This window comes from Phoenix dactylifera, chromosome 1, assembly GCF_051530095.1.
Source record: "Phoenix dactylifera cultivar Ajwa chromosome 1, Ajwa_hap1_PhDact_Kaust_v1.1, whole genome shotgun sequence".
Lineage (NCBI taxonomy): Eukaryota > Viridiplantae > Streptophyta > Magnoliopsida > Arecales > Arecaceae > Phoenix > Phoenix dactylifera.
The window spans coordinates 41923438-42054619 of NC_143190.1; the positions used below are offsets into that span (position 1 = coordinate 41923438).

General features: G+C 43.8%; 7 protein-coding genes across 12 annotated transcripts; 4 read left to right on the forward strand and 3 right to left on the reverse strand.

Moving 5' to 3' along the window:
* Positions 1–6500: 6500 nt before the first annotated feature.
* Positions 6501–25670, reverse strand: LOC103723504 (protein THYLAKOID FORMATION1, chloroplastic-like). The gene is made up of 5 exons (XM_008814428.6): positions 25113–25670; positions 22049–22319; positions 20030–20246; positions 7477–7592; positions 6501–6919 (listed from the first exon to the last, which is right to left on the reverse strand). The coding sequence occupies exons 1-5, from the start codon at positions 25552–25554 to the stop codon at positions 6826–6828; spliced, it is 1140 nt and encodes a 379-aa protein (XP_008812650.4). The 5' UTR covers positions 25555–25670; the 3' UTR covers positions 6501–6825.
* Positions 25671–30894: 5224 nt separating this feature from the next.
* On the reverse strand, positions 30895–31504 carry LOC103723501 (uncharacterized). The gene has a single exon (XM_008814426.6). The coding sequence runs from the start codon at positions 31252–31254 to the stop codon at positions 30982–30984; it is 273 nt and encodes a 90-aa protein (XP_008812648.1). The 5' UTR covers positions 31255–31504; the 3' UTR covers positions 30895–30981.
* Positions 31505–41822: 10318 nt separating this feature from the next.
* LOC103723500 (vesicle-associated protein 4-1-like) lies at positions 41823–45475 on the forward strand. Its single transcript, XM_008814425.5, has 7 exons — positions 41823–42471; positions 43408–43478; positions 43698–43779; positions 43904–44022; positions 44753–44830; positions 44945–45064; positions 45157–45475. Exons 1-7 carry the CDS (start codon positions 42126–42128, stop codon positions 45214–45216), a joined length of 876 nt encoding a protein of 291 aa, XP_008812647.1. The 5' UTR covers positions 41823–42125; the 3' UTR covers positions 45217–45475.
* A 7557-nt stretch (positions 45476–53032) lies between these two features.
* Positions 53033–53780, forward strand: LOC148715285 (Wound-responsive family protein). Its single transcript, XM_088701654.2, has one exon. The coding sequence runs from the start codon at positions 53279–53281 to the stop codon at positions 53513–53515; it is 237 nt and encodes a 78-aa protein (XP_088557780.1). The 5' UTR covers positions 53033–53278; the 3' UTR covers positions 53516–53780.
* A 2822-nt stretch (positions 53781–56602) lies between these two features.
* LOC103723499 (uncharacterized) lies at positions 56603–58340 on the reverse strand. The gene is made up of 2 exons (XM_008814424.6): positions 57467–58340; positions 56603–57330 (listed from the first exon to the last, which is right to left on the reverse strand). The coding sequence occupies exons 1-2, from the start codon at positions 57929–57931 to the stop codon at positions 56971–56973; spliced, it is 825 nt and encodes a 274-aa protein (XP_008812646.2). The 5' UTR covers positions 57932–58340; the 3' UTR covers positions 56603–56970.
* On the forward strand, positions 57209–116846 carry LOC120110528 (uncharacterized). 6 transcript variants are annotated; one of them, XR_016395673.1, is made up of 7 exons: positions 88929–89083; positions 89652–89737; positions 89812–91239; positions 92027–92251; positions 112087–115157; positions 115255–115327; positions 115592–116846. XR_016395673.1 is itself a non-coding variant. In XM_089923767.1 (5 exons), the coding sequence occupies exons 3-5, from the start codon at positions 91107–91109 to the stop codon at positions 112473–112475; spliced, it is 747 nt and encodes a 248-aa protein (XP_089779893.1). In that variant the 5' UTR covers positions 88929–89083; positions 89652–89737; positions 89812–91106; the 3' UTR covers positions 112476–116846. The 6 variants fall into 6 exon arrangements, 1 of the variants encoding a protein (XP_089779893.1); XR_015967504.2 differs by having other exon boundaries at positions 88930–89083; positions 89812–90623; positions 91046–91239; positions 115255–116846; XR_015967506.2 differs by lacking the exon at positions 88929–89083 and adding an exon at positions 57209–57348 and having other exon boundaries at positions 115255–116846.
* Positions 61566–64237, forward strand: LOC149768674 (uncharacterized). Its single transcript, XM_089923760.1, has 2 exons — positions 61566–62991; positions 63073–64237. Exons 1-2 carry the CDS (start codon positions 62398–62400, stop codon positions 63934–63936), a joined length of 1458 nt encoding a protein of 485 aa, XP_089779886.1. The 5' UTR covers positions 61566–62397; the 3' UTR covers positions 63937–64237.
* Positions 116847–131182: the final 14336 nt, after the last annotated feature.

A 131182-nucleotide genomic window follows, 5' to 3' on the forward strand; every position in this document is an offset into this window, starting at 1 on the left:
TGATTATTGATTTTAGACCTGAAAGGAGTAAATATCCTCTTCTCTCAAAGGAGATGGTGTATCAAAGTTCACCTCTTTCCTTATAAGACCCGTTAGTCGCCTGGCACAAGTGTGGGCAAAACAACTACATGAGTTAAATATATTCTCTAATCGCATATAGGCAAATCATATTCAATTCAAGTTCCATGAGGATGCAGCTGACTGCACAAACGAGAATTGGAGAGCCTTTGAAGGAGGGGGACAAGGTTGTGGAGATGATAAGTCAAGGTGCTTGTAAGTAGGGCTGATAATGGGTCGGGCCTCGAGCCTAACTGATATTTAGTTTTAGTCGGGCATTGGGCTAGGCCTTTTAAAATGTGATATTTTCTGTGTCCAAATCCGACTCATGATCAGCGCTACTTACAACCCAAAACTGCATAGCTAAATGCATCCATGATGCCCTAATAGCCTCATCAGTCATTCATCATGATAAAGGAGTGAACAATAAAAGTAAAAAAAAAATGCAAGCTTTTGGTGCAGCAGACTCATTCGCATAATCAGATTACATTGGCAGTGCTCATTTTAGTTGACTCGTCTTTAAGGTTGTCCCAAATTCTATTGCACAGTTATTGGTTAATAAATAACAATACCAGCTTTTGATTCCTGGTTTAGTTGTTTTGAAATTGGAAAATAAGAAAATGAGGGTCAATTGACTGGCACATTACATGTAGCCTTTTGCTGCATCTTCAACTAGGCTCATAGAATCAATCATGATAGTTGCTCAAAGGTCATGCAGCTGAAAATACGCTGATACGTGGAATGGTCGATGCAGCTTCTGCAAAAATAGTCAATCCCTGTTTTAGTTCAAGGTACAACCTCCACCTTTACTACCAAACTCAGTTACTTACATGGACATCTCAGAAATTGATTTGGGAGCTGATTATAGGCTGATGAAGCTTTTTGCTCAGCTTCATCTCAATCTTGCATGTGAGAACCTATGCAGGCGTGTGTTTAGTCCTATATCGGTTATTTGCTTGGTAGATCTTGGGTACTTATACATGATCAAGGAACCCAAATATTACCTTCCGGTTAGCCATTTTGGGTGAGATCTTGGGTTGTTACAAATAAGAAAGAACACGAAAATCATTTGAGGTAAGTACTATAGACTCTACGAGAGAAAAAGTTATATGCCAAGCTAAACAAAGGTAAATTATGGCCGGATAGCATTGCATAACTAAGGCATGTGATCTCCAAGGATGGAATTTCAGTGGACCCAAAGAAGATTGAAGCAGTGGTGAACTGGCCTCGTCCTGCCAATGTGACTGAGATCAGAAGCTTCTTGGGTTCGGTTGGATATTTCAGAAGATTTATAGAAGGATTTTTCCGGATAGCCACTCCTTTGATTCGTTTGACTTAAAAACGAACAAAGTATGAATGGAGTGAGGAATGTGAACAGAGTTTCCAAGAGTTGAAACGGAGGTTAGTATTTGCTCTTATTCTCACCCTACCATCCAGTACGGGGAGTTTCACCATTTACAGTGATGCCTCTAGAAAAGGATTGGGCTGTGTATTGATGCAGAATGATAAGGTAGTGGCATATGCCTCTAGATAGCTGAAACCTTATAAGCAAAACTATCCTACACATGATTTGGAATTGGCAGCGGTAGTCTTTGCTCTTAAGACGTGGCGGCACTATCTATATGGAGAGCTATGTGAAGTCTTTACTGATCATAAAAGCTTAAAATACATATTTACACAAAAGGAGCTTAATATGAGATAGAGGAGATGGCTGGAGCTGCTGAAAGATAATGACCTAAGCATAAAATATCATCCGAAAAAGGCTAATGTGGTGGCTGATGCTCTTAGTAGAAAGTCAACAATAGGAACCACAACTCTACTCAGCACTCAAAAGTAAATTATCAAATATCTCAACATAATGCAGATTGAGGTGACTGTTACGAGTGCTGGAGGTATGCTGGCTAGTCTGATGGTGAAACCGACATTGCTTGAGAGAATTAAGACTGCACAACAGATTGATGCTCACATATGTCAGCTTAAAGAAGATGTGGAAAGTGGGTTGCGATTCGAGCTCAAAATTTATCAAGATTGCACTCTTCGATTTGGAAGCAGATTATGTGTACCAAATGATGCTGAATTGAAGAGAGAAATTATGAAGGAAGCTCACCAGTCTCGCTTCTCTATTCATCCAGGTAGCACAAAAATATATAGAGATTTAAGGGAGCATTTCTGGTGGAATGGTATGAAAAGAGAAATAGCCAGTTTTGTGACTCGGTGCCTAGTATGCCAGCAGGTGAAAGCTGAACATCAGAGGCTTGTAGGATTGTTGGAGCCATTAGAGATACCAGAATGGAAGTGGGAACATATTACTATGGATTTTGTTATTAGACTTTCTAAGACAACTAAGAAGAATGATGCAGTATGGGTGATTGTGGACTATCTCACCAAATCAGCTTACTTTATACCCTTTAGGGTTGGCACTTCTCTTGAAAAGTTGGCACAAAGATATATTGATGAAGTCATGCGCCTACATGGTATACATGTTAGCATTGTGTCGGATCGGGACCCACGATTTGTATCCAGATTCTGGAGGAGTTTTCAGATTGCTATGGGAACTGAATTGAGGCTTAGTACTGCTTATCATCCTCAGACAGAAGGCCAGTCAGAGCGGACAATTAAAACCTTAGAGGATATGTTGAGACCATGTACAGTCGATCTTGGAGGTTGTTGGGATGATCATATAGCCCTGATAGAATTTGGTTATAATAACAACTATCATTCTAGCATCCAGATGGCGCTTTATAAAGCTCGATATAGAAGAAAATGCAGATCACCTATACATTGGGATGAGGTTGGAGAGAAGAGATTACTGGGTCGTGAGTTGGTGCAAATTACCAGAGAAAAGATTTTACTGATCAGGGAAAGGCTCAAGGTAGCTCAGGACAGACAGAAAAGTTGGGCAGACAGAAAAAGAAGAGAATTGAAATTCAAAGAGGGTGACTTTGTCTTCTTGAAGGTTTCACCCTCAAAAGGTATTATGAGATTTGGAAGACATAGTAAGTTGAGTCCTCGCTATATTGGCCCCATTAAGATTCTGAACAAAGTAGGAGAGGTTGCTTGCAAACTGGCTTTGCCACCAGAGCTATCAAGTGTACACAATATCTTCCATGTTTTTCTACTACGAAAATACATTGTAGATCTCAGTAATGTGGTAGAGTATAAGGCATTATAGGTTGAGAAAGATCTGACATATGAAGAATTTTCTCTATGCATCATTGATCATAAGGAGCATGCCTTGAGACGGCGCACCATTCCCTATGTGAAGATTCGTTGGAGTAATCATTCTGAAAGGGAAGCAACTTGGGAACTTGAAGATGAAATGCGTGCAAGGTATCCACAGCTTTTTGCAAATTCAGGTACGTAAATTTTGAGGACGAATTTTTTTTTATAAGGAGGAAAGAATGTGACTATTGGGCCTCTAGATAGGTTGAAGTCGACAACCCATCTGAAGACTCGAGAGGAGGTTTCCACCACAAGCGGTTACAACTGCCTGCTGAAGAGGCGGCCACCACGAACGCTGCCGTTCCTCCTTATGTCCCTCCCGATGTAGGCTACAAAAAGCCTTAGAAACCCCCTCAGAAACACCTCTACGACCCCTCACTCTCTCCTTTCTCTGTGATTAGAAGCTCTGTACCATTCCATTCTGATGAAACTTGTTATGACATTTGTAAATAAAAATTGTTCATTTATGTTATGAAATTTTAAGTGGCTTCATGTTATTGTATGTATATGTTTGCAACAGCATGGCCATGTCATGATCTGGATTCGGGACATGACATTTAGTGGTATCAGAGCGAACCCAGCCTATAACCTATGTGGACTAGGAGATACTGCAGTACAGATCCATTAGAATTGACCACAGGCCGATCGTGGTGTCTGTGGTTAGATTTGAATGGATTTGAACCCTTATCCTGATGAGTACGTCAGAGCTTAAATAGGAAGACTATATAAGGACCCATGCGGGCATGTGTTTAGTCCCATATTGGTTATTTGTTGGGTAGATCTTGGGTACTTATACAGGATCAAGGAATCCAAATAATACCTTTCGGCTAGCCATTTTGGGTGAAGTCCTAAACTAATACAAATGGTATCAGAGCGGACCCAGCCTATAACCTATGTGGACTAGGGGACACTGCAGTATAGATCCATTGGGGTTGACCACGGGCCGATCATGGTGTTTATGATTAGATTTGTATGGATTTGAACTCTTGGCCTGATGAGGACGTCAGGACTTAAACAGGGAGAGTATGTGAGGATTCATACGAGCGTGTGTTTAGTTCTATATCGATTATTTGCTGGGTAGATTTTGGATACTTATACAGGATCAAGAAGCCCAAATAATACCTTCCGGTTAGCCATTTTTTGGTGAGGTCCTGAGTTATTGCATTGCAGTCAGGCTTCATCACAATTTCATAGGCATCATCTAAATAATCTTCCTGCTTCTTTGGGGGTGATTTATTTATGAATCAAGACTAAAACAAAAAAAAATTTGTCACCAGAATCGTTTTTAGTCACCACAACGTCCAGATAGTAGCAAAGGTGATTGAACTACTGCCGAGTTTATATGCTCCAAATAGCCCATCCATTAGTGACCAGAGTTTTTACTAACACCAGCATTAATGCTAGGAGTTTTCCATTCGCCATATAAATGCCCGTATTACTAAGGAGGGTTCGACCATCATCAAGGTTCATTGCTTTACATGCAATAAATATTTAGCTATGAAATCTTTCTATTTATTATAATTTATTATATTGCTATATTGTGTTTCAAAAATAGTTGAAAAAAAAAGAGAAAAAACTGTACCACATGTATCATGCGGGGATGATATAAGTGATACTAGTATTAATGATAGAATTTTCTGTATAGAGACTCAACTTATGCAAAGTTTATTATTTTTCATGTGCATACAAGAGTTTCCATTCGGCCATCATTAAAGTACGTTGTTTATGTGCAATAGAAATTTAGTTACTGAAGCATTCTATTTATTATAATTTGTAATATCCGTAGTGCCATATTTTAAGAGTGATTTAAAAAATAAGAGAAGAAAAACAGTAATCATGTACCAACTTCTTTGTTCGAGAGTCCGAGCCGTATCATTTCTGTTTCCTTTTAACTCTATTAGTTTTAGCCGTTGGGCTCCTGATGATGTACAAAAAAACATCTGATAGCCCGCATAGAATTCCATGCAATGTTCGGAGCGCTCCGCAAATTCGCTGACAATAGTCATGCATCTGTTTCCCGTGATCTTTGAAGCTGTCTCTGCTTGATACAAACACAGCTTACCAGCAATCCGACACCTTCGCATGCCACGTGTCGGATATCATCCGCGACGCGGCTGAAACTCAATACGTTGCTGATGAAACTCAATACGTGTCCCTGTTTGCTGTTCCAAGTGTTAGAGGATGACCATATTTTGAACCCAACCGCCAAGAGTGGATCTATACCTGAGTACGTGATTATACGCTTCAAAAAGCCTATCCATTAGTGACCAGAGTTTTTCCTAACGCCAAAACATTAATGCTTGAAGTTTTCCATTGGCCATATAAATTTCTGTATTAATGACGAGAGCTCATAGCCATCATCTAACATGCACAAAAATTTAACCATAAAAACTATCAATTTATTATATTATTATATTATATTTTTAAAATAGTTGAAAAAAAATATTTATCATGAAAATATGATTTACACATTTCATGAAAAAATCTTTTTCATGAAAAATACGAAAAAATTATTTTTCCGTGAGCCGAATCTATTTTTATTTTTTTTTAAAAATTCCTTCAGCATCAAAAAAGCATTAAAGACCTAATTTTTATTAAGAATATAATAAAAATTACACATAACTTTCTCAGAAAAGTAAATGATCAACCAAACATAAGCACTCTGAAAATCTGTCATTTTTTCATTGTCAGTCAACCAACCAAACATGCTAAAAATACTTTCTCATACATTCTTTTTTAAGAAATCTATCTTTTAGAAATTATATTTTTTAAAAAAAAAATGATTCCCGCAAACCAAACGAGCTCTTAGTATTAATAATAAAAATTTGTATATAGAGACTTATACAAAGTTCTTAATCTTTCGTTCGCATACTGATATTAAATTATAATATGTTGACAATTTGACCATCATCAAAGCACATTGCTTATGTGCAATGAAAATTCAATTACTCAAGCATTCTAGTTTAGCCAAGAAAATTTTTGCCACCGGAATCGTTTTTAATCACAACGTCCAGATGGCAACAAAGGTGATCAAACTACTACCAAATTTATATGCTTCAAAAAAACTACCCATTAGTGGCGATCTCTCAAGTGGCTGCAGAATAAGCCATGAATCTTTTTCATGCCAGTATGCCACACATGCCCGCAACTTCACATTCGAGAGACATTTTAAAGCTTAGAACTGAAAGAGCACCATAAAAGGAAATGTGAAGCTGTCAATGTAGCAAAAGAAAAGAAAAAAAAAAATTGCATTACTTAGGAGAACATTGATCACATGCCCTTTGCATATTGCAAATAGTAAAGAGAGAGCAATATGATGCTAGATGCAGATATGAGACAATAGTTGGAATATGGAGAAGCTTAAAAAATATGATGCTTGGATCTTTAAACTCCAAATAATACACATCACATGTGAAAAATATACTGATATATGGCACAAGTAGCTTGAAGGTTCCATCTTGCTCCGGTGGAGGTAAAACGGAAAAGCAAGCTGAAGCTTCATGGAGCAAAGCTTTTGAAAACAGATCAAAGCATTGACTTGCCGAATTACTGCCTTGCATGATGATAATCTCCCATGCATTTGGTAATGGCCTCGTTAGCTTTCTGAGATTCAACTCTCTCCTCTCTTTTCTTCTTTTCTCTGCAGAATTAATATCATATAAAGAAAATATTGGCCACTTTAAAAGGAAAGGAGCTTTCATAAAATTAAGCCACAGTTTTAATATTTAATTCAAACTTGTAACTGAATGGTGAGTTAACCTGGTCACCATTTGATCATGCTAGGGGGAAATGCATGTAAATTCAATAAACCACATGAATATAATTGGAGGAATATATATTGCTTGCTACTGCTTGGACTGCAATATCAGGTTTGCAAGAGGTGCATTGGACTTTGGTATCCATGTATTGCGCTCTTGACATTCAGATCATGTTGAAGAAAACAAGCAATTATAGCATCTCTTGCAAAACAACGCAAACTAATGGCCAGGTTATCTTTTCTGACTTCTAAAGCTCATTTTCTTCTGTCCCATGGATGCAAATCTTATGAAATAAAAAACAAAAGAACTCCGCAATGCATGCTAAAGTACAACTGAACATACTTGACATGCTCTCATATGTATACCCATCTAATATGACATTATGATAGTAGAGCAAAACAAACTGCAAGATTTTCTTCTGGGACAAAAAAAAAATTACCTATCAACATATTCCTTCAGAAGCTCCTTGGCCTGAACCAATTTTGAAAGAAGATTGCGGTACACATCGAGGTCCCTATCCACACTTCGTTTGTTTATGTTCAAGGCCGCACAAAGCTGTCAAACAGAACAAACCGAGTCAGTATGGACCCACAACCAGGGAGAAACTGGAATTCCATGGAACGATGGACTTTATACTGAGCATTTTTCAATGATTTCGACAAGCAAAAACACCAGCTTGTTAAACAAAATAAACTGAATCTTCCTTAGTAATGATCTACATAAAACATATCATAGAATGCAGCAAATTGATCAAACATGGTTGAGTTGAACCTGATATACCAAAACAAGTGCTATTTTACAGGCAGAAGCTTATAGGTCAAAATGCATGAATCAACTGTTTTTTCAGTAAAAGAAGGAAGCAGAAGTTGCATATTTCGGCTAGAATTCACAGAGTTGAAAGTGCTATATTTACCTAGAGATCCAGTAACCAAACCAAGTGTTGGAGAAACAACGAATAGAAGTGACTTCAGGCTCCTCATAGAGTTACTGTGAACCATAGCATGCATATAAACTGCTTCTTAAATATGCAATAGTGGCAGCATAAATACAAAGTTGAAGGAAAAAAAGTAACACCAAACTCTAGCAAATTTTTGAAATACTGGTTCGCTATTAACTTATCTGACTATTTACATATAGATAATGTTTAAAAATGCCGGTTCATTATTCCTTAGACCTTTGTATGTAGGGGTGTCAACAAGCGGAGCCAAGTATCACGCTGCTCAACTGGGCTTGGTATATTAGAAGAGCTGTTCGAGCTCTGCTCAAGCTTTGAGCCGAGCTTTAATCAAGCTAAGCCAAACTTTCCCACTTTTTTTGAACCAAGCGCGGTTCAGGCTTGGCTCTGGATCTGAGCTCCAAAAGATGTTTGAGCTCGACTTGTTTTACAGCTGAGCTGAGTTTGAACGAGCAAATATCAAAACCAAGCCCAAGCTGCTCGTATGCTACTTCTGTAGCAAGACAAATCTTGGATACAAAAGAAATTAGACCTTAAAAAAGACCATGTTGGAATAAATTCTCAATAGCATCTTCGGGTACACTCTGAGCTTGGCAACATTGTGAGTCAGCATAAGCTCTAAGTACCGAGTACAAACAAGGAGACCAATTTCCTAACATTAATCCAAAGCTCAACGTGCATATCAAGACCAACATATATGATAGCAGGTTGCCAACATGTTGCCCTAACATTCCAGAGATAAGTGTTAGATGTATGCCCTAGAAGCCAATTTGGCTGACACATTGTTGATTCTAGGGACATAATTTTGTACTTGACTGTTTATTATTGAATAAATAAAAGGCATCTTTTCATTCATATTATTTATGTGTCTATGAATCGTCCAAGGAATTAATAAGATGATGATACATATTCTCAAGAGTTGAGAATTTGAGCCATGTATCATTGGTGATTAATTTCTAAATGCTCCTGATCAATGGATCATCACGAGGACGGTGATCGATCCGATCAGTGCACAGATCACTTTCCTTCTGGATGGATGAGACTTGAGTCCACAGTGTAGGGACACTGAAGTGATAGTGCAGGTGCTTGTTAGAGAACAAGGGTACTGAGCGTGACCAAGACAAGAAGTCACTTGGATGTCTATCCACTCGTCAGTGACTTGCTTGATGTTGCAGTAGTGTGACTGGTCCTTTGACCTGCGGTGCTTCGGCTACTCACAGTGAGGTTATTGTAGTTTGACTGCACACATACATGGTCTCTAGCCATATGGGTCCATGCAATGTAGATTGGCTGCAGTAAGTTCACTGTAGGAGTAGGGTATGCACCTATAAGGAACCTATCGACCTTGATAGAAGAGGAGTGATCCTATGTGATTTGTTAGACTGAGTTCTAAGACCTTGGCCAGGGCAGTAATATAAAGTGGAGAAAGAATTTTCCACTATCGAACTCGAGTCGAATAAATCTTGACATATGACAGACGATGGGGTTTGACGAGTTGTCCATGACCTCCGTCCTGTAGGGATCCACGATAGTAGGACTGTATCACACGTTAACTGCACCTAGAGGTTCATCATTCCATTCTGCTGGGTAGCCACTACATGCTGCTAGGTGTCACTGGTGGATGGTGGGACTCATAGGGATTATCTTGATGATCGATAAACCCTAATGAGTTGAGTTGGAATCGTTCCAACCCATTGAAAGGAGTTTTCAATGATATTGAGATAGAGATCACAATATATCTCACTACCAGTCAGAATAGAACCTATGGGGTCACACACACTAGAAGTATTGACCGATCCGATGGTTGAAATCGTGATTAGGAATCACAAGTAATCAATTTGATTGATAAGAAGTTGAAGAAAGGAACAAAGGGAATTAATTAATTGGACTTGAAACAAGAGTCCTACTTCGGGTAGGATTCCTAGAGTCCAAATTGGATTAGGACTGGGAATCCTAGTTGGAGTAGGAATGGGATTCCTACTTGGAATAGGATTCCTACAATCCTAATGAGATTAGGAATTTTGAATTAAAATTGGATTCCTACTTGGAGTAGGATTCCTAGAAATCCTAATTGGATTAGGACTTCGGATTCAAATAGAGTCCTAATTGGATTAGGACTAAAATTAAATACATCCTAATTGGATTAGGATTCCTTAAGTCTAAATTAATTATTAATCTAATGAATCAACATGACTCCTAATTGGATTAGGATTGAAGAGTTCAATTGAGTCATGGTTCATTCAAGTCCTAATTGGATTAGGACTAGCATAGATTGAACCCAAAATTGGCTAATCCTAATTAGATTAGGATTAAACCATGAGAGAGGCACCTAATCCTCTTTGGAAGAGGATTAGGCTAACCAAGTAAGAGGGGCATCAGCCCCTCTCCAATTGGTTAGGGCGACAAGAAGAGAGAAGGGGCCGGCGCTCCAAAGAAAGAAGGTTGTCAAGGGCTCCTAACTTGTAGGAGCCCTTGATGCTTATAAAAAGGGACCTAGGGCCGGCGCCCTATGTGTGTGCTCTCTTCCCCCTCTTGCTGCCGCCACCAGCCCCTCTCCTCTCTTAGTTCAGCCGCAAGCAAGGGAAAAGGATCTCCAAGTGTTGGCGGCCTCCTCCCCTTCCCTTCCTTCATCCAACGCAAGGAACAAAAGAAGGCTGCGTGGGGTTCTTTCTTCTTCCTCATCTTCATCCTTCTTCTTCCTCCTCTCAAGCACAATCAAGGGTTGATTGAAAGAGAGGAGATCAGCCATCAAAAGAAGTCTTTGCAAAGGAGCTAGCACCCCGGGAAGACAAGAAAGATTTGATCAGTCCTCTACTTCGTGTGGATACCCGTAGAGGCCGGACGTTTGAACGGCTTCAAGCGAACCCTCTTCCAAAAACCACGAATTCAGATTTGCGGTGATCATCTACCCGCGCAAGGTGAAGATTTGATCTTCCTAATAGTTTTAAAAGTTTTTAATTCTTGTCTAATTACGAAAGGTCTCGAAACAACGTTCATGCGATGAACGTCGAACCCGTGCATGCCGATTCCGCTGCCATCTGATTTTTATTTTGAAATATCAGCGGCATGGGCGGGTTTCCAACAGTGGTATCAGAGCCAGGTTTCGTAGATTAAGGTAGGAATTAAATATCTAAAGGCTTATTAGATCTGAAAATTGAATGATCATGCATGCTGAAAAATTCTGCATGCAGATTTTTCAGGGGTGCTGATTTTTTACATGCTGATTTTTATGTGATAAAAAGATGATTCTAATTGCATTGTTAATGGGATTACAAAGTTTAGAATCATGATTAGCATGATCAGCAACCTATGTCATGACATAATCAGTTAGTTTTCAGATCTGAAAATTATAATTGTTGCATATGGTGATGATCATAGGATTCAAACCCTTTTGGTATCAAATGTAATGACCTGCGATGTGATCTGCGATATCATGTAATTTTTCAGATGCTTGCATGCATCTTATTTGATGTTTTGAGAGGCCTGCGTGCCTCCTAAAAGGAAATGTAATTTATTTTATTTTTATTTTACATCTGGTTGTATTTCTGTGATGTGATGTACATCAACGATCAAGCTGAAGCAAATGCATGAGATGAAAGGTGATCTAAGCGGTTGATGGCGATGGGATCAAGAGTTGATCAAGGATCGAATCAAGGAGGCTTGGAACCAATTCAAGAGTTGAAGACCACTTGATCGATTGATGTGCATGTGCTTGTAATACGACCTAATTAGAATCCATGATCATCACCTAGTTAAAGTTTAGCTTTAATTATTGCCGCGATTATAACTGCCTGCAATGCGCCGTTTGCATGTGATGTGAATGAGAGTCGGGTAGATAGGCTTACATGTGATGTAGCAAACCCAATTGAGACCTAAATCAAAACCTCCTCAATCAAGTCGAGAGTGAACCGACATGAGCAAGTCATATTAGATTAATTGATCTAATTGGTGTCTAGGAAAGCATGAAAGGTGGTTACTTAATTAGGACCTTACTCTCTGAGTAAGGGGAGCCTCCCACCTGCTTACCTGGCCAATTGTTCGATTACCTCTTATGAAGGGCTCAAGTTGCAAACACTAAGACCTGATTAACCAATATTAAGTCAATAGGTCTTCCACTGTAGTAGAGCTGCTAAGGCCTTTCTGATGTTGATTTGTCTCGGCTGGACACAGTGGTCAAGTTGCATCGGGGGGCTGGACCTCTCTATAGACATGAGATGTTGTAGGGTAAAGGTGGGGTTGGGCACCAATAACTGTTAGGTGAGGACCCAATGACGACTTTATTCCTACGGTTATACGGTGGGTCTGACTTAACTAAGAAATGGGACCAATAACTGTTAGGTGAGGTCTTCATGGCTTAGAGACCAAGTTACACTGCAACATGCTTGAGAAGCATTGTACAAGAGTTGTACACTCATCCATCTATGTGTCACCAATAACTGTTAGGTGAGGTGGCATGTAAATTGGTGGGACCGCAGTACCCACTAGAAACCCTAGTCGTGTGGAATTTCCGTTTCCCTACCAGGGGAGTGTGAGGGATTCGAGAAAATAGTGGGAGTCACATTTGTTCTAAAAGACCTTAGAACAGATTAGGATCAAGTACAAATAGTCTAACTAGAATCTTTACTCTCTGCAGATACAATGTCGGCTTCAAACCCTCTGACCCGTATTCTTGAGACCAACCGACTGACCGGAACCAATTACAAAGACTGGCTTAGAAATCTCAAAATTGTTTTGGACTGTGAGAAAATAGGCTACATACTCGATTCAGATATCCCCACACTACCAGCACGTCCTACTGATGTTCAACGTGAGTTGCATAAAAAGTGGTTGGATGATGACATTAGAGTAAAATGCTATATGATGGCATCCATGTCTAATGAACTCCAATGCCAGCATGAAAATATGAAGACTGCTAGGGAAATACTGGCACACCTGCAAGAGTTGTATGGTGAGCAGAGTCGCACAGCTCGTTTTGAAGTGTCCAAGAGGCTCTTCAAAGCGAAGATGCGCGAGGGGCAGTCTGTCCATGATCACGGTCTGACCATGATCAAGGACCTAGAGGAGCTTGAGAAGCTCGGTATGGACATGCACAAGGAATTGCAAGTGGATTTGATCCTACAGTCACTTCCTGATTCATTTCGTCAGTTTATAGTAAACTACCACATGAATAAGATTGAATGCACTAAGACTGAACTAATCAACATGTTGGTAACTGCTGAGGGAGCCTTGAAAGGTTCAAGGGGCAATGTCCTTGCTGCTGAGTTGACTTCTGGTTCCAAGAGAAAGTCTACTTGGAAGAAAAAGAAGCCTGCTAAGAAGCAGAAGAAAGACAAGAAGCCAAAGAAGGAAGTTCAAAAGAAAAAGGCTAATGACAAAGGAAAATGTTTCCACTGCAATGTCGACGGCCACTGGAAAAGGAACTGTCCTTCATACCTCGAGAGCCTGAAGAACAAGAAGGCTGACACACCTTCAGAAGGTATAGACTTGCTCATAATTGAAACTAATCTAACGGTTTCTTCTACTTCCAGTTGGGTTATAGATTCTGGTTCTAGTGCTCATTTGTGCACTACCATGCAGGGTCTAAAGGAAAGTAGAAGGCTGGCGGAAGGTGCGGTAACCCTTCGGGTTGGCAACGGGGCAAAAGTTGCTGCTGTGGCTGTGGGCACCTACCATCTGCGACTACCGTCTGGATTTAGTTTAATACTTAGAGACTGCTATTATGTACCTGTTGCTAGCAGAAATTTGATTTCTGTTTCATGTCTAGCACAGGAAGGTCATGTTTTTACATTTGACAAAGACTGCTGTTCTATTTACTTAAGAAATAAAATAGTTGCACGTGGTTTCATGATCGACAGTCTCTATCATTTACATATGGATGTATCTGTGAATGTTACCGAGCAAGATGTGAGTGCCAAAGGATCCAAAAGATCCAAAGATGAGATAAACCAAAGATATTTGTGGCACCTCAGACTTGGCCATATTGGAGAGGATAGGATGAACAAAATGGATAAAGATGGGCTTCTCGGCTCATTGACTTCCGAGTCATATCCAGTTTGCGAGTCCTGTCTTCAAGGAAAAATGGCTAGACTGCCCTTTGTAGGACATGGGGAGAGGACCACTGAAATACTTACCCTAATACATACAGATGTATGTGGCCCATTCGATGTGCTAGCCAGGGGACGTTATTCTTACTTCATTACCTTTACCGATGATTATTCACGGTATGGGTATGTGTATCTTATGAGACACAAGTCTGACTCTTTTGAAAAGTTCAAAGAGTTCAAGAATGAAGTAGAAAAACAAACTGGAAAACCTCTTAAGGCTCTTCGATCAGATCGAGGAGGAGAATACCTTAGTGGGAAATTCCGGGACTATCTCAAAGAAAACGGCATAGTCTCACAATGGACACCTCCGGGTACACCTCAACTCAACGGGGTGTCAGAGAGGAGGAATCGGACCCTATTGGATATGGTCAGGTCCATGATGAGCTTCACTGATTTACCTATGTTCCTTTGGGGAGATGCCTTACTCACAGCGATTTATTTATTGAATAGAGTTCCCTCTAAATCCGTTCCTACCACACCGTATGAGATATGGCATGGTAAGAAACCAAGTCTTGGTCATCTCAAGATTTGGGGATGTCCGGCCCACGTCAAGAGACTACAGGCGGACAAGTTAGAGGCTAGGACCATAAGTGCTCGTTTTATAGGATATCCTAAAGAGTCATTAGGATACAATTTTTACGTCTCAGAGGATCACAATGTGTTTGTGAGCCGTCATGCCATCTTCTTGGAAAATCAGTTTATCCTTGATAGAGGCAGTGGGAGGAAAATTGAGCTTGAAGAGAAAGTCTCTGAAAAGCAACGAGTCATGGATCCTATTGAACCCATTCATACAGAGCCAGTACACGATGTCCTTCGACCACCTCGTAGATCTAGTAGGGTCTCCCATCCTCCCGATAGATACTTAGGTATACTTGAAGAGGATACCAAGGAAATGTTCCTAGTGGGAGATAGGGATCATACACAAGATCCCAAAACCTACGACGAGGCGATATCTGATATCGATTCCGAGAAATGGCTGGAAGCTATGAAGTCAGAGTTAGACTCCATGCATTCCAACCAAGTCTGGACCTTAGTAGATCCACCAGAAGGTATTGTACCTATTGGATGCAAATGGATCTACAAGAGGAAGATAGGTTCGGATGGAGAGGTAGAGACCTATAAGGCAAGGCTTGTGGCGAAAGGGTATAGTCAGCGCGAAGGCATTGACTATCAGGAGACCTTTTCACCTGTAGCCATGCTAAAATCCATCCGAACATTGCTTGCTATTGCAGCATTTCATGATTATGAAATCTGGCAGATGGATGTGAAAACTGCTTTCCTGAATGGATACCTTGATGAAGATATCTATATGGAACAGCCTTTGGGTTTCACTTCCAGTGATGGAGATCACAAGGTCTGCAAGCTGCAAAGGTCCATCTATGGACTAAAGCAAGCATCTCGGAGTTGGAACACTCGTTTCGATGACGCAATCAAAACGTTTGATTTCATCAAAAACGAAGAGGAACCGTGTGTTTTCAAAAAGGTTAGTGGGAGTGCTGTCGTTTTTCTCGTACTGTACGTAGATGACATTCTCCTGATTGGGAATGATATTCTCATGCTAACCTCGGTCAAGGTCTGGTTGTCAAAAAGAATTCTCCATGAAAGACCTTGGGGAAGCATCCTATATTTTGGGAATAAAGGTCTATAGAGATAGATCTAAAAGGATGCTTGGCCTTTCACAGAAGATGTACATAGAGGAGGTGCTGAAGAGGTTCAGCATGGAAAACTCCAAGAGGGGTCTCTTACCCCTAAGACATGGAATTCATCTCTCCAAGAAGATGTGCCCCAACACATCTGAAGAGATTCAACACATGAGCAAGATTCCCTATGCATCGGCAATAGGAAGCCTCATGTATGCCATGCTGTGTGCACAACCTGATATAGCTCTTGCTGTGAGTGTCACAAGCAGATATCAGTCGGATCCAGGCAAGAAGCACTGGATAGCTGTGAAGAACAGTCTTAAGTACTTGAGAAGAACTAAGGACATGTTCTTGGTCTTTGGGAGAAGATCAGAGTTGAAGGTAGAAGGATGCACACATATTGATGATAGAAAGTCTACATCAGAATATGTGCAATTGTGGTTCAGTAAATTGGAAGAGTTCCAAACAACCGATCATTATAGATTCTACCTTAGAAGCTGAATGTTAAGCCGTATCTAAGGGTGCAGTGGAAACCTTCTGATTAAAAGTTAATTGCAGAGTTATGTGTAATGTCATTAGATGCCATAACACTTTACTGCGATAACATTGGCACCATAGCACTAGCTATGGAGCCATGGTCTCATCAGAAGTCCAAGCACATAGAGCGGCGCTTCCATTTCATACGCGACTATGATGTAGAGGTGCAGAGAGTAGACTCCGCGGATAACGTGGCAGACCCGTTCACTAAGCAGCTGAGTCAGCAAAAGACTGAAGCCCATCTTGAGAAGATGGGCCTAAGATATATGACCAATTGGCTTTAGTGCAAGTGGGAGATTGTTAGATGTATGCCCTAGAAGCCAATTTGGCTGACACATTGTTGATTCTAGGGACATAATTTTGTACTTGACTGTTTATTATTGAATAAATAAAAGGCATCTTTTCATTCATATTATTTATGTGTCTATGAATCGTCCAAGGAATTAATAAGATGATACATATTCTCAAGAGTTGAGAATTTGAGCCATGTATCATTGGTGATTAATTTCTAAATGCTCCTGATCAATGGATCATCACGAGGACGGTGATCGATCCGATCAGTGCACAGATCACTTTCCTTCTGGATGGATGAGACTTGAGTCCACAGTGTAGGGACACTGAAGTGATAGTGCAGGTGCTTGTTAGAGAACAAGGGTACTGAGCGTGACCAAGACAAGAAGTCACTTGGATGTCTATCCACTCGTCAGTGACTTGCTTGATGTTGCAGTAGTGTGACTGGTCCTTTGACCTGCGGTGCTTCGGCTACTCACAGTGAGGTTATTGTAGTTTGACTGCACACATACATGGTCTCTAGCCATATGGGTCCATGCAATGTAGATTGGCTGCAGTAAGTTCACTGTAGGAGTAGGGTATGCACCTATAAAGAATCTATCGACCTTGATAGAAGAGGAGTGATCCTATGTGATTTGTTAGACTGAGTTCTAAGACCTTGGCCAGGGCAGTAATATAAAGTGGAGAAAGAGTTTTCCACTATCGAACTCGAGTCGAATAAATCTTGACATATGACAGACGATGGGGTTTGACGAGTTGTCCATGACCTCCGTCCTGTAGGGATCCACGATAGTAGGACTGTATCACACGTTAACTGCACCTAGAGGTTCATCATTCCATTCTGCTGGGTAGCCACTACATGCTGCTAGGTGTCACTGGTGGATGGTGGGACTCATAGGGATTATCTTGATGATCGATAAACCCTAATGAGTTGAGTTGGAATCGTTCCAACCCATTGAAAGGAGTTTTCAATGATATTGAGATAGAGATCACAATATATCTCACTACCAGTCAGAATAGAACCTATGGGGTCACACACACTAGAAGTATTGACCGATCCGATGGTTGAAATCGTGATTAGGAATCACAAGTAATCAATTTGATTGATAAGAAGTTGAAGAAAGGAACAAAGGGAATTAATTAATTAGACTTGAAACAAGAGTCCTACTTCGGGTAGGATTCCTAGAGTCCTAATTGGATTAGGACTGGGAATCCTAGTTGGAGTAGGACTGGGATTCCTACTTGAAATAAGATTCCTACAATCCTAATGAGATTAGGAATTTTGAATTAAAATTGGATTCCTACTTGGAGTAGGATTCCTAGAAATCCTAATTGGATTAGGACTTCGGATTCAAATAGAGTCCTAATTGGATTAGGACTAAAATTAAATACATCCTAATTGGATTAGGATTCCTTAAGTCTAAATTAATTATTAATCTAATGAATCAACATGACTCCTAATTGGATTAGGATTGAAGAGTTCAATTGAGTCATGGTTCATTCAAGTCCTAATTGGATTAGGACTAGCATAGATTGAACCCAAAATTGGCTAATCCTAATTAGATTAGGATTAAACCATGAGAGAGGCACCTAATCCTCTTTGGAAGAGGATTAGGCTAACCAAGTAAGAGGGGCATCAGCCCCTCTCCAATTGGTTAGGGCGACAAGAAGAGAGAAGGGGCCGGCGCTCCAAAGAAAGAAGGTTGTCAAGGGCTCCTAACTTGTAGGAGCCCTTGATGCTTATAAAAAGGGACCTAGGGCCGGCGCCCTATGTGTGTGCTCTCTTCCCCCTCTTGCTGCCGCCACCAGCCCCTCTCCTCTCTTAGTTCAGCCGCAAGCAAGGGAAAAGGATCTCCAAGTGTTGGCGGCCTCCTCCCCTTCCCTTCCTTCATCCAACGCAAGGAACAAAAGAAGGCTGCGTGGGGTTCTTTCTTCTTCCTCATCTTCATCCTTCTTCTTCCTCCTCTCAAGCACAATCAAGGGTTGATTGAAAGAGAGGAGATCAGCCATCAAAAGAAGTCTTTGCAAGGGAGCTAGCACCCCGGGAAGACAAGAAAGATTTGATCAGTCCTCTACTTCGTATGGATACCCGTAGAGGCCGGACGTTTGAACGGCTTCAAGCGAACCCTCTTCCAAAAACCACGAATTCAGATTTGCAGTGATCATCTACCCGCGCAAGGTGAAGATTTGATCTTCCTAATAGTTTTAAAAGTTTTTAATTCTTGCCTAATTACGAAAGGTCTCGAAACAACGTTCATGCGATGAACGTCGAACCCGTGCATGCCGATTCCGCTGCCATCTGATTTTTATTTTGAAATATCAGCGGCATGGGCGGGTTCCCAACAATAAGCACCATTGTGTTGACCATGCTGGACAATATCCATATGTATCAGCTTGTAGAGATGCATATCGAAGCAATATAGACTGACACAAGATAATTAATGATATAGCACCTAATTTTTACATTTTAAAACTATGTATCTGTAATTCATATACTTCAGCTTTTCTATTTTTATTGAGAGAATATGAGTATCAATCTACAAACTGGACATGGTAATGGTAAAAGTCATTCCACATTGTAATACATTATACATAAACTTTCCATGGTACTGTCAGTATGTAATTTTCTCACTGTATTTACAATATGTTTAAATCACCTAAAATATGTTGTTATTATGTTAATGATAGTTGTATGTCACCATATAGATTTTTCATGAATTTAAGGCTCATGTGTCTCTATTAATGTGAGAATATAAAAATGTAATGCTCGCTTGTTGATAAATAACTCAAACCCACTAATCACTATTTTAAAAAGCTGACAACTGGGCCACCTAGGCTTAGGAGCTTTTTTGACAACGGAGCTTAGAGCCCAACCACTTAGGAAGCCAATAGATCTGGCCAGCCAGCTAGTTGGTACCTAAGCACTTGACCCAGGCCCATGCAGGATAGGAGAATTAGGTTTTGACAATACCCTCAAACACATTTAGGTATCAAGAATGCAAGGCAGATAGATTAGAACCTCCAGTTATTTGGTGCTCAAACTTACAACCTACCAATTTTACTAATTCTTGATTAGATCTCTATCTATAGTTTTGTATAGATAATTCATCGTTTGGTAGATTTGTTTAGTGCATTAGCTCATCCATTAGCATGCCATGCTATGCTGAAATTATCCTTAAATTCAGGTAATAATAAAATAAATAAATTGCAAAAAAACTAGGTTAAACATATATCTGGTAGAGAAAATTCCATGGTTGCTGGACCAAGAATAGAAAAAATAATGCTAGCTGAAATATTAGTTATAAGACAGCGCAATTTATAAGCAACAGCTACCTCTAAAATAACAGTTTACAAAGGAAATATACATATTGTTGATCAATATTAATATCACCCAAGATGACTATAAGGAAATATAGAAGACAGTGTGGTGTATATGTCTGCAAATATGATGAAAAAAAGTACAACCTTTTCTAAGATTGTTGGTTCTGTTGCATTTGCCAGCTCAAGCAGACGAAACAGTCCAACGGCAAAGAATCGACTATAGCTGAAATTTCCCTTACCCTGAGCCCGTTCAGAAATATTTTTTAGAATATCCTCAACCTCTCCTTCTCTCGAAGAAAAATCTACTAATGTATTAGCATTTTGAGCACGAGCCCACTCTTCCAACTTTTGTGCGTCACATCTGCAGTGGACAAGCATAGCAAGCTTAAATTATATGGATCATTGAAAGAATGGAGGTCATAGTTGAAGTCTTCAAGCATATTGAACAACATAATCACAAATGCTGTCTGGGAGAAATGAACAAAAACAATGTGACATACTTGTGGATTGTCTAAAGATCTCGTAGCCTAATAGCGATGATTACTGGAAGAAATGAAACACATGCTCATCAAGAACACCTCAAAAATTCCATAAATGAGTTGCTTGACAATCAAATTTCAAAATTTAAGAGATCATCCTTCGCGGTAACTACCTCCGGAAGATAAGCTGTAGCAACAATAAAATGCCAGAAACCACCAAACCATTTGCTAATTTACAAAAACATTAAGATTCAAATGGAAGGCCCGTTGCTGATGCATGGAGCAAGGTCATGCAACTCATGCTGAAACCAAAAGAATGTCACATGCTTTATCAGTTTCCAAATTATGCAAATGCCAATCATCAACTTATCGATTTTCTACTGTAATTGAAGGACAGGATAGAATTTGACCATTAGTTTCAGGGTTATAGCAGCTTCATACCAAAACCCTGGCTAAAAAATTATGGGCAAGCATATTACATTAAATTTACAAAAACATAAATATTCCAATGGTAGGACCATTGCTTATGCAGAGAACAAAGGTCATCCAACTCAAATCCTGAAAAAAAACAAACATTACATGTGATCATCAATTTGCAAATAAAGCAAATGCAATGAACTTTGCAGTTTACCAGTCATCAACTTATTGGTCATCTACTGCAATTCAAGGGCAAGATAGGATCAGAGAAGTGATTATAGTGTTGCTTGATTCATGCCAAAACCCTCATTAAAAACTGAGCAAGCATATTATAGAAACAATAGTTTTGCTGGAAATCTTAAAATTTTTCACGAGAATCATATGATTGTAGCAAATTTCATCATAGAAGAAGAAAACTTTTCAGAACTAGACATGCCTTATCTTTACGATCATTTACTAATATACAATATGTTTGTACTGCTTGTTAACTATAATCCATTTTATGTGTCAAGCCTTGTCCCACTCATTTGGAGTCTGTTATTTATATCACTATCTAAAACTAGAATGCAGCATGCATTGCACGTAGCTGGTGGATAGAATATCAATTGGAACACAATGCTGAGAGAATATCAAATGCTGTTGGCACAAAGCCTTACCATCTCCTAAGTGGCTCCATCATGGAGTGATGAACATGAGGAAAAGAGTTGGGGTTCAAACTCGGGGGTGTAGCTGCATCCTTAGAGTTCCCATTATAAAATATTAAAAAAGAAAAAAAAAGGATGAGCTAAACTTCCTAAAATTTATGAGAAGGTTATCAGATGCATGTCTTACAAAAAACTCATATACATGTGACAGTGCAACTTATAGGGATTTATATAGTTACCAGAGCACTGGGTATCATGCTAAGAAGCTTTTACCAACTCAATATGGTACATTCATCAGCAAGGCATCTTGTGACTGGGCCATGTGCAAAAATGTGATTGGATTAACAACATGACCATGAATTTAGCAAATAACACCTAGTAATTTATTTTCCAATTTCACCAAAAATGACTGATTTGCATAATAGTCATCAATAAAATGAGCAGCAGCTGTTCATTGGTAGTAATTCCAGCTGCAGAAAGGTAAGCTAAAAATTCAAAAAGTTCACTGGATTATATATTATGAACATATCCAGAATTATTTAAAGTTCTTACTGCCCAAGGACAAGACCTAGAATTGCATGGCTAGAATATAACCGAGCATGCAGAAGCCTTTGAAGATATACCTGTACTCTTCAGGATCCTCCTTTAAGGCCTGGATATATGCTCTGAAGATGGCATCTCGATCATCATTGCTAGGATATCCTTCCATCAGCTGCTCAAATACAGTGACAAAGCCCAGTGCAAAGACAGCATCATATTGATAAGTTCTTTTGTACCTCATCAGATGCTGCTGCACAAGGAGTTCTTGCAATACAGTATTGTATATGCTCGGAATGGGCCGCTTGTATGACTTGAGAAAATTTGACTTTGTTTCTGATACAGTGGGTGGGACATCTGGAAATTAAAGGGAAAATAAAAGGAAAGAACAGATAATGAAAATTCCACCAGCTCTCCAAGAACAGAACAAGAAGCTAATTAGTGAAAGAGAAAAAATCATATGTTCAAAATAAACATTTTTTGTTCATTTATCAAGAATCATTCTATTGCATAGTCTATGAGTCAACTGCATTTTTTGGAACCCAACTCTTTTACACAACTTCAGACTTTGATTAAATGGGGGGAAGAAAAGGTGAATATGTTGCGATTTATGGAATGTTCAGTGAAAGGGCTCACAAGCGAAGAGAAATATTGTTAATTACATTTCTATACAATTCTAGAACAACAGAACAGAAAGCCAAGTGATTGGAGCACAATTTAGCTTCTAAGAAGAATTTTCACTTCATTATGCCCTTTATAACATAATCATTGTCATACTCAAAAGAGAATTATCTTCAATAAATGCTTCAAAGATGAGAGTTTATTATACAGTAAAAAATGCTAAGAAAAATAATTCCTAGGCAAGAGCAAGTAGAAACAAGTTGGATATATGGGTTCCAAGATCATGTTGAGGTACTCAATTTAGCTAAGATAACTCAATTTAGTTAATATAATAGGCAAATAGACACACAGCCGTAATTCTGCAGAAGTACATGCAATGAATAGCACCATACCTTCTTTAAGACAATATACTATTCCATTAGTCCATCAGTTACAAGCTGATCTTGCAGCCAGCATCACTACTGAGAGACCCCAAACCATCAGCTACAATGTTTAGGGTTGTATTTAAAGTATATTAGGATGTAATTTATATCTATTGTTTCAAACTACCTCCAAATATCTGTTTTAAAGAAGCCTCTAAATTTATTTAGCTTCTCACCATTTCAAGGAGAGTCGGAACTTGCCTTACATGGATAGGAAACAGGAGTTTGGAATGATCTACTTGCTGGACCAATTTTTGATTAAATTACTCGGTGCATTCAGTTAAGTTTCAAGTACCCTCAATAGTAGGGACTCTCAGTATGAGTATGTGCATCACCAAGCTCAAGTCTAAAGCCATTCCATTGACAGCTTAAATACCAAGCTCAAGTCTAGAACCAACCTAATTACAGTCTAAAATGAGTAAAAGAACGCAGAAAGAAGACAATTATAGAGAGGGCTTTGTTATCCTCTGATATGGGCCAGAAAAATTAGCCCATACACAATGTGGCTTGGACATTTAAGTTTTTGGATTGTAGAGTTCTGACGCTTTCCTTCACTTGGATATCATATGCAATGGCATAGTACTGCTCAGGAAATTGGATTGTCATACTAAAATTAGCCAGAAGCGTTGGATCCTTGGAACACCCATATACTGTGTCCTGTCAAAGAATACTTTAAAGCATGTTTTATATCCAATCATTTTAAGTAGAGAATTTCACCAAAAAAATCCACTTAGTCCAGAGTCAGAGAATTCTAACAATAATATTTTTTTCAATTTTTACATGTATCAACTGTATTGAAGATTTGAAGTGTAATTTGCACTCAAAAAGAAAAAAGAAAAAGAAGAAGAAAAAGATGTATGGTAGCATTCTAGTGCCAAGTTTTCTGATGTTGAAGTGTCAAACACTTTGGGACACTTGAAAGTGACCATAAAAGTCTACGATGTGTTGCTTCGAAGTTTAAGAAAAGGAGACCACATGATGTACAAAGATTATAGCTACATTTAGCAAAAAGTTGAAGTCCCAATTTGATTTACATTGTATCTTTTATCTGCATCATTCTCGTATTTATTTTCACGATAAGGGGTGCATAGCTCTGTACCATCTGCACAAATCGTATAACCCTGCATCAAAGCAATATTATGCACTTGTATTTGCTGATACATTTTGATACAAGCTGGTGCCATAATTTTCCATTCTAACTCTATGGAAAAGAAAAAAGAAAAGAAAAGAAAAACCTATACGTCTGCAGCAGACCAATTGCTGGAATTAAAGCTAAGGCATAAGCCCATAAAACACAAGCCTTTTAAGAGCTTCATGCGGTACCGGCACAACTCAATGTGGACTGCATGGCCATGTATAGCCAAGGGCAATGCAGTTCAGTAAACATGACGGGGGTACTATGGTGTGTGTGCCTCCACAATATGAAAGGTGCATAATCTACCAACCTACTGCCCGATATACATCTCAGCATGCAGCTTGCATGCAAAAATGCCAATGCGTCAATTTTTTTTGGCAGAAATTTCATCGCTTTCAGCAGCCTTGAATCTGCTACTGTTCTTGAACCGCAAGATTCTGTATGCTGTTCTATAACTGAACAAAAGTTCACCAAGCTTCAGCTCGACTAGATTCTAAAAAGGGGGATTTTCTCCTATTCTAGATTATTTATCTATTGCCTTATTTAGTCGGAGGAAGAGGCCAACAACTTGCCCAGAACTCTTGATCTTTTGAACAGCAATCAAACCCTATTCTGAAATATCACAATACCATCCCTTTTCAAATCGAACATAAAGAACGTAACTTACTGACTCAAAAACTGAAACAACAACGGGAAGAAAATTTCGAAGCAAAAGGCTTGGCATCCAAAGATAAAAATCTCAGCTAAACTTCCAAGAAAAGACACCCCAACCCGAATAATACTAATTAACCCAGGATTTCAGAAAGCTTTCGATCAAAACATCAAACTTTACCGGAATACGAATATTTGTTTCTTTTTCAAAATGATTATCAATAACGCATAAAAATCAACAGAAAATCCCAGACCGCTGCTACCACGTACTTAATCCTCAAATAAACCACAAAATTCCGAGAACAAAGTAGAAAAGCTCACAGGTTGAGGCGGCCAGGCATCGGACCACCATTCGAGAGCCCAGCTTAGGGGGTTTGAAAGGAAGGCCACCCAAAAGAGAAGTGGCGAAGGGTCCAGAAGCGGAGGGCGTCGGCCTCCTCTCCAAAGAGGCTTGCCGCAGGGAGGCGATCGAGACGGAAGCGATGGCAGCCATTAGGGCTAGGGTTTGCTTTTTCTCGGAAGAGGGTGGAAGAGTTCTAGGCTCTGCTATGCCTCGTCGTCGTCGTCGTCGTCGGCGTCGTCGTCGTCGTCGTCGTCGCGGGTGACGGGACAGAGGAACCCCGCGGAAACCGCATTTCGAAAAGGTTAAGCGGAAAGAAGAGAGGAGGGGAAGATTGGAGTAGAGGTCAGAAAGCGAGGTCTTATCCGGTATACCAAGAAAGCGATCCAGCCAGTAGTTTGCGGACGCGTACCCACAACCCATACCGCCACCATATTTATTATTATTATTATTATTATTTTCTTTCCCATGCTGAATTTTAGTGGCCGGGACGGAGGACGAGAGAGAGAGCGAATTGAAGAGAAGAAAAGGAGGAAAGAAAGAGCAAGATGTACAATGCAAGCATCAACTGCTTTCTTTTATTATTATTATTTTTTGGAATGTGACCGAAACTCTGAATTTATATTTTAGGGCATTGTCAGAGTCGCCACTTGTGACGACAGATTTATTAGGTCAAGATGGGAGGGTGGAAGGATTTCTAAAATAACTGGAATATATTGGCTATCTTGATAATATGACAACATTAGTTGATATGGTGATTTACAAGACTGAGTGTAGTTTAATACATCGATCATAATATCTAATAGTAATGAAAGTAGCACAAAGATAGTAAAACATGGATAAGAAAATCTTAATCTATATAATTGATGCAACTATAATAGATAGATAAATAAAAATTAAATATTATATATATATATATATATAGATAGATTTGGTCACACTCGAGTAAATCTCTTCACTTAAATCTGATCAGATCTAGATTCAATGATAAGGATCTCACATTGATGATCCAAGTTATTGAATGTAATCTGCCGTCTTTAAATTTTATATATACCAAAAAAATATGTGATATAGAAATATAACCTTACATCAAATGGTCAAAAAAATTATAATCTAAAATATAAAATTATATTTTTTTTATTGCTTGATACATAGTTTATGAGTTTCTAAATTACATGATTTTTGTTATATAAGTAGTTTAAAGATAATAAATCGTATATAATATTTTAGATTATCAATATAGAACCTCTATTGTCCAATATAGATCTAATTGATTTTGAGTAGAGATCCACTTGAGTATAGCCAGATCTAACACGCTCTTAAAAATTTTTTAAAAGAGAAAGCTGGATTCCAAATACTTTTTATTAGAAATTAATAATATGTATTTAAAAATATAAATTGACGCCATTCATCATGATTTATGGTGTACAAAACATCTAAATATTAAAAATTATTTGTATATTATATAATTAACAAGTTTAAACTGTTATTCCTGATCCAAAAATTTTTAATATAGATACATTAAATTTTAGCTGATTTGAATGTTTTCAGAGATCACAAATCAAATAAAGATGTAGGATCATATTGTTCGAATCGTTAATTTAATTGTCATGCGTGAATGAAGGAGCTAAAAAGTACGTTATTTTTTTAAATTTCTAGCATTTTAACCACCATCAAGTCATCAACCACGATCAACGGTACCGATCTGGCATTTTTGATGGGATGCAGCAGGCCTTATCAGGCTTCCAGCTCTCACAATAAAGCCTGACCCGTGGGTCATCCGGCCCATCTCAAAAGGTAAAGTTTATTTATCATGCCAGAACAGCGGATAGCGCAGTTCTCTGACTGGCAGCCAATCACGAGCGCCTCTGACCATGTCCGCCCGGCGGCCCCCAGTTTCCCAACTTCAGGAGCGCTCCTGAGGCGTGAAACCTAATGACCACGTGGCACACCATCAGCCGCAGCGGACCGCGTCGCTACATCGAGCCGCACAGCTCTCAGCCTTCCTGGATGCTCCCAAAGCCAAGGGAAGATATTTTCTTGGCAGGCTCCTCCTACGTGTAATCCAAATCCAAATTCTAGAGCCTTCCTCCGCCAACCGACACGTGTCGTGCATACGCCGGCTATAGCCGGTGGTTTCCTTCCCCGGCCAGCCCTTCTTCCTCCTCTACATAAACATTCTCCTCCCCTTTCCTTTCCTTCTCTCCCCTTCCAACCCCAAGTCCGAGTTCCTGAGAATCCCATTCTCCTACTTCCCTTCGTAAGTGCTCTTCCGGGAAGCCTCCTTCTGAGATCGATTTCCGCTCGAGGAGCCGAGATGAGAATATGAGAGCGGTGACGCGATTCGCGGAGCAGGACGCTAAGTCGATTGAGGATACCGCCGCGGCCACCTCCAACTCCAAGCGAGTGATGCGACTCTCCGGCGCACCGGACACTTCTAATCTCAAGTCTGGGGTCGCCGCCCGCGAGGATAAGCGGAAGCAGGCGGAGGAGTCGCTGCGCATCGTGATGTTCTTGAGCTGTTGGGGACCTACTTAGTTTAGATTTCTATTACAATAGGAGAAGAGAGAGAGAGAGATGTTCCTTCGGTTGGCTGCACCTCTGTATGTAGGAGTTGTTTTCTTAGTTTACCAGATCGTATGCTCCATTTGTACAGAAACTTGGGCTTCGAGGAGATTTATGCTAGCTAAAGATCTAATCTTTCCGTTGTGTATCATAAATTGGAATAGTAGTTCTGCATGTAATGGATGGTACCATGGAATTGGATTGAGAATTGAAATGGAGTTGGACGTCTAAAGTAGCAAAGTTGCTTAAGTGAACTGGACAAAGGGGACTGTTTTTTGGTGATTGAGATTGCTAATAGGCTTTATGCCTGAAGGAAAAATTCGTCTAAATGTTGATATTTCCTCCCCCACCCCCCTCTTACCATATGATATTTTATCTCGACCATCCCGAGAAAGAGAGTACGAGATTCAGATTATCCTGAGATATATTAAGGTGATTACTTTTTGGTATTTGGATTGTTGTAAGGTGATTAAAATTCTGCAAATCAGGTTGCATTTCAAGATTTTTTTTCCAATATTTTGTTTTGTGGTTAAATTAATTATAAGATGAATTATTGCAAATGAAGAAGGTTTTAGAGACATCTTCCTAACAAGGATATTAATTGATAGAGATATATAATTAATATCGTTTTAATAGTGCAATCAAATGTAGCTGTACGTAGTTCTTATTCACTGGCAAACAAATATGAAATTTTATTATGTCACAACTACAAATCAATTATACCAAAACACTAGAAATGTAATCATAAATGCAGCGTCTATAACTGCATGTAAACCCTTACATGCATTTCTTAACTAAGAATCTAGGCGCTATTATTTTCTTTTATTTTCTCCAAGGTGAAAGGTTAAAATTCATTGCCTGAACTTGTTACGGATATCTAGAAAAGTTTTAAAAAATCATAAGAAAAAAAATTATTGATGATAGTTATAAACCTTGTATATACGTTGAAAATGTGGAATGAGTGATATGGTTTTGAGGATTGGCAACCCTTGTATCAGCCTCCTATACGTTCAGTGGATATTCCAGGCTCAAATCCCGGCAGACCAGGATTGATATGTTTTCATCATTATTATCCATACAAAAATAAAAAGTAATTCTTTTAGGTAACTTGATCCATTTATATTTTTGTCTAATGGTTTTTGGTCGCAATTGCAATCCAACTGTAATACCGTTCGATCCGTTTTTTGTGAAATTGCTTAAGAATTGGGTAATTTACAATTAGATTTTCTTCTCATTAAATAAGCAAGCACCAAGATAAGAATCGATCAATAAATTCCTCTTTTAACTAGTCCATGCAATCATCTAACATATTTATTTCTTTGTAAAAATGTGTCTAATAAGGGATAGGCCCAAGAGGACGCCACGAATTAGGAAGTGGCCAGTTGGCAGCGTCCCCTCTAATAAGAGAGATTTTAGGATCAAATGCTGAAAGAATTTTTTATGCATTAAATTTATGTAATTATTATTTGAATCGAACTTTCTCTTTGCTTTAAAAAATAGAGATATATTTATGAATGCCTAAATACAACTTTTTATGGAAAACTGACTATTAATCATTTTAAACTTGTTTATAAATACTTATCAGTACATTATTGTAGAAATAAGATTGCTTGGTCAGGCTAATTCAGGCTTCGTTTTTTTTTTTAGTACATTAGGGGGGGGGTGCGGTGAAGAGGACCTCACCCGCATAGCAACCTCCACTGGCCCACTTTCCACTAGAGAATGTTCGATACGGGCAGACAAGTTGTACTCATACTCTCTTCACCCGCAGGGGAGTTTCATCAATGTTGCAGCCCCTTCCACGTGTGATACGGCACACCAGCACCACCTAAGTACCGGCAGACCAGATGGTGACTCCATCGAGCAAACCAAGCGGGAAGCATCCGATCTCCGTATTTAATCAAAGTCCGCACGTTTCAAACTTGGGCCACTTCAGTGGAATTTTAACCCTATTCGAACCACACTACCATCTCGGTGGCAGGCTAATTGAGGCTTTGGGGGAGCTGGAATTGCTATCTCCTTCCCAATCAAATTGTGTAATTTACACTTGCATGTCACGCTCCACATTTGGAAGGATCATAACGAAAGATATTGAAGCCCACCGCAATGTTATCATGTGAAACTCTACGAGTGGTTCCCGCATGGTGCTTTCCTTTGGGTCCCACATCCAGCTGGCTTCTTGATGGGATGTCCTGATCATGGGGCCATTATTATCCCTCTTCCAAAAAGGTTCCTGGGCACACATCCAGTGTCGTACGGGCTTCAAAATATTAATTTTTCATGTTAGATATTTGCAAACATTGGTATAACCAAAACTCAATGGCTATACTCAGCTAAGTTTTAGAAGAGCTATATGAATTCTTTTTCTTCATTCGGATCCATAATTTTTTTTTTTGCAATTTTATCTCGCAATCAATTGGCATAAAAGATGAGAAAAATGAAATATATTTTTTTGGTTGTTGATTAAAAAAAAAATTGTTCCTGATGACCTCGGCATTTCAATTTATCCGGACCTCTCCCATGGTAGGAAACATAGTATATACAACCATGTCCACAAAATAATTTTGGACTTGGACAACCTTTATGTCCCCAGATTTTGTTTTTCCCTTAATCAATCCCTACCTGCGAGAACAAGCCAAGATAGGTCGGCTGGGAGGAAAAATTTGAAGGTTGAGTTCTTTATCCACCCAACCTGCCTGCAAATTTAGTTAATTTTCCTTTCTACAATATTGTTATTTTTATTTGTATAATTCCCATCCAAATTTTTCTAAAAACAAATTGAAATCTCACAGATTTTTTAATGCCAAAATTGGATTAAGACATGCTTATATCTTAGGGCTTTGACAATAAATTTTGTCATCCACAAAAAGCTGAGAGCAAGGTGGTATAACTTTTAAGCCAGAATAGTAGCCCAGCACCCCACTTGAACCTGAAGATCCTGGAAAAAGATTTCACCACCAATTGAAAGTTCTTCAGAGATGAATGGCAATGAAAGACTGCAGCATCTGGGGATCACAAATATTTTCATGTCACAGTTCAAAAACTTGTAAAAAAAACAAATCACTAAGGCTTCGGTTTTCAGTCTTTCAATTCCATCAAAAGGTTGGTAATTCTCAAGTGGCATAAAAAAATTAAATAGAAAGAAAAAGGCAAGAGAATCATAAGACACAGAAGAGTGAACTCATAGACAAAGGCGAATTAAAGAAGGCTTTTTTTTCTTTTTTTTTCTTCACAAGATATATAACAATTCTCATACTTGGTTTACAAGGACTTGCATCTCCCTAGCTAGTTGGGTCCCCAACAGCTCAGGTACATGACTTTCCTCAAGGACTCCTCAGACTGCTTAGCTCTCTCATCCTCCCCTTTGTTTCTTCTATCAGCACTGATGGAAGAAGACATCCTCATAGCCTGAGATAATGAGCCCATGCTTCTCCTGGACTGCTGGTGTAGAGACCTGAAGGCATAGTTCCATCTACACAACACCCCTTGATCTTTGAGGGCCTCCACTGCCCCAACACTGGCGGCCACGACCCAAGATGCCCTGCTTGCAGAAGCCATCACTGCTCTCTCTCGGAGCTGGTGCTAATAAGCTTGAAAAGATGATGAAAAATAGAGGAAGACTGCGGTGCTCTATTGAGCGGAAGGTGGCCTTAGGATTTATAGAGGAGAGTGGGAGAAAACGGCATGCGAGGTGCCGGTGGTTTTGGGGAGTGCCAATCCCAAATACAAGGGGCTGTTTTGGTGTTTAATGGCCAGAAACCGGAGGGTTCGAGGGGCGAGCAGTAAAGCACTAGAGAGAAGGGCTCCATGGGGACACTTTGCCTGCAACTTGCTCACAAAAGAACAGTTGATGACCTCATCTGCTTTGGAGGTCGCCCAGGTTCCGTGTACACAAGCTCGGTGGCAGACATTGGGCCACCATGTTGAGCTGGCAATAATGATCCGACCATCCGAGGTTAAGGCCAGCTCGACCTACTGTCAGGTTGAACTTGAGTGGATCCATTGGTCTTGCTCTCCAAGTAGTGAAAGTTTTCTAACTTCAAATTGCTATCAGATTGCTGCTGATCAGTTTGAGAATGGGCGAAATGGAGAGAATGGCCTACCAGCATCTGTGGACTAAATGGAGAAATAGAAATTTCAACAACATGAGAAAAGCTACGAATCAATTGATTATAATTGTAGGTTGGAAAATATGGAAGAAACGAAATGCTCTGATTTTCTTAAAAAAATCGAGTTCTATCTATTATGTTTTGCAAAAAAATTTATCAAACTTCTTCAGCTAGAAGCATTTGCATTCAGAACAGCTGCTTGACCCTCATCTCAAACTTGGAAATAACCTTAGAGCATTAGTGTCGCATGTTAAGATACGACGACCTATCTTTTTAGAAAAAAGCTGACTCATACCAGGATGCGGAGCTTATATAGTTGTACATTGAAGATAAAGAGATTCTTTAAATCACCTATAAGATTGTTCAGCTTGTTGAATAGTATAACACATTTACTTACAAACCACTATCTTTTGTAAACTATTATTATTATTATTATTTGATATATATATATATATATATTGCAAATTATTTACAAATAGTTTCTCTTCATATATATATATATATATATATATATATATATATATATATATATATATATATAAAGACAAATTGCTATTATAAGATTGGTGATTGGACCTATTTATTATTTGATGATGAGAGGGAGTAAGGTCCAACGTTGTATTAGAACAAAGGCAGTTTCCGCTCAACCTACACTTCATTTGCCTTTTTTTAATTTACAATGAAGGTATCCGTCGAGCAACTTAAATTCGCTGAAGATTGTGTTGGATTCAAGTCAGGCCCATATATCCTGACGATGAAGGTTGATTCTTCAACGTACTCCGTCACCACTCTACTGCTACAATGCCGCAATGAAAACGGGATGGCTTTTGACAGCATAGATTCCGCCAAGGTATTCGAAACTTCGAAAGAAATGTGATAAACAGAGAGAAGGCTTATGAAAGACTTCAAGATGCGGAGCAAGATCTAACTTGTTCTCAGCTAAAATTTTGCCCATGGAAGGAATAAACTTTTTATTTTACCGACTGGATTCTCCATCTCTCTTTGAGCAAGTTATGATTCCAAGGGATATATTAAAGGCCGATATACTAAAAAAAAGGCAGGCTGAAACATCAAAGGTGTGGCCTGAATGAATAGAACGTACATACCAAGGGAGTAAGAGTTGTCGGCCTATGACGAGATTTTAATGCAGCAGCATTCAAGAACCGTAATTATATCCAACTTACCATTACTCATAACATGGGAGGAGTGAAGTATAGTCTTTCCACTAGCCATGACATGAGAGGAGAGATAGAACCATATGTATGTGTCGGGCCCTTCATGTGTCGATATTTTGGCCCAGTTCTCAGTAGCGTAGGCCCCTATGTTACACGGCCATAATATTTTGTTATGTTCTACCGCTGTTATGCCAAAAATCCAAGATTCCACACAAGCTCCCATTCTGCGTAATAGTGGATTATGTAGCATATAATAGAAAAGATAAGTGTCTAAAATGAGTATTTCATCTTACTAGCTATGAGGAGCCATTTATAAATATTAGATTGAAATTAATATTGAGAATGGGATCCTATGATACATCCATGAATCCAATTTATCTTTAATTATGTTTACTTTATCTTGCTTTTTAAGATTGCTCATAGTATTCTACTTTAGGAGTAGCAGTAATAGTAAATAAATTTAGTCGGTACCCCAAAACCCTATCCAACTCTATTCATCTTTTTTTTGAATGGACAATATGATGGTAGCAAAAAAATTTGAAGATTAAGGCATCTGGATATACTCTATTCGAATCATCTATTTTTTTAATTATTATTTTTTTGGCTAATCGAATGTCGATGATACGCTCATGCATCCATCTAGCTTAGCCATCGAACTTATTTACTCTTTGTCCACATCGAAGAGAAAAAGACGACAATAGGGATGGTACGTGTGATTATAAATTCATCAAGTGCGGCGTATGGGCATGGGACACTCATATGTAAAAAGTGCAATATGTCTGATTTATTATGTATATACATATATCCACACACACACACACACACACACACACATATATATATATATATAGACATATATATACATATATACACACATATATATGTTGTGGTTCAAATTTGGCCCGGGGGTGACCACGCCGAAGGAATCGGGGGAGCTTCTGGCCGAGAATAAGATAGGACGCCACCTCCCGTGCGTCGGCGTACCTGCACAAAGCCTCACCGGAATTTCCGATGAGGGCCCTCCGATGCTTAAGTTAGCGTGGAGTATTTGTTGGCCAAAAGTCCTTTAGGCGTTACCTGATGGGGCTATTTAAAGTCCCCGCGGAGGTGCCCAGGTGGCGGAGGTGTGGCCTATTCTCATCATGGGAGGAGACGGTGTTGGCCAGGTGGCGCGCAGCCACAACTTGTTTGAGGCACACGGTTTGAGTTGTCTCTGCGTGTGGTATGGCGCTGGCATGTGCTGCAAGGCATGGCCCTTGTCAGTAGGCATGGCTGGGGTAGCAAGGCGTAGTACTTTGTCGACGTGTCTCGGCGCGACCATCAAGCAGAGCATAGTGCAGTAAGGTTGCCGCAGGGCATGGCTGCGGCGCGTACCATGCGAGATTAGCTCGGCCTTTGGTTGAGGCCGAGATCGGCCTTGCCCGCTTGGCTGGGTGCGGAGGTCGAGTCGACACAGGGGGCCACGACAAATATTCGGTGATATCGGCTCGGTAGGCGTTGAGGTCGAGCCGACTTGGGGGCTACGACGTGTTTGATGAGGTCGACTTGGCATGCCTTGAGATCGGCCTATCCTCCTTGACTTTCAGGTTTGCTCAGCAGAGCGCCCCGAGCTCGGGCCGGGGCGCGTCGTTGCATAGAGTGCCCTAAACTTGGCCGGGGCGCATTGTCGTATAGGGCACCCCGAGCTCGGGCTGGAATGCATCGTCATATATCCCCGCAGTCGAGGGATCTCTTTGGTTTGCAGTTGACGCAGCAAGGCGTCCTGAGCTCGAGCCCGGGACGTCATTATAAGCACCAAAAGAGGTTGCTGCAGGTCATAGCAGTGGAGAGATCTTGACGAGGTTAGCTTAGCCTTCGGCGAGGTCCGAGGTCAGACTGGCTCTAAGCGGGATCGAGGTCCCGCCTAGTCAGCACCGAGGTCTACTTGGCCGGAATGGGGTGGTCCCCTATCCTGAGCTGGACGATTTATTCTGCCCCCTATCATTTGCCCCCCATCTTTCGAAGTCGAGTCGCTCTTTAACTGGGGTGAAAGAAGTAGCTAGACTGTTGATCGTCCAACATTGTAGCCAAGTGCTCATGAAAATGTGCGCACCGAACTGGGTACGCTTCACATTACTGGGGGTCAATGATTTCAGGCTGAGTTTCGCAAGCCGAGCTTGAGTGGATAAGGCTGCCACATCATTTCAAGCGGGAGCGGTCACAGGAGCTCTTTAATAGGTTGTGTGTGCGCTTCTTTTCGAAGCGTTGCTAGATGGAGCGCGAGGGGCCAATCATTAATGTCCCATCTTCGAAGCGCGTGGCTTTGCGGAATGTGAAGGGCCAATCATCAATACCTTGCCCTCGAAAGTAGTCACCATGATGTTTTTGGCCTTTAATGCTACGATTCGGGAGGATATGCTGAGGGAGCCGTTAGGAGAGTGTTTGGGTCTGCCACCTGGCGGGATCTGACCGCTTCGGCCATTTGGGAAGGCCAATCAAAGCCATTAAGGCAAGCTATATAAAGCCTTGTGGAGGCCCTAGGGTCCTTGTTTGATTCTCCTTGCTTTCGCTCTCCTTCCTCCTGGCCACCATTGTTGTCTTCGAGCCTACTTGAAGCTTTCCTGCAGACTTTGTGGCGAATCCTTCTCCCCTTTCCCAATCATCTTCTCCGAAGACGTCTCTAGTAGGTGTTCCTTTTCTCCTTGGTCACCCAGAGAGTTGTCATTTTTTTTTCTTTTTTGTGAGCAAGGAAATGGGAACACCTTCGAGAGCCCTTGTGCTTAGCATAGGTCCATCCCGAACTCGGACTTCTTCGGGTACGGAGGAGGTCGAGTTCGAGGTGGATCACAGTCTAGGCGGAATCGGCTCAAGCATGGCCGAAGAGGAGCAAAGCCTAATTCGGGCTCGGTTCTTCTTTCTCGGGGAGTTCACTCTTAAGCTTTTGGGGCCCGGGGCTCGGATGATCGACCCTCCTAGGGGTCAGATCGGAGTGTATGTAGAAATACTCTGAGCAGGGCTGAGGTTCCTCCTTCACGGGTTCGTGAATGAGCTGCTGGCGACTTATCGTCTTGTCCCCGCGCAGCTCACTCCGAACTCTTGGAGGATGATCATCAGCTTCCTCGTCTTCTACCTTACCCATGATCTTCGCATTTCGGTGAGTGTCTTTCGGGTTTGCTTCATACTGAAACCCAACCTCGCAGACAAAAGGTGGTGGTACTTCTCTCCTCGGAGAGGCCGCACCCTTTTTCGAGATGCTCCTTCCTCCATTCATGGGTGGAAGGACAAATTCTTTTTTTTTCTCCTCCGAGCAGTTGTAGGGGTTTGACCCGACTTGGGGGTCGCGCGGGCCATAGTGAATAACAAATTTTCCAAGTTGTCGTGGTCCAAGTAGGAGAGTTTAGACGAGCTGCTCGAGCTCGAAGTGTCTTTGAAGCTTCCTGATCTGCTCAGCGAGGAAGCTTTACTGAATGTCGGTCTGAGCTCGGCTCATCCTGGGGGTAAGGGCGGCGTAGCCATCCTTCTTCCTCCTTATTTTCTTCCTTTTTTTATATTTAATTCTCACTAAGGCTCCTGTTGTCAGAAATTGAAGGGATGCTTGTCGACGTTGAGACCTTGATGGCTAGGAACCATAAGTGGGTGGCCGCCTCGAGTGAAGCTCGGCCCGAGCGGAGGCTAAAGAAGGCTAGGGTTGCATCGTCTTCTGGTGTCGCCTGGGACGAGCCTGCTCAGGTCAACATCATCGAACTTGCTCGGTTTGGGCCCGAGTAGGCCTTACATGTCGAGGTCGAGCTACCCCCAGCAACAATAGAAGGGGGGGCAATAGAGCTAAAGGGAGCGCCTGGTAATAGAGCTCGGAAGATCCGCAAAACTGTTCGCTAGCACAGATCGGACCTTGAGCCAAGGTGCGGGCTCGAGGTCCTGACTTCTTTGGGGATCCCGTCCACTTCTAGGGTTCCCACCTTTGCTGGGGTCGCGAGCTCTTCCGAGGCCGGGACCTCATCTGGGGTGCTGACCTCCTCTGGGGCCGAGCCCACTATCTCTGAGCCCGGGAGGAGGCTATTTCGGCCCGGATGTCGTCTGTTCGAGGACAACATGGCCCTCGAGTCTGGCAAAGTCACTCGCGAGCTCGTCCACTGCGCCACACTCCCGGGCGACCGAGCTTGGTTGGACGAGTTGGGATTCGAAGTTTTCGCTAACGAAGCATACTCCGCTAGCATCTTGGTAAGTAATGTCATACCCTTGCTTTTATATTTTTTTCTAAGTGCTTGATCTCAGCTAACACTTTGTCTCTTGTCTCCTATGTCAGTTTCTTTATATAGTCAACATGCTAGTGTCTACCATGTCTGACTGTCGGGGGCAGCTGAAGGTGCTCTGGCCGAGGATGGAGCACGCTGTGCTCCGAAGGTAGGAGGCCGAGGCTCGAGCAATGGCTGCCGAGCAGTAGCGGCAGGAGGCCGAAGAGAAGGCAGCGGCCACCGAGAAGTGGCAGCTCGAGGCCAAGGAGAGGGCGGCGTCAGCGGAAGGCCGAGAAGAAGGGAAGAGCAGTCGAAGCTGAACTTGCCCAAATCTAGGAGATGGAGGCCGAGCTCGCTCGAACTCGTTTGGCCGCCAAAAGCCGCATCTCCAGGCTTGAAGATGCACTGGGTGGCCAAAGGCATGAGGCCGAAGTTTTGAGGCTGAAGGCTGAGCAACTTGGAAGATAGTCAGAGGAGCAGGCCCGAGAGGCGGTCCGAAACTTTCGCCAGTCCGAAGAATATATGGATGAGCTGGTGGAGGGGGGCTACTAATGCCATAATCTAGGGCTTCGAGAACTGTCATGACCAGGCTCAGAGGCTTTGCCCCGAGGTCGATTTCAGCGACCTTCGCCCATATCTATCTGGAGCTGCAGAGGCAGCGGTTGCACCTGAAGTGAGCAAGCCCATTGAGGCATGTGAGCTCGTCGCCGATATGGCAGATGAGGGTACCGTGAGGGCTACTACTGAGGTCGGGATTGAAGCAGTTCCCGAAGTCATTGTCGAGGCCGAAGCCGCTCCCGAAGTCGGGCCTGAGGCTGCCCAAGCTGACTGAGATCCCTTGTCTTTTCTGTCTTTGCACATACATACACACACACACACATATATATATATATATATATATATATATATATATATATATATATATATATACACATACATACATGCGCATGTATGTGCATGCGTATGCTTTTGCTTGTTGACCAGCTTGCAAGGAATTTTGGAAGGACTGGGTGCTGATACAGGCAATATTGTACTTTCTCAAATAAAAAGAATTGCTTGCCTTAATATCAAAATGTTGATATTTAATTATGATCCATATATGTTATTCTGCTTATTTCAAAAAGTAAAGGAGGAACCTACTCACCTTTCTCCAAGGAATAGTAGAAGGCTGCCATGCACAGGTCTCAGGGTACCCAGAAAGGACCAGATCTAGCAGTAGAACCAGGATACTATTTACTAATTAATAGGCAAAGAATTGTATGGTACCCTAACTCGGTTCATAAAATGCTCTCAACGTGTCTTTCTGACGAAAACTTAATCGGATTATCCCAGCAAATGGTAAAGAAATCGGAGGATGGATGTACTGCAAGGATATGGTGGGTACTGAGGCTAGGCTTTGCATGCTGCACGACTACGTGGTGCGGGCTTATCGATGTCAGGTGAGCCCGACTCTTTTAGGTGTCCACCAAATTGATGAATGCAGAGTTTTATGACCGAATAAAAAATTATAGTATTGGAGTTATCTTGACTCAGTTGTCTGTAGCAAGTAGATATATCCAAGATACCAGATAAAGTAGTAGCCCTATAAAGATTTGTAGTTTGAAGACTGCGACAGAAAAAATGAGGCAAAGCCATCTTAAAGAGATGGAGGAGATGAGACAAACCCATCATACAGAGATGAAGGAGATGAGACAAACCCATCATACAGAGATAGAGGAGATGAGGCAAAATTATCATACATATATAGAGGAGTTGAGGCAAAGTCATCAAACAGATATACAATCTTTGAGGGTTCAGCTTGATCAGATTGTATCTATGTTGTATAGGTTTGCCCCTCTTCAAATAAATAACTACAACCATTTGAATATTTTACGTAATTATCATATATTTTTGTATTAGCATAATGATTTTCATATTCTTAACTTCTACTGTTTCCATCTTATTCTTGTAGGTTTATGATGCTGATTGTACTCGTAGAGATGATGATGATGATGCTATCGGCCCATGATAGCTTTAGATTATTTATTTAGGAGTTTTATATGTATATTTTTTGTGTTTTTCGAAGCACAATGTAAATGTCAATTGACAATATAAATGTAATTACAATTGACAATATGAATATTTCAAATAATCTATTTGATTATATAATAATTCCACTTTTGTTGAGTATATGTTTAGCATATATATGTATATAAAGTTTTAAAATCTTTTTAAATATTTTTTTCAAAAAAAATAATTATAACGATGCTTTAAAATGTGGTTATAAAAAATATTAGTGTAGTTAACCGGCGACGTGATTAAGCGTTGCTATTAACAATAGACAACGCTAATAAGTATCGACATATTTTTTCTTAATGCTCACACTGCCAATACTTTTGCAATTTTTTACAAAGCATTGGTAATAAAACTAACAATGCTGATAAATATCACTATAGGTAATAAGATGCGTCGGTAATGTATGATTGTTTTTGGTGATGTATGTACATATGTATGCTCCTCTTAATTTGTTGACTAACTTCCAAGGGAATTTGGAAGGACAAGCTGCTAATACAGGCAATATTGTACTTCTCAAAGAAAAAGAATTGCTTGCCTTAATATCAAAATATCGATATTTAATTATGATCCATATATGTTAGTCTGCCGATTTCAAAAAGTAAGGGAGAAATCTACTAACCTTTCTCCAACTCCAAGGAATGGTCGAAGGCTGCCTGCAACAAACCGAGGAATGCAGCCATGCACAGGTCCAAGGACTAACGCTACCCAGAAAGGACCGGATCTAACAGTAGAAACAGGATACTATTTACTAATTAATAGGCAAAGAATTGTACCCTAACTCGGCTTATAAAATGCTCTCTTTCGTATCTTTCTGACGAAAACTCAATCGGATTATCTCAGCAAAGGTAAAGAAATCAGAGGATGGATGACTGCAAGGATGTGGTGGGTACTGAGGCCAGGCTTTGCATGCTGCACGACCACGTGGTGTGATCGAGCTCGCCGATCGATGCCACGGCGAGCCCTGCTCTTCTAGGTGGTGCACGTGCCATGTCGGCTTGAGTTCTGGAAATAGTACGCTGATCTAAAACAACGAGCAATTTGACTCCCAAACCAGGCTCAAATGGGAATTGACATGACTCGGACCAGTGGTTCGGTCTTACATTCCTCCATTTATCATCTGAACGAACTTTTTTACATTTTGGTCCTACTACCTGCTCATTTGTTTCCACCCAACACCAACTTTTTCTTGTTAATTAACATGCGTTATTGGTTCAGTTATCTCCTGGTCTTTTGAGGGGAGAGAAGAAAACCTAAAAGCACAAACCAAAATGGGAAGCATGGCAATTGTGAGATTTTTATATATCATTATTAGTGTTTTAATGGCTATTAGCTGCCTAGTAGATTGTTTAGATAAAATTAATATGGTCACCGTTGTTATTTTTCAGGCAGTAGCAATCATTTGTGGCTGCAGGTTGCCAACTAATGCAATTGGTGAGATTGGTATGGACTGAGTTAATATTTGGGTTTGAGACTTGTTTTCACCCAAATAATTGCCATGGGCTTTTACCCATAATAAACAATATTTAATAGATAATAGCACCTAGAAAATTGTCAACTCAAATTATTGCTTATATTTTTTGGACAATTAACATAAGGATATTTATTAGTTTGAACGAGCATGGAGAGTTGGAGTTCAAAAACTTGAGGCATTCTATTGGGCTTTGCTCTTTGCTCTCTCTCTGTCTGTCTCGATCTCTTCCCACCAAGCTTCATGAAGACTATGAAGAAATATAAAATTTCTTTATGAACCCAGAAGGAGGTTTCCAAAACTGAGGCCAAAAGAAAGAAGGAAAGAAAAACATTCAAAGAATGGTCATCAAGATTCCAGGCAGCTGCTTTTTGAAGACTGGCACTTACGATGATTTAAATAACTTAGAAGCTTTCTTTAGCTAGTTTGAAAGCTTCATGGTTCTTTCCCAAGGAAGACTCTTCTGCGTCTCTCCTGCCAAATACACCAAATCAAAAGCAAGGACAGGTGCATTCCATGCAGCTCAATAGGCTTTGAGATGATTCAAATTTCTCCAGTCCGTCCATACCATTCTTGCTGTCATTCTTTGTTGCCAGTGGGATCATCCCAGCTTCAAGCTGATACCACTCCAGGTTTAAGTAGCAAAAGAATAGTTGCGCAAAAGGTGATCAATATTGTTCTTATCACTTGTCTTGCAAGGGGAAAATGAGTAAGCCATTTGTCTAAACATAATAGGATAACAGGAGGGGTGCAATAAAAATATCCTTCCTGGAAACCCCTTCCTAAGACCAGGCTAAGCCTACCACGTTGACATATTCCAGTCCGCTGTCCACGTCCCTGCTGCGCTGAGGAGATCCAATGGCCCTCACTCGTTTGACTTCCAAGTCAACGTCATGCCTCGGCTAAATTCTTTCTTTGGACACGGCTACCATTGAAGTGGTAAAAAAATCCTACTCCCCTCGCCACGGGTGTCAAACTATGAGCCATCTGATCATTGGATCAAACGGACTTAAACGAATCTAAAGAAAAAAATAAACTTGCTGCATTACATCCGGTGTACCCGGATACTATTTCCCCGCGGGGGTCGGATCGCGGACATCAGTTCCGCCTCTTAGAAACAGTTGAATCGGTGTCTGAGATCCGATCGTCCACTCGCTGTTTTCTTTCTTTTTGGAAAAGCCTTCTTCCGCGACTCGGCGATCTAAAAAGCTAAAAAGTCAAGCTGTCGTTCATTTCCTCTAAAGACGCGGAGGAATCGAGGAGGAAGAAGATAGGAAGAAGATACCAGTGAGAGAGAAAGAAAGAAGCAATCCATTATTTGGGTGCACCTCCGGTGACGCTACCCGACAGGCGGTCTGGTGCTCCGCCTTTCTTGTATGAAGTGATTTAACCGATCGCTGAGTCTCCGATGATGGCGATAGCGGACAAGAAAACTGAGCCGTCGGATGGGAAGGTCTGGAGCCTGTGCCGGATGCCGTTCTGGCAGAGCGGCGGCGGCGGCGGCGGCGGAGGTGCGGGATCGTCGTCGTCGTCGTCGTCGTCGTCGTCGGTGGGTCACCACCGGCCGAGTCAAGGTCAGGCGAGCCAGGTGGACGGATCGGGCGGCCACCACCAGAGCTCGGGAGGCCACCACCAGAGCTCAGGCGGCCACCACCATAGCTCGGGCAGCGGATCGGTTTCATCGGTGGCGAGGTCGCTTCTGCCCAGCCGCCGCCGGCTTCGCCTCGATCCGGCCAACAAGCTCTACTTCCCTTGTGAGTTTCTTGGGGTCGTACTCTTGGATTTTTTTCCTTTTTCTTGGGACTGCATTTGATGAGGTGTCGGAAAGATGAGATCTTGATTCGATCTGCCAGCTTATTTTCATGAACAAATTCGGAATTTGCTTCTCAAAAAAAAAGGTATTTTGATTTGGATTTTTTCGTCTCTTTTAATCCGACAACATGTTACGATTTCTTTAGAAATATTAGGGAAAGTTTTGATTTTGGTTAGCGAAGGGGCGAACCTTTCTCTAAAGCTTCTAGATCAATGGACTCTTGGGGTTGGGAGTATGGTAACTTGGTCTCTTTCTCAATTTGTAATGAGAGGCTTCCTTTTTATGTTGAAGCCTTAGACGCATTAATGAGAGTTGCTCTTTTATGCTTATTTTCTGCTTATTGTTTCTTGCGATATTACTTTTGGTAACTGTTACATGTGCATGTGTCGATCTGGGTTCATGCAATCATTAAAATAATTTTGCTTTAGTGGTGATGTATTCCAATGGATTCGCTTCGTTTGATCTCTTTTACTGCATTTTGTTAACTTTTTTTCCCGGTGTGTGGTGGGGGTCGGATCTTTTGTTTCCTTAGTGATCGTTCTGCATTTTTTTTCAGATTATGATTCGTTCTGAATTCTAAGAATAATTCCTGGTATCATATCTTTTCTTTTGTTCATTTTTCTGACAAACGTAATAGTATCAAATGTTGGTGGATTTTTTTTTTTAAAAGATAGTGCTTCTCCATTATGAATTATATTTGTTCTCTTCGTCTCTGTCAACATCGTCCTCATTTTCTTAGTTTTGTGTTTGATTCTTATGTAGATTATGAATTACTTTTAGATTTACTCCATGGGAGGTTACTTTTCAGGACATGAATCAGGCGGTGTTGTTCTTCTTTACTGACTGTTGTTATCTTTTTTAAATTTTTCAATTGAAGATGAACCTGGTAAGCAGGCTAAAAGTGCAGTCAGGATAAAAAACATCAGCAAGTCTCATGTAGCATTTAAGGTTTGTATTGCCTTCTGTACTCTTTCAGTTTTTATGCGACTGTTGAATTCAAAAAGTAGCTGTTGACATGATCTACATGTTTGATCGACAATTATCTAATCATCTACAGAGCAGGTTTTCATAAATCTCTTGATCATCGAACATTTATTATTACTATTTTGACACAATTCTCTTGCTTTTCTATATTAGCTAATATTGTTACTTGCGTTGTGGTTTTAGTTTCAAACAACTTCACCAAAAAGCTGTTTCATGCGTCCTCCTGGGGCCATACTTTCTCCGGGCGAGAGTATCATAGCAACTGGTACTATGATCACCATGTTTAGATATTTGGTTTTGGTTCATTTTTCCTTTTCTATTTAAATAGAGGATAATTTTGTGGAAGTATTCTGTTGATTCCTCATTCAAGTCATCAATTTCATTGTTAGTTTTCAAGTTTGTGGAGCAACCAGAGAACAATGAGAAAATCATAGATCAGAAAAGCAATGTTAAGTTTAAAATTGTCAGCTTAAAGGTAAAAGGACCAATGGAATATGTACCAGAACTGGTGAGTCTTTCTTTACTATCATGCGTATTTTAAGCTTTTTATACATTAAGTGAATTTTCATGGCAAATGAATATTTCTCGAGTTTTTCTGTTGGGTGTAAAAAGTTCCACACATAGAGATGGTGTGTTTTGACTATGCATTAGGATATAGGAAACTCTAGTCGATAAAAGAAGTACTCCAGGTAACTTTAGATGAGTAATTCAATCCAGAATATATGAATATGGCGTCAGCACTGTTATATATGAAATTGTGTGTGTGTGTGTGTGCGTATCAACACAACTAGGTTTTATCCCATTAAGATAGGAATGGCTGTGGATCACAAATTTGACAAAGAAGGATGCAAAGAGTTGAGTTTAATTTTCCAGCTGACTGTCAAATTGGCATCAGCCTTCCAACTGATGATCTTAGAGCTTTTGCTGTGAACCAGTCAAGGGTAGGTGGAACCTACTTGTAAAGAAACATACCTCCCATGATCCATGGAAATACCTTGCCTACAATACTAAAGATGGCCATTGATTATTAGATGATCGACATTGTTGTTCTTGAGATTCATGATCTGACAAATATTTGTGATCTGTATTCCTTTCTAGAGCCAGGCCTAAGACCATTTGTGCCTTTTTTCAATATGATAGCACTTTGTGTTTTATTATTTGTTTCATGAATATATCTTCATTAATTTTTGTTTTGAGGAAAAAAAATTCTGAATGTTCGTAGCATATATCCTTGACAGTTTGATGAGCTGAAAGATCAGGCTGCAGCGGAGCAGATTCTAAAGGTTATATTCTTGGATCCAGAACGCCCCTGCCCTGTAAGCCAGCACTTTAGCAACAATGACTATCACATACCTTCTTTTATGCCTAAGATTGCTTTCTGTATGCAAAACATGTTGAATGATCGTATGTATTGTCGATGCATTCTGAAGCAATTGGAAAAGCTGAAGCACCAACTGGCTGAGGCTGAGGCGGCACTTGAGACGCGCAAGAAACCTGCTGAAGACACTGGCCCCAAAATAGTGGGTGAAGGGCTTGTTATAGATGAATGGGTATTCACCTTTACCTAAACAATTAAGCTAAGGACTGCTTGTTTCCTTGATTTGCCATCATTCTTATCTTTCTCCTCTCACCTTTTTTCTAGAAAGAACGAAGGGAACGATACCTTGCTCGTCAGCAGGTTGAGGCGGTTGACTCAGTGTAAAGTTCCGTTTGCTGTTATTGTAACCCCTTCTTTTTCTTTAATGAGATCACCGAATCATGTGTTTTGGAGACAGGAACTGTCATTATCTACCCTGGTTAATTTTTAGGTTTCCTTGGGTGTTTGTTTATGTTAAAGGTTCAACTTGATAGAATAACATGCTTCAATTACTCAAACCTTTGATATCGGTAGTGCTTTTGAACTCTGTTTTCTAAATGTGTATAATGATATTTGCTTTTGAAATAAACTACTTGTTGTGAAAGATATTGTGAGGCACCCAAAATTTTGCCGTCATGTTTCTATATTCTTGTGAAGGAGATTTCGAATATCGTAAAATTACTAGATGTTGGAGATTGAAAGTAATGCTTCTTGTGGAAAGGGAGCTCTGCATGGAGGCTTGGTGTTGACTGATTTCCAATGGCAGGTGTTGTAATCATTTTCACTCATGTACCTCTAAACCTGGTGCAACATTCTTCTGAAATGTCTTCATATTTTCACGTTGAAACTTCAATGCTATGTGATTTTTACGGTGTCATGGAAGGATTGTGCTATTCTTTAGCTACTTGTGAAACTTATATGGTCGAGCTAGACAGGCCATTTTAATGTTAAACAACTCCAGTTGTATATGCTACACCCTAATTGGCACTTGACACTGGTGCACTTTATGTTGAGGTGGAAGTTTAATTTTAGCATATATACAGTCCCTCTCTGTGTCAACAGGGTTATGAATATGATGCCTGTGAATTGCCTGCACGATATACAGCTTATGCAAACAAACTTGAGAGAGAGAGAGACTCTGGAACCAGTGTGGCGAGGACCCTAGGCCCTGCACATCTTCATGAAAGATGAATTGGCTCGAAGGTGATTCTCCAATGGTGATTAGATCAACAGGCTGCCCTAACGACTGCTCGGATGTTCAGCTTCATTCTGGAACATCTCATAATATATTCCGAGAGGAGAACGTGCCCTGCTATGGTCCTCGACTGTTGACTGTTAACCATCCTTTAGAACTTAGATTTTTTTTTTTTTTTTTTTTTTGATTCGCTGGATATATTTATGCTCGATATATTTAACAGGCAACAAGATCAACTGACTCCAAATGGTGATGGTTCTGAAGCATTGATCTCTGCTGTGTATCCCTGCATCATTGTGCATCTGGCTCCTTAGGATTCATGCAGGATCTACATATGTTACACCCCCATTTATTATCATGACCAAGACAACAAAGTGTCATTTCAGAGACCTGGTGAGACCATGCCTTCTCTTTTTACATCGTAATGTACAATATGTGTAGAGGGGCATACTATACAAAGTAGATTGACCATGTTGGATCAAAATCTATAACAAATACTAATCAAAAAAAAAAAAGGTTAGAATAAAGAAAATATTTTTATTAAAAAAAATAAACTACAAAGACTCACTCTCATGCCTGACAACTCTCACTCTCTCTTTCTTTCTCTTTTCTCAGAAGATACCAAAGCCTCATTGAATAGAGCAACGAACAGCCGATGTTTCATTTTTACTCAAATTTTAAAACCAACACGACTTGATAACTATTAACAATAAAAATAACTATTCTAGAAGAAATAAGTAAATAGAATCCTAATAAAATTAGGACTTGGGTATAAATCTTATCAATATATTACAGTATCCACATCATTTGACAAAATATTGGCCAAAGCATTTGGAACCGAAGACTGGGTGGTGATGCCGAATTGCCCTTCAAGGGCTCAAGCTGCCCAAGCATATGCATGAAGAATGTTTTTTTTTTTGAAAGATCTGATTCATTAAATCAGTCTAGAATAAATATCATGAAAATTAGAAAATAAAATATTAAAAAAATCAGTAGGGACATCCCACAGAGGGGTCCATAGAGTAGATCGAAGCATATGTCTTTCATATGCCTAGTTAAAGCATGAAATATGTGGTTGCAAACAAGCCACCCGCATAATGAGCATCCAATGGCTTGTATGGGTCAAGATCACAAGGCTATCGCGCAAATCGCAAGGTTCCATTTCAGGGATCAGGTTCATCTTTCCCGCGAAAGAAACGATCGATCTTTTTCTCGCGACATCAATCGTCAGATCGCACATTACACAAATCTCAAGCCTCCATCTATCTACACAGCTTTTGATGCACGATCTAACGGTTGATATTGCAAAAAAGAAGGTACAACCTTTGTTTCACCACCCTATCGGACAATGGCGGTTTATTTTCAAGTTCGCAAGAACATGTGACCCATCCAAATTATCATGCTGCTCCAGGAAGTTTTTTTTATAATCATTTTATTTTACTTTTTTGGGATAAACAGGCCGCTCACACTAATCCCATGTGAGCATTGCTTACGGACTCTAGGGACAAAATATTCCACAGTGGTGAAGGGATTTGTATACAGTAAGTCTAAAAAATCTCTCTAGAATGATGAGCAGCAAAGAACATGACCTAATCAGCAGCTTTGTTTGTTTTCCGAAACACATGACCAATCTGAAAGACAATATACTCCTATGGTAACCATCGGACGTTCCCTAGGCGGATGGACAAAGACCTCGGACTAGATCATGATTCAATGGTTCAAAAGCACAGGCACGTGAGGTAAAATTCAAATTTAGACGGCACCGCACCAACGGACAAATGCCGTTCCCCGGCATCTCTTTCCTTCGTGTCATGACTCCACTCCGCTCGCCTGCGGACTACAAAGACCGGTAATGGAAGCGCACAGAATTGTCCGTGCGGTAAGCAGCTTGGTTGCCGACCACTGGATAGTCGGCACGAGTTCATCCTCAATTCCATTTCTGGCTCTGAGGCCGTCCGTGTGCCCGCCGGTTGGATGGCCAGGGCTAGAAAACAAGGGGCGTACAGGGTGCAAACTCGCTGCCAAGCAAACTAACAGTAGATATGACTTCACACAGACATCAAACAATTGGCTTCCTAAGACAGCAGGATGATGCTATAGCCGGGAATCCATGGGCAGTGTGCATGTACATTGTTTGTCGACTATCTAGCTGATGAGGTATCACCTTTAATCTGTAGATGATTTTATTCGGCCGACAACACTATAGCTACGATCAAGATTTGTACCCGAAAAAATTATGCTCGATATGATCGATTTTGGGAAATTTTGTATCAGACCTTATGGTAAATATAATGTTTTATCATGAATCTCTATTTGGCGTCGCAAAGAAGGTTATGTTGTTGATGCAGTGATTCTGAAAGATCTCCACTTAATGAACAGTACTTGGCTTTAAACAAAGATCAAGTTAATTATATATAGTGTAACCATGAGCAATATTAAATTAATCTACCGTTCTTTCTGCATGCATATGGGTAACATATAAAAACTTTGTATTTCAAGTCATAAGATTTGGCAACTTTGTTCATGATCTTTATAGTGATTGGAAGAAAGTTATAGGGAAGATTCTGATGATCTGTCCACCTACTGTGCCGATATCCTATTCAACTTCCCCACCTCGTGATAAGCATCTCCAAAGTAGTTAAACATTATATTAGAACCACATAATTAAATAAAGTAGATATATAGTATCATCTCTGCAACTGTGAAGCATAATACTCCTCCAGTAGACCATCTTGCGCCTTTTCTATTCTAATTATCATGGAGGACAGCAAAGAGATATCATCTATTCCATCATGAAAAGTAGAAGAGATCTGTGGCCTGTCTCTCTATCCAATAAGTAATCTTTAACACATCTCCCTTTCTGGATACTGTATCTAAACATGACGACATCCATTATTACAGCTACATATTATCACAATTAGGCATAGTATTTATTTGCAATTAGGTCATATGATTAAGCTCATAAGAATAAACACCGACTATGTAGGCACCGGTGTCACAAGCATCAATTAGGTAGGGATGAGCGTAGTTATTTCTCCTCACAATAAAGAAATAAGACATAGAGAGACCCATGGAGCTGCGGGCTGGATGGCCTTATGTGGCCAACCACTCCAGAGATGCCTTTTGGGTCGGAAAGAGGAACTAACCTAGAGCGCTCCAAAATTTATTGTCTTATGATCTTTTTGGATGTGTCCGTACTAAAACTGTATGAATTAATTATTTTAGAAAAAAATAATAAAACTAATCGAAAAATGACCCTTACATTCAAACTTGAAGTCTTATTGAACCAATAAAAAAAAGGTAAAGCTAAAACCAAATATATTAAGTAAATGAGCTAGATTTGATTTAAAATCCTAAAAACATATTTGCACCAGATCGCCAATCTCCAACAAGAAGTCTGACGTTTTAGTGGGCCCAACACAAGGGACCACAGCATGTCAACGTGAGAACGGCGACAATGGAGAACAAAATAGTTAAGACAATGGACGTAGGCCCATCTGCAATTCCTTTCTACTCAAATTATCAAATGCAATCGAGAGTGTTACAAATAACTCCAGAGATAAAGATAGGGCCACACAAACAGGATAATCCAAGCTTTAATTACCGCCTCTCAGGCATTCCTCTTTTCTAAGGAAACCAATGGTCTTCTTGCTCATGGTTTTTTTAACAAAGAAAACCATCAGCTAGCTTAGCCAAGTAAAGCCCTATATAACTTCTCCAACTTCTTCAATAAATTCGCCCAACAATAGTTTCCTCAAGTAAGCTAAGCAATCAACCTCTTTGCTCTTCCTCCTCCTCTTTGGCAAAATGAAACTTGTCAACAAGGCATGCATGGCTGTTAGCCTAGGGGCTGCCCTAGTAGCCAAACCCTACTCATCAGCTCTCAAACGGAGTTTGTCAAAGGTTGGATCATCGGCAACTGAAGCAAGACTTCTCGCAAGCACTCGCGATAACCCGAAGACCGACTTTAGGCCTAATGATGCGAAGCATGTCGCTGCAGAGGAGTCGCTAAGGATGGTGATGTATTTGAGCTGCTGGGGTCCTAATTGAGGTGATCAAGTGAGCAGACTACAATAGCATTGCCCTCCAAGTTTGCTGTGTTCTTCGTTCTGATAGCCCTAAAGGACGAAGGGAATGATGAGATGGAGATGCACGTTGGTGGTGAAGAAGCTATGAATGCTTTCATCGATGTTGAAGTTACAAGCCATGATAAAATTACAGGAGAAAGCATCAACTGAAGGAGCTGAAATTTGCCTGGCAATCTCATATGGAAGTTACTTTTTTAAATTCTATGCAAATTAGATATTGTAAGTGGGATACAAATATATGTTGAATGAAAACAAGAAGGGTGACTGGAATTGGATGGAGGGAAACCTTCCAAAACTAATTCTTTCTTGTAGTTTCTAGTGGAAAACCTGATGAAAGTAGAATTGATATATAACACAAATTTTGTGTTGCACAAAATTCAGATTAATGAAAGAATTGATGTTTGGCATATAGTGGTTATACTGAGATCAGACGTTCCTTTGTATTAATAAAATCTGATAAAAGTAAAGTTCCTTTTGTGATATAAGCTGATTGGCTTTCTTAGTTTAGGATCTTAGTTTAGTTGATGACATAGGGCTGCCTCACATGACATAACCACAAGGGACTGCGGTGCATTACAAGTCCTTCATGTACACCGGGAGGCAAATAGGGTAGTTCTCAATACTCAGATGGTATCATTTGGAATAGCTACATGACTATTCAATCTTTTTTACATCATTTTTTTTTATTTTTTTTGGATATACTTATACTAGAAATGTATGATTTATCTATTCTATCAAAAAAAAATCTTTGTCAACTAAACTAAATTTTATTATTCTTTTTTATATATGAACTGAAAATAGAGAAAAAAACCTAGAAAGCACTTATGACATGTATCCACTTATGATATGTCCTCACTAGGCTGCTCTTATTGGTCTCTTCTCCAGACAAGATTGGCTTGCACTTCCCTCTTTTTCATCAACTGGCAATGACAAGAAAGTGATGTCTGATTAAAACTACCAACTTTACTATTGGAGACGGTAAATATATAATTTTGTAATATGAAACCTCATGTTCTTTTTTTTTCTCACTATCTCTCTTTGTTTTTTTTTCCAGAATCAACTCTTTTCTTTTAAAAAAATAATATCCAAATAAATTAAATATCCAAAACCAAATTTTCCAAAGGATATGAATAAATATTCTAGAAGCGCCAGCCGTGCACGCTGCCATTCACAACAGGATATTTTTATCATGGTGCACCGAGATACGTGCATACCTTGATCGGCTGCTAATAAAATGAGCGACACTGAATGGCCACATGTCCGGCCATGCGGCGTTGCATACGGAATACTTTTTCAAGAGGATAAAGACCCCTCGCATGTCCATTGGCCACAGCAGTGACTCACCACCTCCAAAGAGGATAAGGCCGAGACCCGTGCTCTCTCAATAAAAGACCACCTAAACGACGAGACGATATGATTAGAAAGAGAAAAGGGTTGCCGTCTACGTACGAGTCCTATCATTTAAAAGCTTATGTAAATCCCTTTACCGTGTGAACACTGAACCACTTGAGCCGACCCAAGTGCAATAAACTAGCTCAAGATGAATTTAGTTATAAAAGAGATCAGGCCATCTCACTTGAGCTGGGGTTTATCCCAACTCTTCACCTATATTCTTTGTTCAATTATAATTTGAGATGTACTTAAGTTTATAAGACTTTTTTTTTATAAATGTACACTAAATATTGTACAAAGGTAACATGCTATCTATTTTTTTTATTTGTATGAACATCGTAATATTCCTAATTACTTATATATATATATATATGGTTAAATAAAAAAATCTACCATATCAACAAATGCTTCTATAAAAATAACTTTTTTTGGGTTCATCGGATGCTTACGCTGCCCTCGCATAAGCACAATCAGCAACATCACTAGCAAAAAGGCTACACAAAACAGAAGAAATAGAGAACTGTTAGGTCCAGAAAAATTCTCCAGAATGATAAGTAGCGAATGAGGAGACCCAATCAACAGTTTGATTTGTCTCTTGAAGGAGATGCCTGATCTGGATAGCACGACACTCCCGCAGCATCCGTCGTGTGTCGCCTAGGAACGAGTGCTCTGTCTCCTCCCATCCCTCTTTTCGTAAGCGCTCAATCAACGAGGCTGAGTTCCTTTCAAGGATGATACAACCTACCTTCAACACATATCTCGCATAGAAGAGTTCCTCTCATGCTGCTCTAAGCTCTGCCCCAAATGCTGAAGCCTCGAAGGAACGACAACCCCACAGCAATCAGCTTGGAGCCATGATCTCTGATCACAAATACCACTCAAGCATTACCATCACCGGCGGGCGGGCTCCTATTGAAGTTTACCTTAAGTGGTAGAATTAGTTATTTCAATTTTATCACACTCCGAAGTGGTAGAATTAGTTACTTTGGTTTTCTTCTCAACATATATGGGAAGAGAAGGAAGCGTGTAGAGCATAGCTTATTTCTAGATGCTTTGCAAATAAAGATCATCTACTAGATTTTCATGATCTGTGATTCAAACAATGGTTATTTAAAAGTGACCCTCTAAAAAAAAATTAATGTTGCTGGAATGTCCTTAAAAATTAACATAAAATCTTTTGAATAGAAACATTAGATTTAAATCGGGACTTGCCTCAGTCCCCTAGCGATGAGTAATTTTAAAAGTAGTTTAGTGAATTGTTGTTTAGATAACCTAAAAAGATTGCTATTATTCTGCATGGGACACTAATCTTTGTTTAAATTTAGGTCCTCATAATTTTATTTCTTTTTAGATGTTAGATTTTTTTTTCATATTCTTGATATTGAAAAGAAAATTGCGATCGTAGCATATCACAAGCTATGCCTCACGAGATAGTGAGGTTCCGTCGGTCGGGATAAGGTAGCGATTCTTGTCCACATCACGCATACGGACAAAACCACTCACCCCGCTCCAAAACCCGCCATCTCCGGATCCCGGAAACCAATTTCCAATAGAGCGGTTTTCATTCAAAACCGCTTACCACTTCCTCACCGACTCCGGCCGACACTGGATTAACAGAAAACAAAAGAAAAAAAGGGATAATTTCATAACGTTTCTTGCTTGGACTTACCTTCGCCGGAATCGGAGAATACTCCCCGGAGATTTGAGGTCGGAAATAGAGAAGAGGAGGAGGATGAGTTACTTGAACCGGGTTTGGATGGCGGCGAGCGTCACGGTGGTAAAGGGCCAGACGGACTGGGGCACCAAGTGGAACGCCGGCAAGGAATGGCTCGCCCCGCCTGGGCTCGTGCAGCCCAACGGGTTGGGGATCGGCCTGTTCTCCGGCGACGGGGGCGCGGAGGAGCGCCGGAAGCAAGCCGATGACTCCCTCCAGAAGGCCATGTACATGAGCTGCTGGGGCCCGAGCTGAAGCCTATGATCGGAGATCGGAGATCGGAGGTCGGTTGTGTTCTCTCGCGCTTTGAGGACGAGGGGAAGAGGGATTCCGGCCACCCGGATCTGGGGCACGCCGGAGTGGGGGCGAGGGTATTTTGGGTATAGTGAGTTCTTGAGAGGGGAAAAGGCTGGCGTGGATTGTAAATAATCCGACTGTATTTTATGGTTATTAAGGGGAAACTCGTGATTAATTTTGTTATTATGTTGATCAGTATCTCGTAATCTCGATGTGTCGTTTTCTCCTAGCATCAAAGTGGATCCACCGTCAAATGGTTTACAAGAGTATAGCTTGCGCTCCGTAAAATTTATAAAAGAATTATAAAGATGCTCCTCCCAGGGGCCGTTTACCTTTAGATCTTAAAAAGTATTAATTAGACATCAAAATTTTAAATTTTTTGCAATGTCATTCAATCATCCATTTGTGCTAGAAAACATTATTATGTAAAAATTGTATAATAACTGTTGTGGTTCAAATTTGGCCTCAGAATGGCCACGCCTGTGGAGTCGAGGAACCCTCCAGTAGTTGGAAGGAAAAGACATGAGCAACCTCTTGTGCGACGGTTGTAGACCTGCACAAAGCCTTACCAGTATTTCCGGTGAGGGCCCTCCGACGATCAAGTTAAAGTGGGGTGAATTTGATCCAGCCAAAAGTTCCTTAGAAGTTACCTGACCGAGCTATTTATAGTCCCGATTGAGTGGCCCAGATGGCAAAGGTATTGTCAACCCTCATCATGAGGGGGCGTGGATCTAAGCCGGATCGCACGCAGCTTAGGCTGGTTGGTAACGTGTAATTCTGTTTGTTCTTAAGAATGGTAGGGTGTTGACAGTCACAGCGGGATATGGCGATAGTACTCAAGGTGCCGTCTCACTGTTGAAGGCCGACTATAGAAACGTGGCATGGTAGTGTTGTAATGTATGGCCACGTAGGTGAGCGTAGGCGCGCACATGGGTGCGGTCGTTGGTAAAACGGAGCTCGTAGGAAGGTCGCATCATGTGTTTGACGAGGTCGGCTTGACGGGTGCTGAGAATAGCTCGGCTTTCCGATTTTCGAGATGTGCTCGGTGGAGCGCCCCGAGCTCGAAGGTCGGGGCGTACTGCTGAGGTAGGCGTTCCGAGCTTAGTCGAGGCGAGTCAGCGAATACTGGAGGCACCCCGAGCTTGGTTGGGGGAGTCGACGAATATCTGAAGTTGGTGGAGCTTTTGGCGGAGTCTCGAAGTCGAGCTAACTCTGAGCCGAAGTGAAGATTCGATCGATTGGCATTGACGTTTATTGGACCGAACCGGATGGCCTTTTAGTTATGGGCTGGGTGATTCATTTTACCTCCCATCAATAACTATTTTAACAAAATTATAGGATTACCCTTCTCACTTGCTTAGTAAAAAGCTTTTATTTGAATAGAAATTGAAGGCAAGGAAAGGGAGGGTAGCACTTTAAGATCTATATAGGTGGTTGGATGGCGAAGAATGGACGGATATAGCAGAAGCATCCCAGCCAACGGCAAGCTAAATCGTTTCTAATTGGCTTACTTCTTACGAGCAACTTGTTGACGGCATAGTAGGGGTGGTGATTCAAGACGAATGTGAGTTGGAATCCCTTGCAGCCAGGCGGACGATCACTTGCAAGTTACACGCCCTAGCCCACATCACCAAGCAAAGGGGTCTCGCATTCCATGAACGTTGGCTACCTTCCAGTCTACACCGGTTATAAAACTATTTGACACGCAATGAATTGAAGACTGGATGGCATCTACAACAGGCATATACTTGCATTGCCATTGGCCAGAAAAAGCTAATTACTCTTATCAACTCATTTTCCTCATAGAACTTGATGGTGGATCAACTCATTCTTCATAGAATGTTAATGAAGTAATGAACCAAGCTGTTGGCGAACAACTTGAGCCTTAATTAGAGAAAGAAGTCAAAAGCTCGAGCTTCGCAAGTCACTATTCTATTAGTTCCAGTAGCCAATGCCAAGAAACATTTATATAAACCTCACATTCGAGAGCAACTCAAAGCTCGTAATCCTTTATAAGCAGTCTCGCCTTTACTGGAATTCTAATAAGCTAACATGTGAACAAGCACGGAGGGGTGCACGGATCTGATGGTCAGGGAAGATGAGGCCACACGATAGGATGTTGGCTTTCGAGGACTGTAATTCCTCTCGAGGTCGGAAAAAATCCGGGGACATTTTTTGAGGGTTTCCAATGCCTGTAACCACGGGACAGCGAGGAAGGACCCGCCTTCGTTCATGTCACCACCAAATTGTCACCGGCTTCCGACGGACGCCTGCACGAAGCTATGTTGAGATTCTGGTAAAAGACGTTGCAATGGTGTATAAACCAAATAAAATCATATGATCTTGCCGTTGAAATTTGAAGGGGTACAGCGTTGAATCTCCAGTATTGACGTTTAAAGATGCATATCTAGGGAAGCAAACGAGATGTTACCACAACATATTATCTCAAGGAATTTACATAGTTAAGAAATGAATTCATCACCAAATTTTGTCACCATGAGGAAACTTTTTGTAATGCACTAAATGCTCGCATGCACCAAAAACTTAGGTCTATTATAGACTAATTAATTATTATTATTGCACATGGCTGCAGGAGCGGCCTAACATATTTGAAAATCTAAAAGCCGTTTTATTTTTTAAACCTTTCCTGCAATGGACTGATCTACAGCGAACTCAAGCCTTTTTTTTTTCTTTCCATTTTATCTTTGAGACTTTTCTTACGATGGACCTTACAATGGACCTTCTTTCAGTCGAAGCCTTAAACGACCGCTAGCCGATCTTACATAACTATTTGTCCTATCAATAAGAACGAGGTGTAGGAAATAAAATACAAATTTTGTAAATGTAGATGCTACAACCATCTAATTATTTCATTATACTTTTAGAGCTTTGCAGAGCCGATTGCAGCCAACTCCAACCGTACTAAACAAATAACTAAAAAAGGATCAGCCATTTTGATATGCATCGGGTACTGAAATGACCCAAAATATCCAATTAGACGAAATTTAGCAAGTCAAGTTGCACAATAAAATAGTAAGACAAAGATTTAAAAACTTAAAGTTGATATATTAGATATTCGTAAGCTGAAATCTTAAGATATAAGCATCCTCTTTAGTCACAGTAGAGAATTCTATTTAAAAGAATACATCAAGTCTCTTCCACCAACCACCGTAAATTCCCATCTCTCCTTCCTTCTCCCACATTCTAGACAAAAGAATTCCCTCCAAAAAAAAAAAAAAGGAAAAAGAAGATTCCAGAAGACTAAAAAAGAAAGAGGAAAAGAATCTCAAAGGCAAACACGGCAAACACACCACGAGGCCACTGTACAGAATGATGGATCGAACGATCGAACGGCCGGAAATTGTTGTCCTCCTCCTCCTCATCATCATGATGAATTCGGTCAATGCATAACATCAGACGGTGTCGGGGATTTGGAAGTGCTGGACGCCGAAGGTGTGGAGGGAGGCGTTCTGGACGAAGAGGACGAGGCCGCACTTGGCGGGGTCGAAGCCGTCCCAGAGGGGGAACTGGACGGAGCCGGAGAGGTTCTTCTTGGCGGAGGCGTCCTTGACGGAGAGGAGCTTCACCATGCGGCGGACGACGTGGTCGTTGGGGAGGACCTTCCCCTTGTTCTCTCCCTTGCTGCAGTCCGTCACCAGCCCGTTCTCGTAGAGCGCCACCATCACGTCCGCACCGCTCCCGTCCACCTTGGTCCGCAGCGCCCCCGTGCAGGACACCTGGAGGGTGTCCGGTGACGGCTTCGTGAACGTTGCCTGCGCCACCGCCAAGAGGTCAAATTCCTTAGCTTCTCAATCAAATTAACCATCCAGATCTAATGAAGCAATGGTATTCTAGTAATAAACAAAAGCTAAATAGAGGGGGGGAAAAGATGATCAGATCCAAGGAAACCTGCATGGTGGGCGAGGGATAGCGGGCCGCCGATCGGACGGCGGAGACAATGGCATCCTGATCGGTGCCGAGGCACTGGTTCCGGCCGTGCACCACCACCTGGGGCGTGTACAGCGTATCAAGCTTGAGCGACTCGACGTAGGCCTTCTGGCGCACGGTCCAGATGCTGGACCCGAAGGGGTCCTTCCACCCCATGTAGTCCCAGTACTCCACGTGGAACCCCAGCACCACCACCGGCGGCACCTCCTCCTCGGGACCCAGGAGCTCCCCGCGCGCCAGCCTTGCCGCCACGGCCTCCGCCTCCGGCGACGTCGCGCACCCCTGCGACGAGAACAGCTCCACCAGCACCGGCCCCATCCGCCGCTGCTCCTCCGCCGTCAGATCCGCCGTCGCGTTGCTCTCCGGCGACGCCGACGATGACGAGGCGGCCCCCCGCCCGAAGCACGAGAACAGCCGGGGCGCCATCCCTCGCTTCCCGCTTAGATCGGGCGGCGATGAGAGGATCCGAAGCGAGAAGAGGAGAGGCGAAGCCTTGGAGACTCTTTTCTTGAGGGGGAGAGAGAGAGAGAGAATTGGGGTGGGAATGGGATCCGAAGGGGGCTTTGATGGCGGTGGGTGGAGCGGAGAGGAACGTGCCGGAGGTGACGGGATACCAGCTGGAAAGCTGGGGCTCGCTTGCCTCCACCATCCCAGTTTTTTTTAACTTTTTTGGGAAGCTTGATGTACACGTGGGCCGTTGTGATGGTCTACTTGCCGGTGGTGCAGACGTGGCGTGTTTTGATGGGCGGGGAAGGAACCGACCTTACCGGCGATGGAAGACAGCCTAAAGAAAGGCACCTTCGAGCTGTTGGCGGTTTCATTAAGGAGACATTTGAGCTACTGTAAGCTGTCCGATTAGATAATTCTCAACGAGTTTTTAACCGCTTGTTTTGTATGACGAGTATCGTGCCTTAAACGGCAATTAACTATTTGTAGCTCATAACGATACGGTCGTGTCGTTTCCCACGAAAAAAAATGATTGATTTCTTTCGCAAGATGGATCGCTGGATCTCTTTGATCATCCATCTGCCCTATTTGGGGAGCGGTTGGTAATAGAGCTATTGGAATTGGAAGTAGAGCGGTTGGAAGTAGAGTTTTTATAAAAAACTGTTTGCTATTTGGTAATTACATTTCTAAAATGCTATGGCGCTTTAACATTTATTTGGTAAACAAACTGAGAAAGTACTTTTATATGACGAAATGACCATAAAAAAACATTACTAATATTATACCATAGTGCATAATAAAATATAATATATAGTAATACATAAATATATGATATAGTATAATATTAATATAATGTAATATATTATTATTATAATAGAATACTATAACATTGTATACTATAGAATAATATTTAATATAATATTAAATTATTTAACATAACATTATATTATATTATATTTATAGTATAGTACAATAATAAATGTATAAAATATTATAATTATTAGTATAAATTAATTTTTCATTTTTTTGATGATCATTTATTTTTCTAACAAATTTTTCTAACTTGGTGAAAAAATTGATTAAATAATTACTAATATTTTGATTTATTTATTTATTTATTATTTTATTTTATTGAAATATATTTATTTATTATTTTATTTATTTATTCGTTCATTTATATACATATTTATTTAATTTTTTTCTTTTTCTTTTCTTTTCTTCTTTTTTTTTCTTTTCTTCTCTTCTTCTCCTTCCTTCCTCTCTTTCCTTCTTCTCCTTTCTTCTTCTCCCACGAGGCCGGTGGCGCCGAGCCGCGACGGCTGCGGGAGGGGGGCCGAGTGAGGATGATAGTGTTATTTTGATGATTAACAAGCAATAATCAAGAGTATGTTACAAGTTAATTCGATACTTCATTTATAAGTCTATTACTCTCAGTATATTTGTATAATAAGATAAAGATGCATTTCATTGTTTATTTGGATGAATCTAATCTTGAGTTGCAGCAAAGTGTGGATTGAGTCGACCCCAAGGATGATTGGGTCGACCCCGGCACATCAAGAAAGCATCTGGCACACTTCTGCAAAAATGGCACGGATGAACAGTAGTTGGGTCGACCCAAGGAAAGCATGAGTCGACCCAAACCTCAAGCCTCTCAAAGACTCAAGAAAACAGTTCTCTGGAATCACTGAGAGGGTCGACGCAAGAGGAAGTTGAGTCGACCCAAGCTTGAGTCGACCCAAATACTGAGAGGGTCGACCCAAAGGCAATGACAGAATACATGACAGAAAAGGTTCTCTGGAAACCCTGAGAGGGTCGACCCAAGTGGAAGTTGAGTCGACCCAACTGAACCTTGAGTCGACCCAAAGAAATGTTGAGTCGACCCAAGTGAAGGAAGGCTGAATTGCAAGTTTCTGTGGTTCTGAGAGGGTCGACCCAAGGAAAGGTTGAGTCGACCCAAGTGAAAGTTGGGTCGACCCAAGGACAGGTCGAGCCGACCCAAGCACGGGCAGAAGCATAACGGCTAGTTCTGCAGAAGTACTTTTTGTCCTTCCAACAGTGAGTAACGGCTAGTTTTTGAATTCTAACCATTGGGGCTTGTCCAATGGATGAAGGAAACTATTTAAAGTGGCACTATTCATCAGAGAGAACATCCTTTTGCAAAATATCAAAGAGTACACAAGAAAGACAAAGTGCCCTAATCTTCTTCATCCAAGTGCTTCATTCAAGAGTCAAAAGAAAGTGGTTGAGCAGATTCAAAGAGTCATTAAGAGCTCCATCCACCCTTGAAGAGTGAAGCATCCTTGACAAAGAAGAGAGAAGTCACATCAAGCGATAACTATTCTCTAAACTCTTCTTTGTAGATTATATTGTTATATTTGCTCATCTAGGAGCTTAAATCTTCTTATCTTGGTTATTAAACTCCTTGTAAAGGTTAGTTGGTCAGCCCGCAAAACCAACGGTATAGGTTGATTGGTGAACCCGTACAACCAATTGTAAAGGTTCGTTGGTGAGCCCGAAAAACCAACATAGGTTCGTTGGTGAGCCCGTAAAACCAACATAGGTTTTTGGTGAACCCGAAAAACCAAAGTGTAAAGGTTTTTGGATTATGAGCCCGGAAAACAATCCAACTGTAATCCGCGGGATTATAGTGAATTCCCAAGGGGTCGCTTGGGGAGTGGACGTAGGTGCTTAGGAGAGCACCGAACCACTATACTTCTTGTTGTTTGTATTGTGATTAGTTTTAATTCCACTAACTCATCAATTAACATAAGTAAGATAGTTAAAATCGAGAGAAACCAATTCACCCCCCCTCTTGGTTTGTCACCTTGGGCAACAAGTGGTATCAGAGCAAGGTGCTCCAATAGTACTTATTGATCTCACAATCAAGAGTTAAAGATCATGACAACCCAAGTGGGATGTTCTATGAGTGAGGGGCAATCCACAAATAGACCTCCTCTATTTAATGGCACAAATTACACATACTGGAAAGCTAGGATGAGGATATTCATTCAAGTTTTAGACTATGAATTATGGTACATTATTACTAGAGGACCTCACACACCCACACTTAATATAAAGGGAAGAAGTATGGACTAGTTATTGTAGATGATCTTTCAAGATATACATGGGTTTCATTTTTGGCACATAAGAATGAAGCATTTTCAGAATTCTTGAAACTTTATAATTGTTGCTGAGGGTCCAAACCGAGAACGATTGGCACAGCGGTGTGAACGGGGTTCCCTTTGAATTGCTTTGGTTGCGCTCCACCCTCCGCCGGGAAACCTGCAAGCAAGCCTCGCACCACCACTGGGGTAGTGGGGGCCCTCCGACGATCAAGTTAGAGGGAATCAAAGGAGAAGGAGAGGTAGCAGGTAAGATGATGCTACGGAGAATCTTGCTTGCCCTCCCCCTTCCCCCCCAGCCCCATATATATCAGGCTGGGGGGTTTTTTCTGGGGATTGGTCATCGTGTGGCACGATGGGGTTGCCACTGACGCGGCCGTTACAGGGCGTCGTGGGGCAGCGCCGGGTACGGCCATGGCAGGGCGTAGTGGAGCTCCGCTTTGTACGGTTGTTACAGGGGATCGTGGGGCAGCGCCGGATTCGGCCGTTGCAGGGAGTAGTGGAGGAGGGGGCCGCGGCGTGCCTCAGGAGAACAGTCTGTTGTTGTCAAGAGATTGCCGACCCGAGGTCGGATTGCTGGATCAAGGGGCAACCGACTCGGGGTCGGACTGCTGGATCAAGGCAGCGGGGTCGGACTGCTGGATCAAGGGGCAGCCGACTCGGGGTCGGGCTGCGGAGCCGAAGATATCCGACCCGAGGTCGGATTGCTGGATCAAGGGGCAGCCGTAGTCTTCCTGGGCGCGCGTGCCGGTCACGTGGGGCATGGTGGCTAAGTTCCCCCGTAACAGTAGCCCCCCACTTCCGAGCCTGGAACCAGGAGGGGAACGGGTGAAGGGAGTGATGCTTCGAGATTGCCGCCATCCCTCGGAAAGGCGCGCGCGCTCCGAGCTCCCCGCCCTTTTTTTATGGCGTATGGCGGTTGTCGCTGATCTGGCGGTCTGCGGATTTCGGCGGACATCCTTCCTTAATGGCGTCGATTCGCCTTTGGGGCGAAAACGATCCTTCGGTAGCCAGGCGTCCTCTGGCGTCACCGAGGCGTCACCCGCCTTTCTGCCTATTTAACCGGGGGCCCTCCCCCGTCCGCCTTTCTCTTCACAGGCATCCTCGAGTTTCTCCCTTGTGCTGTTGCCATTGCCGTCGGACTGTTCGTTCGCTCCTCCTTTGACGCTCTCGGAGCCGTTCTTCCTTCCCTTCCGGTGAGTTGCCCCACTCTTCAATTTAGGGCTCTCCGTACTTTCTCCTTTCGTATTAGTGTACCCCAGTCGTTCCGGTCCCTTCTCAGTTTCTAACCATCTCGTTCTTTTTGCAGAAATCGACGACGTCATGCAGTCGGACAGGGCAATGGCTGTTAGTAGGGCGTCCCTACTGGAAGCGGTCCGGAGGAAGAAACGGACTCCTCCGAGCGGGGTCCCACCGGCGAAGAAGCCCCGCCAGCAGGCGACTCCGACGCCGACAGACGGGTCCGGGCCCACCGATCAGGGGGACGCCGCGGGCTCGGACCGACAGTTGGCGCCGTATCAGCCCTCCGGTGATGAGACTACCGCTTTTCCGGAGGTGTCATCCGGGCGCGCCCGAGACGGCCGGGTCGGACGCGGTCGGTCCCCAGCCCGGCCTTCGACTCGGTCGGCCTCGGATGATACGAGAAGGGGCGCGCCGAGGCCTCGGCCGAGCGGGACCCTGTCGATTTCTGGCGCGGCCCCCGCCCCGAGCACGGTCGGCATGACTCTCCCTCAAGCAATGGGTAAGGGTAAGGCCGCAGAACCACCGTCCGGCTCCGGGGCGAAGTCGGGGTCGGCCTTCACTTTCGCCGGCACCCGAAACCTCATCGAGACGGTGCTGCTGGAGGGTGACCGTAGGCAGGTCCGGCAGATGAGGATCCCTGAAGTCGGAGCTGCCAGCTGCGTCTGCCTCATGTCGGTGAGTGTTCTTTTGGTCGCTTTCGTCATTTATAGGCTCTATTGATCCCCGTCTGACGCTCTCATTTTTCCTGTCTCTTAGCTCGCCCAGTACATGATCCGTCTGGAGGAGAGCCACGAGGAACAGGCGAGGCTCCTGGCGAAGGCCGAGAGCCGACTGAAAGCTGTAGAGGAGGGAGGCCAGGCTGCGGCGGGGAGAACGACCAGGGACCTCGAGACGAGGCTCCAGGTGGCCGAAGAGCGGGCACTCGGCTTCGCCGCCCTCGAGAGGCAACTGTTGGAGGCTCAGGAGCAACTCAAGGTTGCCTCGGGTCTCGAAAGTGAGATCAGGAAGGCGGAGGAGCGAGCCGAAAAGCAGTCCCGGAAGGCTGCCGACTTCCGGGAGAGGTGGGAGAAGGCCCAGCAGTCGGCCGACAACGCCCGCAACCGAACCCGATCTCTTGAAGCCAAGATGGCCGAATTGGAGTCGGCCTTGGAGGGGACTCGTGCGAGCAACCAGGAGCTTCATTCGCGCCTGGAGGAGGCTGAGGCTGCTCGCGTCGCTGCCGAGGCGAAGCACATGGAGGCTCGGGCCGATCTGCTGAGGGTCTCCTCCGAGGCGGACGAGCGGATTGTGGCGAAGGTCATGGAAGCGAAAGCTCAGATTACGGAGCGAGCGGAGGCGGCGCTGGCCGAGAAGAGCGCAGAAATCGGGCGTCAGGCGGTACAGGCCTATCGTCAGTCCGCCGAGTTCATCCGTGACATGTCGGATGCGGGGTCCGACTCCTTTGCCTTAGGCTTCGATGAAGGCCTGGCAAGGGTGTCCACTAAATACCCCGGAATTGACCTGAGTGGGGTCTCCCTCCTCGACTCCCCTCCGATGCCATTGCCTGCCGGTTCTCCAACCGTCTCCCTACCCTTCGCGGACGTGCTCGCCGTTCCCGATCCAGGGGTTCCTCCAAGCTGACCCTCTGTACTTTTTCTTTGTTCTTTTCTTTGTATGTTGGCGTTTTGCCATGTTGTATGGGTCTCGGCCCTGATGCAACGAAAGTTAATGCAAACAAAGTGTTTCCTCATTTCACTTTCGTCCTTCCTCTTTTTAACTCTTGGTAGCGTCTCGCCGACTCCTGACTCTTGAAGTTCCTCCGGCACTAGGCCAGGCATACGAGGGTTAGGCCTCAGGAAATCCTTCCGGCGCTAGGCCAGGCATCCGAGGGTTAGGCCTCAGGAAATTCTTCCGGCGCTAGGCCAGGCATCCGAGGGTTAGGCCTCAGGAAATTCTTCCGGCGCTAGGCCAGGCATCCGAGGGTTAGGCCTCAGGAAATTCTTCCGGCGCTAGGCCAGGCATCCGAGGGTTAGGCCTCAGGAAACTCTTCCGGCGCTAGGCCAGACATCCGAGGGTTAGGCCTCAGGAAATTCTTCCGGCGCTAGGCCAGGCATCCGAGGGTTAGGCCTCAGGAAATTCTTCCGGCGCTAGGCCAGGCATCCGAGGGTTAGGCCTCAGGAAACTCTTCCGGCGCTAGGCCAGGCATCCGAGGGTTAGGCCTCAGGAAATTCTTCCGGCGCTAGGCCAGGCATCCGAGGGTTAGGCCTCAGGAAATTCTTCCGGCGCTAGGCCAGGCATCCGAGGGTTAGGCCTCAGGAAATTTCGCTCATTGGTCGGCCAAGGCTGGCGCAAGCCGAGACGACCGGTCGGGGCTTCAGGTTAGTCTGCTCCCGGGATGATCATCGGGTTTGCCTGGCATCCGAGGGCTGAGCCTTGGGGAATTCCGCTCGTTGGTCGGCGAAGGCTGGCGCAAGCCGAGGCGACCGGTCGGGGCTTCAGGCTAGTCTGCTCCCGGGATGATCATCGGGTTAGCCTGGCATCCGAGGGCCGAGCCTCGGGGAATTCCGCTCGTTGGTCGGCCAAGGCTGGCGCAAGCCGAGGCGACCGGTCGGGGCTTCAGGCTAGTCTGCTCCTGGGATGATCATCGGGTTAGCCTGGCATCCGAAGGCCGAGCTTCGGGGAATTCCGCTCGTTGGTCGGCCAAGGCTGGCGCAAGCCGAGGCGACCGGTCGGGGCTTCAGGCTAGTCTGCTCCCGGGATGATCATCGGGTTAGCCTGGCATCCGAGGGCCGAGCCTCGGGGAATTCCGCTCGTTGGTCGGCCAAGGCCGGCGCAAGCCGAGGCGACCGGTCGGGGCTTCAGGCTAGTCTGCTCTCGGGATGATCATCGGGTTAGCCTGGCATCCGAGGACTGAGCCTCGGAAAATTCCGCTCGTTGGTCGGCCAAGGTTGGCGCAAGCCGAGGCGACCGGTCGGGGCTTCAGGCTAGTCTGCTCCCGGGATGATCATCGGGTTAGCCTGGCATCCGAAGGCCGAGCTTCGGAGAATTCCGCTCGTTGGTCGGCCAAGGCTGGCGCAAGCCGAGGCGACCGGTCGGGGCTTCAGGCTAGTCTGCTCCCGGGATGATCATCGGGTTAGCCTGGCATCCGAGGGCTGATCCTCGGGGAATTCCGCTCGTTGGTCGGCCAAGGCTGGCGCAAGCCGAGGCGACCGGTCGGGGCTTCAGGCTAGTCTGCTCCCGGGGTGATCATCGGGTTAGCCTGGCATCCGAGGACTGAGCCTCGGGGAATTCCGCTCGTTGGTCGCGCGCCTATCACTTGCCGCTCGACGGGGTTTCTCCGTGGCCAGCTGCGATCGTATTTCTCCTCCTCTCGACGCGTCGCCTGGGGAACACCAGAAGGCTATTAAATGCTAATTGAGGCGTTACCTGGGAAATCGGATCGGCCAGTTGCTGCTTGCGAGGATTGCCAGTTAAGCGGCCGCGATACGCGCGTTCTTCGAGGCGGATGCGGCCTGGGCGCGTGCGGAGATACGTGTGCTGTGGGATACACGCCGCCCGGAGTGTCCTGCATGAAGAATGCAATTAAGGAGAACGACGCTTAGGAGGTCGTGGGAGGATACGCCTCGAGAGCCGGAACGGCTCCGGATTCGATGCGCCCGCATTTATTGGAGCCACCCGCATCGGAACGACCGGGGGGCCACAGTTTGGCTATAAATATAAGTGCAGGTGCGGTGGAGCCTGCCAAGCCGGAGCTGTTCAGGTTGCCATGGATCGTGGACCTCCTCTCCGGTGCGTGGCTGGGAAGCCCCTGCCGGAAGAACGGGAGGTGCGCCCCTCGCGACTTCCGCCAACTAGCCGTTTCATCTGGGATCAACGGAGAGATTCTCCCCGGTGGAACTCCGCTCTAGGCGTTTCATCCGGGATCACATCCCCCCTCTTTTCCGTCCCACCTCCCGATTGAGCTCTGCGCCAGACGCTTCATCCGGGATCGCGCCTCCTCGCGCTCTTCTCCCTTGTATTCCTTCCCTCCCCTTCTCTTGGGGAGGGCCGGAATATCCTTTGGAGGTGGCGTTCCTCTAGGAGCAGTGTGAACTCCTTCTTCGTCCACTTCTTCTTCGTCCGCGCCGGCTCTTCGTCTTTTGCGTGAGGCGTCGATGGCGCCTCCGGGGAGAAGCACCCACGCCCGGTGGGATTGCAGCTGCTTCGGGTGGAGGGTTCGGGATCCCGGATCTTCAACTCTACGGAGTCCCCACCTCTTCCTTACTTTCTTTACTCCCCAATCCCCCTCTGGGAATTCTTTGTAATCACATGAACACGCCATTGTGACCAGGAATTATTGAAATGAAAAGGACTATACATTTTTTGAACTGTCTTTCTGGCTTTGTCTTTCTACTGGTAATACACCCGTAGGTTAGCGGAATTCCAGCTCCTTGGAATTTCTCGACCATCTAGGGCCTCCAGCTGGTAGGAGCCAGGTCGGTTTACCCAGCGAACCCTATACGGGCCTTCCCAATTTGGCGCCAGCTTTCCACCTTCCGCGGGTTGAGATGCTTTGGCTCGCCTTAGCACCAGATCTCCGATTCTGAAAAGTTTTGGTCGGACCTTGGAGTTATAATATCGGGCCACCCTCCGCTGATACATCGCCATCCGAACCTGCGCCATTTCCCTCGCTTCTTCCAAGAGGTCCAAGTTTCCTCGGAGTTGCTCCGAATTGGCCTCGGGTCGGTGCGTAGCCACCCGGGGCGAGGGGAGTCCGAGCTCCACGGGGACAACCGCTTCCGTGCCATAGGTTAGGCTGAAAGGCGTCTCCCCGGTAGGGGTCCGATGCGTGGTCCGATACGCCCAAAGGACGTTCTCGAGTTCTTCGACCCAAGCTTGCCCCGTCCGACCGATTCGCGCCTTAATTTCTTGGAGGATTGTCCGGTTTGTCACCTCGGCCTCACCGTTGGTTTGGGGATGCGACACAGATGTGAACCGATGCTCGATCCCGAATTCCTCGCAGAAGTCACGGAAATGCTTGTTGTCGAACTGTCGACCATTATCCGAGATGAGGACCCGGGGTACCCCAAATCGGACAATGATGTTTTTCTTCACGAACTTCCGGACTTGCGTCTCCGTGATAGTGGCCAGCGGCTCTGCCTCCACCCACTTGGTGAAGTAGTCGATTGCAACAATCAAGAATTTCCGCTGGGCGGAAGCGACGGAGAATGGTCCGAGGATATCCATTCCCCACTGTGCGAAGGGCCAGGGTGCGGTGATTGGTGCCAAGGGGACAGAAGGGGCTCTCTGGACGTTGGCGTGGCGCTGGCAGGCGTCGCATTTCCGTACGTGATCCTTTGAGTCCTCCAACAAGGTAGGCCAATAATAGCCTTGCCTCATGATCTTGTGCGCCAAGGACCTAGCCCCCGAGTGCGATCCGCAGACGCCCTCATGGACTTCGCCGAGGACGTAGGCCGCCTCCGAGGGGCGGAGGCACCTTAAGAGGGGGGCGGTAAACGAGGTCCGATACAGCCTCCCTTCATAGAGTACGTAGTGGGCGGACTTCCTGACAAGTCGCCGAGCTTGATCTTCGTCTTCAGGGAGGATCCCTTCGGCGAGGTAGGCGACGAGCGGGTCTATCCAAGACGGCTCCGGATCAATCGCCATCACCGCTCCAGCCTCGCCGATGCTCGGGGCATCCAGGGTCTCCAGGTAGATTGCCCTCGACAAGTTGTGCGCCTCTGCGCCCACCAAGCGGGACAACCTGTCGGCCCTGGCATTTTCGCTTCTGGGGACCTGCTGGATGTCGACACTGCCGAGGTTGGAAATGAGTGCTTGCACCTTCCGGACGTAGTTCTGCATGGTCGGGCTCCGGGCCTCGAACTCCCCACGGACCTGCCCGACCACCAGCTGGGAGTCGGTGAAGACCTTCAAACGCCGGATGCCGAGCTCCCCAGTGAGTTTGAGTCCTGCGACTAGGGCCTCGTATTCCGCCTCGTTGTTGGTAACTGGAAATCCAAACCTCAAGGCATACTCGGCTATCACTCCATCAGGACTGGTAAGGACCAGCCCGGCCCCTCCACCCTCGGGGTTCGACGACCCATCGATGTGAAGCGTCCAGGTCGGGAGGTCGAGGCTGGGCGTTTCCGGCGGTCTAGGTTCCGCCTCCTGCACCGTGCACTCAGCGAGGAAGTCCGCGAGCACCTGGGCCTTGATGGCGGGTCGAGGCTGGTAGCGGATGTCGAATTCTCCGAGTTCTACTGCCCACTTCACCAGCCGTCCCGCATTCTCGGGGTTGCTGAGGATCTGTCGTAACGGTTGATCAGTTAAGAGGGTGACAGAATGGGCCTGGAAATAGGGGCGGAGCCTCCTGGTCGCGGTCAGCAGCGCGAAGGCGATCTTTTCAGCCTTCGTATACCACGTCTCGGCATCCCGTAGGACCCGGCTGATGTAGTACACAGGCTTCTGGAGCTTTGCCTCTTCCCGAACCAGCACCGCACTGACCGCGGTTGGGGAGACCGCCAGATAGAGGTAGAGCATCTCCCCTTCTTGCGGCTTGGACAGTAGGGAAGGAGACGCCAGATATTCCTTGAGCTGGTCGAATGCTGCTTGACATTCGGCAGTCCAGAGGAAGTCTTTTGGGCATTTTAACACCTTGAAGAATGGTTGGCAGCGTTCGGCCGATTTTGCCACAAATCGTCCGAGCGCGGCGACCCTTCCAGCGAGCTCCTGAACTTCCTTTACTTTGGTCGGAGGGGACATACCTTGGATGGCCTTGATTTTGTCCGGGTTGGCTTCGATACCCCGCTGGTTGACAATGAAACCAAGGAACCTCCCGGCCGAAGCGCCAAAGGCGCACTTCGCTGGGTTCAGCTTCATGCGAAACTTCCATAAGGTGGTGAAAGTCTCCTCCAGATCCACGATGTGCTGGTCTGCCTGGCGGCTCTTCACCAGCATATCGTCCACGTACACCTCCATGTTCCGGCCGATTTGCTCTTTGAAGATTTTGTTGACGAGGCGCTGGTAAGTGGCGCCAGCGTTCTTCAGACCGAAGGGCATTACCTTGTAGCAGTACAGCCCCCGGTCCGTTATAAAGGCAGTTTTCTCCTCGTCCTGTGGGGCCATCATTATCTGGTTGTAACCGGAGAAGGCGTCCATGAAAGACAGCAGCTGATATCCGGAAGTCGCGTCGACCAGTTGGTCTATCCGCGGAAGCGGGAAGCTATCCTTAGGGCACGCCTTGTTCAGGTCGGTATAGTCGACGCACATCCTCCACTTCCCGCTCGCCTTCCGGACAAGTACAACATTTGCCAGCCACTCGGGGTAACTCACCTCCCTTATGAATCCTGCCTCCAAGAGTTTGTCTACCTCCTGGTCGACCACCCGGATCCGATCCGGGGCACAGTGTCTCTTCTTCTGCTTCACTGGCCGGTGGGTCGGGTCGACGTTGAGGGCGTGAGAAATGACCTCCGGGTCGATCCCAGGTACATCGGCCGCCGACCAGGCAAATACATCGGCATTGGCTCGGAGGAATTCCACCAACCGGGCCCGAGCTCTCGGGTCGAGATTGGCGCCGACCCGGACCACCCGGTCCCGGCGGCCTTCCTCGAGGGGAACTTCGACCACACCCTCGGCCGGCTCCCCCTGCCGCAAGGCCACCTCGTCTCTGGCATCAAGGGACTCGACGCTTAGGGCTTCTGCGGGCTTCTTCCCTTTGAGGGTCGCTAGGAAACATTGCCGTGCGGTCGGTTGGTCGCCTCGGACCTCCCCGATCCCGACCGCACGGCAATGTTTCCTAGCGACCCTCAAAGGGAAGAAGCCCGCAGAAGCCCTAAGCGTCGAGTCCCTTGATGCCAGAGACGAGGTGGCCTTGCGGCAGGGGGAGCCGGCCGAGGGTGTGGTCGAAGTTCCCCTCGAGGAAGGCCGCCGGGAGCGGGTGGTCCGGGTCGGCGCCAATCTCGACCCGGGAGCTCGGGCCCGGTTGGTGGAATTCCTCCGAGCCAATGCCGATGTATTTGCCTGGTCGGCGGCCGATGTACCTGGGATCGACCCGGAGGTCATTTCTCACGCCCTCAACGTCGACCCGACCCACCGGCCAGTGAAGCAGAAGAAGAGACACTGTGCCCCGGATCGGATCCGGGTGGTCGACCAGGAGGTAGACAAACTCTTGGAGGCAGGATTCATAAGGGAGGTGAGTTACCCCGAGTGGCTGGCAAATGTTGTACTTGTCCGGAAGGCGAGCGGGAAGTGGAGGATGTGCGTCGACTATACCGACCTGAACAAGGCGTGCCCTAAGGATAGCTTCCCGCTTTCGCGGATAGACCAACTGGTCGACGCGACTTCCGGATATCAGCTGCTGTCTTTCATGGACGCCTTCTCCGGTTACAACCAGATAATGATGGCCCCACAGGACGAGGAGAAAACTGCCTTTATAACGGACCGGGGGCTGTACTGCTACAAGGTAATGCCCTTCGGTCTGAAGAACGCTGGCGCCACTTACCAGCGCCTCGTCAACAAAATCTTCAAAGAGCAAATCGGCCAGAACATGGAGGTGTACGTGGATGATATGCTGGTGAAGAGCCGCCAGGCAGACCAGCACATCGTGGATCTGGAGGAGACTTTCACCACCTTACGGAAGTTTCGCATGAAGCTGAACCCAGCGAAGTGCGCCTTTGGCGCTTCGGCCGGGAGGTTCCTTGGTTTCATTGTCAACCAGCGGGGTATCGAAGCCAACCCGGACAAAATCAAGGCCATCCAAGGTATGTCCCCTCCGACCAAAGTAAAGGAAGTTCAGGAGCTCGCTGGAAGGGTCGCCGCGCTCGGACGATTTGTGGCAAAATCGGCCGAACGCTGCCAACCATTCTTCAAGGTGTTAAAACGCCCAAAAGACTTCCTCTGGACTGCCGAATGTCAAGCAGCATTCGACCAGCTCAAGGAATACCTGGCGTCTCCTCCCCTACTGTCCAAGCCGCAAGAAGGGGAGATGCTCTACCTCTATCTGGCGGTCTCCCCAACCGCGGTCAGTGCGGTGCTGGTTCGGAAAGAGGCAAAGCTCCAGAAGCCTGTGTACTACATCAACCGGGTCCTACGGGACGCCGAGACGCGGTATACGATGGCTGAAAAGATCGCCTTCGCGCTGCTGACCGCGATCAGGAGGCTCCGCCCCTATTTCCAGGCCCATTCTGTCACCCTCTTAACTGATCAACCGTTACGACAGATCCTCAGCAACCCCGAGAATGCGGGACGGCTGGTGAAGTGGGCAGTAGAACTCGGAGAATTCGACATCCGCTACCAGCCTCGACCGCCATCAAGGCCCAGGTGCTCGCGGACTTCCTCGCTGAGTGCACGGTGCAGGAGGCGGAACCTAGACCGCCGGAAACGCCCAGCCTCGACCTCCCGACCTGGACGCTTCACATCGATGGGTCGTCGAACCCCGAGGGTGGAGGGGCCGGGCTGGTCCTTACCAGTCCTGATGGAGTGATAGCCGAGTATGCCTTGAGGTTTGGATTTCCAGTTACCAACAACGAGGCGGAATACGAGGCCCTAGTCGCAGGACTCAAACTCACTGGGGAGCTCGGCATCCGGCGTTTGAAGGTCTTCACCGACTCCCAGCTGGTGGTCGGGCAGGTCCGTGGGGAGTTCGAGGCCCGGAGCCCGACCATGCAGAACTACGTCTGAAAGGTGCAAGCACTCATTCCCGACCTCGGCAGTGTCGACATCCAGCAGGTCCCCAGAAGCGAAAATGCCAGGGCCGACAGGTTGTCCCGCTTGGTGGGCGCAGAGGCGCACAACTTGTCGAGGGCAATCTACCTGGAGACCCTGGATGCCCCGAGCATCAGCGAGGCTGGAGCGGTGATGGCGATTGATCCGGAGCCGTCTTGGATGGACCCGCTCGTCGCCTACCTCGCCGAAGGGATCCTCCCTGAAGACGAAGATCAAGCTCGGCGACTTGTCAGGAAGTCCGCCCACTACGTACTCTATGAAGGGAGGCTGTATCGGACCTCGTTTACCGCCCCCCTATTAAGGTGCCTCCGCCCCTCGGAGGCGGCCTACGTCCTCGGCGAAGTCCATGAGGGCGTCTGCGGATCGCACTCGGGGGCTAGGTCCTTGGCGCACAAGATCATGAGGCAAGGCTATTATTGGCCTACCTTGTTGGAGGACTCAAAGGATCACGTACGGAAATGCGACGCCTGCCAGCGCCACGCCAACGTCCAGAGAGCCCCTTCTGTCCCCTTGGCACCAATCACCGCACCCTGGCCCTTCGCACAGTGGGGAATGGATATCCTCGGACCATTCCCCGTCGCTTCCGCCCAGCGGAAATTCTTGATTGTTGCAATTGACTACTTCACCAAGTGGGTGGAGGCAGAGCCGCTGGCCACTATCACGGAGGCGCAAGTCCGGAAGTTCGTGAAGAAAAACATCATTGTCCGATTTGGGGTACCCCGGGTCCTCATCTCGGATAATGGTCGACAGTTCGACAACAAGCATTTCCGTGACTTCTGCGAGGAATTCGGGATCGAGCATCGGTTCACATCTGTGTCGCATCCCCAAACCAATGGTGAGGCCGAGGTGACAAACCGGACAATCCTCCAAGGAATTAAGGCGCGAATCGGTCGGACGGGGCAAGCTTGGGTCGAAGAACTCGAGAACGTCCTTTGGGCGTATCGGACCACGCATCGGACCCCTACCGGGGAGACGCCTTTCAGCCTAACCTATGGCACGGAAGCGGTTGTCCCCGTGGAGCTCGGACTCCCCTCGCCCCGGGTGGCTACGCACCGACCCGAGGCCAATTCGGAGCAACTCCGAGGAAACTTGGACCTCTTGGAAGAAGCGAGGGAAATGGCGCAGGTTCGGATGGCGATGTATCAGCGGAGGGTGGCCCGATATTATAACTCCAAGGTCCGACCAAAACTTTTCAGAATCGAAGATCTGGTGCTAAGGCGAGCCAAAGCATCTCAACCCGCGGAAGGTGGGAAGCTGGCGCCAAATTGGGAAGGCCCGTATAGGGTTCGCTGGGTAAACCGACCTGGCTCCAACCAGCTGGAGGCCCTAGATGGTCGAGAAATTCCAAGGAGCTGGAATTCCGCTAACCTACGGGTGTATTACCAGTAGAAAGACAAAGCCAGAAAGACAGTTCAAAAAATGTATAGTTCTTTTCATTTCAATAATTTCTGGTCACAATGGCGTGTTCATGTGATTACAAAGAATTCCCAGAGGGGGATTGGGGAGTAAAGAAAGTAAGGAAGAGGTGGGGACTCCGTAGAGTTGAAGATCCGGGATCCCGAACCCTCCACCCGAAGCAGCTGCAATCCCACCGGGCGTGGGTGCTTCTCCCCGGAGGCGCCATCGACGCCTCACGCAAAAGACGAAGAACCGGCGCGGACGAAGAAGAAGTGGACGAAGAAGGAGTTCACACTGCTCCTAGAGGAACGCCACCTCCAAAGGATATTCCGGCCCTCCCCAAGAGAAGGGGAGGGAAGGAATACAAGGGAGAAGAGCGCGAGGAGGCGCGATCCCGGATGAAGCGTCTGGCGCAGAGCTCAATCGGGAGGTGGGACGGAAAAGAGGGGGGATGTGATCCCGGATGAAACGCCTAGAGCGGAGTTCCACCGGGGAGAATCTCCCCGTTGATCCCAGATGAAACGGCTAGTTGGCGGAAGTCGCGAGGGGCGCACCTCCCGTTCTTCCGGCAGGGGCTTTCCAGCCACGCACCGGAGAGGAGGTCCACGATCCATGGCAACCTGAACAGCTCCGGCTTGGCAGGCTCCACCGCACCTGCACTTATATTTATAGCCAAACTGTGGCCCCCCGGTCGTTCCGATGCGGGTGGCTCCAATAAATGCGGGCGCATCGAATCCGGAGCCGTTCCGGCTCTCGAGGCGTATCCTCCCACGACCTCCTAAGCGTCGTTCTCTTTAATTGCATTCTTCATGCAGGACACTCCGGGCGGCGTGTATCCCACAGCACACGTATCTCCGCACGCGCCCAGGCCGCATCCGCCTCGAAGAATGCGCGTATCGCGGCCGCTTAACTGGCACTCCTCGCAAGCAGCAACTGGCCGATCCGATTTCTCAGGTAACGCCTCAATTAGCATTTAATAGCCTTCTGGTGTTCCCCAGGCGACGCGTCGAGAGGAGGAGAAATACGATCGCAGCTGGCCACGGAGAAACCCCGTCGAGCGGCAAGTGATAGGCGCGCGACCAACGAGCGGAATTCCCCGAGGCTCGGCCCTCGGATGCCAGGCTAACCCGATGATCATCCCGGGAGCAGACTAGCCTGAAGCCCCGACCGGTCACCTCGGCTTGCGCCAGCCTTGGCCGACCAACGAGCGAAATTCCCCGAGGCTCAGTCCTCGGATGCCAGGCTAACCCGATGATCATCCCGGGAGCAGACTAGCCTGAAGCCCCGACCGGTCGCCTCGGCTTGCGCCAGCCTTGGCCGACCAACGAGCGGAATTCTCCGAAGCTCGACCTTCGGATGCCAGGCTAACCCGATGATCATCCCGGGAGCAGACTAGCCTGAAGCCCCGACCGGTCGCCTCGGCTTGCGCCAGCCTTGGCCGACCAACGAGCGGAATTTCCCGAAGCTCGGCCTTCGGATGCCAGGCTAACCCGATGATCATCCCGGAAGCAGACTAGCCTGAAGCCCCGACCGGTCGCCTCGGCTTGCGCCAGCCTTGGCCGACCAACGAGCGGAATTTCCCGAGGCTCGGCCCTCGGATGCCAGGCTAACCCGATGATCATCCCGGGAGCAGACTAGACTGAAGCCCCGACCGGTCGCCTCGGCTTGCGCCAGCCTTGGCCGACCAACGAGCGGAATTCCCCGAGGCTCAGTCCTCGGATGCCAGGCTAACCCGATGATCATCCCGGGAGCAGACTAGCCTGAAGCCCCGACCGGTCGCCTCGGCTTGCGCCAGCCTTGGCCGACCAACGAGCGGAATTCCGCAAGGCTCAGTCCTCGGATGCCAGGCAAACCCGATGATCATCCCGGGAGCAGACTAACCTGAAGCCCCGACCGGTCGCCTCGGCTTGCGCCAGCCTTGGCCGACCAATGAGCGGAATTTCCTGAGGCCTAACCCTCGGATGCCTGGCCTAGCGCCGGAAGAATTTTCTGAGGCCTAACCCTCGGATGCCTGGCCTAGCGCCGGAAGAATTTCCTGAGGCCTAACCCTCGGATGCCTGGCCTGGCGCCGGAAGAGTTTCCTGAGGCCTAACCCTCGGATGCCTGGCCTCGCGCCGGAAGAGTTTCCTGAGGCCTAACCCTCGGATGCCTGGCCTAGCGCCGGAAGAATTTTCTGAGGCCTAACCCTCGGATGCCTGGCCTAGCGCCGGAAGAATTTCCTGAGGCCTAACCCTCGGATGCCTGGCCTAGCGCCGGAAGAATTTTCTGAGGCCTAACCCTCGGATGCCTGGCCTAGCGCCGGAAGAATTTCCTGAGGCCTAACCCTCGGATGCCTGGCCTAGCGCCGGAAGAGTTTCCTGAGGCCTAACCCTCGGATGCTTGGCCTAGCGCCGGAAGAATTTCCTGAGGCCTAACCCTCGGATGCCTGGCCTAGCGCCGGAAGAGTTTCCTGAGGCCTAACCCTCGGATGCCTGGCCTAGCGCCGAAAGAGTTTCCTGAGGCCTAACCCTCGGATGCCTGGCCTAGCGCCGGAAGAATTTCCTGAGGCCTAACCCTCGGATGCCTGGCCTAGCGCCGGAAGAATTTCCTGAGGCCTAACCCTCGGATGCCTGGCTTAGCGCTGGAAGGATTTCCTGAGGCCTAACCCTCGGATGCCTGGCCTAGTGCCGGAGGAACTTCAAGAGTCAGGAGTCGGCGAGACGCTACCAAGAGTTAAAAAGGGGAAGGACGAAAGTGAAATGAGGAAACACTTTGTTTGCATTAACTTTCGTTGCATCAGGGCCGAGACCCATACAACATGGCAAAACGCCAACATACAAAGAAAAGAACAAAGAAAAAGTACAGAGGGTCAGCTTGGAGGAACCCCTGGATCGGGAACGGCGAGCACGTCCGCGAAGGGTAGGGAGACGGTTGGAGAACCGGCAGGCAATGGCATCGGAGGGGAGTCGAGGAGGGAGACCCCACTCAGGTCAATTCCGGGGTATTTAGTGGACACCCTTGCCAGGCCTTCATCGAAGCCTAAGGCAAAGGAGTCGGACCCCGCATCCGACATGTCACAGATGTACTCGGCGGACTGACGATAGGCCTGTACCGCCTGACGCCCGATTTCTGCGCTCTTCTCGGCCAGCGCCGCCTCCGCTCGCTCCGTAATCTGAGCTTTCGCTTCCATGACCTTCGCCACAATCCGCTCGTCCGCCTCGGAGGAGACCCTCAGCAGATCGGCCCGAGCCTCCATGTGCTTCGCCTCGGCAGCGACGCGAGCAGCCTCAGCCTCCTCCAGGCGCGAATGAAGCTCCTGGTTGCTCGCACGAGTCCCCTCCAAGGCCGACTCCAATTCGGCCATCTTGGCTTCAAGAGATCGGGTTCGGTTGCGGGCGTTGTCGGCCGACTGCTGGGCCTTCTCCCACCTCTCCCGGAAGTCGGCAGCCTTCCGGGACTGCTTTTCGGCTCGCTCCTCCGCCTTCCTGATCTCACTTTCGAGACCCGAGGCAACCTTGAGTTGCTCCTGAGCCTCCAACAGTTGCCTCTCGAGGGCGGCGAAGCCGAGTGCCCGCTCTTCGGCCACCTGGAGCCTCGTCTCGAGGTCCCTGGTCGTTCTCCCCGCCGCAGCCTGGCCTCCCTCCTCTACAGCTTTCAGTCGGCTCTCGGCCTTCGCCAAGAGCCTCGCCTGTTCCTCGTGGCTCTCCTCCAGACGGATCATGTACTGGGCGAGCTAAGAGACAGGAAAAATGAGAGCGTCAGACGGGGATCAATAGATCCTATAAATGACGAAAACGACCAGAAGAACACTCACCGACATGAGGCAGACACAGCTGGCAGCTCCGACTTCAGGGATCCTCATCTGCCGGACCTGCCTACGGTCACCCTCCAGCAGCACCGTCTCGATGAGGTTTCGGGCGCCGGCGAAAGTGAAGGCCGACCCCGACTTCGCCCCGGAGCCGGACGGTGGTTCTGCGGCCTTACCCTTACCCATTGCTTGAGGGAGAGTCATGCCGACCGTGCTCGGGGCGGGGGCCGCGCCAGAAATCGACAGGGTCCCGCTCGGCCGAGGCCTCGGCGCGCCCCTCCTCGTATCATCCGAGGCCGACCGAGTCGAAGGCCGGGCTGAGGACCGACCGCGTCCGACCCGGCCGTCTCGGGCGCGCCCGGATGACACCTCCGGAAAAGCGGTAGTCTCATCACCGAAGGGCTGTTACGGCGCCAACTGTCGGTCCGAGCCCGCGGCGTCCCCCTGATCGGTGGGCCCAGACCCGTCTGTCGGCGTCGGAGTCGCCTGCTGGCGGGGCTTCTTCGCCGGTGGGACCCCGCTCGGAGGAGTCCGTTTCTTCCTCCGGACCGCTTCCAGTAGGGACGCCCTACTAACAGCCATTGCCCTGTCTGACTGCATGACGTCGTCGATTTCTGCAAAAAGAACGAGATGGTTAGAAACTGAGAAGCTGATGGAAAGAAGAAACGAAAGAGGAGAAAAGAGCTAAAAAAGAAGAAGTGATGGCGGGCTCACGGTCGGCGGGGACCGAGCTCAGACCGACGTTCACCAAGGCATCCTCGGAAATAAGGTGAGCCACCGAGGGGAGCCGGCCCTCGGCAACCAACCCCCTCAAAACGGCGACGCCATCGGACTCCTCCCTTGACAACCTCGATAAGCCGATCGGGGACTTCATTTGCGTCTCCCAGGTTGTCCCGATTTCCCAAGAGGGATCTACGTCGATGAAAAAGAAACGCTCCTTCCAGCCATGAATGGAGGAAGGAGCCTCCTTGACGAGGCCGCACCCTCGCCGCGCCGCAAAGCACCACCACCCTCTGTCCCGGGGGTGGCCGTTCAGGCCGTAGCATTCCCAAAAGACATTCAGGGTGGCGGGAACCTCGTGCATGCGGCAGAGAACCTGGAAGACCGTCAGGGTACGCCATGAGTTCGGCACCAGTTGCGTCGGCGCCACTCTTAAACCTCGAAGCACCTGCACGACTAAGTCCGAGGGGAGAAAGCGGAACCCAGCCCGAAGGATGTCCTCATTAATGGCGACCTTCCCTGGAGGAGGATGGGACATCCTCTCCTCAGGCCCCGGGAGCGTAACGTTGCAGGCTTCGGGAAGGTGGTACCGGGCCACGAACCTATCTAGGTCTTCGGGGACCAGCTCCGACTGAATGCGGTCCGCTCTTACTTCGTCCATCCCTAACGGCCAGAGAATCTACGGTCAGGACGGGGTCAAGAGGGGAGAAGGGACCGGAACGACTGGGGTACACTAATACGAAAGGAGAAAGTACGGAGAGCCCTAAATTGAAGAGTGGGGCAACTCACCGGAAGGGAAGGAAGAACGGCTCCGAGAGCGTCAAAGGAGGAGCGAACGAACAGTCCGACGGCAATGGCAACAGCACAAGGGAGAAACTCGAGGATGCCTGTGAAGAGAAAGGCGGACGGGGGAGGGCCCCCGGTTAAATAGGCAGAAAGGCGGGTGACGCCTCGGTGACGCCAGAGGACGCCTGGCTACCGAAGGATCGTTCTCGCCCCAAAGGCGAATCGACGCCATTAAGGAAGGATGTCCGCCGAAATCCGCAGACCGCCAGATCAGCGACAACCGCCATACGCCATAAAAAAAGGGCGGGGAGCTCGGAGCGCGCGCGCCTTTCCGAGGGATGGCGGCAATCTCGAAGCATCACTCCCTTCACCCGTTCCCCTCCTGGTTCCAGGCTCGGAAGTGGGGGGCTACTGTTACGGGGGAACTTAGCCACCATGCCCCACATGACCGGCACGCGCGCCCAGGAAGACTACGGCTGCCCCTTGAATCTTGATCCAGCAATCCGACCTCGGGTCGGATATCTTCGGCTCCGCAGCCCGACCCCGAGTCGGCTGCCCCTTGATCCAGCAATCCGACCTCGGGTCGGATATCTTCGGCTCCGCAGCCCGACCCCGAGTCGGCTGCCCCTTGATCCAGCAATCCGACCTCGGGTCGGATATCTTCGGCTCCGCAGCCCGACACCGAGTCGGCTGCCCCTTGATCCAGCAACCCGACCTCGGGTCGGATATCTTCGGCTCCGCAGCCCGACCCCGAGTCGGCTGCCCCTTGATCCAGCAGTCCGACCCCGAGTCGGTTGCCCCTTGATCCAGCAATCCGACCTCGGGTCGGCAATCTCTTGACAACAACAGACTGTTCTGCTGAGGCACGCCGCGGCCCCCTGCTCCACTACTTCCTGCAACGGCCGAATCCGGCGCTGCCCCACGATCCCCTGTAACAACCGTACAAAGCGGAGCTCCACTACGCCCTGCCATGGCCGTACCCGGCGCTGCCCCACGACGCCCTGCAACGGCCACGTCAGTGGCAACCCCATCGTGCCACACGATGACCAATCCCCAGAAAAACCCCCCAGCCTGATATATATGGGGCTGGGGGGGAAGGGGGAGGGTAAGCAAGATTCTCCATAGCATCATCTTACCTGCTACCTCTCCTTCTCCTTCGATTCCCTCTAACTTGATCGTCGGAGGGCCCCCACTACCCCAGTGATGGTGCGAGGCTTGCTTGCAGGTTTCCCGGCGGAAGGTGGAGTGCAACCAAAGCAATTCAAAGGGAACCCCGTTCACACCGCTGTGCCAATCATTCTCGGTTTGGACCCCCAGCAACAGATAGGAAGAGCACTAGTGGAACATGTCAATTCTTAAGAAATAACTTAGTATCATGGTTTAACAAAAAACAGAATTCAGTGGCACTGTCAACAGCTGAAGCTGAATATATAGCTGCTGGCAGTTGTTGTGCTCAAGTACTATGGCTTAAGCAACAACTAGAGGACTATGGAGTTAAGCTTGATAACATTACTATTAAGTGTGATAATACTAGTGCCATCAACCTCACTAAAGATCCGGTTCAGCATTCTAAAGCCAAACACATAGAGATAAGATATCATTTTATTAGGGATCATGTGCAAAATGGAAACATATGTATTGAGCATATATGCACTGAAAAACAATTAGCTGACATATTCACAAAACCCTTGAGTGAAGATAGATTCTGCACGCTAAGGAGGGTGTTACGGGGGAACTTAGCCACCATGCCCCACGTGACCGGCACGCGCGCCCAGGAAGACTACGACTGCCCCTTGATCCAGCAATCCGACCTCGGGTCGGATATCTTCGGCTCCGCAGCCCGACCCCGAGTCGGCTGCCCCTTGATCCAGCAATCCGACCTCGGGTCGGATATCTTCGGCTCCGCAGCCCGACCCCGAGTCGGCTGCCCCTTGATCCAGCAATCCGACCTCGGGTCGGATATCTTCGGCTCCGCCGCCCGACACCGAGTCGGCTGCCCCTTGATCCAGCAACCCGACCTCGGGTCGGATATCTTCGGCTCCGCAGCCCGACCCCGAGTCGGCTGCCCCTTGATCCAGCAACCCGACCTCGGGTCGGATATCTTCGGCTCCGCAGCCCGACCCCGAGTCGGCTGCCCCTTGATCCAGCAATCCGACCTCGGGTCGGCAATCTCTTGACAACAACAGACTGTTCTCCTGAGGCACGCCGCGGCCCCCTGCTCCACTACTCCCTGCAACGGCCGAATCCGGCGCTGCCCCACGATCCCCTGTAACAACCGTACAAAGCGGAGCTCCACTACGCCCTGCCATGGCCGTACCCGGCGCTGCCCCACGACGCCCTGTAACGGCCACGTCAGTGGCAACCCCATCGTGCCACACGATGACCAATCCCCAGAAAAACCCCCCAGCCTGATATATATGGGGCTGGGGGGGAAGGGGGAGGGTAAGCAAGATTCTCCATAGCATCATCTTACCTGCTACCTCTCCTTCTCCTTCGATTCCCTCTAACTTGATCGTCGGAGGGCCCCCACTACCCCAGTGGTGGTGCGAGGCTTGCTTGCAGGTTTCCCGGCGGAAGGTGGAGCGCAACCAAAGCAATTCAAAGGGAACCCCGTTCACACCGCTGTGCCAATCGTTCTCGGTTTGGACCCCCAGCAACAGAGGGAATTAGGCATATGTGATCCTTTTTATTGAAGAGATATAAAAGGGAGCAAGCAGTCTCATGATACATTCCTCCCATTTCTAAAAACCCATGAAACATGAGTCAAACTTGTAATCTATAGATTCCTTACTCATGTATCATTGTCCCAGAAAGAATTTGTAAGGATTGGAAGCAAGAAAAATTTTTAGAAGCGAAAAGGAAGAGAAAGGAAAAATTTCTGAACTTGGGTCGACCCAACCCAGAATAGGGTCGACCCAACGTTGAGTCGACCCAAGAAAATTCTTGAGTCGACCCAACGTCGGGACCCCACTGTTAAAAGGGGGACCCGTGAGCTATCTAGGGCACTGTTTACCCTTTGTCCTCTTCCGAAAACTCTATTTTCCACTCTCAAATCTTCTCCAATCATCTCCAAACAGTAGATTACTTCAAGATCTTGGAGAAATGAGACCCAAGAGAGCCGTAGCCAAGCGATCCAGGAGAGTCTCACGGATCCAACGTGCGGAAAGAGAAGCTACAGAGCCGTCTACAGTGTCTCCACAAGGTGAGACACGTGTAGAGCCACCTCCTCCTCCCTCCCCTTCAGTACAACTTGCAAAGTTTGCGGGGAGACCGGTTACAACGGGGAGAAGGATCCATTCCGAGTTCTTGGATCAAGAAGGGTTCTGTTTAGGGGAATGGATCCGAAGACAAGGTTGGGAGTATCTTTGCTCCCTAGATGTGGTGATCTACCCCGGACTAGTTCGGAAGTTCTATGCCTTCCTCAAAACTGGGATGGGAGGGCTCATATCGGAAGTTCGAGGAGTTAGGGTTCGAGTTTCCGAAGAGAGTTTGAGTGAGTTGCTTCATCTTCCCTGCGTAGGAGCAATTCCAGAAAAGCCAGAAAACAAGTTGAGAGCCCTGCAGTTAATTCTTGAGAATGAAGACTTCGACTTCTCGGAGCAGGTTATAGCGAGCTCTCTTTCTGCAGAGATGAGGTTGTTGCACAACATCATTGATAGGATTCTATTTCCGAAGTGCGGGAGATTTGATCTCATTACAGAGTGAGATCTAGTAGTGATGGAGCATATTATTCAGGGTATTCCCCTGAATCTCCCGGCCATGATACTTAGGCAGATGAGGAAGGTGATCTGCAACTCCAGAGTATCTCTGCCTTATGGTATGATACTCACCTTGATCTTCCGACAGCACGACATATCTGTCGAGGGGGAGATCTCCAGGCATCTGCTTCATACTGATACATACACTGCACATCACTTATTCGCATGGGCTATGAGAAAGTGAACGGGCAGTGGGTTCGTACTGGAGCAAGAATTCAGGGTGATGCACCAGAGGCTGATGCACCAGATATTGGAGACCCTATCCCTGAGGATGAGGAGCATATGGATCATCCTACTGCACCTTCAGAGGCTGGACCATCGTCATCTATTCCTGCGGGAGACACAGATGCGTTCTGGAGTAAGATGACTGAGCTTATGTCAGCTCAGGCGAGGACTATCACTGATGGGCTGACGAGCCGACTAGATATCATGTCTGCTGAGATCAGTGATCTGAGAGAGCAGATAGGAGCTATACGGAGAGAGAGAGAGACTCATGGACCATCTGTGCCACAGGCTGCTGAGTCAGAGATTTCGGCACAGAGTCATCCAGCTCACCGTGCTCCACGCCAGACTCAGTCTCATCAGGCTCGACCTCCCCTCGCCACTTATACTAGGAGGATGAGGACTAGATCACAGCCATTAGATACTCCCTAGGCTGATATTAGTATTTCTGTTTAGAGCCTAGGATATGTATCTAGTTCTCATATGTATTTTGTGTTGATCATGTATTTTGAACCTTGATTGAGGAACATTGTATTTGCTTTTGTTTTTGGCATTATTGGACTAAAATGTTCCTATTTTGATCAATGAAGTTTAAATGTTTGTTATTTATTGTATCTATTCCCATGCACCTATTTGATGATAACAAAAAGGGGGAGAAGTAAAGAAAGCGAAATAAGTTGTGTAAGAAAAGAGAAATAAGTTGTAAAATAAATTGAAAATTATAATGGAAAAGCATATACATTTAAGGGGGAGCAATTTGTAACAATGAAAATGATCTAATCTAAAATTTCTATTGAATTTCAGAATTTGGCACATAGAATTTTAGAATTTGGCACATACCTTTCACACCTCGATACATAATCTGAAACTCATGCATTATCTCAAATTTTTGAAGTTTCATCTTTAATGAAATATAAAAGAAAGGGGGAGCAATTCAAAAAGTCAAATTGGAAAATATTTGGATGAAATAGGGGAAGACTTCACTCTCATATTTGAAAAGCTGAAATTCAGCAACTTGAGCCCTTTTAAAACTGATTTTAAGATAAGTATCAATAAGCTCATACTCTATATTTTGTAATCATCAAAAAGGGAGAGATTGAGGATGATAGTGTTATTTTGATGATTAACAAGCAATAATCAAGAGTATGTTACAAGTTAATTCGATACTTTATTTATAAGTCTATTACTCTCAGTATATTTGTATAATAAGATAAAGATGCATTTTATTGTTTATTTGGATGAATCTAACCTTGAGTTGCAGCAAAGTGTGGATTTAGTCGACCCCAAGGATGATTGAGTCGACCCCGGCACATCAAGAAAGCATCTGGCACACTTCTGCAAAAATGGCACGGATGAACAGTAGTTGGGTCGACCCAAGGAAAGCATGAGTCGACCCAAACCTCAAGTCTCTCAAAGACTCAAGAAAACAGTTCTCTGGAACCACTGAGAGGGTCGACCCAAAAGAAAGTTGAGTCAACCCAAGCTTGAGTCGACCCAAATACTGAGAGGGTCGACCCAAAGGCAATGACAGAATACATGACAGAAAAGGTTCTCTGGAAACCCTGAGAGGGTCGACCCAAGTGGAAGTTGAGTCGACCCAACTGAACCTTGAGTCGACCCAAAGAAATGTTGAGTCGACCCAAGTGAAGGAAGGCTGAATTGCAAGTTTCTGTAGTTCTGAGAGGGTCGACCCAAGGAAAGGTTGAGTCGACCCAAGTGAAAGTTGGATCGACCCAAGGACAGGTTGAGCCGACCCAAGCACGGGCAGAAGCATAACGGCTAATTCTGCAGAAGTACTTTTTGTCCTTCCAACAGTGAGTAACGGCTAGTTTTTGAATTCTAGCCATTGGGGCTTGTCCAATGGATGAAGGAGAAACTATTTAAAGTGGCACTATTCATCAGAGAGAACATCCTTTTGCAAAATATCAAAGAGTACACAAGAAAGACAAAGTGCCCTAATCTTCTTCATCCAAGTGCTTCATTCAAGAGTCAAAAGAAAGTGGTTGAGCAGATTCAAAGAGTCATTAAGAGCTCCATCCACCCTTGAAGAGTGAAGCATCCTTGACAAAGAAGAGAGAAGTCACATCAAGCGATAACTATTCTCTAAACTCTTCTTTGTAGATTATATTGTTATATTTGCTCATCTAGGAGCTTAAATCTTCTTATCTTGGTTATTAAACTCCTTGTAAAGGTTAGTTGGTCAGCCCGCAAAACCAACGGTATAGGTTGATTGGTGAACCCGTAAAATCAATTGTAAAGGTTCGTTGGTGAGCCCGGAAAACCAACATAGGTTCGTTGGTGAGCCCGTAAAACCAACATAGGTTTTTGGTGAACCCGGAAAACCAAAGTGTAAAGGTTTTTGGATTGTGAGCCCGGAAAACAATCCAACTGTAATCCGCGGGATTATAGTGAATTCCCAAGGGGTCGCTTGGGGAGTGGACGTAGGTGCTTAGGAGAGCACCGAACCACTATACTTCTTGTTGTTTGTATTGTGATTAGTTTTAATTCCACTAACTTATCAATTAACATAAGTAAGATAGTTAAAATCGAGAGAAACCAATTCACCCCCCCCTCTTGGCTTGTCACCTTGGGCAACACCGGGACAGCGGGCCGCAGGAGGAGGCCCGGGAGGGGACTGGGACGGTGGGCCCCGGTGACCGCGGGGGAGGGGGGCTCGGGAGGGGGCCGGGACGGCGGGCCGCAGCGACCGCGGGGGAGGGGGGCCTCGGGAGAGGGCCGGGACGGCGGGCCGCAGCGCCTGCCGGGGAGGTGGCGGCCATGGCTGCCCCTTCCTCCCCTTCCTTTTTTTTTTTTCTGTGGTGAGTCGCAGCGGCTGGGGAGCGTGGCCCCGGGTGGCCGGCGTGGTGGCTGCCACCATGGGCAGCCACGGGCTGCCTCCTAAAACAAAAAAAAAAGGAGGGCCGACGGCATCGAGGAAAAGGAGATAGAGAGGGAGAGAGAGGGGAGGGATGGTGAGAGAGGAAGAGGCGGTGAGATTGAGATTTTTGGGAGAAAAAAAGGAACTTTTAAATGAGAGTATTTTGGTCAAAAATACAGTTTCCCGATAAAGCAGAAAACAGCGTTTTCGGAAAGCTCCAAAATGGAGGTTCTGCCAAAAAGCTGTTTTCAGCTTTCGGAAAAGCTGAAACAGCTTTTCTAAAATTTTACCAAACACCATTTTTTATCTAAAAATACTTTTGAAGGGTCAAAAAGTGCTTTTTGGCCCTCCAAAAGCTCCTCCAAATAGGCTTAGATAATTCTCGACGTGTTTTTAACCGCTTGTTTTGTATGACGAGTATCGTGCCTTAAACGGCAATTAACTATTTGTAGCTCATAACGATACGGTTCGGGTCGTGTCGTTTCCCACAAAAGAATGATTGATTTCTTTTGCAAGATGGATCGCTGGATCTCTTTGATCGGATATCTGCGCAGATCAGGAAACGATCTTGTGCGATCCAACACTGGAACCCTACAAAGAAAAGCGAATCCTCCTGTCATGCCAAAGATTACAATCCCTACCACATAATGATAATAGGATGGGGTGACGGGGAAGTTATCTATTTACGGACAGCAAAGTGTTAACATGCCCCATAAAAAATCAAGTTTGGCAATTATTTAGGTACATGAATATATTTACTCCAACATCAGTTATGCAGCGGATATATTTTGATTATTTATATAGAACTAAAAAAATTAAATAATATTTTTTTAGCCGGTACAATATTTTTAATAATAATAATTTATAAAAATATATAATATATACTGTTTTAAAGTGTTAATTTTATGTTTTAAGAATATAATAGTTATTTATTGTTATTAATTTTGAATTTAAGATTTTTTATTTGAGAACATAGTTTCCAGCCAAGCTGCTAGTTATGGATACATACTATTTTTAGTTATTTTGTAAAAAAAAATATTAAGTATAAAATAGATATTAATGGAGAAAATATTACACGTTGACTTCAGGTCAGGCCTATCGCATTGACCTCGGACATAAATCGAGGAGAACAATCTTGGTATCAGTCGAGCAGCTAACTAATCGAGATGAGCAACTTCGGTCCCGACTAAGAGAAGCCATCAGCCGAGAAGAATAATTGATATGTGTTGACAAGGAATGACAGTCCTATCAACCAACAGCTCCAGCAGCCCGCAGTCATGGCAACGCTACGGTCTGTGCCCCACCAGTGCTGCCTGTCGCTCACACGGGCTGGCTTCCATGCCGCGGCCGTACTACTGACCGTTACTTAGCCATCATTACACGCCATGTCAGGTCAGGTAACAACAAAGTAAACTCTCCTATATAAAGGGACAATCTGGAGGATCTCAGATATGCAAGATATAACATATGCAATATTATTCACAGAATCACCCTCTTACTGAAACCTTCTCTCTTTCATACTTTTGCCTTGTTATTTTGACTTAGGGATTGGAGGGTCCCTCACGGAAAACTCTTCGACAACTAGATTTTTTTGATGGCCATCTCTGGAGGAGCCCAGTACCCGACATTCCAACCGGCCTGCCTAGCTCGTCTCCATCCAATCTTAGGGCTGAAAGAGCTACGCTCCAATCTCAAATTAGATTCAGTGGCAATAGATATAACACATTATCCTTTGATATGTTATCAGTATGTCATTGAATGATTTAAATATAACTCATCTGTTCACATGCAAAAGTATATGCTCTAGTTTAATAATTTTAGCTGTTGAAGTGCTAGTTGGCAGGGATTCTGGTTTCAGTCACCGACTTTGAATAAATTAATTTACTATAAGCAATCAAACATGCGAGCACATATGATACAGGCGACACTCATCGATGTGTCTCGATTTCTATAGGTGATTGTTGTAAAATGATTCATAATTAGATGTAGGTGATTGGATAGTATCCCAAGTGAATAACTAACTGCATTCTAACATATTACTAAAGGTTTTTTAAACAAAAAAATGGGTGGTTTGAGCGTAAGATGACTTCTCTCTGAAAGTTAAAGATAGCATGGGTGGGCCCAAACTCAGCTGGGCTCTTTTCAGATCCTGAGCGAGCTCATATTAGGACATATGTGCAAAGTCCATGGGAGGAGACAACCAGAAAAAAGGAAAAATAAAAATCAATAATGAAAAGGTCAAGATTTATTTAGATACTTTAGTAGGTTGTTGTCATTACTAGGAGTCTATGACTATATGTTATTTCTGACATTTTTTCTCTTTTCCTTTTGGAATTTTGTTTAGGGGTTGGTTTTAAGGGATGTTAGTGAGACTTACATGTTTTGGTATGTCCCTAACAGTTTTCTTTGATCTCTGGGGGCAACAGTTGGGTTTTCAAAATTAACCCTGAGCTGTGAGATTGTTTATGGGGTGCAGTGCGGCGATACATGCTTCAAAGTCCGGCAACAATTCAACCTGACTGCTGAAGAGTTTGGTGGCATCAACCCTAATCTCAGCAGCGATAAGCTCTTCGTGGGCTAATGCTTGTCCGTTGATGGAATTGCTTGAGTGGAAGGGATCTAAGAAAAATTGGAATGCTCGCGTTCTAATTATGAATAAAAGGATATTGGTTCCTCCTCAAGAAGTACTCTTATTCATATTTCTTTCTATTAGCAATGAACTCTATGGTGGCTTTTTTTGCCATGGTCCTCGAAGAGTTTTGTCTACGTGGGTTCAAAAGAATTATTGTTGGGCCATAAGCTGCCATTGAGTTTTGTTTGTCAGCTGTATATAAGTTATATATGAGCTGTATTAATTTACTGTATATGAGATGTTATGAGCTATATACATAAGCTGTATATGAGCCATACATAGCCAAAGGTTAGAGCTGTCAACGAGCCGAGCCGAGCCCGAGCCTGGGAGAGCTCGGCTCGGCTCATTTCACAGAAGCTCAGGCTCGGGCTCGGGCTCGGTAACGAGCTCTATTTTGGGCTCGAGCTCGAGCTTGCTTGGCAAAGCAAAAGCTCGGGCTTGAGCTCGTAAAGCTCGTTTCAATTATGAGCTCTAGAACGAGCCCGAGCTCGGGCTCGTAATCGGGCTCGAGCTCAGGCTCGGGCTCGATAACAAGCTATTTTTCTCTATGTGATTAGATTTTTATAAATTATAGTGTTGAAATAAGATTTTTCAGTGGAAGACTAGAGCTCGTTTGGGCTCGTGAGCTGCTCGGGCTCGAGCTCGGGCTCGGGCTCGAGTGTAAACGAGCCTCATATTGGGCTCGGGCTCGGGCTCGTTTGACTACCGAGCCGAGCCCGAGCCGAGCCCGAGCAGCTTGGCTCATTAACAGCCCTACCAAAGGTGGGCTATGGCACTATTTGTAGATTTATAGGAAAGAATGCATTCTTCTCTCCTTAGTCTCTTGTTCCTCTCCCTCTACAACTCTCTCTTTCCCTCCTCTCCTTCTACGTTCACATTTGTCTGCCGCGCGCTCTCACATTATGGTAAATGCTGAGTATGAATATCAAGGGTCTAATTTTCTTAAATGAAGACCATTTAGACTGGTGGAATGAAAAGAATATGCCCTTTATAGGATTAAAATTCTAATAATTTCATAATTTCTTAGATGTTTATGAATTATCGGATCGGTTCTTCTCTTTTACCTGGGTTCCTAGCAGGAACTTCCTTCGGAGCAACAACGAGGTAAAGGGAAGGGCGACACTTATAATTAGATCGTTATAAGTACACTTATAACGATTTGGTTCTAGGATCTCGCTCCCAACCCGCCCACCATTTGCTCGACGTTTTGCCTGCAAGAGATCAAGTATCTATTGTCCCCAGAGCAAGGCATCCGGCATTTACAATAAAAACTAGAAACTAACATATTTTCCGATATAAACGTTGCATCTCTAGATATTGGCTCACACTATATCTAGATATTTGCCAAGTTTCTTTTTTTTTTTTAAATAAAAAAAGCTCCTTTTACAATCTTCTTATGGGTTTGAAGACGTTCCAAATCTTGTTCTTGCTGTGTCGGCTGACATTTTTGTCTTCTTGATTGCTGTATGTCAGCTGAGACAGACTTTTATGTCAGTTCATCTACGCACCAATACCCTGATGAAGATGGATGAGACACCACTCTTGAAACTGGAATGCAGGTGCTAACTTTTCTTAATTTTCTCTGTTTTTACTTACTATAGAATCATCAATCCCATAACTTTTTTGGCTACAGAGTTCCACTTTTGAAACAAGGAGAACGAGATGGACAGTGAGAAGGTAGGATATGATAGCGAAGATGGAGTTCAGTAAGAAGTTGCTGCCTTCTATAGTCTCTATTGGATGCTTGCTTTCTGGTTGGACAGTGCAGCAACAAAGACCACATCTCCAGTGTATTGCGCTCCCACTAGGAAATGTGAATGGTGGTATGCATGCTCAGCAGCAACAGCACGGCCGGCCATCTAGATTTTGCCTCTCACTGGCTCTCCCAGTAAAACAAAGATTTATCAAGTGGATTGGAGGTATTGAGATCTGTGAACCAGTAGTGAATACTACAGAATATAAGTTCATGAAAAGTTCAGGCTGCGGCACAGGAATGAGCAATGCAAGAGAAGAGTCGAGAAGTCTATGTTGTTCTTTATTGATAACCCAAATCACATCATAATTTTAGGGAAGCAAATTTATGCCCAACTCAACTGAACCAGATGATAATTTCAGGGACCAGTTTTGCATACATTGCGGAGAGAATTTACAGTGAACAAGCAGAAGAAGAGGAGATCGTAGTCAAAGGACTAATGAATAGAATAAAGCACTTTAGGGGAACTTGGGAGCATGTGAAGGAATTATTTGTTGGTAGAGAATTAGATAGTGTGTATGATAATGACCTATTGAAGAACAATGAATGTCTCAAGATGGACAGGACGAGTGATGCTTAGGGAGATTATGATGACCAGCGAGAAGACAGTGATGAACGTAACGATGAAGAATCAATGACTCCCAATATGGAAAATGGTTCTGAAGATGTAGAAGATTTTGAATTTGAACAAGGTCCCCATCTGTTATTTTTGGATTGCACTTCTTCCAATTGGATCCTGACATCAGTATGGATGATTTTACACCAAATACGTGTTAATGGCCTCTTGTTCTTTTCCCTGTTTGCTTCTTCATATTTGACCCTTTATTGATTTATTATTTACTTATGTGTCTCATCATAGAGAAAAACAAAGCCTGATTATATTCATCCCCTACTGAGATGAAGGTTTGTTTAGCCTTAGGATGCAATGTCCTCCTTGTTGATGAGCTATGTAGGAGAAGAGTCACCAGTCCAACTCTGCTCTATGCTCCAGGAGTGTATCTGTACCTCCTTGGCCATTTGTTTGAGGCCAATTTGCATCCATCCCTACTAAACCAGATGATATTTATGAACTATAATGGAATTTCTCTGACCAAAGTGAACAAATTGATAACAGGGGGAAGGAATGGCTTGGTCTTTAATAGGGTGACAGCTTCTGAGGAGAGATTGAGGTTTGAATGGTTGGGATGCAATTAGATAAACAAAATGCTGAAATGCACAGTGAGATGGATATATGCCAGTGTTTCTTTGATTTACACTCGAGCGTTTTACATGCGGTCATCAGCATCAACTTGAAGGCCTTGTTGCCAAGTAAGTAATTGCAGTTTTTTCCTTGAACTTTCATTTAATAGATTGTTGATCATTGATAATCTCTTGTCCTATCTTAAATTGGAGGTGTCTCATTAAAATGGGTGCAATCAGATTATTATCATGATAAGTGATAACTATATTATTATCTTTTCTTCTTTAAGTAAGTTCTTTTCATTCTTTCTTAGCAGACTATTGCCGCAATAAGACTTTTTGTTTTTTATTCCAAAATATCATTTTCTTTGACTATTCTTTTGCAAATTAATTTTTCAAACTAAAATTTGGATGAGGTCATATTATTCTAGTTAGTGAGTTTGGAAGGAACTTTTAGAAGTGAGGAAAAAGAAATGTGAAAAATTATATAACTCTACTGAAAGCAAGTTTCCGGTCTCAGGTTTTCTGGAACTTCTTTAAGCTTCAAAACACATAAAAGCATGTATCTTATATAAATCTTGTTCTTTCAAAAGCAAAAATCTGAAAATGATAAACATACTCTTTTTAGAAAAATGAGAAAATTGTAAAGATACACATGTTTAAACATATTCAAACTGATTTCATATATATATATGTGTGTGTGTGTGTGTGTGTGTGCATATATGTATAGAGACATATATGCGTACATGTATAAATACACACATACATGTGTGTGTTCAAATTGGTGATAGGTGTTTCTTTCTGAGCTACACTAGCGCAGTCACCAGGACCTTTCCTTTCTCTGCATGACAATCAACCATGCTTCTAAATTTTTTCTTTTCTTGTGTTTGGGCTACTGATGTTTGGTTCCTGACAGGTTGTGCCACTGTTGTACGTGCTAGTGCTGGTTTTGAGATTGGTAGTGAGATGCGTGCTATCTATAATACTAAACTTGAGACGGAAGAGTGCTACCTTGAGATTGATGAGGAGACATGCAAGGATTTTATAGATTATGAGCATAAACAAGAGTGCCCCTTTGAGACGGTTGGATGGCAGTTCTTCAACCTGGACCCAAATACTGTTATGGGAGCATTGTTGGCTTGTGAGTTTTCCTTCCATCTCTTTCTACTCTGTACTTGTTCCCTGTTTTATTCTTCTATAGTGGTGGGTTACTTGTTTATCATATACATTGTGGTCTTCCTTCAACGTTAAAGCTCCATTCTATTTGCCAATGTGACGTAAATCTTTTGAAGTAACTGCTGAAAAATTAGTTACAAATTATATGTTTTTAACTCTTGGTTTACTATGCTATATGTGGCTTGGGGACAATGACAAGCTGTATGAGACTATTCCACAAGAAAAGCTGCTTAAGACCTTTTGTGCTTATTATGTCAGAGTGGAATTGTTGGGAGGGAGGGGAGGGGGGGGGGGGGGGGGGGTGTTGGGGAATGGTGGTCCACAAACTTATGTAGATGGTATAGTGGTTATAGTTGCAAATATTTATCCTTGTTCTTGAATAATAACAAAAATACTTAGTTAAACTTCCACATTTTCTTGACAATCAAGCAGTACAAATACTTGTTGTATTCATCAAAAAAAGTCTGGAGAATTCTTTTTTCCATGGGTCTTGAAGGAGAATAAATATTATATCAAATGGTTTTGGATGTATCTATTTGAAAAAGTCAACTAGTTCTTAAGATCGTTGAATCAGATAACTTTACTACAAGTCTTTCCTTGATCTTTACCATCAGCTTTATAAATTCCTTTATTTTAATCGACCAACATCTTTCCATTAAATATTTTAACCTTGAAACTTGTAAATCTTGAATTGATGGAGTTAAGAAGCACGATTCTGGAAGTAGAGAAATCCAAATGCAACTCTTATCAATATTTGTCTAACATTTTTTAATCATAATACTTAGCTTTCAATTGACATTTGACAGCATAATTTTTCCACATATTTGTCAAACTACTCTAGGTTTTCTGTGATATAATAAGACATGACGTACTTTTATTCATAATGTGATATGCACAAGATCTTATTGGTTCCTTATATTATATAACTGTGCGATACACTTACATGCATCATTCTAATTGCTGCCAAAAATACATGGATGAGAAAGACATGAAAGAATTGCTAAGGCTGAAGAAAGAGAGAGAAGTTGTGTTGAAAGAAATACAAGAATCTGATTTCTATTCCCAATTCCGCAATCAACCGAAGAGTGAAGAAATTCGAAGGAATGTTTCTCGTGTTTGGATCTGTAAAACACCTTCAAATGATAATATGTGGACTGGGAAGCATAAAGAATAGCTTTCATTCCCAAGATATACTCTCCTTAGCCCTGGTACTAAGACACTACTCTGATAAACATGAAGATTTTTTTTCTCATTGTTCTATCATTGTACTCTCTACTCTCGATGCTGATTACATGATATCATCCTAGCTGGTATTTTGATCCCGATGACCCATCTGTGGTGGGAATGACTTTGAAAGAAGCTCTAAGGCTGAAGGAAGAGATCAGGATCACTATGGAGGAAGTCAGAGAATCCGAGCCATATAATGAATTTCGTAATATTTTGATGAATGAATAAAACACATAGAGCAATATCTCCTATGTCCTAGGATCTTATGACAACAACATTAACATGGTGATATATGGACTAGGTGTCACATGAGCAGCACAATTAGGAGTATTAACTCTGTAATTATTTCCCAAGTCTTCAGATTTCAACAAATAGTAGGATCATTCAGAAGGTCTCATTCATCTTGGCGATATTTCACATTAAGCTCAAGAGGAGTGTCGACAGAGGAAGTATCTTGGAGACGAGCCAGGTTGATCAAATCGAGGGCATACTTATGCTGATTGAGATACACTCTAGTGGAGCTGCGGTGGACTTCAAGACCAAGAAAATAGGTTATGTGGCCAAGATCTTTCATATGAAAAGAGGTCTGAAGGTTCTGTTGCAGCTGCTGAATAAGAAGAGAGTCAGTACCCGTGATCACAATATCATCTACGTAGACCAAGAGTAAGACAAGACCAGCTGGAGTCTTATGAAGAAACAAAAAAGAGTCATATTGACTCCGCTGAAATGAAAGACCAAGAAGAGTGGTTCTAAACTTGTCAAACCATGCGCAAGGGGCTTGCTTCAGCCCATAAAGAGACCGCTTCAGCCGACAAACATGATTAGGATGAGCTGCTGAACCGGAGGGGGGCTTCATATACACCTCTTCTTTTAAATCACCATAGAGAAATGCATTTTTGACGTCCATCTGATGAATGGGCCAGCTTTGAGAGGCGGCTATAACAAGAACAAGACGAAAAGTGGTCATCTTGGCAACCGGGGCAAAGGTTTCTTCGTAATCCACTCCATATTCTTGTTTGTTGCCTAAAGCAACTAGCCTTGCCTTATATCTGTCCACAGACCCATCAGATCGAAGTTTAACAGAGAAAACCCACCCACTTACATCCGAGAGGCTTGACTGTGGTAGGACAAGGGACAAGCTCCCAAGTATTGTTGGCTGCGAGAGCATCAAGTTCCTCCTGCATAGCAAGTCTCCAACACTCTTCGTTCGCAAGTTGAGAATAACAAGTAGGGACTGCAATGTTGGCCAGGGTTGCAGAGAGAGTTATGAGAGAAGCCATATCTGTCTGGAAGCCGAGTAGACCTAGTAGAGCGCTTGACATCAGTAGGTAAGAATGCTGGAGTAGCCTCCTCAGAAATAGTGTGAGCAGAAGATTCTAAGTTGATAACATCCAGCACAGGAACAACAGTGGTAGCAGGGTCAGAACTTTAGCTTGAATAAGACCAGAATCAACAAGGCCAGAATACTCGGTCCATAGATTAAGAAAACCTGAGTAATACTTCTGAATTGACAGATTGCCTTGAGAGAAATTGACAATCTCTAACTTAAGCTGATAGCGCCTAGCATTATTGTCATGATTGAACACAAGTTTGAGGTAATCCCACATTTGTTTTGCAGTGGAATATGGATGAAGACTCAGAACTATATGAGAGTCAACGGACCCGAGAATCCAGGAACGAATTCTTGCATCAGTGGCTATCCATTCAGCCCTTTTTTCAACCTCAGTTTCTGCTGGAAGCTTTATGGAGCCATCAATATAGCCCCACAGCTTTTTGCCTTGAAGTCCACCGCAGCTCCACTGGAGTGTATCTCAATCAGCATAAGTATGCCCTCGATTTGATCAACCTGGCTTGTCTCCAAGATACTTCGTCTGTCGACACTCCTCTTGAGCTTAATGTGAAATATCGCCAAGATGAAGGTGACCTTCTGGATGATCCTACTATTTATAGTAAGCTGGTAGGCAGCTTGGTCTACTTGACCATCACAAGGCCAGATATCTCGTCACATGAGCAGCACAATTAGGAGTATTAACTCTGTAATTATTTAGAGATAACAGCTGTAATTATAGGTGATAGCTAGGAATCAGGGATGGCTAATTCTCCTTGATTTACTTTCATGCATAGCTGTCCTAATATAGCTATGTAATTATAGGTGATAGCTAGAAATCAGGGATGGCTAATTCTCCTTGATTTACTTTCCATGTATAGCTGTTTTGAATCCTCTATTTAATGGAAAGAGAGCCTAGGAGCAAGGGATCTCAAATATTCTGACATGGTATCAGAGCTACTTCTTCCTAGTTTTCTTCGAAAATCTCTTAGCTTGTGGAGCTTTCTTGTCCTAGTCCTGGTTCAAAGCATTCTGGTGCTTATCTCTGGTGGTTTTTTTTGGTGCTCCCCTAGTTCTAACATCTTGGTTCTTTTCTGTTTTTTTTATTCATCTTGTTCTTGTTCGAGGTCTTCTGTCTGTCATCATGGAGAAGCATGAAGCTGTTTGCATCAATTTCACAAGGAGGAATTATTCGACTTGGGAGTTTCAATTTCAAACTCTTCTTCAAGGCAAAAAGCTGTGGGGCTATATTGATGGCTCCATAAAGCTCCCAGCAGAAACTGAGGTTGAAAAAAGGGCTGAATGGATAGCCACTGATCCAGGAATTCGTTCCTGGATTCTCAAGTCTGTTGACTCTCATATAGTTCTGAGCCTTCGTTCATATTCCACTGCAAAACAGATGTGGGATTACCTCAAACTTGTGTTCAATCATGACAATAATGCTAGGCGCTATCAGCTTGAGTTGGAGATTGCCAATTTCTTTCAAGGCAATTTATCAATTCAGGAGTATTACTCAGGTTTTCTTAATCTATGGACTGAGTATTCTGGCCTTATTCAAGCTAAAGTTCCTGCAGAAGGCTTGGCTGTTGTGCACCAAGTCCATGCCGCGAGCCAAAAGGATCAATTTCTCATGCGTTTGCGTCTTGAATTTGAAGCTACTAGATCTGCCTTGCTTAACAGGGAGGTCACTCCCTCTCTAGTTGTTTGCCTAGGATAGCTGCTGCGTGCAGAACAGAGGGAAATTACTCAGGCTCTCTTGGAGAAAGATGCCAGCAACAATCCTCCAGTTGCCTTTACTGCCCAGGGAAGATCCAGGTCAAGAAATATGAGCACGGTTTAGTGCTATAGCTGTAAAGAATATGGCAGCAAGCTTGCTGACAAGCCTTGCTGACGGCAAGATCTACACACGAAATACAGAAGAAGGGTTAGGAACAATGAATCAAGAATTGCTTACAATAGAAGAGAAGGGCTATTTACAACATTTGTCAGCTGCAAGGTTTAGAGAAAGACCCCTTCCCTTCTCGAAGCCATAGGGAAGGAAGTTTTGGACTTGAAAGCAACCAAAACAGCAAGTAAATGGGCTTTTTAAATAGGCCTAAACCTGTGGGCAACAGTCAAGTCTAAATTGGGTTTTTACAAAGGAAGGCCTCAAGCTAAGCAGCTCTTTCGCTCTATAGGGATATCGGGGGGGCATAGCACAATTCTTCAATATCGTTGTAAATTGCAGCAAGAAATTCTGCAATTATTGCAAGAAAAATGGTCATATCATCAAAGAATGCCCCATCCGTCCTTCTGTGGAGTGATTGATTATACCCCTATTTGATTTTGATGAGCTCAAAGCATTTGAGTATATTTCATGTTGTACTAATGAATTCAATCTAGTGTTTCAGGCGAATATATGTGAATTTATCTTTAAGAGCATCGAGCTTTGGTTCAAAGTCATTTGGCTAAGTGTTGAGCTCAATTAAGCCAAAGTCTGAAGTTCGAGTCGACTCCGGAAGATTGCGAGTCGACTCTAAGTGTTTCAGAGGTTCTGGCACAAGCTCGAGTCGACTCCGGTACACTACGAGTCGACTCCGATTGAGAACAGACAGAAGGACAGAAAGATGAATTTCAGATCCTGTCACCGAGTCGACTCTAAAGATTTCGAGTCGACTCCGATGCTTGCCGAGTCGACTCCCGACGGTTTCGAGTCGACTCCAAGGAGTAACAGACAGAAAGACAGAGAAGTATTTTCTAGACCCTGTTACCGAGTCGACTCCAGAAGGATGCGAGTCGACTCCAACGTTTGGCGAGTCGACTCCTAAACATGCTAGAGTCGACTCTCAGAGGAAAGCGGACTGAAAGGCAGAAAACCAAACTCAGTGACCCTGTGAACGAGTCGACTCCGAGAATTCGAGAGTCGACCCCAAGTCAGCCGAGTCGACCCCAACAAAGTGCGAGTCGACTCCGAGGCAGCTCAGATCAACAGACAGAGGATCGGTTTTTCGGGCTCTGAGAGCCGAGTCGACTCCAAGAGGATCCGAGTCGACTCGAGAGAGAAATGCAGAAAAATAGATCTCTGGAATCCTGAGAATGAGCCGTCTCCAAAATGCTGAGTCATCTCCAGATCTTGGCGAGTCGACTCCAGGGTTGGCCTGAGTCGACTCCAGGTTGGAACGTCACTTTAATTCAAATCCTGAACAGTGGGCGAGTCGTCTCCAGTAAAGCATGAGTCGACTCCAGCAACAGCCGAGTCGACTCCAGATCGAGCGAGTCGACTCCAACCCCAATGGATACATTGTCAGGTGCAGACTGTGCAGAACAGCCACAAATCAGTGTCTAACGGCTATTTTTCAAAAGGGACTGTTTAAATAGCCAGAAAAAACAGTAGTAGACAACATGAGAGCTATTCCATTCAAGTAAAAAGACATTTCCACCTACCAAGAGTTCTCAAGAGTAAAGACAAGCAAAAGAAGGAAGAGGTGCATTCAACTCCATCCGACAAGCACTTTCTTTGCTTTCAAGGCTCTCCTACTGTCCTCAAATCTTCAGTACTTTCTAGAGGAGACCCAGAAATCGAAAAATTTCTACTTTCCATTCCAAAATCTGTTTGAGGGCTTCTAACCTTTACTTTGCATTTATTGTTTTCACATCTGCTTGTTTAGAAGCTTTCTCTGTGAAATCCCAAACACTACTTTCTTACTTGATTTAATCAGGAGATTGAATCAAGGGTTGTAAGGTTAGTTGGTGAGCCGAAGTTAAAACCAACGGTGTAAGGGTTTGATTGTGATCCCGGAAAAACAATGGGGTGGTTCTAGTCGGTGAGCCCGTGAAAACCGACCGAGTTCGTTGTGATCTCGCGAAAACAACAAGTTGGGTTGTGAACTTGTAAAACAACCGGCTGTAATCCAAGGGATTATAGTGAACTCCCAAGTGAAGCTTGGGGAGTGGACGTAGGAGCAAGGGTTGGCTCCGAACCACTATAAAATCTCCTTGCATTTGCATTGGCTATTTGTCTCTTCCAATATCCTCATTAAGAAGCTTAATTAACTTGCTTGCATTATATTTAATTATTTACTAATCAAGTTCTTAATTGGTCGAGAATTAATCCAAACCCAATTCACCCCCCCTCTTGGGTTGTCTCTTTGGGCAACAAGTGGTATCAGAGCCGGAGCTCTTATATTAAAAGAGTAAAAGATCAAAATGACAACTCCTTTTGGATCTACTCTTAGTGAGGGGCAATCCACCAATAGGCCTCCATTCTTCAATGGAACTAACTACACCTATTGGAAGGCTAGAATGAGGATATTTATCCAAGCCCAAGACTATGATATTTGGAGCATCATAGTTAATGGATCATATATTCCTTCTATCTATGTAGATAACATTACTATACCCAAGCTTGAAAAAGATTGGGATGATAGTGATAGAAGGAAGGCACAACTAAATACCAAAGCAATGAATATACTTTTTTGTGCCTTAGACCATAATGAATTTAATAGAATCTCTACTTGCAATTCTGCAAAAGAGATATGGGATAGACTTGAAGTGACCCACGAGGGCACGAATCAAGTCAAGGAATCTAAAATAAACATGCTAGTTCATAAGTATGAACTGTTTAAAATGGAATCTAATGAAACCATCACTTGTATGTTTACTAGATTTACTGATATTGTCAATGGCTTAAAAAGTCTTGGCAAAAGTTATAAACAGTGACCTTGTCAGAAAAATTCTTCGATCTTTACCAAGGTCATGGGACGCCAAGGTAATGGCGATCCAAGAAGCTAAAGACTTGAACAAGCTGTCACTCGAGGAGCTCCTTGGATCTTTGATGACATATGAGCTCACAATGAAGCAACACAGTGAAGAAGAGTCCTCCCACAAGAAAAAGGTAATTGCCCTTAAGTCTACTTCTTCTAACAAGGATCCCTCTTGCAGTAGCAGCAGTGAAGAAGAAGACAATGAGGGAGATGAAGATGAGGCTCTTCTCGTACGAAAGTTCATAAGATTCATCAACCGGAAGAAGTCCTTTCATCAGAAGAGAGGTTCTTCTAGTTCCTACAATAAGGATAAAGGTAAGGAAAGGGAAAGTGAGGGAATCAGATGCTATGAATGCAAGAAGCCGGGACATTTCAGAATCGACTGTCCCTTACTGAAGAAGGGCAGTAAATACAAAAAGAAGAAAGTTCTTGTCTTCACTTTGACAGACTCCGATCAATCATCATCATCGTCAGATGAGGAATAAGAGGAAAAAGCAAATTTTTGGTTTATGGCGAACGAAAATGAGGTAATATCTGAAACACATTTAGATTTTACTTTTGATGAATTGTATGATGCTTTTAATGAACTAATGGATGAATATAAGACAATAAACCTTAAAAATAAAGAATTGAAACTAACTAATCAATCTCACACTCATAAGTATGATAAATTAATTAAGGACAAGGACTCTATCATCAAAGAAAACTTAAAACTTAAAACAAGCAACCAATTGCTAACTCAAAAAACTAATACTTTAATTAAAGATAACGAAAGACTAACTAAGAAAGTTTCAGAACTTAAAAACAGTAACCGAGCTCTAAAAGATAACTTTACAAAAGATCTAAATTTACTAAAAACAGAAAAACTGAACTTAACAAAAGAACTTGAAAAATATAAACCTATAGTTGAAAAGTTTACCTTTAGTTCTGAAAAACTAGAAATGATTCTTAATAGTCAAAGAGCTGTATTTAATAAAGCCGGTTTAGGGTATAAGCCTAATAACAAGCAAAAATTTTTAACTTTTTTGTAAAAGCCGGGGAAAGTAAAACCAAAAATGTAACTTGTTTTTGTTGTGGTAAAGTAGGACATATAGCAAATGTATGTAACCACAAAAAAACTGAAGTTAAAAGAATGATTAAAAAGATTTGGGTTCCAAAAGGAACCAACATTACTAACCTTGAAGGACCCAAGAAAACTTGGGTACCTAAAACTGTATGATTTCCTTGTGTAGGAGTGTCTTGCTGCCAAGGTCAACAAACACTGTTGGTACTTGGATAGTGGCTGCTCAAGACACATGACGGGTGACAAGGAGCAATTCTTCACTCTAGAGCCTAAAAAGGAAGGTGCAGTGACTTTTGGAGACGACAACCAAGGTCACATCATTGGTATAGGTAAAATACAAATCATCCCTTCAACCTTCGTTGATAATGTACGGTTTGTCGATGGTCTTAAGCATAACTTACTTAGCGTTAGTCGATTATGTGATAGAGGTTTTGATGTTCTGTTTAAGCCATCTTTATGCATCATAACCAACTCAATTGACAATAGCTTAGTATTCAAAGGAATAAGACGTGGCAATGTTTATGTAGTAGATCTTAAAGATCTCGCCAATAATAGCCGTTGCTTAGTAGCTAGTGATTCTAAAGTCAATGATGCAAGTTGGTTATGGCACCGTAAATTAGGTCATGCAAGTATGGATACAATATCAAAATTAGTTAAAAGAGATTCTGTGATTGGTTTGCCAAAGCTAAAATTTGAGAAAAATAAAATTTGTGAAGCATGTCAATATGGCAAACAATCTAGAAGTTCCTTTAAATCCATAAATTGTGTCTCTACTACTAGACCCCTTGAACTACTTCACATGAATCTTTTTGGACCAACTAGAACCACAAGCCTTGGTGGAAACAAGTATGACCTTGTCATTGTAGATGATTTTTCTAGATACTCATGGGTCATGTTTTTAGCTCATAAAGATGATGCATTTTCAGTATTTAAGAAATTTCATAAGGAAGTAACTAACTCAAGAAATGCTTCAGTTATAGCTATTAGGAGTGATCATGGAACGGAATTTGAAAATCATCTATTTGATGAATTCTGTAGTAAAAAGAAAATAACTCATAATTTCTCTGCACCTAGGACACCACAACAAAATGGAGTTGTGGAAAGAAAGAATAGAACCCTAGAGGAAATGGCTAGAACCATGTTGTGTGAAAGTAACCTTCCAAAGTATTTTTGGGGAGAAGCCATTAACACATCATGTCATATATTAAATAGAGTTTTATTAAGACCAATTATAAAGAAAACACCTTACGAACTTTGGAGAGATAGAAAGCCCAAAGTAAACTACTTTCATGTGTTTGGATGTTGGTGTTTCATTCATAATAATGGCAAAGATAACTTAGGTAAATTTGATTCCAAATCTGATGAAGGTATCTTTTTGGGATATTCTACATCAAGTAAGGCTTATAGAGTCTTCAACAAAAGAACCCTTATAATTGAAGAATCCATCCATGTTGTTTTTGATGATTCTAATGATGTTTCCTCCAACAAGAGAGTAGTATTTGATGATGATGCAGGAATAATTGAAGAAAAGATGGATCACATGACTCTACAAGAGGATGAACCCAAGCAAGTTGAAGAAACTACAACAAGCCAAGATGTAATTGCCAAACATGGGCTTACAAAGGCTTGGAGGTATGCTCACGGTCATCCTAAAGAATTAATCTTAGATGATCCATCTCAACCTGTTAGAACTAGAGCCTTTCTTAGAAACTTAAATAATCATCTTGCATTTGTTTCACATTTAGAACCTAAAAACATTGAAGAAGCTGAAAGTGATGTAAATTGGATAAATGCTATGCAAGAGGAACTTAACCAATTTACAAGAAATAAAGTATGGAACTTAGTTGAAAGACCCACTGAATACTCAATAATAGGAACTAAATGGATATACAAAAATAAACTTGATGAAAATGGAGTTGTGGTTAGGAACAAGGCTAGACTAGTAGCAAAGGGCTATAATCAAGAAGAAGGTATAGATTTTGATGAGGCTTTTGCTCCTGTAGCTAGACTTGAGGCAATTAGATTGTTACTAGCATTTGCATGTAATAAAGATTTCAAATTATTCCAAATGGATGTAAAAAGTGTCTTCTTGAATGAGTATATTAATGAGGAGGTTTATGTAGAACAACCTCCTAGTTTTGAGAATCATCAATACGCCAATCATATTTATAAACTAAATAAAGCACTTTATGGTCTAAAACAAGCCCCTAGAGCATGGTATGAAAGACTTAGCAAATTTCTATTAGACCATGAATTTTCTAGAGGAAATGTTGATACAACTCTATTTTTGAAAAAGGAAAACAAAAATATGTTAGTAGTGCAGATTTATGTAGATGATATTATTTTCGGTGCTACTAACAATCGCCTTTGCGAAGAGTTTGCTGGATTAATGCAGAGTGAATTTGAGATGAGCATGATGGGAGAATTGAACTACTTCCTCGGACTTCAAATCAAACAATCCAAGGAAGGAATTTTCATCAATCAAGCTAAATACATCAAGGAAATGCTAAAGAAGTTTGATATGGATGGAAACAAGTCAATTGGCACTCCCATGAGCTCATCATGCAAACTAGACAAAGATGAATCAGGTAAATCAGTAGATCAAAAGCTGTATAGAGGTATGATAGGATCTTTATTATATCTTACAGCAAGTAAACCTGATATCATGTTTAGTGTATGCATGTGTGCTAGATATCAATCTAATTCTAAGGAATCACACCTAATTGCAGTTAAGAGAATTTTTAAATATCTCATAGGAACAAAAAATATAGGTCTATGGTATTCTAAAGAATCAAGCATAAACTTAATAGGGTACACTGATTCAGACTTCGCTGGTTGTAAACTTGACAGAAAAAGTACCAGCGGGTCTTGTCAATTTTTAGGAGAAAACCTAATTTTATGGTTTAGCAAGAAACAAAACTCGGTTGCACTATCTACGACTGAAGCCGAATATGTTGCTGCCGAAAGTTGTGCTCAAATTTTGTGGATCAAGCAACAACTTGAAGATTATGGCATTAAACAAAATAAGATTTCCATAAATTGTAATAATACAAGTGCCATAAATCTAACTAAAAATCCAATTCAACACTCAAGAACTAAACATATTGAGATAAGACATCACTTCATAAGAGATCATGTGTTAAATGGTGATGTGATGCTTGAATTTGTTTGCACTGATGATCAACTTGCTGATATCTTCACAAAACCCTTGAGTGAAGATCGATTTTGTATTCTTAGAAGAGGGTTAGGAGTGATTGATCCATTCTTGTGATACTCCCCTCTAATTCATTGATTTTGATGATTAGCTTATGTTAGACATAGGATTTCTTGTCTATGGTCATCAAATCAGTCCTTAAGTCATAAATATTTCCATATCTCTCACTATTGGCACGGAATTAATTGAGTTTTTGATTATATGCCAGAGTTCGAGTCGACTCGCGCATTTCAGGAGTCGACTCGCGGTCGAGTCGACTCGCGTCTTACTAGAGTCGAACTGGAGTCGACTCGAGGTCGGAAATCCGATTTTTAACCCTAATCGAAACGTTTATTCTTCACTTCTATTTTCGGCCGCCACTGTTCTAAAACCTTAGAGTCGTCTTCGACCTCGTCTCCGACCCATTTTAGGTCCTTTCCCTCGAGTTTTCTTCCATTTTTCTTGTCCTTCCTTCGGTTTTCAGGTCAAAATGCCTAGGAAATCCGTTGTCACTCGCCGGAAGAGACCTCTTGCGTCGAGCGGCGCCGAGCGACGGTCCAAGGCGCGGAATGAACCCGTGAGGGCATCCTCTCCAGTTCCTTCTCCGCCGAGGCCGATTCCCTCGCATTCGTGCGCTGGGAGGGTAGTCTCTACCGGGAGGAAAGTCAACTTTGACTTCCTCTTCCGGAAAGGGTTCACCTTAGGGCATCGTCTTAGGGCTCAGGGCTTAGAGTTCTTCTATTCACTAGACCTCCCTACCTACCCAGGGTTAGTTAGGAAATTTTATGGCACTGTCGCACGAGGTAGCGGTGGTATCCAGGGGACCGTAGCGGGTGTGCCTATTTTCATCTCGGAGGACTTCATTGCTCGAATCCTCCATCTCACCCGAGAGGGGATTTTTTCCACTCATCCCCATGATAGGACTGAGGCCCTTACGGCCATCTTAGGGAGCCCACCTCAATCCCCTATAGAGGAGGTGTTTGCAAATCAGCTTTCAGCTGAAATGCGGCTTCTCCTAAGTATCATTTCTAGGACTCTCTTTCCTAAGACTGGTAGATTTGACTTCATATCTGAGAGAGACCTAGCGTTGATGTTCTATATTCTCCAAGACACTCCCATCAACTTCCCCAAACTCATCTACAAATATATTTGTGAACCCCTAGATAAACCTAGGTTGAGTCTTCCATATGGCATGCTCTTCACACTCATCTTTAGGGAGTTAGAGATCCCTATCCCTGAGAGAGAACCCACACGCTCCCTTAGGTTCACTGATCGTATGAGTGAGGGGACTCTCCACAGAATGAGCTTCCATAAAGTAGAGGATGTCTGGGTTAGGAAAACATCTTTATCCACACCATCTGACCCCACTCCTCACCATTCACCTAGCCCTGACCATGACCAGGACCACTACACAGCTCATCCCACTTTTTCATCCACTTCTGGTCCCTCATTCCCATCTATTTCAGCTAGACCATCTACAGCTCCACCACCTCAGCAACCTCTTGTTAGAAAACTCCGATCATGCCGCTGAAATTTCAAAAAATTCAGATGCAACGGAAGAGGCATGTGCGGGATCAACCATTCATCGCATGAACGTTGTTTAAAAACCGTTCGTAGATAGATAAGGATTAAAAACTTTTAAATAACATTAGAAGATCAGATCTTCACCTTTGTGCGGGTAGATGATCACCGCAAACTGATGATCGTGGTTTAGGATGAAGGTTCGCTTGAAGCCGTTCAAGTGCCCGGCCTCTACGGGTATCCACACGAAGCAGAAAACCGATCCAAGCTTTTTATCTCTCCGGGGTGCTAGCTCCCTTGCAGAGATAACTTTGATGGCTGATATCCTCCCTTTCAATCAATCCTTGATTGTGCTTGGGAGGAGGAAGAAGAAGGATGAAGAGAAGAAGAGGAACGAAGCCCTGCAGCCTTCTTTTTCTTCCTTGCGTTGGAACCAAACGGTGGAGGAAGAAGGAGGCCACCAAGATCCTTTTCTTCCCTTTGTTGTTGGTGGCTGAAAAGAGAGGAGAGGAGGGTGGCCACGTGATGGAGAGGAGGAGGGCTTCACTTCTCATTAGGGCACCTCCTTTCAAAGCCTTATAAAGGCATCTAGGGCTCCTATTTGGTTTAGTCCAAATCATGAATCAATTGGGTTCAATCTATGCTAGTCCTAATCCAATTAGAACTTGAATGAACCATGACTCAATTGAACTCTTCAATCCTAATCTAATTAGGAGCCATCTTGATTCATTGGATTAATAATTAATTGGGACTTAAGAAATCCTAATCCAATTAGGACTTGTTTAATTCTAGTCCTAATCCAATTAGGACTCTAATTTGAATTCGAAGTCCTAATCCGATTAGGACTCTAGGAATCCTACTCCAAGTAGGAATCCAAATTTAATTCAAAACTCCTAATCTAATTAGGATTATAGGAATCCTACTCCAAGTAGAAATTCTAGTCCTACTCCTAATAGGATTTCCAGTCCAAGTAGGAATCCCAGTCCAAGTAGGATTCCTGTCCTAATCCAATTAGGACTCTATGAATCCTACTCCAAGTAGGACTCCTAGTCCTACTCCAAATAGGATTTCCAGTCCAAGTAGGAATCCCAGTCCAAGTAGGATTTCTAGTCCTAATCCAATTAGGACTCTATGAATCCTACTCTAAGTAGGACTCTTGTTTTAAGTCCAATTAATCAATTTCCTTTGTTCCTTCTTCAACTTATTATCAATCAAATTGATTACTTGTGATTCTTAATCACGATTCAACCATCGGATCGGTCATTACTTCTAGTGTGTGTGTGACCCCATAGGTTCTACTCTGACTGGTAGTGAGATATATTATGATCTCTATCACAATATCATTGAAAACTCCTTTCAATGGATTGGAACGATTCCAACTTTACTCTTTAGGGTTTATCGATCATCGAGATAATCCCTGTGAGTCCCACCATCCACCAGTGACACCTAGCAGCATGTAGTGGCTACCCAGTAGAATAGAATGATGAACCTCTAGGTGCAGTTATCGTGTGATACAGTCCTACTATCGTGGATCCCTACAGGACGGAGGTCATGGATAACTTGTCAAACCCCTTCGTCTGTCATATGTCAAGATTTATTCGACTCGAGTTCGATAGTGGAAAACTCTTTCTCCACTTTATATTACTGCCCTGGCCAAGGTCTTAGAACTCAGTCTAACAAATCACATAGGATCACTCCTCTTCTATCAAGGTCGATAGATTCCATGTAAGTGCATACCCTACTCCTACAGTGAACTTACTGCAACCAATCTACACTACAAGGACCCATATGACTAGAGACCATGTATACATGTAGTCAAACTACAATAACCTCACTGTGAGTAGCTGAAGCACCGCAGGTCAAAGGACCAGTCATACTACTGCAACATCAAGCAAGTCACTGACGAGTGGATAGACATCCAAGTGACTTCTTGTCTTGGTCACGCTCAGTACCCTTGTTCTCTAACAAGCACCTGCACTATCACTTCAGTGTCCCTACACTGTGGACTCAAGTCTCGTCCATCCAGAAGGAAAGTGATCTGTGCACTGATCGGATCGATCACCGTCCTCGTGATGATCCATTGATCAGGAGCATTTAGAAATTAATCACCAATGATACATGGCTCAAATTCTCAACTCTTGAGAATATGCATCATCATCTTATTAATTTCTTGGACGATTCATAGACACATAAATAATATGAATGAAAAGATGCCTTTTATTTATTCAATAATAAATAGTCAAGTACAAAATTATGTCCCTAGAATTAACAATGTGTCAGCCAGATTGGCTTCTAGGGCATACATCTAACACCTCTAGAAGTCCGGATCAGCACTGAGCAGCTCCGGGAGATGAGACAGGAGATAGTGAGGGAGCTGAGAGATGATATATTGAGAGAGCTGTGAGGTCCACTTAGTGCTCCCTCCACTAACGTCGTTCCCTCCACTGACGTCGTTCCCTCCACAGCAGCGGTGTCCAAGATGATAGCAAACCTTAAAGAGGAAATGTACAATATAAGGAGCCTAGTCCAAGGTCAATACTGGAGCCTTAGCGACATAAAGGATGACACGAGAAAGATGCGAGACAGCATCAGAGAAGAGTTGGGTAGCCAGAGTCAAGGAGCGGAAAGGCTTGCAAATGCCTTAATGTTCAAGCTTGACACTATTCAGGAGAGTGTGACCCAGCCACTGAGATACAATCTAAAGCCACCTCGGAGATCATCGAACAACTAGGGAATGTATCTGAGGGGATAAGCTTGGTCATGCGACACTCTAGATTGAGTACGGGAGCCACATCCTCCACTACTAGACGACCCTAGTGTATTTTTGATTTTATGATGTACAGTCCCTTGAGGATTTTTCTGATATGTATTCACATTTGTACTCAATTTGACTTTAATACAATGAATAGAAATTTCCTTTCAAAATTGTGCAATTTGACTTCTTATCTTTTTCTGTGTTTTGTGCCTTTTTGCTATGATGACAAAAAGGGGGAGAAAATATGATGAATTGAAATGTAAAGGGAATCACTAAAAAGAAAATTCTTAAAGCAAAATATAATTTGTTCTTAGTGGATTCAATACCTCGAGGCTCATTATCTCTCTGTTGGGGCTTCTTAAGGAGTAATCTCCAGAATCTATTCAAGGAATATTCGGAGATTAGTTGAATCGTACTTAAGAACAAATTGTCAGATTTTTCCTCTGAAAGTAAGAATTTAAGCTCAAAAGTTTCAAAACATTTAAAGTAAATTCAGAAAACTTAAACAAAATTGAATGCACATGTTGAGGGGAAGAATCTGAAATCTTAAGAAAGCAAACTCATTAATCACATATAAGCCAAACAATTGATTGCATGATCTGAAGGCTTATATAATTCCAAATGAAAGGGGAAGCTTTAATTTCAGGATTTACTGTTTCATACCTTTCAATTTTGGATAAATTAAATGACTAGATATTTGAATTCATTTCAAAATCTTACTATAAATCACCTCTTGGTTGAGCAATTCACTTTACAAATACTCAATATTTTGTCATCATCAAAAAGGGGGAGATTGTGGAGGGATTGATTATACCCCTATTTGATTTTGATGAGCTCAAAGTATTTGAGTATATTTCATGTTGTACTAATGAATTCAATCTAGTATTTCAGGCGAATATATGTGAATTTATCTTTAAGAGCATCGAGCCTTGGTTCAAAGTTATTTGGCTAAGTGTTGAGCTCAATTAAGCCAAAGTCTGAAGTTCGAGTCGACTCCGGAAGATTGCGAGTCGACTCTAAGTGTTTCAGAGGTTCTGGCACAAGCTCGAGTCGACTCCGATACACTACGAGTCGACTCCGACTGAGAACAGACAGAAGGACAGAAAGATGAATTTCAGATCCTGTCACCGAGTCGACTCCAAAGATTTCGAGTCGACTCCGATGCTTGCCGAGTCGACTCCCGACGGTTCCGAGTCGACTCCAAGGAGTAACAGACAGAAAGACAGAGAAGTGTTTTCTAGACCCTATTACCGAGTCGACTCCAGAAGGATGCGAGTCGACTCCAACATTTGGCGAGTCGACTCTCAGAGGAAAGCAGACTGAAAGGCAGAAAACTAAACTCAGTAACCCTGTGAACGAGTCGACTCCGAGAATTCGAGAGTCGACCCCAAGTCAGCCGAGTCGACCCCAACAAAGTGCGAGTCGACTCCGAGGCAGCTCAGATCAACAGATAGAGGATCGGTTTTTCGGGCTCTGAGAGCCGAGTCGACTCCAAGAGGACCCGAGTCGACTCGAGAGAGAAATACAGAAAAATAGATCTCTGGAATCTTGAGAATGAGCCGTCTCCAAAATGCTGAGTCATCTCCAGATCTTGGCGAGTCGACTCCAGGGTTGGCCTGAGTCGACTTCAGGTTGGAACGTCACTTTAATTCAAATCCTGAACAGTGGGCGAGTCGTCTCCAGTAAAGCATGAGTCGACTCCAGATCGAGTGAGTCGACTCCAACCCCAACGGATACATTGTCAGGTGCAGACTGTGCAGAACAGCCACAAATCAGTGTCTAACGGCTATTTTTCAAAAGGGACTGTTTAAATAGCCAGAAAAAACAGTAGTAGACAACATGAGAGCTATTCCATTCAAGTAAAAAGACATTTTCACCTACCAAGAGTTCTCAAGAGTAAAGACAAGCAAAAGAACGAAGAGGTGCATTCAACTCCATCCGACAAGCACTTCCTTCGCTTTCAAGGCTCTCCTACTGTCCTCAAATCTTCAGTACTTTTCAGAGGAGACCCAGAAATCGAGAAGTCCCTACTTTTCATTCCAAAATCTGTTTGAGGGCTTCTAACCTTTACTTTGCATTTGTTGTTTTCACATCTGCTTGTTTAAAAGCTTTCTCTGTGAAATCTCAAACACTACTTTCTTACTTTATTTAATCAGGGGATTGAATCAAGGGTTGTAAGGTTAGTTGGTGAGCCGAAGTAAAAACCAACGGTGTAAGGGTTTGATTGTGATCCCGGGAAAACAATCGGGTGGTTCTAGTCGGTGAGCCCGTGAAAACCGACCGAGTGCGTTGTGATCTCGCGAAAACAACAAGTTGGATTGTGAACTTGTAAAACAACCGGCTGTAATCCAAGGGATTATAGTGAACTCCCAAGTGAAGCTTGGGGAGTGGACGTAGGAGCAAGGGTTGGCTCCGAACCACTATAAAATCTCCTTGCGTTTGCATTGGCTATTTGTCTCTTCCAATCTCCTCATCAAGAAGCTTAATTAACTTGCTTGCATTAGATTTAATTATTTACTAATCAAGTTCTTAATTGGTCGAGAATTAATCCAAACCCAATTCACCCCCCCTCTTGGGTTGTCTCTTTGGGCAACACCTTCCAAGCCAAAGGCTTATCAAACCTCGGGGGAGTCTGCTGCCTCTTCTACTTCATCATGTGAAGAATCCTCTACATCTGCTACATCCATAACTCCAGCCATGATGCAGCAGATGTAGCAGATGATTATCTCTTCTTTTTCTACTCTGGGTCTTCAAGGTAATTTCTATGTCTCTTCTAAGTCTTGGTTCCTTGATTCTGGTGCCTCAAATCACATGACTAGGACCCCTGATATGCTTCAAAATATTTGAAAGTATCATGGCAATTCACATATCCAAATTGCTAGTGAAAACACAATTCCTATTACTGTTGTTGGAGATATTTCTGCTGCACTCAATGATGTGTTTATCGCTCTTGGGTTATCTGCCAATCTTCTTTCTATTGGACAGTTAGTTGACAATAGTTGTGCTGTGGTTTTCTCTCGTGATGGATGTATTGTGTAGGAGCAGGGGTCGAGCAAGGTGATAGCGAAGGGACCTAAGATTGGGAGACTATTTCCTCTACAGATCACTCAAAATAAGCCTATTGATGTGCTGTCTTTTGCTAGTAACACCGTCTGTAGTAAGAGTGAGGTTTGGCACTGATGTTTAGGCCATCCAAACACTCGTATTCTAAATTATTTATTTGAGATTGTTCACAGTGATGTATGGGGTATCACACCAGTTCCTTCTCGTGCAAAATATAAATATTTTATCACATTCATCGATGATTACAGCCGGTTCACTTGGCTGTATTTTCTGCGCTCCAAGTCAGAAGTTTTTTCTACCTTCAAGAATTTTCTAACTTATGTGGAGAATCAGTTTTCCACTTGCATCAAAGCTCTTCGAACAGACTCAGGTGGGGAGTATGTATCCTCTGAAATTTACAGCAGAAAGGTATTCTTTCCTAACGAACATGTCCTTATACACTCCAACAAAATGGGGTTGCCGAGAGAAAGAATAGGCACCTGCTTGACATTACTCGGACCTTGCTCCTTGAGTCCTCCATCCCTTCCAAATTCTGGACAGAAGCACTTTCTATTGCCGTCTATGTTATTAATAGGCTGCCCTCTCCAGTCTTGGGCATGGACACTCCTCATTTGCGGCTCTTTGGCAAGAATCCACAATACCAGGATCTTCACATCTTCGGGTGTGTATGCTTTGTTCACTTGCTAGTGCATGAACGACACAAGCTCTCTACACAGTCAGTCACATGTGCCTTCATGGGATATAGTCCTTCTCAAAATGGCTTCTTGTGTTATGATCCAGCTCTTAAGAGAATGCGGGTGTCTCGGAATGTGATTTTCTTTGAAAATCAGTCTTTTTTTGCCACTAATCTAGTTTCGGATTTCTTAACTATTGATTCTGTTGCTGTCTTGCCTCTTATTGATGTTGCAGCCCCTCCATCTGGACGTTTTAAATCAGGTTTGGTTTATACTCGCCGCAGTACTGCACCCACCATAGTTGCGGCTCCCCCTGCAGTTTCTTCACCTCCAGTGGAGCTCAATGTTGTCAGTTCTGACCCTGCTGCCACTGTTGTTCCTGTGCTGGATGTTATCAACTCAGAATCTTCTACTCACTTTTTTCTAAGGAGGCTACTCCAGCATTCTTACCTACTAATGTCAGGCGCTCTACTAGGTCTACTCGGCTTTCAGACATATATAGCTTCTCACATAACTGTCTCTCTGCAACTCTGGCCAACATTGCAGTCCCTACTTGTTATTCTCAAGCTACGAACGAACAGTGTTGGAGACTTGCTATGCAGGAGGAACTTGATGCTCTCGTAGCCAACAACACTTGGGAGCTTCTCCCTTGTTCTACCATAGTCAAGCCTCTTGGATGTAAGTGGGTTTTCTCTATTAAACTTCGATCTGATGGGCCTATAGATAGATTTAAGGCAAAGCTGGTTGCTTTAGGCAACAAACAAGAATATGGAGTGGATTACGAAGAAACCTTTGCCCTGGTTGCCAAGAAGACCACTGTTCGTCTTGTTCTTGCTATAGCCGCCTCTCAAAGCTGGCCCATTCATTAGATGGACATCAAAAATGTATTTCTCCATGGTGATTTAAGAAGAGGTGTATATGAAGCCCCCATCCGGTTCAACAGCTCATCTTAATCATGTTTGCCGGCTGAAGCGGTCTCTTTATGGGCTAAAGCAGGCCCCTCGCGCGTGGTTTGACAAGTTTAGAACCACTCTTCTTGGTCTTTCATTTCAACAGAGTCAATATGACTCTTCTTTATTTCTCCATAAGACTCCAGCTGGTCTTGTCTTACTCTTGGTCTACGTAGATGATATTGTCGTCACGGGTACTGACTCTCTTCTCATTCAGCAGCTGCAACAGAACCTTCAGACCTCTTTTCATATGAAAGATCTTGACCACATAACCTATTTTCTTGGTCTTGAAGTCCACAAAAACCTCCGTAGTATCTTCATATTCTCTAAGCCCCTCTAGCTCCTCACAAGCCAGAGAACGGGACTCCATTTCCCCCAAACCCTTCTCTCCTAACTTCCCTCTGAGCTGGAGATTCTTTTGAGAAAATAGGAATCGATCTTGCCCTCATACTCCCCAACAAAATGACCTTCTGCCAAAAACAAGGCTTCTCATCCTAGGAGTTTGCAAGTATGAGAGAGTCCTCTCTCTGTCTGTCTCTCCGAGTTTCTACTACTAAGTTAAGTAGCACAAAAGTGGATGCTAAACTAAAGGTGCCTCAATGGGTGCCTTCTGCCTCAAACACTTCTCCAGCGGCTTCACTGGTCGCTGGTCTGCCATTCTCAGTGTCTAGAACTATAAACTATAGTCAGAACATCGGCTTACCTTACCAACGCAGCTCCACTGGAGTGTATCTCAATCAGCATAAGTATGCCCTCAATTTGATCAACCTGGCTCGTCTCCAAGATACTTCCTCTATCGACGCTCCTCTTGAGCTTAATGTGAAATATCGCCGAGATGAAGGAGACCTTCTGGATGATCCTACTATTTATCGTAAACTAGTAGGCAGCTTGGTCTACTTGACCATCACAAGGCCAGATATCTCTTTTGTCGTACAACAAGTCAGCCAGTTCATGCAGAATCCTAGACACCTACACTTAACTGTTGTCCGCAGAATCATCCGATACATCAGAGGGACTCCTACACGTGGTCTGTTCTGCCCTATTGGCACTACACTTGATTTGATCGGCTATAGTGATGCCGATTATGCAGGATGTCCAGATATCCGTCGCTCTACCACAGGATGGTGCATGTTTCTTGGTGATGCATTTATCTCCTGAAAAAGTAAAAAACAGGACATGGTTTCCAAATCCTCGACCGAATCTGAATATCAAGCAATGTCTGTTGCCTGCTCCGAGATCATTTGGCTCCGAGGACTCCTCTCTGAACTTGGTTTCCCACAGCACAATCCCACCCCCTTACATGCAGATAATACTAGTGCATCCGGATTGTAAATAATCCTGTTTATCATGAGCGCACCAAGCACATTGAAGTGGATTGCCACTATATTTGACAGGCCTTTGATCGCAATGTCATCAACCTTCCCTATGTTCCCACGGATCTCCAGGTTGCAGATATTCTCACCAGGGCCTTGCCGCGCCACAAACACCAGTTTCTTGTAAACAAATTGTTGCTTGTTAACCAACCAGCATCAATTTGAGAGGGGGTGTCACATGAGCAGCACAATTAGGAGTATCAACTCTGTAATTATTTAGAGATAACATCTGTAATTATAGGTGATAGCTAGGAATCAGGGATGGCTAATTCTCCTTGATTTACTTTCCATGCATAGCTGTCCTAATATAGCTATGTAATTATAGGTGATAGCTAGGAATCAAGGATGGCTAATTCTCCTTGATTTACTTTCCATGTATAGCTGTTTTGAATCCTCTATTTAATGGAAAGAGAGCCTAGGAGCAAGGGATCTCAAATATTTTGACACTAGGTAGCATTCTGTGGGAGGATGAATCCCAATATCAGCTTGCACTTGCTCTTCTGCTAAAAGAGGACTTGTGTCTTCCCATGGGGGAGATTGAGGTCTTTGATCCAGTGATGTCTCCAATTTAGATGAAGGCCTTCTCAGCTTTAGGATGCAAAGTCCTTGTTGATGAACAGTGTAGGAGAAGAGTCACGAGGCCAACTCTGTTCTATGTTCCAGGATTGTATAGAGATCTCATTGCTAATTTGTTTGAGGCCAATTTTCATTCGTCCCAACTGAATCTTTTGATACTGATGGATCTTAGTGGCAAAAGCGAAGTGACTGAATTAGATAGTAAGATTACAGGAGGAGAGAATGGTCTGTTGCTTAACCAGGCAACTGATGAAGAAGAGAGATTGAGGTTTCAGTGGGTGGTTCAAAAGTACACGGGTGAAGAGATGGATATCCTTTGCACAAGGAAGATGTCCTCACAGTTCCTGGATTTATATTTGAACTTTTTAACGTGGAAACCAGCGTCAATCTGAAGGCCTTATTGCCCAGTGAGTCATCATTCTCTTTTCATTTTTGATCTTCTTTGTAAATCTGCTATTCGTAATTGATTACAAATAATTGCCTGTGTGCTCTCTTCCATTGAAGGTGTGTCATTGAAGTAAAGGGTATACTTGGATTATTATCATGATGAGCTCAGTGGTGACATTTTCTTCTTTGAGTAAGTTTGTTTTTTTCTTTCTTTTGGATGTTTCAAGGAGAAGTTTCCAATCTTATGTTCTGTAGAATTTTCTAAACGCATTCACCTACCTTATATCAAATATTTTGCTTCCAAAACAAAAACCAGAAAACTCATTAATTATTTTTGCCTCAAGTGTTTTCTGGCCCATACCTACTATTCCATTCTTTGAACATAAACTGACTATGATTCAAAATCTCTTACTACTTTGATGTGTCTGTGGAACTGACACAAATGGTGCTTAAGCTGTCGTGCAACCTTTCTACATGAATATGCTGATAAGGATTATCCATTAAAATGTCGGCACACTTGGCACCCAATCAAGCTCAACTTTGATGGTTATAGTGATCGTAAGGATGGGACAGTTGGGTTTGGTGGTGCATTTCACGACGAGCATGGAAAGCTGCTACTGATGTATGCTGGACCCCTTGAGCATGCTGATATGATGATGGCCAATGTAGATGCATTAAGGCAAGCTTGAGATGTCTCAAAAACTTGCCTCCTGTTTCCGAGTTGAGGATAGAGGGAGAAGCTCTCAGCATCATACAATGGGCCAAGGGCAACTTTCCCCTGGCAGCTTGAGCTGTCGAAGTATTTGAAGAGATTAATGACATTCAATCCCATGTGAAACATATGATTGGTCAAGTATACAAGGAAGCAAATCAAATGGCACATGAATTAGCCAACAAGGGAGTCAAGCTTTCCAAGCTACAAATTTGGGAACTTCCTGACAGTTTACTAGTTGATTAACTTTTCATTTATATTCCTTTTGGTGATAAGACAGAATGATAGTTTTGTTAACACCAGAGGTTGATATGAGTGGGCATGTGCTGAGAAAACTAAGATAGCAATATTTTCCAAATTATTAAGAGTATCTGAAGATGAATACCTCTTTTTTTTGTTGACTCTTGATTCCCTTGTTTTGTTCCAACGCAACTAAGACAAACTATGCAAAAGATCCTTGTTTCATTGATTGATTATAAATGATTCACATCTCTTCGGAGACATCCAATAAAATTGGAATGATATAGGTTATAAAGCAGCCACAACTTATCAATGAAATGCAAAACTTGTGAAATACTTGTGCATTATTAGTTATGGCAATGTCGGCTATTTTTGCTGCTGTTTTATGCTCAACTCTCTCATCTGCTGAGTCTTCATGCCCAACAATATCGCAGTGCATCAGTTTGTTTACTAATTTATTTTATCTTTCTTTCTGTGTCATTGTTTTTCAGAATTTTTTGAATCGTTTCTGAACTTGTGAGTTTTGCAGACTTTTTGTTACTAATTCCATATAATTTCCCCGAACCATTTTATCCCAAAATGAAGAACCTAACATGCACAGAAAAGTGTATTATGTGATGGGTCGGTGAAGCTTCTCTTGGGACAACTTGAATGGGAAAGAAAATGGAATGAGTCCTCACACGGGAAAGCTTTAGCAAAAGCTGTCAAACAAGTCTTTCTGATGTGGGACTATTGGGCCTCACAAAAGCTCTCTTAATTTTTTTTTTTGAAAAATACGATTTTGGACGTCCTGCATGCACTGTTACATTCTCCAGTTGCCTTCTGCCTTCTCTAAACCTTGGAGAGTGAGCAAACCCAACTCCTCCGTATGTTGTATCTCTAGTCCATACCTCTGCAGCGGCAAATAATGTTGCTATGCAGAGGAATATATGTGATGGACGTATTATTTTGCTATTGATTTCATGCTTTGGGGTTTCATAAACTGGTCTTTGATGTGATTTTGAGCAAAATTATATGGTTCTATGTTTTGTCTGGTTTACTGTCGATAAGTTATTCGAAGTCTCTTTTGAACTTGATCTGCTTTGCATATACTCCGAAAGCAAGTTTTGGATCAAAGCCTTGGTCAATTAGTTTGAGATAAATCTTGAAAGTGTTAAAGTTTAGGAGCCACTCGAAACAAACTGGGTCTCTAATGGATGAATTTTGATTTTGCTGATCTTGTATTCTGTTGGGTTTGATAGTTAGGCCTACATCTTGGACACAAACTGGCCATGATCATGCTCACATCCACATCAAGTTACATAATGCAACAAATCGATGTCAAAATAGTAAGGTAATAATTTATTTTATATTAATGATTACCAAAATAGCTTTCAATAACGAATTTATTTTATATTACATCTTCGTTTATACGAGCACATTCTCTCCGTTCAACAAGACGGCAATGAAGAGAAGTCAACCCCATCACCATGTTTAGATATTCAAACTAAAACTGAATAAAATATTAAGGGGAAATAATAAAATAAATAATAAAAATATGTAGATGTGTGATGGTAGACTCAACCCCAAGAGTCAAATGGATGCTATTTTATAAGTAGATTGTGGAGTTTTGTGGAAAAAAGTCAGCCAGATGATGTTGTGCGGGCTACCAGGATGCTAAGCGTTACTCATCAACCGAAGTAAGAAGATCATCGTTTGGGCCCCACTTGTGACTTTTAACTATTTGGCAAAAGTTTGGGCGATCGATAGTCAAGGTTTTGGTTCTTTTGTACAAATGAGTCAAATAGTTAAATGTTAAATTAGTTACAGTAAGGGGATATCATACTAAACTATATCAAAGCTTTTTATGTCCGTGTGCCTAGGGTACAAACTCTATGTACGGACCAATGCAGATGCATGTTTAGTCTCAAATTGGTTATGTATTAGATAGATTCTGAAAAATTATAAATGGTATTAGAACGGATTTGCCCAATCCATATGCGACTAGAGGATATTACAGCTATTTACACCTTCCAGCTATTACACTCCAGCACCAAGATTCTCTCTCAATTGATAATTAAAAAAGACACAACATATTATAGCACAGGTTTACACTGTCTAGTCCTACACCTTCCAGCCCATTAAAGTTACACCATCTGTTGAGGTTCCACCCGAGCTCCACTGGGTCAGCCGATCCCAAGGTGAAAGCGGGTCGGCCAAGAGCTGAGGAGTAGCTTCAAGACGTCGATGGATTACCGTCGCTGCTTTGGAAGGCGAGCATAACCTGCAAGGAAGTCTTCTTGTCGGAAGGTTTCCGACAAGGGGACCCTCCAATGCTTAAGTTAGTAAAAATCTAGAGCAACGATGAGAGAAAAAGAAAAAATAAGAGCAAAAGAGTGCTTACCTGAGGGTCCTCCTATCACCTCTATATATAGGATGGGGCGGGTATCCGTTGCCTTATTTATCGAGAGGCATGATAATTGCATGGTGATAGCTGGCATCATTTGTCAAGCCCCAGATTCGAAGTATGACATGGCGGTACTACCGGAGGATATAACCTATGATAACACGAAGCCAACATTACATTTAGCTTTCAATTTTATCTCAAATATAATAAAATAAATAGGAATCTAATTTCATTATCCATTAAATGCAACCAATAATCGTTCAGTACTTCTAAATCCAAACATAAATACCAAACCTATAATCCTTAATATTTAAAAAATTATTAACTCCAAACTTCATAGTCAATTTAAAATACTAAAATTCTTCTACAAAATCACCACGTTTGCTCGCGCGAACTCAAGCTTGGATCAACCTTCGTCCCTACTGATCTTATTCGCTTGAGGAGAGAAAAAGAAAAATAGAGATTTATGAGCAGCACGGCTCAATAAGTAAACCTTTCACTACCTTAGCAAATCAAGCATAAGTTTTTGCTTAAATCGATGCATTATATAAAGAAAATAATATTTATTGAAAAATAGAATGCAACATAGTATCATATGATAAAGTAAGTCATAAAATATTTCATGTATACCTAAATCAGCAATATATCGTAAACGTGGTTCCAGGTGTACAACATAAATAAATTCAAAAATTATTTATCGTTTAACCATATCATTGATCAAATTTTTTCTCTCAAGCTAAATGCTTAGGTTACTTTTATATCGACAAACACCAACTACCATTATTTGTTAGTAGGGTCGTATGCCAACTACTATTACCCGTTGGTAGGGCATATGCCAACTACTATTGTCCGCTGGCAGGGTCGTATGCCAACTACTATTACCCACTGATAGAGTCATATGGAAATGGACGTCGATCTATCCCATTTTCAGGGATCATACATAGCTATCTGAGAGCTCTCTTGTCATAGTTCTTAAAACAATTTTTCTTAAGTCATATTTCTTGAATCATATTTTCTTGAGTCATATATGAATAAAATACTAAATAACTCTATGAAGTTCATAGCCCATAAATAAATATATAACAGTAGAATAATCATAAAATTAATCTTTTCATAACATTAATACAAATTTCATAAATATAGAGTTTATAGTTCATTAATAGTGCTTAACGATAAAACAATTATGGAATCATTATTTCACAATAAATCATGAGTTTCATAATATCGTATACTTGATCCTTGATTTTAAGAAAACATGATATCATTGACATTTAATACTATTTTCCTATTTTCATAATACCAGAAAATAAGTAAAAATTTGAAAATAATAAGAAGTGTAAGATCTACTTATAAGTTCGAAAACTAGTAAGGAGCTGTATAAGATTTACTTACGTCTTTCATCTTAGACCGTCAAACTTCACTAAGCGACTCCACTAGACCTATTTAAAAACATTAAAAGCGAGATTAGTTTCTATTCGAATTTAAATAATAAGGAAAGAAGACGGTGTTAGATGTATGCCCTAGAAGCCAATTTGGCTGACACATTGTTGATTCTAGGGACATAATTTTGTACTTGACTATTTATTATTGAATAAATAAAAGGCATCTTTTTCATTCATATTGTTTATGTGTCTATGAATCGTCCAAGAAATTAATAAGATGATGATACATATTCTCAAGAGTTGAGAATTTGAGCCATGTATCATTGGTGATTAATTTCTAAATGCTCCTGATCAAAGGATCATCACGAGGACGGTGATCGATCCGATCAGTGCACAGATCACTCTCCTTCTGGATGGACGAGACTTGAGTCCACAGTGTAGGGACACTGAAGTGATAGTGCAGGTGCTTGTTAGAGAACAAGGGTACTGAGCGTGACCAATACAAGAAGTCACTTGGATGTCTATCCACTCGTCAGTGACTTGCTTGATGTTGCAGTAGTGTGACTGGTCCTTTAACCTGCGGTGCTTCGGCTACTCACAGTGAGGTTATTGTAGTTTGACTGCACACATACATGGTCTCTAGCCATATGGGTCCATGCAGTGTAGATTGGCTGCAGTAAGTTCACTGTAGGAGTAGGGTATGCACCTATATGGAATCTATCGACCTTGATAGATAAGGAGAGATCCTATGTGATTTATAAGACTGAGTTCGTAAGACCTCGGCCGGGGCAGTATACACAGTGGAGAAAGAGTTTTTCACTATCGAACTCGAGTCAAATAAATCTTGACATATGACAGACGATGGGGTTTGACGAGTTGTCCATGACCTCCGTCCTGTAGGGATCCACGATAGTAGGACTGTATCATATGTTAACTGCACCTAGAGGTTCATCATTCCATTCTGCTGGGTAGCCACTACATGCTGCTAGGTGTCACTGGTGGATGGTGGGACTTATAGGGATTATCTTGATGATCGATAAACCCTAATGAGTTGAGTTGGAATCGTTCCAACCCATTGAAAGGAGTTTTCAATGATATAGTGATAGAGATCACAATATATCTCACTACCAGTCAGAATAGAACCTATGGGGTCACACACACTAGAAGTATTGACCGATCCGATGGTTGAAATCGTGATTAGGAATCACAAGAAATCAATTTGATTGATAAGAAGTTGAAGAAGAAACAAAGGGAATTAATTAATTAGACTTAAACACAAATCCTACTTCGGGAGGGATTCCTAGAGTCCTAATTGGATTAGGGCTGGGAATCCTAGTTGGAATAGGACTGGAATTCCTACTTGGAATAGGATTCCTACAATCCTAATGAGATTAGGAATTTTGAATTAAAATTGGATTCCTACTTGGAGTAGGATTCCTAGGAATCCTAATTGGATTAGGACTTCGGATTCAAATCTAATTCTAATTGGATTAGGACTAAATACATCCTAATATGGATTAGGGTTTCTTAAGTCACAATTAATTATTAATCTAATGAATCAATAAGACTCCTAATTGGATTAGGATTGAAGAGTTCAATTGAGTCAAAATTGATTCAAGTTCTAATTGGATTAGGACTTACCTAGATTGGATCCATTGGTTCACCCTTGGGCTAAACCTAATAGGATTAGGGCTTGACCACATTAGGGCAATGCAAACCCTAATGTGGACTAGGGTTTACCAAGAGGGAGGGGCGCAAGCCCCTCCCCCTTGATCCATTGGTGCGGCACAAGAGAGGGGGCCGGCGCCCCCTCTTTGGAAAGATGTCTAGGGTTCCTACTTAGTAGGAACCCTAGATGGCTATAAAAGGAGGTGTGAGGCCGGCGCCCTATGCATAGAAGAACTCCTCCTTCTCCTTGCCGTGAGCCTCCCTCTCCTCTCTTCTTGTGATCAGCCGCAAGCAAGGAAGACCAAGGCCAAAGGTTGGCGGCATCCTCTTCCTCCCTTCTTCCTTCCAACGCAGGGAAAAGAAAGAAGGCTGCGTGGGGATTCTTCTTCTTCCTCTTCTTCAACCTTCTTCTTCCTCCTCTCAAGCACTTTCAAGAGTTGAAAGAAAGAGAAGAGATCAGCCATCAAAGGAGTCTTTGCAAGGGAGCTAGCACCCCGGGAAGACAAGAAAGCTTTGATCGGTTCTCTACTTCGTGTGGATACCCGTAGAGGCCGGACGTTTGAACGGCTTCAAGCGAACCCTCTCCCATAACCACGAATTCAGATTCGCGGTGATCGTCTACCCGCGCAAGGTGAAGATTTGATCTTCCTATTGTTTTAAAAGCTTTAATTCTTACCTAATTACGAAAGGTCTCGAAACAAGCGTTCATGCGATGAACGTCGAACCCGTGTATGCCGATTCCGCTGCCATCTGAAAAATTTTTGAAATATCAGCGGCATGGGCGGGTTCCCAACAGTGGTATCAGAGCCTAGGCTTCGTAGATTAAGGTAAGAATTAAATATCTAAAGGCATATTAGATCTGAAAATTAAATGATCATGCATGCTGAAAAATTCTGCATGCAGATTTTTTCAGGGGTGCTGATTTTTACATGCTGATTTTTATGTGATAAAAAGATGATTCTAATTGCATTGTTAATGGGATTACAAAGTTTAGAATCATGATTAGCATGATCAGCGACCTATGTCATGATATAATCAGTTAGTTTTCAGATCTGAAATTATAATTGTAGCATACGGTGATGATCATAGGATTCAACCCTTTTTGGTATCAAATGTAATGACCTGCGATGTGATCTGCGATGTCATGTAATTTTTCAGATGCTTGCATGCATCTTATTTGATGTTTTGAGAGGCTTGCGTGCCTCCTAAAAGGAGATGTAAATTATTTTTATTTTTATTTTACATCTGGTTGTATTTCTGTGATGTGATGTACATCAACGATCAAGTCGAAGACGATGCATGAGATGAACAGGGGTCTAAGCGGTTGATGGCGATGGGATCAAGAGTTGATCAAGGATCGAATCAAGGAAGCTTGGATCCAATTCAAGAGTTGAAGACCACTTGATCGATTGATGTGCATGTGCTTGTAATACGACCTAATTAGAATCCATGATCATCACCTAGTTAAAGTTTAGCTTTAATTATTGCCGCGATTATAACTGCCTGCAATGCGCCGTTTGCATGTGATGTGAATGAGAGTCGGGTAGATAGGTCTACATGTGATGTAGCAAACCCAATTGAGACCTAAATCAAAACCTCCTCAATCAAGTCGAGAGTGAACCGACATGAGCAAGTCATATTAGATTAATTGATCTAATTGGTGTCTAGGAAAGCATGAAAGGTGGTTACTTAATTAGGACCTTACTCTCTGAGTAAGGGGAGCCTCCCACCTGCTTACCTGGCCAATTGTTCGATTACCTCTTATGAAAGGCTCAAGTTGCAAACACTAAGACCTGATTAACCAATATTAAGTCAATAGGTCTTCCACTGTAGTAGAGCTGCTAAGGCCTTTCTGATGTTGACTTGTCTCGGCTGGATACAGTGGTCAAGTTGCATTGGGGGGCTGGACCTCTCTATAGACATGAGATGTTGTAGGGTAAAGGTGGGGTTGGGCACCAATAACTGTTAGGTGAGGACCCAATGACGACTTTATTCCTACGGTTATACGGTGGGTCTGACTTAACTAAGAAATGGGACCAATAACTGTTAGGTGAGGTCTTCATGGCTTAGGGACCAAGTTGCACTGCAACATGCTTGAGAAGCATTGTACAAGAGTTGTACACTCATCCATCTATGTGTCACCAATAACTGTTAGGTGAGGTGGCATGTGAATTGGTGGGACCGCAATACCCACTAGAAACCCTAGTCGTGTGGGATTTCCGTTTTCCTACCAGGGGAGTGTGAGGAATTCGAGAAAATAGTGGGAGTCACATTTGTTCTAAAAGACCTTAGGACAGATTAGGATCAAGTACAAGAGTCTAACTAGAATCTTTACTCTCTGCAGATACAATGTCGGCTTCAAACCCTTTGACCCGTATTCTTGAGACCAACCGACTGACTGGAACCAATTACAAGGACTGGCTTAGAAATCTCAAAATAGTTTTGGATTGTGAGAAGATAGGCTATATACTCGATTCAGATATCCCCACATTACCAGCACGTCCCACTGATGTTCAGCGTGAGATGCATAAAAAGTGGTTGGATGATGACATTAGAGTAAAATGCTATATGATGGCATCTATGTCTAATGAACTCCAATGCCAGCATGAAAATATAAAGACTGCTAGGGACATACTGGCACACCTACAAGAGTTGTATGGTGAGCAGAGTCGCACAGCTCGTTTTGAAGTGTCCAAGAGGCTTTTCAAAGCGAAGATGCGCGAAGGGCAGTCTGTCCATGATCACGGTCTGACCATGATTAAGGACCTAGAGGAGCTTGAGAAGCTCGGTATGGACATGCACAAGGAATTGCAAGTGGATTTGATCCTACAGTCACTTCCTGATTCATTTGGACAGTTTATAGTAAACTACCACATGAATAAGATTGAATGCACTAAGACTGAACTAATCAACATGTTGGTAACTGCTGAGGGAGCCTTGAAAGGTTCAAGGGGCAATGTCCTCGCTGCTGAGTTGACTTCTGGTTCCAAGAGAAAGTCTACTTGGAAGAAAAAGAAGCCTGCAAAGAAGCAGAAGAAAGACAAGAAGCCAAAGAAGGAAGTTCAAAAGAAAAAGGCTAACGACAAAGGAAAATGTTTCCACTGCAATGTCGAAGGCCACTGGAAGAGAAACTGTCCTTCATACCTCGAGAGCCTAAAGAACAAGAAAGGTGACACACCTTCAGAAGGTATAGACTTGCTCATTATTGAAACCAATCTAACGGTTTCTTCTACTTCTAGTTGGGTTATAGATTCTGGTTCTAGTGCTCATTTGTGCACTACCATGCAGGGTCTAAAGGAAAGTAGAAGGCTGGCGGAAGGTGCGGTAACCCTTCGGGTTGGCAACGGGGCAAAAGTTGCTGCTGTGGCTGTGGGCACCTACCATCTGCGACTACCGTCTGGATTTAGTTTAATACTTAGAGACTGTTATTATGTACCTGTTGCTAGCAGAAATTTGATTTCTGTTTCATGTCTAGCACAGGAAGGTCATGTTTTTACATTTGACAAAGACTGCTGTTCTATTTATTTAAGAAATAAAATAGTCGCACGTGGTTTTATGATTGACAGTCTCTACCATTTACATATGGATGTATCTGTGAATGTTACCGAGCAAGATGTGAGTGCCAAAGGATCCAAAAGATCCAGAGATGAGATAAACCAAAAATATTTGTGGCACCTCAGACTTGGCCATATTGGAGAAGATAGAATGAACAAAATGGATAAAGATGGGCTTTTAGGTTCATTGACTTCCGAGTCATATCCAGTTTGCGAGTCCTGTCTTCAAGGAAAGATGGCTAGACTACCCTTTGTAGGACATGGGGAGAGGACCACTGAAATACTTACCCTAGTACATACAGATGTATGTGGCCCATTCGATGTGCTAGCCAGGGGACGTTATTCTTACTTCATTACCTTTACCGATGATTATTCACGGTATGGGTATGTGTATCTTATGAGACACAAGTCTGAATCCTTTGAAAAGTTCAAAGAGTTCAAGAATGAAGTAGAAAAACAAACTGGAAAACCTCTTAAGGCTCTTCGATCAGATCGGGGAGGAGAATACCTTAGTGGGGAATTCCGAGACTATCTCAAAGAAAACGGCATAGTCTCACGATGGACACCTCAGGGTACACCTCAACTCAACGGGGTGTCAGAGAGGAGAAATCGGACCCTATTGGATATGGTCAGGTCCATGATGAGCTTCACTGATTTACCTATGTTCCTTTGGGGAGATGCCTTACTCACAGCGATTTATTTATTGAATAGAGTTCCCTCTAAATCCGTTCCTACCACACCGTATGAGATATGGCATGGTAAGAAACCAAGTCTGGGTCATCTCAAGATTTGGGGGTGTCCGGCCCACGTCAAGCGACTACAGGCGGACAAGTTAGAGGCTAGGACCATAAGTGCTCGTTTTATAGGATATCCTAAAGAGTCATTAGGATACAATTTTTACGTCTCAGAGGATCACAATGTGTTTGTGAGCCGTCATGCCATCTTCTTGGAAAATCAGTTTATCCTTGATAGAGGCAGTGGGAGGAAAATTGAGCTTGAAGAGAAAGTCTCTGAAAAGCAACGAGTCATGGATCCTATAGAACCCATTCATACAGAGCCAGTACACGATGTCCCTCAACCACCTCGTAGATCTAGTAGGGTCTCCCATCCTCCCGATAGATACTTAGGTATACTAGAAGAGGATACCGAGGAAATGTTCCTAGTGGGAGATAGGGATCACATACAGGATCCCAAAACCTACAACGAGGCGATATCTGATATCGATTCCGAGAAATGGCTGAAAGCTATGAAGTCAGAGATAGACTCCATGCATTCCAACCAAGTCTGGACCTTAGTAGATCCACCAGAAGGTATTGTACCTATTGGATGCAAATGGATCTACAAAAGGAAAATAGGTTCGGATGGAGAGGTAGAGACCTATAAGGCAAGGCTTGTGGCGAAAGGGTATAGTCAGCGCGAAGGTATTGACTATCAGGAGACCTTTTCACCTGTAGCCATGCTAAAATCCATCCGGACATTGCTTGCCATTGCAGCATTTCATGACTATGAAATCTGGCAGATGGATGTGAAAACTGCTTTTCTGAATGGATATCTTGATGAAGATATCTATATGGAACAGCCTTTGGGTTTCACTTCCAGTGATAGAGATCACAAGGTCTGCAAGCTGCAAAGGTCCATCTATGGACTAAAGCAAGCATCTCGGAGTTGGAACACTCGTTTCGATGATACAATCAAAACGTTTGATTTCATCAAAAACGAGGAGGAACCATGTGTTTATAAAAAGGTTAGTGGGAGTGCTGTCGCTTTTCTCGTACTGTACGTAGATGACATTCTCCTGATTGGGAATGATATTCCCATGCTAACCTCGGTCAAGGTCTGGTTGTCAAAAGAATTCTCCATGAAAGACCTTGGGGAAGCATCCTATATTTTGGGAATAAAGGTCTATAAAAATAGATCTAAAAGGATGCTTGGCCTGTCACAGAAAATGTACATAGAGGAGGTGCTGAAGAGGTTCAGCATGGAAAACTCCAAGAGGGGTCTTTTACCCCTAAGGCATGGAATTCATCTCTCCAAGAAGATGTGCCCCGACACACCTGAGGAGATTCATCGCATGAGCAAGATTCCTTATGCATCGGCAATAGGAAGCCTCATGTATGCCATGCTATGTACACGACCTGATATAGCTCTTGCTGTAAGTGTCACAAGCAGATATCAGTCGAATCCAGGTAAAGAACACTGGACAGCTGTGAAGAATATTCTTAAGTACTTGAGAAGAACTAAAGATTTATTCTTGGTTTTTGGAGGATCATCAGAGTTAAAGGTAGAAGGGTACACAGATTCAGACTTCATGACTGATGTCGATGACAGGAAGTCAACATCTGGATACGTGTTCTTGTGCAATGGTGGTACGGTGAATTGGAAGAGTTCTAAACAACCGATCATTGCTGATTCTACTATGGAAGCCGAATACATCGCCGCCTCTGAAGCTGCTAAGGAAGGCTTCTGGTTCAAGAAATTCATTGCAGAGTTGGATGTGATGACATCAGATGCCATAACACTCTACTGCGATAATAATGGCGCCATAGCCCTTGCTAAGGAGCCAAGGTCTCATCAGAAGTCTAAGCATATAGAGCGGCGCTTTCACCTCATACGCGACTATGTGGAGAAGAAATATGTAGAGGTGCAGAGAGTAGACTCCGCGGATAACGTGGCAGACCCTTTCACTAAGCAGCTGAGTCAGCAAAAGACTGAAGCCCACCTTGAGAAGATGGGCCTAAGATATATGACCAATTGGCTTTAGTGCAAGTGGGAGATTGTTAGATGTATGCCCTAGAAGCCAATTTGGCTGACACATTGTTGATTCTAGGGACATAATTTTGTACTTGACTATTTATTATTGAATAAATAAAAGGCATCTTTTTCATTCATATTGTTTATGTGTCTATGAATCGTCCAAGAAATTAATAAGATGATGATACATATTCTCAAGAGTTGAGAATTTGAGCCATGTATCATTGGTGATTAATTTCTAAATGCTCCTGATCAAAGGATCATCACGAGGACGGTGATCGATCCGATCAGTGCACAGATCACTCTCCTTCTGGATGGACGAGACTTGAGTCCACAGTGTAGGGACACTGAAGTGATAGTGCAGGTGCTTGTTAGAGAACAAGGGTACTGAGCGTGACCAATACAAGAAGTCACTTGGATGTCTATCCACTCGTCAGTGACTTGCTTGATGTTGCAGTAGTGTGACTGGTCCTTTAACCTGCGGTGCTTCGGCTACTCACAGTGAGGTTATTGTAGTTTGACTGCACACATACATGGTCTCTAGCCATATGGGTCCATGCAGTGTAGATTGGCTGCAGTAAGTTCACTGTAGGAGTAGGGTATGCACCTATATGGAATCTATCGACCTTGATAGATAAGGAGAGATCCTATGTGATTTATAAGACTGAGTTCGTAAGACCTCGGCCGGGGCAGTATACACAGTGGAGAAAGAGTTTTTCACTATCGAACTCGAGTCAAATAAATCTTGACATATGACAGACGATGGGGTTTGACGAGTTGTCCATGACCTCCGTCCTGTAGGGATCCACGATAGTAGGACTGTATCACATGTTAACTGCACCTAGAGGTTCATCATTCCATTCTGCTGGGTAGCCACTACATGCTGCTAGGTGTCACTGGTGGATGGTGGGACTTATAGGGATTATCTTGATGATCGATAAACCCTAATGAGTTGAGTTGGAATCGTTCCAACCCATTGAAAGGAGTTTTCAATGATATAGTGATAGAGATCACAATATATCTCACTACCAGTCAGAATAGAACCTATGGGGTCACACACACTAGAAGTATTGACCGATCCGATGGTTGAAATCGTGATTAGGAATCACAAGAAATCAATTTGATTGATAAGAAGTTGAAGAAGAAACAAAGGGAATTAATTAATTAGACTTAAACACAAATCCTACTTCGGGAGGGATTCCTAGAGTCCTAATTGGATTAGGGCTGGGAATCCTAGTTGGAATAGGACTGGAATTCCTACTTGGAATAGGATTCCTACAATCCTAATGAGATTAGGAATTTTGAATTAAAATTGGATTCCTACTTGGAGTAGGATTCCTAGGAATCCTAATTGGATTAGGACTTCGGATTCAAATCTAATTCTAATTGGATTAGGACTAAATACATCCTAATATGGATTAGGGTTTCTTAAGTCACAATTAATTATTAATCTAATGAATCAATAAGACTCCTAATTGGATTAGGATTGAAGAGTTCAATTGAGTCAAAATTGATTCAAGTTCTAATTGGATTAGGACTTACTTAGATTGGATCCATTGGTTCACCCTTGGGCTAAACCTAATAGGATTAGGGCTTGACCACATTAGGGCAATGCAAACCCTAATGTGGACTAGGGTTTACCAAGAGGGAGGGGCGCAAGCCCCTCCCCCTTGATCCATTGGTGCGGCACAAGAGAGGGGGCCGGCGCCCCCTCTTTGGAAAGATGTCTAGGGTTCCTACTTAGTAGGAACCCTAGATGGCTATAAAAGGAGGTGTGAGGCCGGCGCCCTATGCATAGAAGAACTCCTCCTTCTCCTTGCCGTGAGCCTCCCTCTCCTCTCTTCTTGTGATCAGCCGCAAGCAAGGAAGACCAAGGCCAAAGGTTGGCGGCATCCTCTTCCTCCCTTCTTCCTTCCAACGCAGGGAAAAGAAAGAAGGCTGCGTGGGGATTCTTCTTCTTCCTCTTCTTCAACCTTCTTCTTCCTCCTCTCAAGCACTTTCAAGAGTTGAAAGAAAGAGAAGAGATCAGCCATCAAAGGAGTCTTTGCAAGGGAGCTAGCACCCCGGGAAGACAAGAAAGCTTTGATCGGTTCTCTACTTCGTGTGGATACCCGTAGAGGCCGGACGTTTGAACGGCTTCAAGCGAACCCTCTCCCATAACCACGAATTCAGATTCGCGGTGATCGTCTACCCGCGCAAGGTGAAGATTTGATCTTCCTATTGTTTTAAAAGCTTTAATTCTTACCTAATTACGAAAGGTCTCGAAACAAGCGTTCATGCGATGAACGTCGAACCCGTGTATGCCGATTCCGCTGCCATCTGAAAAATTTTTGAAATATCAGCGGCATGGGCGGGTTCCCAACAGACGGTTGGTTGACTGACAGTGTTCGGCGGCTCCGGATAGGTTAGGCCTGAACAATTCAATCAATAAATCATAGGGTATAGGCTCAATCAGGGTTAAGGTTAATCAACATGATTCATCAATGAAGGTTTTAAAGACATTTGGCCAGGGTGATCGGTACCAGAGCGAATTAGGTCCCTTTATAATGGTCAACTCGAGTTTGTAGATCAGGTCAACAGGATCCGATACTGGATTTCTTAGATCTTCTAGAGACAAAGTAGAGAGAGGAGAGAGAAAGTAGAGAGAGGAGGAAAAGAGAGAAGAGGGAGAAGAGAGAGAAATCCTCACTCTCCTCTCTTCACAAACAGGGAGACTCGTCCTCCCCTTCTCCTTTCCTTTTCCCTCTTTCCCCCGCAGGTCCAAGGGGGTAGCCATGGCAACCCGACACCCACTCGTCACCAACCACCAACGGTCGGAGCCTCGGCCAAACTAGCAGGCGATGGCGGTGAAAATAGAAGAATGAAAATCGAAACATAGGTACCCTATTTCGGCCGCAAATCCGGTGATTACCGGCTCAAATCGAAGCGAACAAAGTCCAAAACATGGTTAGAAGAAGGACTCTCACCTTGGTCTGGTAAAGATCTGGTGACGTTTCTGGCGAGGATTAAAGGAGGAGACTCGGAGAAGCAAACTTGGAATTGGCGGTGATTTCTAGTAATTCTGGTGTTGGAAATCAAAGGAGGAGGAGAGTTAAATAGGTGTGATCTTAGAGTTCGAGTCGAACTTGGATTGCCCGGATAACTCCGATTTTTGCTAGAATTAGAGGAGGAAGCGGTGTCTTTTTCTCAGCCTTCATCGTGCCACAGGGCACAATGGCCATGAGCCTGGCCTTTTCAGGCTGGCCTACATGCCCAAAGCAAGTGCGGGTTGGTCAATGGACCGGGCCCTCACATCATTTGTTTGATGCATAATAACAGCTCGTCGCAATATATTTGCAATATTAATTGTGCT

Coding starts and splice junctions, on each gene's coding strand:
- LOC103723504 (XM_008814428.6), bottom strand. CDS start 25,554: ATGGGTTGTGGGTACGCGTCCGCAAACTACTGGCTGGATCGCTTTCTT. Junction 22,320..25,112: donor ATGCCTGGCCGCCTCAACCT/GTGAGCTTTTCT, acceptor TTTAATTTCCAG/ATGTCCCACCCACTGTATCA. Junction 6,920..7,476: donor CTGAAGGAATATGTTGATAG/GTAATTTTTTTT, acceptor TTAATTCTGCAG/AGAAAAGAAGAAAAGAGAGG.
- LOC120110528 (XM_089923767.1), top strand. CDS start 91,107: ATGGTTGGGATGCAATTAGATAAACAAAATGCTGAAATGCACAGTGAG. Junction 91,240..92,026: donor CTTGAAGGCCTTGTTGCCAA/GTAAGTAATTGC, acceptor GGTTCCTGACAG/GTTGTGCCACTGTTGTACGT. Junction 92,252..112,086: donor TATGGGAGCATTGTTGGCTT/GTGAGTTTTCCT, acceptor TTGATGTTGCAG/CCCCTCCATCTGGACGTTTT.
- LOC103723501 (XM_008814426.6), bottom strand. CDS start 31,254: ATGGCTTCTGCAAGCAGGGCATCTTGGGTCGTGGCCGCCAGTGTTGGG.
- LOC148715285 (XM_088701654.2), top strand. CDS start 53,279: ATGAGTTACTTGAACCGGGTTTGGATGGCGGCGAGCGTCACGGTGGTA.
- LOC149768674 (XM_089923760.1), top strand. CDS start 62,398: ATGCAGTCGGACAGGGCAATGGCTGTTAGTAGGGCGTCCCTACTGGAA. Junction 62,992..63,072: donor GCTGCGTCTGCCTCATGTCG/GTGAGTGTTCTT, acceptor CCTGTCTCTTAG/CTCGCCCAGTACATGATCCG.
- LOC103723500 (XM_008814425.5), top strand. CDS start 42,126: ATGATGGCGATAGCGGACAAGAAAACTGAGCCGTCGGATGGGAAGGTC. Junction 42,472..43,407: donor CAACAAGCTCTACTTCCCTT/GTGAGTTTCTTG, acceptor TTTCAATTGAAG/ATGAACCTGGTAAGCAGGCT. Junction 45,065..45,156: donor GGCTTGTTATAGATGAATGG/GTATTCACCTTT, acceptor CCTTTTTTCTAG/AAAGAACGAAGGGAACGATA.
- LOC103723499 (XM_008814424.6), bottom strand. CDS start 57,931: ATGGCGCCCCGGCTGTTCTCGTGCTTCGGGCGGGGGGCCGCCTCGTCA. Junction 57,331..57,466: donor ATCCCTCGCCCACCATGCAG/GTTTCCTTGGAT, acceptor GCGGTGGCGCAG/GCAACGTTCACGAAGCCGTC.